General features: G+C 38.7%; 2 protein-coding genes across 4 annotated transcripts; both read left to right on the top strand.

Moving 5' to 3' along the window:
* The first annotated feature begins 14,935 nt into the window (after positions 1-14,935).
* On the top strand, positions 14,936-122,052 carry POC1B (POC1 centriolar protein B). 3 transcript variants are annotated; one of them, XM_068561888.1, is made up of 12 exons: positions 14,936-15,075; positions 15,743-15,827; positions 37,107-37,278; positions 41,568-41,747; positions 63,308-63,415; positions 63,546-63,661; positions 64,825-64,889; positions 66,997-67,065; positions 67,803-67,955; positions 82,168-82,248; positions 116,850-117,068; positions 120,554-122,052. In XM_068561888.1, exons 1-12 carry the CDS (start codon positions 15,061-15,063, stop codon positions 120,656-120,658), a joined length of 1,368 nt encoding a protein of 455 aa, XP_068417989.1. In that variant the 5' UTR covers positions 14,936-15,060; the 3' UTR covers positions 120,659-122,052. The 3 variants fall into 3 exon arrangements, with proteins under 3 accessions (XP_068417989.1, XP_068417988.1, XP_068417990.1); XM_068561887.1 differs by having other exon boundaries at positions 64,756-64,889; XM_068561889.1 differs by lacking the exon at positions 82,168-82,248 and having other exon boundaries at positions 64,756-64,889.
* On the top strand, positions 16,150-21,214 carry GALNT4 (polypeptide N-acetylgalactosaminyltransferase 4). The gene has a single exon (XM_068561886.1). The coding sequence runs from the start codon at positions 16,396-16,398 to the stop codon at positions 18,142-18,144; it is 1,749 nt and encodes a 582-aa protein (XP_068417987.1). The 5' UTR covers positions 16,150-16,395; the 3' UTR covers positions 18,145-21,214.
* Positions 122,053-136,232: the final 14,180 nt, after the last annotated feature.

Raw genomic sequence — 136,232 nt, 5'->3', positions numbered from 1 at the left:
TGGAAATAGAATGGAGAAAATACAAGAAACGTTTAATAAGGACCCAGAAGAACTAAAGAGCAAACAAACAATGATGAACAACACAATAAATGAAATTAAAAGTTCTAAAGAAGGAATCAATAGCAGAATAACTGAGGCAGAAGAACGAATAAGTGACCTGGAAGATAAAAGAGTGGAAATAACTACTGCAGAGCAGAATAAAGAAAAAAGAATGAGGAGAATTGAGGACAGTCTCAGAGACCTCTGGGACAACATTAAACACAACAACATTTGAATAATAGGGGTCCCAGAAGAAGAAGAGAAAAAGAAAGGGAATGAGAAAGTGTTTGAAGAGATTATAGTTGAAAACTTCCCTAATATGGGAAAGGAAATAATTAAGTCCAGGAATTGCACAGAGTCCCATACAGGATAAATCCAAGGAGAAAAACGCCAAGACACATATTAATCAAATTATCAAAAATTAAATACAAAGAAAAAATATTAAATACAGCAAGGGAAAAGCAACAAATGGCATACAAGGGAATCCCCATGAGGTTAACAGCTGATCTTTCAGCAGAAACTCTGCAAGCCAGAAGGGAGTGGCAGAACATATTTGAAGTGATGAAAGGGAAAAACCTACAACCAAGACTACTCTGCCCAGCAAGGATCTCATTCAGATCAGATGGAGAAATTAAAATGCTTACAGACAAGCAAAAGCTAAGAGAATTCAGCACCACCAAACCAGCTTTACAACAAATGCTAAAGGAACTTCTCTAGGCAGGAAACACAAAAGAAGGAAAAGACCTACAGAAACAAACGCAAAACAATTAAGAAAATGTTAATAGGAACATACATATTGATAATTACCTTAAATGTAAATGGATTAAATGCTCCAACCAAAAGACATAGACTGGCAGAATGGATACAAAAATAAGACCCGGATATATGCTGTCTACAAGAGACCCACTTCAGACCTAGGGACACATACAGAGTGAAAGTGAGGGGATGGAAAAAGATATTCCATGCAAATGGAAATCAAAAAAAGCTGGAGTAGCAAGTCTCATATCAGACAAAATAGACTTTAAAATAAAGACTATTACAAGAAACAAAGAAGGGCACTACATAATGATCAAGGGATCAATCCAAGAAGAAGATATAAGAATTACAAATATTTATGCACCCAACATAGGAACACCTCAATACATAAGGCAAATGTTAACAGCCATAAAAATGGGAAATCGACAGTAACACAATCATACTAGGGGACTTTAACACCCCACTTTCACCAATGGACAGATCATCCAAAATGAAAATAAATAAAGAAACACAAGCTTTGAATGATACATTAAACAAGGTGGACTTAATTGATATCTATAGGACATTCCATCCAAAAACAACAGAATACACTTTATTCTCAAGTGCTCATGGAACATTCTCCAGGATAGATCATATCTTGGGTCACAAATCAAACCTCGGTAAATTTAAGAAAATTGAAACCATATCAGGTATCTTTTCTGACCACAATGCTATGAGACTAGATATCAATAACAGGACAAAATCTGTAAAAGATACAAACACATGGAGACTAAACATTACACTACTTAGTAACCAAGAAATCACTGAAGAAATAAAAGAGGAAATCAAAAAATACCTAGAAAAAAATGACAATGAAAACACGATGACCCAAAACCTATGGAATGCAGCAAAAGCAGTTCTCAGAGGGAAGTTTATAGCAATACAATCCTACCTCAAGAAACAAGAAACATCTCAAGTAAACAACCTAACCTTACACCTAAAGCAATTAGAGAAAGAAGAACAAAAAAACTCCAAAGCTAGCAGAAGGAAAGAAATCATAAAGACAGATCAGAAATAAATGAGAAAGAAATGAAGGAAACGATAGCAAAGATCAATAAAACTAAAAGCTGGTTCTTTGAGAAGATAAACAAAATTGATAAACCATTAGCTAGACTCATGAAGGAAAAAAGGGAGAAGACTCAACTCAATAGAATTACAAGTGAAAAAGGAGAAGTAACAACTGACACTGCAGAAATACAAAGGATCATGAGAGATTACTACAAGCAACTATATGCCAATAAAATGGACAACCTGGAAGAAATGGACAAATTCTTAGAAAAGCACAACCTTCCAAGACTGAACCAGGAAGAAACAGAAAATATAAACAGATCAATCACAAGCACTGAAATTGAGACTGTGATTACAAATCTTCCAATAAACAAAAGTCCAGGACCAGATGTCTTCACAGGTGAATTCTATCAAACATTTAGAGAAGAGCTAACACCTATCCTTCTCAAACTCTTCCAAAATATAGCAGAGGGAGGAACGCTCCCAAACTCATTCTACAAGGCCACCATCACCGTGATACCAAGACCAGAGAAAGATGTCACAAAGAAAAAAAACTATAGGCCAATATCACTGATGAACACAGATGTAAAAATCCTCAACAAAATACTAGCAAACAGAATCCAACAGCACATTAAAAGGATCATACACCATGATCAAGAGGGATTTATCCCAGGAATGCAAGGATTCTTCAATATACGCAAATCAATCAATGTGATAAACCATATTAACAAATTGAAGGAGAAAAAGCATATGATCATCTCAATAGATGCAGAAAAAGCTTTTGACAAAATTCAACACCCATTTATGATAAAAACCCTCCAGAAAGTAGGCATAGAGGGAACTTACCTCAACATAATAAAGGCCGTATATGACAAACCCACAACCAACATCGTCCTCAGTGGTGAAAAACTGAAACCATTTCCACTAAGATCAGGAACAAGACAAGGTTGTCCACTCTTTCCACTATTTTTCAACATAATTTTGGAAGTTTTAGCCACAGCAATCAGAGAAGAAAAAGAAATAAAAGGAATCCAAATCAGAAAAGAAGTAGTAAAGCTGTCACTGTTTGCAGATGACATGATATTATACATAGAGAATCCTAAAGATGCTACCAGAAAACTACTAGAGCTAATCAATGGATTTGGTAAAGCAGCAGGATACAAAATTAATGCACAGAGATCTCTTGCATTCTCATACACTAATAATAAAAATCTGAAAGAGAAATTAAGGAACACTCCCATTTACCATTGCAACAAAAAGAATAAAATACCTAGGAATAAACCTACCTAAGGAGACAAAAGACCTGTATGCAGAAAACTATAAGACTCTGATGAAAGAAATTAAAGATAATACAAACAGTTGGAGCAATATACCATGTTCTTGGATTGGAAGAATCAACATTGTGAAAATGACTATACTACCCAAAGCAATCTACAGATTCAATGCAATCCCTATCAAACTACCAATGGCATTTTTCACAGAACTAGAACAAAAAATTTCACAATTTGTATGGAAACACAGAAGACCCCGAATACCAAAGCAATCTTGAGAAAGAAAAACAGAGCTGGAGGAATCAGGCTCCCTGAATTTAGACTATACTACAAAGCTACAGTAATCAAGACAGTATTGTACTGGCACAAAAACAGAAATATAGATCAATGGAACAGGGTAGAAAGCCCAGAGATAAACCCACGCACATATGGTCACCTTATTTTTGATAAAGGAGGCAAGAATATACAATGGAGAAAAGACAGCCTCTTCAATAAGTGGTGCTGGGAAAACTGGACAGCTATATGTGAAAGAATGAAATTAGAACACTCTCTAACACCATACACAAAAATAAACTCAAAATGGATTAGAGACCTAAACGTAAGGCCAGACAATATAAAACTCTTAGAGGAAAACATAGGCAGAACACTCTATGGCATAAATCACAGCAAGACCCTTTTTGACCCACCTCCTAGAGAAATGGAAATAAATACAAAAATAAACAAATGGGACCTAATGAAACTTAAAAGCTGTTGCACAGCAAAGGAAACCATAAACAAGACAAAAAGACAACCCTCAGAATGGGAGAAAATATTTGCAAATAAAGCAACTGACAAAGGATTAATCTCCAAAATTTACAAGCAGCTTATGCAGCTCAATATCAATGAAACAAACAACCCAATCCAAAAATGGGCAGAAGACCTAAATAGACATTTCTCCAAAGAAGATATACAGATCACCAGCAAACACATGAAAGAATGCTCAACATCACTACTCATTAGAGAAATGCAAATCAAAGCTACAATGAGGTATCACCTCACACCGGTCAGAATGGCCATCAACAAAAAATCTACAAACAATAAATGCTGGAGAGGGTGTGGAGAAAAGGGAACCCTCTTGCACTGTTGGTGGGAATGTAAATTGATACAGCCACTATGGAGAACAGTATGGAGGTTCCTTAAAAAACTAAAAATGGAACTACCATATGACCCAGCCATCCCACTACTGGGCATATACCCTGAGAAAACCATAATTCAAAAAGAGTCATGTACCACAATGTTCACTGCAGCTCTATTTACAATAGCCAGGACATGGAAGCAACCTAAGTGTCCATCAACAGATGAATGGATAAAGAAGATGTGGCACATATATACAATGGAATATTACTCAGCCATAAAAAGAAACAAAACTGAGTTATTTGTAGTGAGGTGGATGGACCTAGAGTCTGTCATACAGAGTGAAGTAAGCCAGAAGGAGAAAAACAAATTCCGTATGCTAACACATATATATGGAAAAAAATGGTTCTGATGAACCTAGGGGCAGGACAGGAATAAAGACGCAGACGTAGAGAATGGACTTGAGGACACGGGGAGGGGGAAGGGTAAGCTGGGACAAAGTGAGAGAGTGGCATGGACATATATACACTACCAAATGCAAAACAGATAGCTAGTGGGAAGCAACCACATAGCACAGGGAGATCAGCTCGGTGCTTTGTGACCACCTAGAAGGGTGGGATAGGGAGGGTCGGAGGGAGATGCAAGAGGGAGGAGATATGGGGATATATGTATATGTACAGCTGATTCACTTTGTCATAAAGCAGAAACTAACGCACCATTGTAAAGCAGTTATACTCCAATAAAGACGTTAAAAAAAGAAAAACAGAGAGAAAAACAAAAACCGTATGCTAACACATATATATGGAATCTAAAAAAAAAAAAAAAGGTTCTGAAGAACCTAGGGGCAGGACTGGAATAAAGATGCAGAGGTAGAGAATGGAGCTGAGGACATGGGGAGGGGGAAGTGTAAGCTGGGACAAAGTGAGAGAGTGGCATGGACATATATACACTACCGAATGTAAAATAGCTAGCTAGTGGGAAGCAGCCACACAGCACAGGGAGAACAGCTCGTGCTCTGTGTCCGCCTAGAGAGGTGGGATAAGAAGGGTGGGAGGGAGACACAAGAGGGGGGGCATATGGAGATATATGTATACATATAGCTGATTCACTTTGTTATACAGCAGCAACTAACACAACAATGTTAAGCAATTATACTCCAATAAAGATGTTTTTTAAAAAAAGATAAGTGGTTACCTATGTTTATTCATTTAAAGAAAAAATTTTATTTAATATTTTTAAGTATAAAAAGCAAGGTTTTTATACTTAAGTTGTGAAACTATCACCATTATCTAATTACAGAATAGTTTCATCTCCCCCAGAAAGGAGCCCCTTTCTCATTAGTAGTCACTCCTCATTCTTTCCTCCCTGCAGTCCCTGGCAACCATGAATCCACTTTCTGTCTCTATGGATTTGTCTGTTCTGAGCATCTCTTTTGAATGGGATCAAATATTGTTCACTGGCTTCTTTCACTTAGCGTAATGTTTTCATGTTTCATCCATGTTGTAGCATAAATCATTCCTTTTTATTGCCAGATAATATTCCATTGTATGGATGTACCACATTTTGTTTGCCCATTAATCAGTTGATGGACATTTAGGTTGTTTCTACTTTTGGCTATTATGAGTAATAGTGCTATGAACATTTGTGTCCACGTTTTTGTGTGGATATATATGTTCAGTTATCATTGGTACATACCTAGGAGTGGAATTGGTTGGTAATATGGTAACACTATGTTTAACTTTTTTGAGGAACAGTTTGGAAATTCTTCACAAAGTTAAACATCCAGTTACCATATCACCCAACGATTCTACTACTAGGTATAAAGTGGCCACATCATTTTACATTGCCACCACCCACTTAAGAGTGTTTCAATTTCTCCACATCCTCACCAACACTTGTTATTTTCCATTTTTCTCCCCTGCTTTATTGAGATATAATTGACATATAACTTTGTGTAAGTTTAAGATGTACAATGTGATGATTTGATAAACAGCTATATTGCAAAATGTTTACCATGATAAGGTTAGTTCATACATCCTTTACCCCCAATAATTACCATTTTGTTGTTGTTGTTGTTATTAGGGTGAGAACATCAAAGCTTTACTCTCATATCAACTTTTAAATTTACAATACAGTGTTGTTAACTATAGTCACCATGCTGTACATTTGATCCCCCAAACTTATTCATCTTATAATTGAAAGTTTGTACCCTTTGACCAACATCTCCCTTTTTACCCTACTCCTCAGCCCCGGCAGCCACCATTCTACTTTATTTCTATGAGTTTGATGTTTTTAGATTCCACATATGAGATCATACAGTATTTGTCTTTGTGTGAATTATTTTACTTAGCATAATGCCCTCAAAGTCCATCCATGCTGTCACAAATCGCAGGATTCCCTTCTGTTTTTTAATGGCATATATATATATATTCCCCCCCCCCCCATTTCTTGGCTATTGTGAATAATGCTGCAATAAATATGAGTGCAAATTTCTCTTTGAGATCCTGTTTTCATTTCCTTTGGATATATACCCAGAAGTGGGATTGCTGGATCAAATGGTAGTTCTATTTTTAACTTTTTGAGGGACTTCTATACTGTTTTCATAGTGGTTGCACCAATTTACATTCCCACCAACAGTGCACAAAGGTTCCCTTTTCTCTATATCCTTACCAACACTTGGTATCTCTCATTCTCTTGATGATAGCCATTCTAACAGGTGATTCTCTCATTATGGTTTTGATTTGCATTTCCCTGATGATTAGTGATTTTGAGCACCTTTTCATGCACCTATTGGCCATTTGTATGTCTTTTTTGGAAAAATATCTATTAGTTCCTCTATTTTTTATTCAGATTGTTTTTTGCTATTGAGTTGTATGAGTTCTTTATATACTTTGGGTATTAACCCCTTATCAAAGATATGATTTGCAAATATTTTCTCCCATTCCATAGGTTGCCTTTTTAGTTTGTTGATTGTTTCTTTTGCTGTGCAGAAGCCTTTTAGTTTGATGTAGTCTCACTTATTAATTTTAGTCTTTATTGCTTGTGCTTTTGATGTCATATCAAAAAATCATTGCTACAACCAGTGTCTAGGAGTTTTCCCCTTATGTTTTCTTCTAGCAGTTGTACAGGTCTTATGTTTAAGTCTTTAATCCATTTCAAGCTAATTTTCGTGAGTGATGTAAGATAGGGGTCCAGTTTTATCCTTCTGCATGTGGTCATCTAGTTTTCTCAAAACAGTTTATTGAAGGGACTGTCCTTTTCCCATTGAGTATTCTTGGGCTCCCTTGTCAAATATTAGTTGACCATACATGTGAGAGTTTTTATGGGCTTTCGATTCTGTTTCATTGGACTGTGTGTCTGTTTTTATACCATTACCATACTGTTTTGATTACTATAACTTTGTATTATAGTGTGAAATAAAGAATGGTTATGCCTCAAGCTTTGTTCTTCTCAGGGCTGCTTTGACTAGTTGAGGTCTTTTGTGGTTCCATGCAAATTTTAGGATTGTTTTTTCTATTTCTGTGAAAAATGCCGTTGGAATTTTGATAGGGATTGCATTGAATCTATAAATGGCTTTGGGTAGTATGGACAAAGTAATATTAATAATATTAATTCTTCTGATTAATGAACACAGGACATTTTTCCACTTATTTTTCTTCAATTTCTTTCATCAATGTCTTATAGTGTTTCATGTATAGATCATCCACTTCCTTGGTGAAATTTATTCCTCAGTATTTTGTTTTCGATGCTGTAGTAAACAGGATGTTCTCTTTATTTTTCAGATAGTTCATTGTTAGTGTGTAGAAATGCAGCTGATTTTTGTGCATTGGTTTTGTATCCTGTAAATTTACTGAATTTGTTTATTAGGTCTAACAGCTTTTTTTGGTAGAGTCTTTAGGATGTTCTATATACAAGATCATGTCATCATCAAACAGACAATTTAACTGCTTCCTTTCCAACTTGGATGCCTTTTGTTTCTTTTTCTTGCCTAACTGCTCTGTCTAGGTTTTCCAGTACTATGTTGAATTGGAGTGGTGAGAGTGGGCACCTTTGTCTTGTTCTTGATCTTGGAGGAAAAGCTTTCAACCTTTCACCACTGAGTACGAATACCTGTGAGTTTGTCATATATGGCCTTTATAATGTTGAAGTATATTTCTTCTATACTCAATTTATTAAGAGTGTCTATCATAAAAGTATGTAGAATTTTGTCAAGTACTTTTTCTGTATCTATTAAGATGATCATACGATTTTTGTCTTTCATTCTTTTAATGTAGTATATTATATTTATTGATTTGCATATGTTGAAACATCCTTGCAACCTAGGATTATTCATCTTTTTGATTATAGCTATCCTAGTGGCTGTGAAGTAGTATCTCATTGTGGTTTTGATTTTCATTTCTCTAATTACTAATGATGTTGGGAATCTTTTAATGTGCTTTCTGGCCATTTATATATCTTCTTTGGTGAAATGTCTTTTCAAATCATTTGCCTATTTTTTAGTTGTGAGGCATACATGTTTGAAGAAAAATAGAAGTTAAATGTGATAAGGAATGAGAGGGGGCATGAATTTTAAAAAAGCTTGTGAGACCTAAGTGAAGTAAAAGAAGGGGGTCATGCAAAGATTTTAGAGAAGTAAAGGCAGAGGAATCAGCAAGGGCTATGCAGAAAATAAAACATGGTAATTGGATAGGGAATGACTGGAAAGAAGGGCCACACTAAATAGCGTAGTCTCTGAAGCCTCTTTGAGGGGGGTCGTTTAAGCAAAAACCTGCCAGCCATCTTCAATTCCATCTTCCCCTTCATCCCTCTTACACAGTCACTTGACAAGTCCTAGTGATGCTTCACCTCAACTGACCTTCCAATGCATAAGCTTATGATTAGGATGGAGAGGGAAAGGGGGCATGTACTGCCTTTTCTTTCTAATGGGAAAAAGGAGAAAATTCTTACAAGTGGTAACCTGATACAATGGTCAAAATACACGTAATAAGCTAGGTAAATTGATGATAATTCGGGATTTTATTTGTTCTGAGACAGTAAAATCTTCGTTCTTTTTTTAAAAAATTAAATATTGAACTGTAAGCCTGAAAAGAGGAGTTACCAGTGCCTCAAAGTAGGTCAGATAACCATTTGCCAACAGGTACTATTGGTTCAGGACCAAGGACAGCATTCACAGTTTTTCTGCCCCCTCCCCTTCATTTTATTTATGTCGCACTTGAACACACTTATCAATTTCTTTACATCCCTACCGCCAGTACTCCAACAATGCAGAATCCCCCATTCCTGTAGTGCCCTCCATTCTACTGAAGTTCATCCCACGAACGGGATGCCTTTATTTATGTACTTTCTTCCCCTTCAATACGTCTCTCTTACTTTGTTTTTTTCAATTGTGGTAAAATATACACAACATAAATTTACTATTTAGCCATTTGTAAGTATATAGCTCAGTGACATTAAGTACATTCGCACTGTTGTGCAACTCTTACCATCATCCATCTAGAGCTTCATTATCTCCTCAAACTGAAACTCTGTACCCATTAAATAGTAACTCCCCATCTCCTCCTCCCCTCCGCCCCCGGCAACCACCATTCTACTTCCTGTCTCCTCCCTGTGTCCCACCACCACCACCACTTTTTAAAAAAATAAATTTATTTATTTATTTATTTTATTTTTGGCTCCGTTGGGTCTTTGTTGCTGCACACGGGCTTTCTCTAGTTGCAGCGAGCAGGGGCTACTCTTCGTTGTGGTGTGCGGGCTTCTCATTGCGGTGGCTTCTCTTGCTGCGGAGCACGGGCTCTAGGCGAGTGGGCTTCAGTAGTTGTGGCACGTGGGCTCAGTAGTTGTGGCTCACGGGCTCTAGAGCACAGGCTTAGTAGTTGTGGTGCATGGGCTTAGCTGCTCCGCGGCATATGGGATCTTCCTGGACCAGGGATCAAACCCATGTCCCCTGCATTGGCAGGCGGATTCTTAACCACTGCACCACCAGGAACCTCTCCACCAACACTTTTTATTTAGTCTGCTGATTGCCACAGAATGGTTCATTGATAGCATAAGTGTCACATCTAGGAAATATAAATGCAAATTCTTGGACCCCTGACCTACTGAACCAGAAACTCTCAAGTGGGACCCAGCTATTTGCATTTTAACAAGTCCTTCAGGTGATCCTAATGCCCATTTCCTGCAGGAGTTTTCTGCAATGGCTTAACTATTGGCCTAGGGAAGCTGGGGTGTTGGATATAAAATAAGAGTTGGTTTGAGGTTCAGACCATGCAGCCACAAAATGCATTTTAAAAAGTCCCGTGGCATGATTTGCCCCATGGCTCCCAAATATTGATGTACATTATAATCACCTGGAAAGCTTGTTTAAGAACATATAGATTTCTTGCCTTCACATCAGCATTTCTAAATCAAAATATCTGGGGTGGGGCCCAAGAATTGGTACTTAAGCTACCCAGGTGATTCTTATGTATTTGTTGGCAACATGCAGGATAGACAGACACAGGTAAGTCTTGAAGTCAGAAAGTAATTTAGGGATTATGGAAATACTTCAGAAGGCAGAGGCAGAGGGGCTGGAGCCAAAGAACAGAAGGATAGGAAGATAAAATCTGTTGTGAGGATATAGTGGATAGGATTTCGTGACTTAATGTTGACTGACAAATCATTCACAGTCTTTTTTTTTTTTTTTAAAGGTTAATGCTTTAATGATTCAGAAGGATCTGGTACTTTCCTTTCTATGTATTCTCCTATACTTTGAAGTAACTGCATCCAGAAGAGAGTTACACTGCCGGGCAACAGGCTACAAAATAATTGACCCCTGAAAAATGCTGACCCCCCAGGGGCAGTTGAAAACCCATGTATAGCTTTTGACTCCTCAAAAAAGTTTACTAATAGCCTACCATTGATTGGAAGCCTTATTGATAACATATACAGTTGATGAACACCTATTTTGTATATGTGTTATATGCTAAATTCTTACAATAAAGTAAACTAGAGAAAAGAAAATGTTATTAAGAAAATAATAAGGGAGAGAAAATACATTTACAGTACTGTACTATATTTATCAATACCATAAGTTTAGGTCATCTGTTTACAAGATGAATCGTCTGCCTGTATCTACATCAATATTATCTTATATAATACAAACCACTGTATATGTTATACATATTACTAACACTAGACATCAAAAATGAAAAGATAATGTGTAAAGGAAATCCATGTTTATTTACAGGTATAACGATTCATGCACTGATAATGAAGCAGCAGCAATATCATTGCTTTATTGTGTAGTCTAGTGCAATCAATGCAAATGCTTCATGGTAGCCTAGCCTATACACTAAATGAATGAATCAATATAAAAATTTTATGGCATACAGTATTGCAGTCATATTCATAGTGCAGTATTGGAACCATTGTTACATTAAAAAAAAACACCTGTGATGATAGGATGATATGCAGTTTCTCTAATTACAAGAGAGAGAGAGGCATACCGTATGGTAATGTAATTCTTTGAAAGCAAAGTTATAAAACAGTAAGAAGACTAATACATGATTAATTTAATATTCAATATCACTCACCTTATGCCTATGAAGGATAGACTAATCTACATAGTTTTATGCATTCATGACATACCTAAATTTCTCTTAATTATTTGATATTTCTAGGCTACAAAAAAGTAGCCTAGAAAGTACTTTTCAAATTGTTGCAAATTTTAAAAAAAATTTCCAATATCTTTATTTTAAAAAAAATCCACATATAAGTGGACCTGCACAGTTCAAACCCATGTTGTTCAAGGGTCAACTGTATTTTCAGTCCAAGTGCCACATAGGGAAATGAACAGTAGATGGCACTTTTGTGCTATGCCTGAATTCTCAACTTTGAAGGGAAGTAACCTCGGAATGACTCGTGCTAAAACAAAAACAACCCTTTGCAGTGTTCAAGTGGATAAATTCAACTTCTGATTTGAAGGGGATCTGGAAAAGGAGGGCTAATTAAAGAGTCAGTTTTACCCGACATTTGTACCTGGCCTCCAATGATACCTTAGATTTTTAAATATTGTGACTCCCATCCAGATTAATAAATTTGCAGTTTGAGGTGGTCCCAAATAATTACTGTAGCAAGTAGAATTACGTGAACTGAAGCAGGCTTAGGGTTAGAAAAAAAATCCCCAACTTGGGCCACATTTCCAAATATCCACCTCTGAGCTTTTGCTGTTTGCAAAGGTTAGGAAGAGCAAAAAGAAATAAAATCAAATATGGAAAAGAATCATGGGAGGGGCAGTTGGGAGTAATAAATGAGGACAGTGGAATGGAAATAAAGGAGGTGTTACATTTTTTTCTTTTGTAAAACTTGTAAACTGGTAAAGCATTAGGTAGGATACAGAATTTTACATTTATCATACCCTTGCAACCACAAAAAAGGCATCATGACTTAGTGATTAAGAGGTAGAGTCTGCAAGTACCCACTAAAATCTAAAGCTCTGCCACTTCCTAGCTGTGTACCCTTTTTTTTCTTTGTAAACATTGGCTTTTCTTTTTTTTTTTTTAAATTAATTAATTTATTTATGGCTGTGTTGGGTCTTCGTTGCTGCACATGGGCTTTCTCTAGTTGCGGCGAGTGGGGGCTACTCTTCGTTGTGGTGCGTGGGCTTCTCGTTGCGGTGGCTTCTCTTGTTGCGGAGCACAGGCTCTAGGCGCACAGGCTTCAGTAGTTGCAGCGGGTGGGCTCAGTAGTTGTGGCTCGCGGGCTCTAGAGCACAGGCTCAGTAGTTGTGGCGCACTGGCTTAGTTGCTCCGCGGCATGTGGGATCTTCCCGGACCAGGGCTCAAACCCGTGTCCCCTGCATTGGCAGGCAGATTCTCAACCACTGCGCCACCAGGGAAGCCCTAGGAGTTAACTTTTTGAGGAACTGCCAAACTGTTTCCACAGTGCTATATCCTTTTACAGTCCCACCAGCATCCAGCATTATTTTTAAATATATTGCTCTTTTTTTTTTTAAAAAGTCAAACCTAGACTGGGAATAAGTAGCAAAGCTTAAGAGTCCTGCCACAGTTTGCTGATAAGTTGCTGGTATCAACAATCTGGACACATCACATCCTAAACTAGAGCAATGTTTCTCAATGTACACAGCTGAGACTCCCATGGCAATCACCTAAGGGGCTTATTACATCTATAGGGTCCTCGATCCCACCCCCTATATGCTGATTCAGCATTTTTGGGAATGAGGTCTCCTAAATCAGCTGTCCCCAACCTTTTTGGCACCAGGGACCGGTTTTGTGGAAGACAGTTTTTCCACGGGGGGCGGGTGTGTGTATGTGTGGCGGGGGAGGTGGGGGGAAGGTCCAGGCGGTACTGCGAGCGAGGGAGCGATGGGGAGCGGCAGATGAAACTTCGCTGGCTCGCCTGCTGCTCACCTCCCGCTGTATGGCCGGGTTCCTAACAGGCCGCGGCCCTGCAGCGGTCCGCGGCCCGGAAGTTGGGGACCCCTGCCCTAAATCATCATTATGCATGTTAAAATATGAGACTCAGAAACCTAGATTGTTGAGTTCTTAAAGGCAGGGAAAATACCTCATTCACCTTTGTACTCCTCAGAGCCAAATATACAGGAGATATTCAACAAACATATACTTGAACTAATATTGAAGTCTAAAGCTATTTCCTATTTGCTTGATTGCTATGTATAGTATTCATTAAAACTAAATTCTATCACTAGACAACTAGTTAATCTGTAATTTTGGTGTATAGTTTATCTTTCATTTGCATAGAATGTGTATATTACCAGCTGTGGTCTATTATGCCATCTTATGCTGCCAAGAATCTTTATTCTGTATGTAATTTTCAGCTGAGTCCTTCAAGCTTTGAAGCAGGGTAAAAAAGGGTATGGACTTGGAACTGGAAGAGCTGTGTTTGTGTGATCTTTGATAATTAAATTAAAATATCTAAGAATCAAGTTTATAATTTGTAAAGGTTGGTAACATTTTGTAACTCTATTAACTTCATAGTGTTGCTGAAGCTCAATGATACTGTGTGTAACAAAGCCTACTGTAGCAAAGCCTATTGTTACTATGTTGCCCAATAATTTAAACAAAACAAAACAATATGTTTCTTTCTAAGTCTTCCTAAAAAGTTTAAATATGCTGCTGTATCAATTTGCTGCTCTAACGCATATGCAAATGAATTGGAATAGAAAACGCACAGCAGAAAAACATTAAGTGGATGCACAACATTAATTCATTCATCACGTTTATCCAGCATCTACATTTATAACAAGCCAGGCATTGTGTGAAAACTAGTGATTAAATAAATTCAAGCCTGTCCTCCAGAGGTTTAGTTTCTTTGGGTATATTAATAGATAGCAAGCGGCCCCATTTCGCATCAAACTCTCTTGTGCGTCATAAGCTGTTTGGGACCAGCTTGAAATTCGCGCGGGCTGTCTCTTTAACGTGTAATAGAACTCTGATTGCATCGATCACAGGCTCATTACCCTCTCCCACCCATCGGTCTCTTTTCTATCCCGGTTACTACCCTCCTACTTGTGTCAAGTCGGGGGGAGCGCAGGTGTTAGTAAACGTTGGCTTTGATGTGTGCCGGCACCTGACCCCGGGGCTTCCCGCTTGCCAGGTGGCGGAGGCCAGGCTCTCTACGGCGCGGGCGGAGCCTCGGGGCTCGGCTGGCCATGCCTGGAGCGCGGGGTTTGACTGGGCCGTTGTTGTAGTGACCGGGAGGCGCTGCCGCTCCGGGCAGAGGGTTCCGGGCGCCGCACGGTCCCCCTTCCTATCTCGCCCCCTCCCTTCCCCCAATTCCCCACACGGGCAGGAGCCAGGAGCCACCCGCTCCCCCCATGGCCTCCACCCCGGTAAGGACGGGCTGGGGTACGCCTCCCCGGAGCCGGTCCCGCCGGCTGGGGGGCCAGGTCGGGGCCGCGCCCGCACCTGGCGGGAGATGGAGGCAGACGTCCTCAGCTGGGTCCCGAGCCGCTAGCTCCTCGCCTCTCGCCCCGGGGTGCCGGTGACTCGTCCTCTGCCTCTGGGACACCGGGAGCGCAGAGCCCTGGCCGAGCTCCTGGGCACTCCTCCCGGAGTCCCGGAGCTCCGACAGCCCCGGCAGCTCCATGGACCCCAGAATTCTCTGAGGGTTTCCGTGGAGCGCCTGCGTCAGAATCACCTGGGAGGTTTTTGAGAAGTACCGAAGCCGGGGCCCCGCCTCGCACCTGTGACGGCGTGCCAGCGGGCGGGGCCCCGGAACGTGCATTTCAATGGAGCTGCCCAGGTGGTCCCTCGCGTGCGCTCGGTTCTGGGAAGCGCGAGTGGAGGATTCGGCCGGCTCTGCTGGGGAAGTTGGCGCTCGGCGTCCCCCTGTAGCGGTGGCCGCGTGTGCTCGCGCGGGGCGCTCCTGCTCCGCACACCCACCTTCGATGCGGCCGTTCCCGGGCCGGCCCCCGGGGGAGGGGACAGCGTTGATCCCCGACCCTCCAAATTGAAGGTCAGCATCTGCTTTCAAAACTTGACAACTTTCCTTCCCAGGAGGACCCCGTTCTGCAGCGTTATTTTAAGGGCCACAAAGCGGCGATCACCTCCGTGGACTTTAGTCCCGACGGCAAACAACTTGGTAAGTTTTCTTTTTTTCTTTTTGTGATGAGACGCTCAACCGGTCGGAACCCTTGCCTCTTGTCCACGCCGGGCCCCCGCGAGAACCACTGAGGACCTGTGGGTGGAGGTGGTGTTGAAAGCGGCCGAGATGCATTCGGAGCCAGAGTGGGCCCGAGCCGGGGATACCTTGGTTATCCCGGCCCCCAGCCCGGCCCCGCAGAGTCGCCTGTAGGCCTGGGCCTGGCCAACGACTTTCGCGAACTAACCACCAGGAGGAGTAAGTGGGAAGGGGCGGAGTTTGTCCTCGGCCTGGGGAGGGTGGGGTGTTGGCTGGAGAGTTTGTGAAAAGTTGTGAGACCAACAGGAGGAAGTGGGGAGAGAGGCGTTGGGGCTGTTCCGGAGGCCGAGCACGGGGTGGTCTTAGGTGACCCCCGGGGAGCCCCCGCGGCTGGAAAGGAGCCGAGCGCCTGCATGAAAGGAGGGACCTGCTGGGAAGTTCGCTTCTACCTGAGCCCGGAATTCCAGCGTCGGGTCCCGCAGCCCTTCCCCTGCGTGGTGACTCTGGTGGCCGCGTCCGCGCCCCAGCCATGAGGATCCGGATGGCCGTGAGGTGGACGTGGGCAGGCAAAAGCTGCCTGCTGCTGGCGCTTTTAACAGTGGCCTATCTCCTGGTGGAACTCTCCGTCTCCACTTTCCATGCCTCCCCAGGAGCCGGCCTTACCAGGGAGCGGGGGCCAAGACAGCTCTCAGACTCCGGGAAGAAAGCAGTGGATTTGTCTCGACCGCTTTATGAGAAGCCCCCTGCAGATTCCCATGCACTTGGGGAGTGGGGGAAAGCCAGCAAACTCCAGCTCAAGGAGGGTGAACTGAAGCAGCAAGAAGAACTCATTGAGAGATATGCCATTAATATTTACCTCAGTGACAGGATTTCCCTGCACCGCCACATAGAGGATAAAAGAATGTATGAGTGTAAATCCAAGAAATTTAACTATAGGAGACTTCCCACCACTTCTGTTATCGTTGCTTTCTATAACGAAGCCTGGTCGACTTTGCTCCGCACCATCCACAGTGTTTTAGAAACTTCTCCTGCAGTCCTTTTGAAGGAGATCATCTTAGTCGATGACTTGAGCGACAGAGTTTATTTGAAGACACAGCTTGAAACTTACATCAGCAATCTCGATAGAGTCCGCTTGATTAGAACAAATAAGCGGGAGGGGCTGGTTAGGGCCCGTCTGATTGGGGCCACTTTTGCCACTGGGGATGTCCTCACTTTCCTGGATTGTCACTGTGAGTGTAATACTGGTTGGCTGGAGCCACTTTTGGAAAGGATTGCTAAAGATGAAACAGCAATTGTTTGTCCGGTTATAGACACCATTGACTGGAATACTTTTGAATTCTATATGCAGACTGGGGAGCCGATGATTGGTGGGTTTGACTGGCGTCTAACGTTCCAGTGGCATTCTGTCCCCAAACACGAAAGGGAGAGGAGGAAATCGAGAATTGACCCAATCAGATCACCCACCATGGCTGGAGGACTGTTTGCTGTCAGCAAAAAATATTTTCAGTACCTTGGAACTTATGACACTGGGATGGAAGTGTGGGGAGGTGAAAATCTGGAGCTGTCTTTTAGGGTGTGGCAGTGTGGAGGTAAACTGGAGATCCACCCCTGTTCTCACGTGGGCCACGTATTCCCCAAGCGGGCGCCATACGCTCGTCCCAATTTCCTGCAGAATACTGCTCGGGCAGCGGAAGTGTGGATGGACGGGTACAAAGAGCATTTCTACAATCGAAACCCTCCAGCAAGGAAAGAAGCTTATGGCGATATTTCTGAAAGAAAATTACTACGAGAACGGCTGAGGTGCAAGAGCTTTGACTGGTATTTGAAAAATGTGTTTTCTAATTTACATGTCCCAGAGGATAGGCCAGGCTGGCACGGAGCTATTCGCAGTATTGGGATCTCTTCTGAATGTTTAGATTATAATTCTCCTGACAGCAACCCCACAGGTGCTAACCTTTCACTGTTTGGATGCCACGGTCAAGGAGGCAATCAATTCTTTGAATATACTTCAAACAAAGAAATAAGGTTTAATTCAGTGACAGAGTTATGTGCAGAGGTTGCTGAGCAAAAAAGTCACGTGGGAATGCAAAATTGTCCCAAAGATGGGTTTCCTGTTCCAGCAAACATTATTTGGTATTTTAAAGAAGATGGAACCATTTTTCATCCCCACTCAGGACTGTGTCTTAGTGCTTACCGGACACCTGAGGGCCGACCTGATGTTCAAATGCGAACTTGTGATGCTCTAGATAAAAATCAAATCTGGAAGTTTGAGAAATAGAAGAGCATAACAGCACTTTCGTCCTGAGCTGACAATAGCTTGAGGAACGTCAAAGAGCCTTCAGAGGGCCTCAGTGAAGATTGAGTTTATCAGCATTCACCCAATGGTCAGTCATCTGCGAGAGCTCTGTAAAAGCTGTGGATCATTTTGGTAAAAACACTGAAACTGGGTACACAGAGAGCTGCTGTTTAATATTTCAAAGTGCCTTACTTATGGGTTGTTTTATTTAAGAGCTTTGTCAATATGGTCTCTTCTGAAAGAACTTGTCTTGAGATACACAAAACATTTAAGTGCCAGACTTAATGTTAAAGAACATAAAAGTCCATGCAAAACGAGGGGTGATTTATGTTGATGGGTAAGTTCACTGCACATCCCATCAAAAAAAAAACAAAAACAAACAAACAAAAAAACTCAGAAATGTGCAGTTTGAGCTATTGCTATTTTTATTGTACATAGAATTTGAATTTCCTTTAGCCAGCACATTAAATTTTAGGTTTTGTTTATTATTTTAATTCTAATTTTCCTTTACTCAAATAGAAATCAAGGAAAGTTAATCTTAAGGAGAAAGACCTGGTTTAGACATATGTGTCATTAGATGTGAATTTGAATGTGAGTTTAGAGGTCTTTTTAACATACAGACATCTCAGAAAAATATACCCATATCTGAATGAAATGAGAGATATTTACATTCCACACTGCAAACTTGAGCTATTGGACTTAACTGATCTATACTGATACCTCACATCACTCTGATTTTGTAAGCTGTCCTCTCTTTGAACTTGTTTGTGTGTGTAGGGCATTTTCTGATTGCACTTCCTTAAGTTATGAATGTATTGGAGAGGGACTCATTCAAAATACTGTGCTTCTCTTTGTTAATGCTTAATCACTTAAAGTAAATGCTTAATCTCTTAAAATTAACACAATAGAGGACAGCTGCATTTACTGAAATGTGTGAAACTGAAAGTGGGCCCACTTCTACAAAGGCTTCGGAACTCTCCTACAGATTTCTTGCTGATTAGGACTTTTAAGGATCAATTTTAAGAAAACAAGGGGAAAAGATAGCCTTGGCAATGGTGGATGCTGCCTTCCAGGTTGTTTTCTGTACCTAACCCTGAGCCTGGTGCTTAGGCAGCTGTCAGTAGTTGTGGGTGAATGACTGACTGAATGAATGAATGAATGGCTCAGCCGATGATTGTGACTTCGGTCAAGTCATTTGATTGACTTAGTTCGGGCCTCAGTTTCTCATCTGTAAAATGTGGGTGCTGGAGCAGGTCTTGAAGATCCCTCCAGCTCTGAAATGTTATGCTTGGACATTCAGTCACTGTGCAATCTTTACAACACTTTTATTTCCTCCCTGCTAACGCAGGTAATGTTGTTGAGCAACGTTCAGTCCAGTTATGAAGCTGGAAAAAAGAAATGGTTTTAAAAATTAAGTGAGCTGAGCTCAACTGAAATGGTTTATTTTGGATTGAATGGAAAGTTGTGGTCACTGTTTGTATTCATTTTATTTTGACAATTGCTGAACCAATTTTTGTTTTTTATCTTTAATCTTTCAAACTCTAAAAGTAATCTTTTGGGTTAAGAATATGAATATTTTCCAAACTAAATTATGCAGGAAGTAAACATACTTAAAAAAATTATTTTTACTGGTTTTATTCCAATGTTGTATCCAGGATTCAATCACAGGCTGAATTCAGAATTAAATCTTAATTAGTTCATTGTGGTCTAGATTTGTGAAAAATGCATGCTCCATAAAGCATCAGTCCACAGTACTCGGAAGTTGTTTTCGGTGTCTACTTGACTTGGAGAGTAGGAACTTTGCAAAATCTAAATTTAAGAAAAGTTTGTAGGATAACCATTTCAAAAAGTAAAATTGCTATGTATTTTGAACATTTAGTTTCTCTTTTGTTTCTTAAAATAAAAATGTGTTAATAACTTTCTGTATGTTATGTAGCAAAGAATTGTCCAGATTCCATGTGCAGTGTGCATGGCCCTGGGTACAATTTAGGAGGGTTTGTAATCTGCTCTGATTTGGTTAATTGGCAGCAGATATGCTCCTAAACCCACCCTCACCCCTTGCTCAGTCTGCCTTTTCGTCTTTAAAATCACCCTTTCTCTTTTTATTTATTTTTGTTGTTCTTCTTAGCCCCCTATCAAATGGAAACTAAGACTGACATATTCTAAATGTACTTACTGGAATTATTTTTATTCTAGACTCTTGCTGCTCCCATCGAAAGAAAAAGGGAGCATTGAAAAGTAAAGCGCTTAATTCTTTATTTACCTTTTGCCTAAATTGCAGGGTGTGACCTATTAACCTTTTTGGAAAAAATTTTAGGCTAGTGTTTTATTTATATCAGTAATTTGAAATCAGTGGGCTGTTCATTCCTCACAGTAATGTAGGTAACAGAAGAATGAGACCCAATTTTCATATATAGGCATTTCCAATTTAATTCCTAAAATACACTGTAAAACTACAAACTATATTTTGATTGCCTACTTCTAACTTATTGGTACCAAAGCCCTCTTTTGCGGTAGATAATTAAGAGTTGATCTTTTAAGTTAATTCACATGCTTAAAAACAGTTTTATAAAAAATTTGGTAGACAAGAAGTTTCAACTTTAAATGGTCACTATGTTATTTAGTGTTCAGTTCTATGAATAGGTTGACTAAATAGTCATTTTTAGCAGCCATTTAAAAAAATGATAATCTAGTCATCTACAGGATCTCTATAACTCAAAATAGCTTGTTTGTAAAAGAAAATTTGTCTATGCACCCAGTAGCAGGCTCCTGAGTATTCATTATATGTTGGCAAATCTAACTTTTCTAGGTGATGATAGGAGGTTAATTTTCAGTTGTGTAATTTTAGTTGGTTTAGGGTCTCGATTTTAATTAATAAAATACTTAGTTTTGACTTGTTTGTCCTTTTCTACTGATGTTTTAATAATGTTTTAAAATGAGCACAAAGAATGTTGAGGTTCAGATTAATCTCTTTTGAACGATGAATTTTTGTGTGTGTGGTGAGCGGTTTCCATCCTTTTTTCCTTTTGTTAATGGTATTTGCAATATTGATTAAGACATATAAAATAAAATGTGTGCCTAATTATTTTTGCAAATGGATTCTGATGATTTTAGTCTCTGGGGTCACTCTTGCTGTGTACACATTTATTGATGGTAATAGAAGTAAGTTAAGCTTGTAATTATTTTACTTACTTGACAATGCAGACAGTAGAATATTTTTAAAAGTTGACTTTCATGTATTATTTTGCGAAGTGTCATTAACCAGCAAGTATTCTGAAGTGGTGTTAACACTACTCAAGCATTAACTACTCATAAACAAACTGGAAAGGATCGGAGATCTCTGGGGCAAACTGGGGACACGATAAAAGGAGGCAAGTGGATACGTGGGCACCTTAGCACAAATTTCAGAACCCTGGGCCGAAAAGAAATATGTCTGTCCTGTAAACTGCATAGCTTCCCATTTCCCTCAACCTTCTCGCTGCATCACCCTGTCCCTAAGTGCAATTCCTGTCCGCCAGCAGCATCTTTGTTCCTCTTTTAGTGATTCCTGCCAAACACCCTCCACCCCTGCCTCCCCCTGGCCTGAAACACTGCCTGCGCATCACCAGCCTAAGGACTCCACTTTATAGATCAGATGTCTTATAGCCACATTTAGGATATGTGTAGTCAAGCTAAACATATTTTCACTGATCTTTTGTTTTTTTTATGTACAGTTTAAAACGTTACTATAAATATACATGTTATGATCTTCCTAATAATGAGTAATATAATCTTGCTAGTAAGTTTCTAAGTGACTGCAACCCTATGCAAATCATTTCATCTCTCTGTGTTTCAGTTTCATGAACGTTAGAAAAAACTGGAAAATCCGTAGAGACAGTATTAGTGGCTGCCAGGGCCTGGGGGAGGCAGGAATAGAGAATGATTGCTAATGAGGATGGGTTTTTTTGGAGGGTGTGGTGGTGGCGGTGAGAATGTTCTGGAATTAGATAGTGACAATGGTTGTGCAACTTTGGGCAAAACACTGAATTGTACACTTTAAAAGGGTGAATTTGTGGTATGTGAATTGTATCTCAATTAAAAAGAAAAACTTTAGGGTAGAAAAAGAGGCTGGAGAATTTCATGTGTCTCAGAAAAGATTGCTCTTTTCTCTGTCCTTCTGTGCATACTAGACTTTAAAACAGGCCAGCAGTATTTATTGATACTTGAGTCATGCTGTAATTCAGCAGAATTAAGGAAGTTAGATAAATATGTGAATCTCCCAGCTTCATATGAGGGTGCAGGTGGAAACCAGTTTGTATTGGAGTTTTTTCTTAAAATTTCAAAAAAACCTCAATCCTTTTCAACAGGAGGTAGAGATTATTATAAAAGGTGAAACGAATTCCTAGAGTATATAATTGTCCGTGGCAGAACTGAAGACTAGAGAACTCCTTCTAACTCGCTAGTAGTCGGATACTACTTTTCCTTTTGTGCCCAACTTGACCATTTCCCAGGCTGGCTGGGGAGGGATGTCTACTGCAGGCCAGCAGTGTCCTCAGCTGTCTGATCATGATTCTAACCCATTTATTTACACTTATCTAATCCTCTTCATAAAAGGAATAGGAGGTACTCTATTTACTTAGTACTCTTTTTTTTTTTAAAGTTAATTCTGCTCTGTGTCAGGTGTTGTCCTATGCTTGGGTGTGCATACAGAGATGTACAAAACAGGTGTGCTTCTTATGATGGTATGAAGAATTCACAGTCCAGTGATAGAGACAGATATTAACAAGTAAACATACAAATCATGTGCAGATACAACTTGAAACTGGAAAACAATCAAATGCTGTGAAGAAAAGGAACAGGGTTCTTTGAGGGATGAAAACTGGGGCGACGTACTTAAGTTTATGGGGTCAAAGAACACTTCTCTGTGGAAGTTAGATTTAACTCAAGACCTGAAGGAGGAGCTAGCTAGGCAAAGACTAGAGACAGAATAGAATAAGCAAAAATCAAGGGTGGGAAAGAGCTTGTCCTTGATCAAGGAAATAAAAGAAGGCCAGAATGGGTAGAGCCTGTAAACAAAGGAAGAAAGAGAGCTTTGGGAGGTGAAATTGCAGGGGGAGGCGGAGGCAGCTTGCGTTAAGTCTTTGGAGGCTATAGTGCGTTAAACAGCGACCCTCCAAAAGATATGTCCATGTCCTAATCCCTGGAACTTGTAAATGTGACTTTATTTGAAAGAAAAGGTCTTTGCAGATGTATTCAAGGATCTTGAGCAGAGATCCTCTTGAACCATCTGGGTGGGCCCTAAAATGAGACATACAGAGGAGCTAAGAGGAGAAGGCCACATGAAGTCAGAGGCAGAGATTGGAATGATAGAGCCACTGGCCAAGGAGCTCCTGGAGGCACCAGCAGCTAGAAAAGGCAAGGAATGAAATCTCTAGAGCCTTTAGAGGAAGTGTGATCCTGCCAACACCTTGATTTTGGACTTCTGGCCTCCAGAACTGTGAGAGAATAAATTTCTGTTGCTTTAAGCCTCCAAGTTTTCGGTAATTTGTTATGACAGCCACAGGAAACTAAGAGGATATGTTTTAGGCTTTTGTTCTGAGAGTCATGGAAATTTGTTGAAGGATTTTAAATGAGGGAATGATACAATCTGATTTATACCTCAAAAAGATCACTCTGGTTACTACGTGGAGATTTGAACCACTGTGAGTAGAGAAATCAATTAGGAGCTATTATAGTAATATCAGCAGGAGATGATGGTGGTTCAGGCTAGGATGGTGGTCTTCAAACTAGGTGATAGCCTGGGAAAGAGAGAAATTTGGGAGTTACTAGCATACAAATGGTATTTAAAGTCATGGGAATAGATGAGGTCACCTGGGAAAAACAGAACAATGAGGGCAAATGGTCCATTTCTGAGTCCTAAGGCTCTCCAACCTTTGGATCAGAATAGGAAATGACAAAAGAATCAAAGAAGGAATAGTCGGAAAAATAGGAGGGAAACCGATTATAGTAAGGTATTATGAAAGCCAAGGTGTAGATAGAGTGGAGTAAAAATGTAGAAGAGAGAGAAGAAGATATTAAATAGTCATTAGAAAGAGTGGGGAAGGGAACTATTATAGAATTGAGCACCACCGGGCAGTGTGGAAGATCCGTGTGCAATTAGCGATCATGAATTTAGAGTATTTCCAGTCTTCCTGGGAGTGTGTCTAGCAATTCTCACTGGCACAGATATAGTCTCAGAAAAGGCAGAGTGACTGGGATTTTGCCAGGGGAATTTAAAGGAAGGAGGAAAAGTCAAAGGATTGAATATATGTGTAAGAAGGGGTTTATAATCTGGATAAGGAGAGAAGTGAGGATTATAAATCAGATAGTGAAATGAAGATAGTGAAAGAGAGCCTCAGTGGAGAACATAGGTCAGTGGATTGGAGTTCTGGATGAGTTAGAAGCTCATCCAGAAAAGAAGCTATAAGAAAAGCATGTTGTCAAAGGGTAGTGGGTTTCATTCAGCAATCAGGGAAGTGTTGGTTCTGCTGGGGACAAGATCCAGGGTTTGACCATGGAATGGGCTGCTGAGGAAGCAGGGAAGAAAAGGTCTTTGGAGAGGCCTGGTTGTCCCTTTGGTCTGGAATATTCTTCACCACCTCACTCTGGTTGGCTGGCTCCTTCTTTTCCTTCACGCCTCCACTTAAAATGCCACTGATTACTCCATCTGAATAAAGTATTCTATGCCCATGAAAAATTCTCATGTGACATCCTGCTTTATCTTTCATGTCTCTTAGCACAATTTAAAGTGATATGTTTGTCTGCTAATTGACTTGTTTCCCTCTTCTCTGCTTAAATTTAAGCCTATACCAGGGCTCCCTGTTTTACAAATAAAGTAGCTCGGCACAAAGAGGCACATGGAAAAGTGCTGGCAAGATAATCATTGGTCTTTGCTTTGGGTGTTGTCATGGCTAAAGCAGATTTTGCTGGGAGAACGGTGATAGGTGTACTGTTCATATGGCTTTGGAGAAAGATGATATTTTCTTCCATTAAGATCCTGTGTCTGAGATGCAATATGGATTTTAGCACTTGAAAATGCTGCCCGAGTCAAGAGCTCTCCTGCAATTTTCAGACAAGTTTGTGACCTGCCAGCATGTTTGATTTTGCGTTTATTGAAATGTTCATTAAAACAGTGCGTCTACTGAAACCCAAAGAAGTTATTTAAATGAAATAAAGCTTCACACAAACTTAAATTAAAAAAAAAAAATTAAGCTCCCTATTCAGAGATTTTGCCTATATCGTTACTTAAGACTCTCCCCGCCCCGCCCACCATGCCTTACATGTGGTAGGGGTGAGATATCTGTTGAATGAACTAATAATACCAGGAGTTAGAACGGAGAGAAAGACTGTGACCTGAGGTAGGTGAAGTGTGAAAGAGAAAATGATTGTCGCTTGAAAGGGTTGCAGGGAACTTGATGTCCCTGAGCAGAGTCAAAGTGTAAGTAGGTTAGTAGGAGGAGGGACTTTCAGAGAGGAGGATGTGTATACAAGAGGGATCATGTAGTGGGTGTTTCTCTGGCCCGTGGTAGCTTTGGGGAAGGAGAGCAGGCATGGGTACCAGGGTCAGCTAAGGGGCTATCTGGAGCATTATGGGAGAGAGTGCAGGGTAATTGATGACCAGAGGGGCTGAAGGCTTAAATTCCTGGTCATGACTGGAGGAAACAGAGCATGAAGCATGGTGGATTTATACTCAATAGCCTCTTGGAAGGTGGTGGGCTCTTGGGTTTCACAGGATGAGTTGGAAGGTGATCAGAGAGGAGAGGATGGCAAAAAATGACCACCTGTGAAATATCATCCCTCTTTATGCAGACAGAAACTGGAAGCTGAGTAACTTTGCTGAGGCGGTATATCTGGTAAGCAGCAGAGCCTGGCTGAGCCCGACTTCCAGTCGGCCTCTGGAGCCACGCTCTTTTCCATTAGGGCAGTTTCCCAGAGGGCCACACTTAAGTTTATACAAATGGTAGAAGAGTTAAAGAGCATTTTCATGTGACGTGCACAATCTGAGCTGCACTTTAGAAGTTTCCATTTAAAATGCTATATTTTAACACTGATGTTGTCACCTTTTCCTCTTTTTGTGTTCAAGGCTACCCTGTCATTGATTCATTCCCTATTTAATCTGTGGGATGTTTGTAGAATAAATGACAGTATAGGACAAGTTTATATCTCCTTTTTCTTTCTGAATAGAGGCAGAATGAAATTGTGAATTTTAAAGTTTTTTAAGTTATTTTCCTCACAGTGAAACTATAATTAAAGTTTGCCAGAAATTCTTTTTCTATTCTGGTTCTTGATGGCAACCTGTGTAGCAGCTTTACTGAAGTTCCTCCTACTGTTATAGTTTTAAAAATTGCTCCCAAGCGCTAAAGTAAGCTCGGGTACGCACTGAGAGGCAGTAGCAGAGTGCAGTATTTCTCAGATTTCCACGTATATCAGAATTGACTGAGAAAGTGATCAAAAGTTCAGATTCCTGGGTCTCACTCCAGAGAATGTAACTTACTAGAAATACACGTTTTTAACAAGGTCACCAAGTAATTCCAATGGGGATAATCAGTAAATCCCCAGAGCTTCTCCAAGCGCTGGGTTCTTGGTTAAATGCCCAGGCTGTGGAGTCTGATAGACCCGGTTAAACATGGAGCTCTACTCCTTTCCATCTGCGTGACTCTGGGCAAGTTACTTCACCTCACCAAGCCTCATTTCCTCATCTGTAAAAAAGGGATAATGATAGTCACCTACCTCGTCGTGAGGATTATGTAAAAGGATGTTTACCAAGTTCTTAAAAGTACTTGGCCCACCGTGACAACTCGAGAAGGGTTTGTGTCGTTAAGATTGTCACCCCTCATTGAGATACAGAATTTGAATAAGTTAAATTTCTCTACATTGTCATTACTAAAGATTATTCTTAAAGCAGTCACAGCTCTTTTGAGACATTGCTTACACCAGCAAGCTAACTACTTAGTGTCAGCTAGCAGGAAAATTATTCCCTCATTCAGACAGGAATTTTAAGTCAGTGCCATCACTTAAGTATACTATTACATAGCGCTTGGATTGTACAAACTATTCTGAAAGTATTAGATAGGATATTAAAGTTTATCTAGTTACGATTAGAATATTGTCTTTTTTTTTGATTTTTTTTAACACTTTTTAATTTTTTTATTTTATTTATTTATTTATTTATTTATTTATTTATGGCTGTGTTGGGTCTTCGTTTCTGTGCGAGGGCTTTCTCCAGTTGCGGCAAGCAGGGGCCACTCTTCATCGCGGTGCGCGGGCCTCTCACTATCACGGCGTCTCTTGTTGTGGAGCACAGGCTCCAGACGCGCAGGCTCAGTAGTTGTGGCTCACGGGCCTAGTTGCTCCGCGGCATGTGGGATCTTCCCAGACCAGGGCTCGAACCCGTGTCCCCTGCATTAGCAGGCAGATTCTCAACCACTGCGCCACCAGGGAAGCCCCAGAATATTGTCTTTTTATTGTGCAACCGTCTCGCTTCTGTCTGGGTTTATGGATGTGTATGCCTGGGGATTACATTTTATTTTTCTTTTCTTTTTTTTTTTTTTTTTTTTTAAATAATTGTTTTAGCTGCTCAAATGAGTTGCATCATTTTTTTTTGGTTTTTTTTGGTTTTTTTTAAAAATTTATTTATTTACTTATTTTTGGCTGTGTTGGGTCTTCGTTTCTGTGCGAGGGCTTTCTCTAGTTGTGGCAAGCGGGGGCCACTCTTCATTGCGGTGTGCAGGCCTCTCACCATCGTGGCCTCTTTTGTTGTGGAGCACAGGCTCCAGACGCGCAGGCTCAGCAATCGTGGCTCACGGGCCCAGTTGCTCCGCGGCATGTGGGATCTTCCCAGACCAGGGCTCGAACCCGTGTGCCCTGCATTGGCAGGCAGATTCTCAACCACTGCGCCACCAGGGAAGCCCTATTTTTCTTTTCTTAAAAATAATTATAGTGAACTCCTTCTCTTAGATTTCCTTAGAAGATTTCCTTGTTTATATTTTCCTGAAGAGGGTGGTCCAGTGTTTCTGTTGTGACCCGAAGACCAGCATGAACCTGGAAATGCAACAGAAAGTACAAAATCATGGTGCCCTCAAACTAGAGAGCTGAGTTTCATTCTGGTAGTGGGTTTTAAAGCAGAACATAATGAGGGTAGGAAATATATTGAGGGACTTCTGAAATAATTGAAAAATTCAAGAATTTCTATACGGAGGTGATTGAGTTATTAGGACTCTCTTGATTATGGAATGAAAAGGCCTAAGAGGAATATAATCCAAATTTATAAAGTTGTGAAAGATACTATATTATGAACATGGACCTTTTTAGTAAATTCTAAAATATGTACTCTTTGACCCATCAATAATTCTTTTGGGCATTTATCACAGTGTTATTTTGCATATGTCAGAAACGACACGTGTACATTGCAGCATCATTTGTAAACAACCTAAACAGGGTAGACTGGTTAAATAAATTAAGGTATAGCTACACCATAGAATACTATGCAGCTATTAAAAAGACTAAGGCCAACTTCTGCCTCCAGACACGATAGTAACTGGTAACCAAACTTGCCCTCCAGCTGAAAACAACTGTAAAATGAGACAGAATATATGAGGCAACTGTTTTCGGGCATTGAGCAACAGGGAATGTAAACTGGTGATCCTTGCAAGAAGGAAACACCTTCTTGCAAGGAAGGTGAGCTCCTCCCTAACGCCATGGCCTTGGCTTTCTCCCCGGGGGCACTCTTCCTGCTGCACAGCAGAGGTAGAGCAAAGCGGAGCAGACAGCCTGGCTGAGCTGAGGCAGCAGAGGTCTTAGTTCTTCTGGCTGTGTCTGGGCTGAATGCATGTGGCAGGGTTCCTGAGAAGCTGCTGCTGAGTGGGGTATGTGGCCTCAGATGTCTGTGGGGCCTGCTGCAGTTTTGGCTGAGGTGCAAGTTGAGAGAGTGTGAGGTCTAGCGGAGATCCCTTCCTGCCAGGCTGGAAGAGGAATGGTGATCCCAGTGACCATGCCGGGCTAGAGAGCTCCAGCTCTAGCTCAGACAAAGGGGAGATCTTGCCCAGCACCTCAGGCGAGACGCCAGGGAGGCCAGGCCTTAGGCATCAGGACCACATCTGAAAAAAAGGGCATGCCCGAAAACTGAATTTAAAACTGAAGTAGATTCGCTCTAACAAAGAATAAAACCAAGCCTGGCAAGATCAAAAGGAGTAAAACTGCACCCTAAACTCTAGTTAGTAGCACCGCTTTTTACAGGGGTGTGGGTTAGTGATTCTGAAACCGTTTGCGTGCTCTAGACTTGAACAAAAATATATTGAGTGTAATGTGAGCCAGGTTTTTTACTGTGGGGGAAGAGAGTTATAAATGTAAGAAGAGGGAGGGCTGGAATGTATTTGGTGCGGTTAGATTGAATTAGAGTTATCAATATGAACTCATGGTTTTTAATATCTTTATCTTCATTTCTACATATTGATAGATACAGCTTTCTGTTTATATCTAATTTCTTAGTTCTGCCTGCTGAGATTTCTGTTTATATCTTATTTCTTAGTTCTGTTAGCTGTCACAACAGTAGCAATGAGCAAACATAGTTTCCAGATCTTGGTTTCTAAATACCACTCTCTATTAAGAGGAGTCAGAGCTTCTTGGGGAGAAAAGACCTATTCCAGGGCTGGAGCAGGGAAAGTACATCTTGGAACATCTTGTAATTCTAGAAGTAAGGAAGTACTCAGAATGATGGACACATATCAGAAGGACACAGAGGCCAGCTTTAAGGGGCTCTTACTAGCCAAATCTGGAACAATATGAGTCAAAATAAATAATGATAGCTTTGGATTATAACCCACTGAGTAAAATAATCTTGAGTTCACACTGATATAAACAAGTATTTGAATAAGTAGATAAGTGGAGAAAAAGAGAAGATTCTTCCTTAAAATAACAAATTAACAAACAATTAATTAAACATTAATTAGTAAATCATAGAAAGAATAATGCGTTGGAAAATCATTGAAGAATGCTAAAATTAGTGGGTGATGGACTTCCCTGGTGGCACAGTGGTTAAGAATCCGCCCGCCAATGCAGGAGACACGGGTTCAAGCCCTGGTCCAGGAAGATCCCACATGCCGCAGAGCAACTAAGCCCGTGTGCCACAACTACTGAAGCCCACGTGCCTAGAGCCCATGCTCCGCAACAAGAGAAGCCACCGCAATGAGAAACCCGTGTACTGCAACGAAGAGTAGCCCCCAGTCTCCGCGACTAGAGAAAGCCCTCTCACAGCAACAAAGACCCTACGCAGCCAAAATAAATTAATTAATTAAAAAAAAATAAAATTAGTGGGTGACGGTTTATTAAGAAAGAGGATATTTATATAGTTTACAGTATCTCCCGACAAAATACTAATTAATTACAAAGGGGAAAAATACTAACTTTACAAGGCAAAAACTACCTAAACCAAGTGATCAAAGTTAATCTCACCAATACTGGGACAGATATCAAGCATACCCTGATATCATGTACTGATAAGGACACAACATAATTTTTGTGGTGTTCTTGTCAAAGGTGTATATCCTGAATCTAATGACAAGGAAACAACAGGAAAAAACAAACTCATTAGAAAAAAGATCAGATTTGTGATTACCAGAGGCAGCGGTGGGGGAAGGGGGATTTGGATGGAGGTGGTCAGAAGGTTCAAGCCTCCAGATGTAAGGGAAATAAGCACTAGGGGTGTATAAATATCACTGACACTGCTGTACGTTGTATATAAAAGCTGTTAAGAGAGTAAACTCTAAGAGTTCTCATCATGAGGAAAAAAAATTTTTTCCCTACTTCTTTACTGGATCTATATGAGATGGTGGACGTTCACTAAACTTATTGTTGTCATCACTTGATGTGTGTAAGTCAAATCATTATGCTGTACACCTTAAGCTCATACAGTGTGGTATGTCAATTATATCTCAATAAAAATGGAAGAAAAATGTAAAATAATCCAGAAAAAAAGTGATTTGACACACATATTTGCTTAAGCACATGGGAGGAAGATACTCGAGAAAATGAGTATCCTCTCTCCTATGTGCTTAAACAAATATGGTAACTATGCCTCTAGGAAGGGAAACCAGGTGGCCAAGGGCTGGAAGGAAATTTGGTAAATACTCTTGTAATACTAGAATTCTGCGTCATATACGTTCATTACCATTAGAAAAGATAAGATAATTTAACAACAAATGCAATAATTGGGAGGCAGTACCATCTCTTTCCAGAAAAAGGTATTCCTCGCAAAGCAAACCTCCAGTTAACTGTAGTGGATTTTGGTTGAATCAATGAGAGAGCTCGGGTTGAGGAAAGAAAGTTGTTGCTGCTTAAGGTGACACAATAGCTGTTGGCCTTTTGGACATTATGGAGAGCAAGCCATTAGTATGCTCTTTGTTGCCACCTCCAGAGACCTGACACTGGCCTAGGTGACTGTGGACATTGTTCTTTCTTTTGTCCTAATGAGGATTGCTTGAAACAATAGATTATTGTTACAAAATATAAATACTTTTTTTTTTTAATGGGTAGATTTACTAGTTAAATTTTTAACTTCCTCCCTTTGATAGTTTATCTTAAAATAGATGAGTCAGATGGCGATTAGGTACAAGCTTTGACATTTTAAATGATGTGGTAATGTTTATAGAGGGTGTGGTTCACTAGAAATGTATGAAAGCAAATTCCAGGTTGACACTGTACAGCATTGACACCAATAATCAAATACCTTTCATTATCGTGGTATTAGGGTTTGGTGGGGCAGGGTTAAGGAAGTAAGGAGGGAAATTCAGGGTTGGTTTCATAGTTTCCAATAAGAATGCATTCATGGGCTTTTTGTAGATTGTTAGTCTTTTTTTCTGTTTTCTTGAAATTTGGAAGAAAATGTAGAGTGTACCCTGAGCCACACAGTTGTAATTGGGACATCCCTGCTTCTAGTGTTTCATAATTATTAGGGCTTGGAAATGCCACCTTGCTGTAAGGTTTGGCTGTCCTTTAAACCATGCGTTCATCCTGCCCTCTCATCACTTCTCTTTAGCGGGCCTCAGGCTGATAATAGCCAAGTGTTGCTTTAATGTGGGTATGTAGCCATCAACTCTAAATTTATGATTTTTGAGCATCCACTCTGCTTAAGATGTCCTTTTCCTTTTCTGACAAAATATGTAAAGGCTCAAGTCCTGTGGCATCTTCTCAGTTAAGTGTCACGTTCTTATTCCTCTGGCTCTGCCCTCTGCCCCTCTCCCCCTCCCCCGCCCATGCCACCGCCAATCAATTGTTGCTTCGCCATGATCCTATAATAACATTTTTTCTGGTCCTTGTCATATTGAACATTAGTGACCCTGTAAACCTTCAATGAGTTCATGGATCAATTGTGTATATTAACTCTCTCCACTGCCTCCCTCCCATTTTCTCCTCAACCCACACCATTCCAGCTTTGATCCCACCACTTCACTGAAACAATTCTTGTTGCCAAGCCAACGTTTGATCCTCGGGCCTAGGGCTGGCTTCTTGGGCAAATGACCTGTATCGTTGCGCAGGTCCCATACTTGGTTTAATGCCCTGCTGTCATGATCTTGAAATTCTTAATGATTTCCTACAAGGGTCCCCACATTTACACTGGACCCCCCAAATTATGTAGCTGGTCGTGTTCAGGCCTGATCTTAACCAGGTCTCTTCAAAGCACTTGACACAGTCCGTCAGCCTCTTGGAACACATCCTGAATTCCTGGACACCACAGTCTCCTTGGCCCCTCCCACTCCATTTATGGCTCCTTCCTGTCTCTTCCTTCTCTCCAGGTTAAGTATCTGCACCCTCTTCTTCATCTAGGCTCACTGCCTGAGTGATCCCATCCAGTTTCCAGTCTTTAATGTATTATCTACACTGTTGCTGCTGACAGTAACAAAAATTAAAACGACAGTAATAATAGCTACATTTGAGCGTTTTCTGTGTGCCAGGCATGTCTTCTGAGTGTTATTTCACTTAATACTTTAAACGCCTTAATCTCATTAAATCTCTCTAAGATTCACCTGGGTGCGCACGCGAAAAGCTGGGCACCTTTGTTTCTTTTCTTTCTTTCCCCCTCACATCTAATGCGTTTGCAAGCCTTGTGGACTCCGTCTTTATGATGTATCTAGGTTTTGACTGCTTCTACCATTTCCACAGCCTTCAGCCTAGTCCAGACCACCACCTTCTGGCCGGATTATTGCAATAGCCTCCTGATTGATTTCCTTCTTCCCACTGTGTGTACTCCACACAACAGCCAGAGTGAGATTTTTTGTTCGTTTCGTCTAAACATTTTATTAAAGTGTAAGATGTGTACCAAAATTGGACAGCTTGCTGAATTTCCACAACTGTGACATGCCCATTTTGCCAACATCCAGAGTAAGAAGCCCTCATGTGCTCCCTTCTAGCCACTATCCTCCCTCCCTGCCACGCACATGATCTCTATGCTGACTCCTAACTCCATAGATTAGTTTTGCTTCTTCTTGAACTTCATATAAATGAAATTTAATTACACGTTAGGTACACAGTATGAATATACCACAATTTATGTATCCGTTTGACTTTGATGGGCAGTTGGGTTTCTAGTTTTGGTCTTCTTTGAATAGTACTTCTGCAAACATTATTGTACATGTCTTCTGCTAAACCTGCATAAGAATTTCTGTAGGTATATACCTAGGAGTCAAATTCTGAGTCAGATGGTAAGTGTACATTCAGCTTCAACAGATTTCAAAACAATTTTCCAAGGGTGCTTAAAACGACCAGCATTATTTGAGAGCTCCACTTGTTACACATACTCACCAAGATATGGTACTGTTTATCTCTCTTATTGTAGCCATTCTAATGAGAGTGTGGTGATATCTTATTGTGGTTTTAATTTGCACTTTCCTAGTGACTAATGGATTTGAGCACCTTTAAATATGTTCATCGACCATTTGCATAGCCTCCTTTATGAAGTGCCTGTTTAAGCCCTTTGCCCATGTATTTGCCTATCGTATTTTCCTGCCTTTCCTTATTGATTTGTAGGATTCTTTATATATTCTTTATTATATGTTGGATAAATGTATTGTAAATATCTTTTTCCTCTCTGTGGCTTGCGTTTTCACTTGCTTGGCGGTATCTTTCAATGAACAAAATTTCTTAATTTTAGTGTAGTACAAATTATCATTCTTTTCTTTTAGTAATTTTAGTAATTTAGTCATTTTCAGGTATTATCTAAGCAATCATTGCCTACCCCAGTGGCCATGAAGATATTCCCCTAAGTTCTCTTCTAAAAGCTTATTGTTTTACCGATCACATTTAGATCTGCAATCCATGCAGAATTACTTTTGTGTACAGTATAAAGTGTAGAAGTCAAGGTACGTTTTTTTTCCTTGTGAATACCCAGTCGACCCAACATCATTTTTGCAAAGATCATCCTTTTCTCACTGTCAGAGTGGCAGTTTTCTTAAATCAGATCACAAGATCCTCCCGCTTATAATCCTTCAGCGGCTGAGAACTAAATAAACACCTCTCACCATGGCTCCTTGCTGGCATCAGCTTCTCTGTGGGCTCCCATCTTGTTCTCTTTTTCTCCCCTCCCCTGTGGACATGCTGGTCTCCTTGCTGTTCCTCAGGTTGGCAAGTGCATTGCTGTCTCAGGCCCTCGCATGTGGAGTCCTCCTGCCCAGAGTGCTCTTTCTTCACGTCAGCCTGGATCACTCCTCATTTCACTCAAGTGTCTGCTCGAATGTCTCTTCCTTGGAAAGGACCACTAACTACCCCATATAATGTTAAGAATATGGTCAAAAGGTATAAGCTTCCACTTATAAGTACTAGGGATGTAACATACAACATGATTAATATAATTAACACTGCTGTATGTTATATGTGAAAGTTAAGAGAGTAAATCTTAGAAGAGTTCTCATCACAAGGAAAAAAAATTTTTTTTTTTTCTTTAATGAGAAATATGAAATGATGAATGTTCACTAAACCTATAGTGGTAATCATTTCATGATGCATATCTCAAACCTGGAAGAAAAAGAAGAGTAAATAATATATAAAAGTCCTCTGAACATGTATGATATTATAATCTAATGAACCATCTCCTGCTCTATTGTGATTCCTTGAGGGTGAGAGATTGTGTCTTACTCCCTTTTGTAGCTCTTGTTTGTAGCATAATACCTTAGAACTCAGATAGAGTCCCCAAAAATGCATGATAATTCATTGTTTTCCCTATTTTGTCCACATTAGCCCCAGATGTTTCAAACCCTGATTTATTTAATAATTTGATGAGCTGTAATAGAATATCAACTTTTTGTACTTTTAAAAAAAGGGGGGCTTCCCTGGTGGCGCAGTGGCTGAGAATCTGCCTGCTAATGCAGGGGACACGGGTTCGAGCCCTGGTCTGGGAAGATCCCACATGCCGCGGAGCAACTAGGCCCGTGAGCCACAACTACTGAGCCTGCGTGTCTGGAGCCTGTGCTCCGCAACAAGAGAGGCCGCGATAGTGAGAGGCCCGCGCACCGCGATGAAGAGTGGCCCCCGCTTGCCACAACTAGAGAAAGCCCTCGCACAGAAACGAAGACCCAACACAGCCAAAATAAAATAAATAAATAAACAAATGTGCGGTTAAAAAAAAAAAAGAAAAACCCAAAGCCAAAAAAACTATTAAAAAAAAGGGGGGGGGGTAGTATACAGCTTATAAACTCACTTTAACTATTTTACATGGAAACATTCCATAGGCCAAGTCCAGATGAATTTTATCTATGGCTAAGGAACTTAGAAGGTTTTCAGTGACTTTATATTTCTCTTCTAACAGTAATACTAATTGTATTTCAAGTTTATAAAGTTGTATTTTTTCTAAACATTCTACAATCTAGACTTAGTGATTCTCATTGACCTGGTTCCTCTCACTGGGGCTATTTTGGGGCTACATGAATATATAAAATTTGGTTTTAGGGCAAGAGTTAGATCTATCTTTCATTTGTTTATTTCTTCATTCCTTGTTTAAGGCATTTATTTCCACTATTGATTTCGTTTGTTTTCCTTTTCTTAAAGCCTTAAGTTAATGTCTGAAACACATGATTCTTTTATTAATTGTAGAATGTCATAACAGAGCAAAAAGTGTGTTTTAAGATTACCTTATCTAGCTATAAAAAGACATTACCGGTCAATTAACAGAACTGGAAAACGGTAGATTAAAGTACTGTCACTGGTAAATTTTCTGAAGTTGATTACAGTGCTATTGGTATGTAAAAGAATATCTTTATTATTAGAAAAATACACGTAAGTATTTAGGAATAAAGATGCCATGATGATGAATTTACTTACCCCAAAATCGCTTGAGAAAAAAAAATTGTGTGTTTGTATGTGCGCACGCACATACATGCTTGTGTACAGAAAAAGAGTGAGCACAGGAGCAAATTATAAACCAAATGGGGCAAAATAGTAACAGGTGGATCTGTTAAAGGGTATATTAATGTTCTTTATACTATTATTATGACTGTTCTGTAACTGTGAAGTTATCTCTGCATAAACAGTTTAAAAAAATCATTCTCATCCAGCCCTCTCAGGAAAAGCATTCAGTCCTTATGACACAAAGATTAAGTTACTTTCTCAGTCAACCTGAGAGAGACAGAACTGCCTCCTAGTCCTGTGTCTCTGTTGTATTGTGCTGCCTTCTTCTAGTAAATAGTCATTGAGTTCTAACCAAATACAGGGGCCAATAATCCTGCTCTGTGGCTACATAGGACACAGCCAAGCTTGCATATTAGTGATGTGGCTTTGGGTTTCTTTTACAAATGGTTTTGCCATTACTTGGTCTGTCTTACAACCTCCAGGCCCCTCTGTTACCTGGACGTCTTGTTGTTAGATATGCTGCCCACTGTAACGAGACATGCCTACATTTGTGTTTTAACACACAGTGGTTTTGTTCTTCTATTTCTTAATAGCTACTGGTTCTTGGGATACGTTTCTCATGCTATGGAGTTTCAAGCCACAAGCTAGAGCTTTCAGATATGTGGGACACAAGGACGTTGTAACCAGCGTGCAGTTTTCTCCACTTGGAAACTTACTGGCCTCTGCTTCACGAGACAGGACCGTTAGACTCTGGATTCCTGATAAGTAAGAGAAACAAACACTTGTTATGCTCTGGATTTAGAAATGTGAAAGAAAACTGGAGGCCGGCTGTTCCTTGTGCCCTTCTTGGAATGCCTACACCCCCAGTTACCTGCACATCTTTAGTCTGAGTCACAAACAAGGTGTACTGCCCTTGTCGTAAAGTCAAACTATTTCATACCATTTTTTCCTCATCTTTAACTCATAATTGTGTCTTCTGTTTGAAAACTATTTCTAACCATGGAAATATGCTTAATATGTCTTAAGGTTTTCTTGGGGTGGGGGGGTGGTGGTTAGGAAGGGTGATGGTTATCAATCCCTTTATAAATCTGATGTAAGCTTTAGATCGTCTCCCCAGAGAGATATACCTCAGCCTGTCTAACCAAGATTTTACAGTTTATTAACCTACTGCCACCCATCGTGGATCCTTGAGGGGACTTTGAACCTCTATTAAAAACCCCGGGGCTAGCTATTCTTTGATGCATATCATTCATTTGGGCTCCAGAATTTTCTTGTTAAAGAGAATTCCTGACAAATGTATAAACCCCATTGCATTTGTGCACAGTCCTATCCTGTCATAGCAAACCTCTCTATAAGAGGTTTTTAAAATCCTAGCTGATAGCCCATCTGTTTTAAGCAATTATTGAGCCTTGATTATTTTAAAAGTTTTTAAACTCAATTATAAAGAATTTCAAGCATACATGAAAACAGAATGGGTAACGTGACAACTCCCTCCCCACATAACCATCCACCATATCCAACAGTTATCAGTGTTCTGTCAATCTTGTTTTTTCTCTTCCCCCGTTGCCACACACCTTTTTTTTTTCTTTTCTGGAATACGTATTTTTAGAACAAATCCCACACATCATATCATTTCCTCCATAAATACTTCGGATAATAAGAAACGAGTGTTTTCCTTCACTCTGTTGTGGCAGGATTTGATCTGTGGTACGTGCCTGAACAGGCTCAGGCACTCGCAAATGAATGAAAGTTCCAGGGGCATTTCCCTGCCAGTGGGCACTTTTTTCCTGCCACTACCCAAAGGATCTCCATACTGAGAAATCTGCACATTATCCCGAGGTAGCAAACACTACTGAGGAGAAGTGACATATTGTGACACTGCAGATGGCAATGTGGAGGGAATTGTAAGGACAAGAGGCTGATTTGGGGTCCAAAAGTGAAAGCATTTTAAAAAATCCTTCACTTTAGGAATTTAGGACTAGTGCTTTGTTATTTTCAGCGCAGCCTCAGTCTCCCATCGCTAATTCAGGGAAATCTCAGTAAACTGCACAAGGGTAGATGAGCTATAAGCACACTGAATCATTGACTTGTACTGGCTAATCTAAGTACAACAATTAGGCTTGTGTAGACACGTCTAGTTCCTCTTCCTAAATCAGATCATAGTGGGGCCAGGGCAATAGTGGGTCATGGCAATGAGAAGGAAACTGATTAACCAGTTACCTATTGCTGCATAACAGTCCTCAAAACTTAGTAGCTTAAATCAATAACTATCATTTCTCACAATTTTATGGGCTGTCTGGATGACTGCTCTGCCCCATGGATGTTGGCTCCTACTCACACAGCTTCATTAAGCTGGCAGCTGGGCTGGCAGGTCCAATGCCTCCCTCATACACCTGTGGCCTTGGTGCCGGCTGTTGGCTGGGGCACCTTGGTCCTCCATATGCCCTTTCTCCAGCTCTATAAGGACTTCCTTACAGCATGGCAGCTGGGTTCTAGGATGGTAAAAGCCGAAGCTGCTAGACTTTTTAAAGGCTGGTCCTGAAACTTGCACAGTATGTATCCCTTCTGCCACATTCTGTTGGTCAAAGTAAGTCACAGCACCAGCCGAGATTCAAAGGGAGGAGAAATTGATGGATTCCACTTCCCATGGGGAGGAGTGGCGTGTGTGCACAGGGGTGAGGGGAATTGTGGGCAGCCAGATGAGCAAACACCAGAGCTGGTGACCGGAAGGCTAAGAAAGAATAGTAGGAGCGAGTTCGGAGGCAGGTCTGGCCTGGCGTTCATCACAGTCGGCAGTCAAGAGAATTTGGGCAGAAAGGGCAGGTAAATGTGTGGGAGGTGGAAAGTCTGTGTTAAGGCCACGTGAGGAACTAGAAACCAGTTAAGCACCAGCACAACAAACACTAGGCACGCTTATCTCGGTTTCCTATATGCTTCCTGTTGAGACCGGATCTGGATCTGGCAGTTGGGCCAGCCTATAGCCGAGAGGAGCGGCTTTTAGAAAGAATGCAAGCAGGAAAGCCTCCTGCAGTACGGAGTGCAGAATAAAGATCAGGGCAGACTTCGATGATACCAACTGTCTCTTGGCTTCCTGGTCATAGCAGATGCCAAGTCTTTTCTCTGTTTTCTCTAGGGCTTATACTTAAAATCAGGCCATACTGTACTCCTGACGCCTACTCAAAGAACTTTCCCTTGAAACCTCACTGAACTAGTCCCTGAATGCTCCCTCCTGTTTTTTTTTAAATATTGATTTTAATTATTCTTGGTTTGTCATACATCAGGTGATGGAGATTTATGACAAAGTCACCTCTGCCTTCTACAGGCCACGGGAAGGGAAAGCCAGGATGGATCTAAGAACCATTAAGTATTGACTCTTCCCAGCAGAATTCAACAAAATGTACTGAGTTCTTTTTCCGTGCCTGACATTGTGCTAGATGCTGGTCTTTCAGAGATGAATAAGTCATCTTTCCTGTCCTCAAAAAATTACTGCCTAATAGGAGAGAAACAGGACTATTTTAAAACAAAAATTACTGTATAATGTAATAAGCAAAATAGATATAATAGAAAGGGAACAATTAAGCCTGTCTGGGTTGGTCAAGGGGGCTTTGCTGGTAGGGGAAAGTAGTCAGGCTAAGAAAGCTGTAAGTACAAAGCCAGAGGTGTGTTTGAAGCAGTGAGACTGTCGTAAGAGTACAAAGGTCAGTGCAGTGGCAGGATGTCTCGCCAAAGAGCTTGGGCATTGTACTTTTTCTTGGAGAGCAGCCCGTGACACGTTTACACTGGGATTTACACGCTTAGAATTATACATTTAGCAAGGCTGTAAGCACAGTATGTAGGTGACTGGAGGGAGATAGAAGATTAGAACAGGGAGACCAGTTAAGAGGCTTTTGCAGTAATCTAGGTGAAGGATATTGAGGATATGTATATCTACCTTAATGCAAGCATAGCTGGGATGGAAAGAAGAGGAGGGATTCAAAAGATATTTAGGAGGTGGTAGCAATCTCACTATCACTAAATAGGTTTGCTGACCTGTCGGATGTTGGGGAGGAGGGGGAGGACCTGAGTGTAACTTCCAGGCTTCTGCAAATTCTGCTGCCTGATCTTCTTCAAACACTTGTGGTGATTTTTCCCATAAGGCATCACCTGTATAAATATGACTTTCTGAATGGAAAAATTGCTAAGTCTAAATGTAGTATAAAGTGAAAGTATCTTGGCAACTTGGAAACGCTGACACAAAGTAGCATTTCCCAAATGTCACCATTTAACTCCAGCGCTGTCTACTAGCCTACCCCTAATTATGTCAACATTTTTCCTGCTGCTTCTCCTTAAACGCCACACATTGTTTTCTCCATCTTTTTTTCCTATTCTCTTTTTCCCACCCTAGCCAAGAAAAAAAAAAAGTATCTGAAATTTCAAGGTGTTGAGAACTGAAGGGTCAATATGTTATTACCATTTATCTTTTGTTTTGCTTGTGAATGTAAGATTGGGCTCAGGGGCGAGCAAGGCCTTAGGTATACCTCAGGATCTCATTCGCATTGCTGGTGGCTGAAAGCAGGAAAGTCAGATCACCCAGGGACATTCTGTATAGCGGCAAGTGACATAGGGGACATCTCCTCCTTCCCAAGCCGGACTGCCATTCCACACAATTTCCATGTGAGCCCAGTTTGAAAACCCTCCCTTAGAGCTCTTCACTTAATGAATCTTCGGTTTTCTAGGTTGCAGTTTATTTAAACTGTATGTTGCTCTCTCTAGAGGAACAACAGGAACTTAAAATGCATGGTAGAGATTTGTTCAAAATATCATTCCGTAGCTTCCAATTAAAGCAAAGTCAGCAAATGCATTTCAGGGTGGGGACCGCTAGGTTCTCACTTGTTTAGTGTCAGCTATGACTTTAACTAACAGAACCAGCTTGGAACAGTGTCGATGAAGTGTACAGTACAACACAGCCTTTTCACACTTCTGTCAGTTTTTACAACAAACTGTTTTATATGTTTCAAAGTCTGTATACTGATAATTAAATCAAATGTTATAAATATTAAACTGTTTGTCTCCAGGAGAGGGAAATCCTCTGAATTTAAAGCTCACACAGCTCCAGTTAGAAGTGTGGACTTTTCAGCCGATGGCCAGTTTCTTGCTACAGCTTCTGAAGACAAATCTATCAAAGTATGGAACATGTATCGCCAGCGCTTCTTATATTCTTTGTACCGACACACACACTGGGTTCGCTGTGCCAAGTAAGTGCAAAGTTTCACAGTGAGGTTTCCACATTTTTTTTTCCCCGCTATAGTCCATGTTTTACCCCCCCAACTCCCAGAAAAGGAGATTGAGGGCAAATTCATTCATTCATTCATTCATTTGTTCATTCATTCAGCAAATATTTATTGTGTGCTTGCTATGTGCCGGGAACAACCGTAAACAAAATGGCCAAAAACCGCTGCTCTCATGAAGCTTATATTCTGGGGAGGGGAGACAGACAATAAACAAACAGGAAACTAGATATGGTAGGTCAGATGGTGGTAAGTGCTATGGAGAAAAACAGAGCTAGATGGGAAGGGGGGCTGCCAGTTTAAACAGGGTGTTCAGCGACTGCTCCCAGAGAGGGTGGCCTTTGAGCAGACAGGGCAGAGCCCGGACGTGCAGGCTGTTGCAGTGGTTCTCATCCTGGTTTGGTCCAGGGTAGTGGCCGTGGAGATTTCGAGAAGTGGTTGGATTTTAGATAATCTATCCAGTTGACCCTTGAACAACACAGGTTTGAGCTGCAGGGGTCCACTTATACATGCATTTTTTTCAATAGTGCCGATAAATACTAGTGTACTTCACAAACCGAGGTTGGTTGAATCCACAGCTGTGGAACCGTGAATACGGAGGAACCTTGGATTCCAAGGGCAAACTAAGTTACACATGGATTTTTGACTCTGGAGCGTTGGTGCCCCAACCCCCGTGTTGCTCAAGGGTCAGCTGTAGTTTGAAGTTACAACCAAAAGTACTTGCTGTCATGTTGGATGTGACGAGAAAGAGAGAAACCAAGAATGACTCCAATATCTTTGGCAACAGTCTGTTGGGACAAGTGCTGTTGTGTTATTAAGGTCTGCTAACAGCCGCGGAGCCCTCTATTCCTAAGACACAATGCTACAGTACTTAAAATCCGTATCTCCTTTCCCCATCGGAACTGGCCAGGGAGGGAGGAAAGGGCTGTTGTTCTAAATTCCCCATTTTACAGATGAGGAAACTAAGTTTCAGACTTAGAGTTAGAGCTCATCTAGCTGAAAGTGACAGAAACCCATTCTTTTTCACTTCTCAAGGTGGTTTTGTTGGCTGTTTGATAACCTTGGAGTTGGAAGGAGAGACCAGAACGAGAGACTCCAATGCTGTTAGCTCTCTCTAGGCCTCTCTACATGCCAGCTTTACTCTCTGAGAAACCCTAAGCTTTGAGAGGAAACTCTAAGCTTTGAGAGGAAAAGCTTCTCCCAGCTCCAGTTAGAAAAGTACCCAGGGGTGACTCTGGCCCAGCTAGGACCCTGTACCCATCCCTTCACCAGGCAGTGAGACACTGTGATTGTTCAAATTTGTCCAGGCACCCAACTGAGACAAGCTACCCTGGCTGGGGAGGAGGGGTCGTACCAACCATGTTCTCTGGTGATGCAGAGAGAGGAGAGTTCTCACAAGAAGGGGGCTGGTACAGAGGTAATCAGTGGGGGAAACTGTGAACCCTGTGGTCACCTGGATTTGTGCCCACCATATGACATACATGCCAGGTGTCCCCAGCTAGGATGTGGTGGAATGAACATATGAGCCCATCTCTCTCTGTCTTGCCTTACAGTCCAAACTCTTAACCCTTGTTATGCTCTCTGGGGGGCATTATTGCCCAGGAGGTGTTGATTATAATTTATGGTAATGAGTCTAAGCAGACTAAAAAAGGATAGAAGATCATACTTTTAGTCAATAGTTTGTTTTTTTTTTTTTCCTTCTAAAGGGCTTAGCTACTTTTGGCTCTGGCCATCTTAGTATTATTTTCTATATATGCCATATATCTGTGTGGTTACAAATATATAGATTCAAATCCCAGCCCCACCACTTACTAGCTGTATGACCTTTGGGGAAATTATCTGATTTCTCGTGCCTCAGTTTTCTTATCTGTAAAATTAGGATGATAATAGTAACCTGCCGCCTAGGTTGTCATGGTATTTAAATGAGTAAATTTAAAAGCCCACATACTAATCAGTAGATAAATCTTAGCCATCATCCCCATTACCATCATTGGACATCTCATTCTTATTTAATTTTTACATGTATTATGTAACTTGACTTGATAATTTTTCCCCACCTAAGGAGGTGGCACGTGTTATGGTCCCAAGAGGCTGGTCAAATCATTTGTATTTATTTATGAAATGATGTTGTAAATAAGAGGAGGCAGAGATCTATTATCTAGTGGTTGGGGCCTGGAGAGCAGAGGTATAGGTGGCAGGGCTGGGTACTAGGAAGGGTCATTTAGCTCCCACTATGTGCCAACTCTGGATATGTTCGGTAAAGAGACTGATTTCTGTTACTTTCATCAGGGAGCTCAACATAAGCAAAAGCACTGAATATTGATTTAACTAATCAAGACAGAATGTGTCCTCTGTATTCTGACTAATAGTAAAAGCTATTTTTTATCCACTGTGACCTATGTATCTCTGTTTCCTTTCAAAAAGAATTTAAAGTGGTTTATAATAACTGACATACCTATGTATACATCAGTCACTGGAGGGAACGGAGAGACAGTTCTATCTAGAACCACGTAACCTGGGTTAGTGCAGTTTTGGCATGAGGTGTAGGCTGAGTTTCCTGAAGCCCAGGTATTAATGGAATGATGGAGGCTGACATATTTTCATTTTCTAATAACAGGAAGGAATCCTATCAAGTTGTTCAGATAACAGAAAATTCTTCCTGGAGTAGATTCTAGGAAATACTTTATTCCTTGCCCTTGTATTGAATTATCTATGTATAATATAAATGTTAAAAAGAAAAAAAGGTAACGCTAATGTAAGATAGAACTTATGAAAGGTTGAAAGATCGCCAGTAATGTGAAATTTTTGTCATCAAAACATTCCTTTAATAAGCATAGCCCCCGATACGAGCCACACGTCTGTGCTGGGTGTTAAGTATGAAGAGATGAAAGACACCATCTTAGCCTCAAGGAGCTTTTATAATTCAAGGGAAAGAAAAAAGATATAAATAATTATAAAAGGGTGTGTCCTTTGGGAAAATGATATACATGAGGAGGGAGTGTGCGAGTGGAGCACTGAACTAGGCTTGTGTGAGGAAAAGTCAAAAGAGACATTGTGGGCCCCTAACTGGGGGGGGGGGGGGGGTGGGGCAGGGGGAGGAGAAGAGGAGGGAGTGGCGAATCATCGGCCGGGAAGCGGGTGGCAGACCTCCCAGAGGGAATCAGCGGGAGCGAGCGCCGTGGCTGAGAGAGTGTGCTGCTGTCAGCTACTCAGCTGTGGCCGAGCTCAGGAAATGAGGTGGGGTGAGGTGGAGGAGGAGACGGAAAGGCTCAGGGTCCTGGATGATGTGAAAAGACTTTGGACTTCATCCTACAGGTGATACGGAGACACCAGAGAGCTTGGAATCTGGAAGAAGCATGATCTGAGCTCTTCTTTATTAATTGGTCTATCCTACTGCCATGACTTTGCGTTTAGAGGATTGGCATGAGATAGTCCAAGATTCCTGTGCCCACATGTAGCACCTTGTTACCCTCGGGCATGTTTCAGTTCACGGCTCTCTGCCTCTGTGGAAAGTGAGGGTGTTGAGGCTCCTCCAAGTGGACTGTTGCGAGGATGAGAAATACAGGTTGACAGCGTTTGGGATTGAGTGACGCCGCAGGGCTGCCATTCCTCCAGCTGAGCCCCATCGGCTAGGGTGAAACTCGGGGAGTGGGGGGAGCCTTTGAAAATGTTGTTTTTCCTTAAATCAAGAGAAGGAAGCCATGGTGGAACTTTGCACTTTGCCTAGCATCATTCCCCGTTTTCTGGTAGTAGTGCCCACGTTTTCCCTGAGGAACCAGCCCTCCCCGACGGTCCCTCTATGTGCTGTGGTGGCCCTGTCTCCGGTCCAGCAGGAGGCTCAGCTCAGGTTTGCCATCCGGGACAGAGCATCCGCCTTCCTACAGGAGAGAGTGAGCCTTGTTAGAACTGTAGGCCTTTGTTGTGAGATTGCTATCTTGAGGCTTATTTAAACCTGAACTGCTGAGGGACGCCGTGCACAAAATACTGACCTAAGAATGATGCTGGTTCTTTCAGAGGAGAGTGGAGCTGTGAGAGGAAGACAGAAATTGTTGTCTGATTACATGGTGTGGTTTCTGGGTACAGCCATGCCTGGAATTATTAGTGGGGGTGGGGAGGGGCCGGAGAGGGAGACAGAGACCTGAGCCTTAAAATATTTCTTTTCACTCTTTTTTTTAAAAGGCACTTTCCATAGGAAGTGATAGTGAAGGAGAGTTTTGGAAAAGTGGGATTGATCCTTGCATCCAGTCATGTGCACTCGTGATTCCTGTTTTATCTCCATCCCCAACACGACCTTAGTTTTCAGCATCATTATCCCTTGTGGAGACTTTTGCAATAAACTCCTAAATGTTTTCCATGACTCCAAATTGGCACTTATTCCCTCCTTCCCCTACTGCCTCCAAAGAGACTTTTGTGAAATGCAAATCTGACTGTGCTCTTCCTCAGGTTAAAGCGGCTCGGTGACTGCTGTCCGGGCACACGTGTCCTGCCATATCTGCTCTGCCTTCCTGTTACAAGCTCGCCCTTCTTTCCTTTTCACCATTCACCTTATTGCAGATACACAAGGTTCCCCAAGTGTGCGGTGCTCTGTTATGTTCTGTGCCCCTTCACATGTTGCCTGCCATACCTGGAATGCCCCCAATTCCACCCTCCCTTCACCAGCCTGCTTTGCATCTCTTCCTCTAAGAAGTGTTTCTGACTCTCCCAGGCGGAGCCTGTTATGATTCCTTTATGCCACCACATTACCCTGTTAATGAGGTCTGTTTGCCAGTTTAGGCCTCACTTCCCTATGAGACTTTGAATTACAAGTATTTTATTCATTGTGTATTCTCATGCCAGGGACCATTCTAAATTCTGTAAATACCACAGAAAGTTAAAACAGACAAAATTCCTACTGTCATGGAACTCCTTCTATCAAAAGGAGACAGACAATAACCAAATATACTAGTGATATGTGCTCTGCAGAAAAGTGCTGTAGGGTAACAGGACAGAGAGTGACGGGGATGGGAGGTGCTCTTCTACATATGGTGGCCAGGGAAGGCAGCTCTATTAAGGTGACATGGACTGAAGTGGGGGAACTAATAAGGTGGGTATCAGGGGAGAGTGTTCAATTTAGAGTCAGGTACAGTGTGAGAGACACTGCAGAGTGTTAGTTATAGGGTGAGGAAGGCTCAGAGGAGTTGTGTAAAAATGTGGGTTGAATGAATCAATGAAAGGTTGACCGCTATTGTGCAGGTGGCTTTGGTGGGAGTTTTCATGGGCTTCTTCAGGGAAGAGTCATTTTTGTGGGTTTTTTTATACCAAGGTCAGGAGTACTATACATGCATGTTATGCATGAGGAATATTTATGTGGCTTCACTACTTTTTTGTTTTGTTTTATTTTTGATCAAATTGATAATTTTTATACTCTGCACACCTGGTCTTAATGGAATGCCTTTATTTTGCTGGTACCTTGTGGATCTGAGGGATTTATTTATTTATTTATTTATTTATTTATTTATTTATTTATCAATCAGTTGTTTTCTTACTATTTGGAGTGAGTGATTCCTGTGGAATTCCGCAGAGGCCGCTCTGGAGGAATGTTCTTTGATAACAAATTTGGCTAAATTTAATGAATAAAGATTTCATCTTTTGGCCAGCTTTCCATATATGTGCTCGACAACATGAGTTCTTTCTCACACATTTATTATCATTTTTTTTCTTGGCTCCTCTTAATGCAGATGGAGACCAAGAGAGTTGGGAGGGCCTAACTGACCACTCAGGCCCGGCCTGTCAGTGTTTGTGCAGCTTCCTGTGAGAGCTTCGCCTTGATGGGGTCGTTCTAGTCTAGGACTTTCTTCTAAATGTCTGAAGGATCAGAAGTTCTGTTTTGGCCCGAGGTGAGAAGGCTCAGGGGGAACTAAGTCAGGCTTAATAAATGGAGGAGAGTCTGAAACAGAAGTCAAATTTACAATTTATTTACAGTGACAATGCTAACTTTCAGAGGGGCTAGGGCATTTGCATGCCTCAGTCAGGGCCTTCTTCCTCTGTCAACAAAGTCAGAATAAGGGCTCAATGGGCCCTGGAACTAAGGCAAGAAAGTTCGTTGAAAAAAATCTTGTTGGATAGTTTTTTCAGGTTAGGGTAGTGAGATGGGCTTATCTCCTCCACATGTACGTACCTGCCAAGGAAGCTGCACGATCGGTTCTGCTGGTCAGGTACTCTCTTCCCTGGGCCAGGCTGGAGACACCCTGATGGATGATTGCTCTTGCTCTTGCCTCGGGTGGTTCCTGGGCACCTCCTCTCTGTTGACGTAGTATCTTTTAAGTGGTGCAGTAGAGCTGATTGGTTTCACTAGCATGGGATCCAGCAAACGTGACATAACTCCTCTGGGCCTTAGTCTGCTCCCTTATAAAATGGATACAAAGGGGTACCTTCCTCAGAGAGTCATCCTGAAAACTGAACAAGTTAATGAATGTAAATAATGTCAGCTATTAACTACCCTCACATTCTGGCCTTTTCTCCTTGGGATTCTACTGGAGTCACCTTTAGGTTGTGTTCCAAAGTCATTTCACACATTTGCACATAGTGTTTGGGGTTGCTACTATGGGTAACTACTATTAATCTTTGAATGCATTTTATGTACTTAACTATAGAGGGTAACTTTATTTTTAAGTGCTTGTGTCTGAAAATCTCTGCCTTTTAATTGGAGTGCTTAGTCCACTTAAATTTATGTAACTAGTCCTATGATTAAATTTATTTTAACACTACCATCTTGCTCTTTGTTTTCTATTTGTCTCATTTGTTTGTTTCTTTTTACTCCTTTCTTTTGGATCAATCAAGTATTTCTTAGTATCCCGTTTTTATCTCCTCTATTGTCTTTTTATTTATTTATTTATTTATTTATTTATTTATTTATTTATTTATCTATTTAAAATCTTTATTTATTTGGCTGCCTGGGGTCTTAGTTGTGGCAGGCGGGCTCCGTAGTTGCGGTTCGTGGGCTCCTTAGTTGTGGCATGCATGTGGGCTCTAGTTCCCTCACCAGGGACCGAACCTGGGCCCCCTGCATTGGGAGCATGGAGTCTTATCCACTGTGCCACCAGGGAAGTCCCTCTATTGTCTTTCTAGCTTTACTTTTGGTCTTATATTTTTGTTTAGTGGTAACCTTAGCATATCATAGTCTAGAATTAATTTTATGCCATTCTATATATAATGTTAGAACTTATAAAAGTTCTAATGTTAGAACTTAAAAAAATACATCTCCATTCACCCACCTCGTGACAGTTTTACTTCTACATATCATATATACCCATAATATATTAAGCAACCATTTTCTTCTAAAGAAACAAAAAAGGCTTTTATATTTACCTTTTCCTGCACTCTTTTCCTTTGTGTAGATCCAAGTTTCCATCTAATATCATTTCCCTTCACCCTAAAAAACTTCATTTACTGTTTCTTGTATCCCAGGACTCCTAGTGATGAATTCTCTCAGCTTTTTGTTTATCCTTTTTAAAGGATATTTTTGCTGAGATGTAGAATTTTATTTCAGTGGATAACTTTTCTTTCAGCACTTTAAAGATATCATTCCATTGTCTTCTGGTTTGCATTTTTTTTTTAAAGTGAAAGCAACAGTCATTTTTATCATTATTCCCCTGTATGTAATGTGTCTTTTTTTTCTCTGCTGCTCTAAGATTTTTTTTTGCTTAATCTTTTGTTTTTAGTGATTTGACCATGATGAACCTGGGTATGGTTTTATATATTTTTCTTGTGGTTCATTGAACTGTGTGGATCTGTGGATTGATCTTTTTTCATCATATTTAGAAAATTTTTGTCTTTTCTTCATATATTATTTCTCTGCCCTAATTTTTTTCTCATCTTTTTCTGGAACTCCAAATTCACGTTTGACCACTTGATATTGTCCCATCATTTATTGAGGCTTTGTTCATTTTCTCAAACTTCTGTTCTCTTTGTGCTTCAGTTTGCATAGTTTCTATTGGCCTGTTTTCAAGTTCCATGGTATTTTTTTCCCTGCATTGTCCAATCTATTGTAAGCTTATCCATTTCTCTGATGAGATTTTCCGTTTGTTTGCTCATTATGCCCATCTTTTCTTTTAAATCCTTGAACATATTTATAATAACAGTTTTAAAGTCCTTGTCTGTTCATTCTAACATTTATGTCATATCTTGATCAAAATTTTTTGCTTCTTTGTATTTTTTAAGTTTTTGTTGTATGCACAAACATTGCTCAATGTTTGAGAGTATGAGTTACTCTATCATCTTCTAAAAAGTGTTGAGTTTTGTTTTGGTAAACAATTAACTTTCTGCTGGCCTGGCTAGATTGTGTTGGATTTAGACTTTTTAGGGTGGATCCAGAGTGGCCTTTACTCTTGGGCTATAGTACTAGTGGACTTTCTAGGGCCTCAGCTGAATGCCTGGAGTGTTCAGCCAAATCGGTTCAGAACTTGAACATCTCTCAGTACTGTGTAACCTCAGGAATCTTTGTTTGGCTCACAGTCTCCGTTGTTCTCTGCCGAGTCTTCTTGTCCTGTGCATTATCAGGTTTGTATTTGACCAAAGACTCAGTGAGACGCCTAGGCAGATTTTGGGGGATTTCTGCTCTTCACAGGTCCTCTCACCTACCCTGCCCTCAAAATTCCAGCCCTTTAGCAGTTCTGAATTCTAATTGCTATTTCCTCTGCCCAGTGAGATTGCAGCTGTTTCCTTGGACTCTGCATCCTTATGCCATGCCTGAAAATGCTCCCGGGTAGAAATCTGGGATGGATGTTGTGTTTATCTCATTTGTTTTCTATCTCTCAAGTTTCACAGCCCTGTGCTGTCTCTTGTCCAGTGCCTACAAACAATTGTTTCATGTATTTTGCTGAGTTGTATGATTGTTTATGGTAGGGAAGTAAGTCTGATAATCATTACTGTTCCTATCCAGAATGTGAAGTTTTTGCCGAAGGAATTTAGTGGAAACTGCCAAGCCAGTTTCAAAATTTGTACGGATGAGTTAAATGTGTGAGACTAGCCAAGAAAAAAATGACCAGAAAAAATTGGAAGAAACTTGTTTAACCAGCTCTCAGAACACAGTATAGAGCTATAGAAATTAAAGTGTGGTGATCATAGTACCACGTTAGCAAAATAAGTTATAGAAAGCTCAGATGCAGATCCATATATGTTTTCTGATAAATATGGCATTTCTAATCAGTGGGGAAATGGATGAATAGTTATTTAAAATGTTAATATGAAAGAGTTATTAAGCTCTATTTACAATAGCCAGGACATGGAAGCAACCTAAGTGTCCATCGACAGATGAATGGATAAAGAAGATGTGGCACATATATACAATGGAATATCACTCAGCCATAAAAAGAAATGAAATTGAATTATTTGTAGTGAGGTGGATGGACCAAGAGTCTGTCATACAGAGTGAAGTGAGTCAGGAAGAGAAAAACAAATACTGTATGCTAACACATATATATGGAATCTAAAGAAAAATGGTTCTCAAGAACCTAGGGGCAGGACAGGAATAAAGATGCAGACGTAGAGAATGGACTTGAGGACATGGGGAGGGGGAACGGTAAGCTGGGATGAAGTGAGAGAATGGCACGGAGATATATACACTACCAAACGTAAAACAGGTAGCTAATGGGAAGCAGCCGCATAGCCCAGGGAGATCGTCTCGGTGCTTTGTGTCCACCTAGAAGGGTGGGATAGGGAGGGTGGGAGGGAGATGCAGGAGGGAGGGGATATGGGGATATAGGTATATGTATAGCTGATTCACTTTGTTATACGGCAGAAACTAACACAACAATGTAAAAGCAACTATACTTCAATAAAGATGTTAAAAAAAGATAATATTAAATAGTTGTTTAATATATTAAAATAGTTGTTTAGATGTAGTTAAGATAATTATGTTTCTATTTGGAAAAATTTAAAGTCAGGTCTGTATTGCACACCACACATTTACAAAAATTGTAGATGAATTAAACAACTAAACATTAAAAATAGTCTAAGTGATACTGCTTTTCCTTCCAATGCATGGACAGCATATTTAAATGAATGTAGAGGGTCAACAGAGCAATTATTTCTCCCTTAAGAATTTGAATTTTAAATGTGCCATGGACTTAAGTAATTAAAATTCTGTGTCTCTCTCTGGGCCTAGTACTTATTATGAGTTTGTCCCTGGAGTCCAGACCTACTCCATGTGGCACAGAGATGGTGCCCATTAGTGTAAGAAGAGATGAGTAGCTATGTTTTCTGGACTAACTATCGTTTATGATCATACATCTTGATTCACAGAAATAGTTCATATTTTTAAGATATGTCATCTATTGGGAGATATATTCATGCTTTAAAAATATAAATTACTCTAGTCTTTTTAGAAATCAATTTGCAAAATATATCAGGAGTCTTTGTTGCAGTGAGTCCACAACTGTAAATCTATCCTAAATAAATACTCTTTTGTATTTAAAGGAAAAAGCTTTGTATTTAAAGATATTGCTTTCAGTGTAATTTATAATGATGAGAAACTGGAAATAACCAAGTTTTCCAAATAAAGAAAGCTGGTTAAAAAAATTTAGATTATTATTTACCCATTAAAAGGAGAATATATGTAAGTAGTGGCATAAAAACATGTTTATGTGTGGGGTAAGAAGGGCAAAATTCAGAACTCATGATTATAATAGAAAAGGTCTGTACATGAACAAAAGATAAAGTACCTACATACATAAAATATTACATGATTTTGTTTGGGTGATGGCACTGTGGGCTTTTCTTACTTACTATATTTCCCAGTTTTTTTAAACAAGCAATTTGTCTTTAACGAGTAATGAAGAAAACATGTATCGTTTGAAATATCTACATATGCGGGTTGAGAAATATTTATTTTTAGTGGCAGATGAATTTTCTAAAAGTTCAAATTGTTACAATCCTGTATTTTAAAAAATAATGTGTGTTGTGGGATAACTTATGTTTCTTTAGGTGTCCTCAGGCAAAAAAAAGTAGCGGCTAATGAACGACTTTTCTAACTTTGTTTTTCTAGCATTAATTTTAGGGGGAATATCTGACCTTAGTTTTCAGTGTTTGGTAGTGTTACAAGTGATCTTTGATCATCTGAATTGCAAGGATTTTTCTTTATTGCAGTAAACTACATATAATATAAAATTTACCATTTAACCACTTTCAGGTATACAGTTCAATGGCATTAAGTACGTTTATGTTGTGCAAATAATTGCAAAGATTTTAAACATCAGCTTTCATTGGCTGATGAAAATCCCCTTGAAAAGTTTTTTAATGCCCTACATATTTACTGAGGACCTACTCAGTACCATATACTGTGCCTGGGGAATACAGCAGTGAGTGAATAAGACAGATGTTGTTTCTCTCTTCTTGGAGTTTACAGTCTCTTAGGGAAGCAAAAAGAATAATTGGTTGTAAGTGTGACTGTGAGCTACTCTAAGATGCATACTGGAGAGCAGACCTACTGGGGGGAGGAGTTCAGGAAAGCTTTTCCTGAGGACGTGACCCTGAGCAGAGACTTGAAGGATGAGTAAAATCCCCTTAGGTATTTAAAACTAGATAAAGAGTAGGGAGCGGTGTTTGAAGCAAAGGGAACAGCATGTGAGGGAACACCTGAGGCAAGAGAAAGACCCGAGAGAAGAGGGGTGTGGTGCCAGGAAGAGTAGGGTGATGGAGATGAAGAAACAGGAGGGCAGATCCTGGAGGACCCGGGAAGCAGTGGTAAGTGTGTCACTTTTTCCCAAGGGAAATGTGAAACCACCGAAAGGTTTTAATCAGAAAAAATTTATTTAAGATTTAAAGATCAATTTTATTGATTGTGGAGAATGGAATGTCAGCAGGGCCTGATAATGGATTGGAATGTGGCAGCAAGTGGAGGAGAAAGGAATCAAGCTTGACTCCTAGGTTTCTGTCTTGAGAAACCACTTACTGAGAAAAGGAACGCTGGAGGAGCAGTTCGGGGAGGAAGATAATGAGTTCAGATTGGGACAAGTTCAGAGTCAGAGGTGCCTGCAGGATATCCAAGAGGAAACGCTTAGTAGGCAGTTGTACTTATGGGTGGAAATCCCGGGAGAGGAGTCTGGGCGTGTAAATGATAAATGACCCAGCAATAATTAGCATGTTTCATGGCGTACTTAAATCTTCTTATGTCTCTTTCGTCTGCTTTTTGTCTCTCAGCAGTTACAGGAATGAATCCTGTTACTGCGATCAACAGACGGTTTCTCCTCTAATGCTGACCAACCCTTAAAAAGCATAACCGTTCTGCTTATTGCCTTGAACTCCAGCTTCACTATGTAAACCCACAATCCCATCAAAGCAAACTCTGAGACTGCCAATTTTTTTTTTTTTTTTTTTTAATGAGTCTATGGAAGTTTTAGGCCTGAATGCAATCCCGAATTTCTCATTATCCAAATAGAAAATGGTGGCCAGAGTGGTTATGAGTTTCACAAGGTTACATAGCTGGGCAGTTGCAAAATTGGCTTTAGAATTCAGGACTCTGTACTGACTGGGCAGTCTTATTTTCACTGCTTTTTACTGCTTTCCCCTCCTATTGAATAGCTGCTGGCTTCAGAGTACCACTTACTAATGATTTGTTTCTTAAGGGACATGAAACAGTGCCTACTCTGGTCTCAGAGCCCTGAGGGCCAGAAATGTAGGGTTGGTTGGTGTTTTTTTTTTTTTTTTGGAGAATATTTTTCTTTCTGTATTTCCTTCATTCTTTCCTTCTCTCCCACTATTCCCTTTCTATCCTCCCGTATTTTTAATTTCTTTTCTTTTTTTTACCCTACCCCCGCCCCCAGAGTTGGAGCTGGTGAGTGTGGCTGACATTGGATGCTAAATAGATATCCTTCAGCCCCTGGAGTCCAGGTTGGTCCTCAGGGACGATATCCAGTTCCTAAATGTGGCGTATCTAACCCCCAAATTAGCCTTCTGTGTCCTCCTCCTGTTTGGAGGGCTGACGGTTGAGTCACAAGCTCTCATCTCAGAAGGCTTAGCCCTTCCTCCATGCAGCTGAGTGTCTTGCAGGGGCTGTGTGCCCTTGTTCCTCCCCCACCAGCTTTATTAAGATATAATTGACATATAGCCTTGTATAAGCGTAAGGTGTACAATGTGGTGATTCGATACATGCATGTATATATTGTGTTTTTATAGACTGTTTAGTCTAATGATAAGAAATAGCCAAATGAAAATTTTGATTTCTTATGAAAGCACTTTAAAACTTCTCAGAGTTCATGGACCTGTTTGGCTTGCTAATGAACGAATAACTCAGTGACTGTGCTTATGGACATATAATTTTATATATAGTTTCAGGAACTCCATAGATGCAAAGTTAAAGAACTCCTGTTACATAACTTGGGCTACTCTCAAGGACATGTGAACCAGTTTTTCTAGAAAAAAGTTCAAGAATTCCCTCATTTTCTCCAAAGAGTACCAGTGCATTTTATGGGCTTGAATAGGAAGCAGTTAACTTCTCAGATGCCTTACAGACAGCTCACGTCTGCTGACCCATTAGTCACTGTTGACTAATGTGACATCCGTCTTCTTGACACACTTGCTGGAAGTTTTAAAAGGTGGTTAGGTGGTACTGAATTAGAGTGTTGTGTTAGAAATTTTTTTAATGTCTTGATAGAAATTTTGTATTCTCTTAATTCTTCAAATTAATAACCCCATTAGATGTTGTTTGAGCCCTGACAAAAAAAGGACTATCCTTTCCTGATCAAAGTCAGGGCAAAGAGAAGCCTGTTTTGTTGGCGCGAACCTATTTCTGATGTATCTGATTAAAAATAAAAGGGAGGAGAAGATACAAACCGCCATACTCACTTTCAACCCCTCCAAAGGCGAAAAGAGCCGACAGAGAGTTTATGCGGGGATTATACACAGTGTCCAGAGCAAATGAGAGGCCCTAACCCCGAGCCCCGCTTTGGTCGTGCAGAGGGGGGAGGTAGAAACGCCCCCCTCAGGCACCACCTTCTTTCATCCCAGTCGACTCCTCCACTCCTTACTTATCTGAGGTTCACATTCCCTTCATTTCTCTAGTGCAGGGGAAATTTCTCCCAGGCTATGGCCCCTCCTGCTCAGGATGAATTTCTGGCTGGTCAAGATACCTTCTTTTCCTGATTCACAAGTTTCTTTAAAATCCTGTTTCTTCTGTGGAGCGTCTGGTAACTAATTGGCACCTTTTTGTTACCAACTCTGTTCTTACCGTTATCTAAAGTTATATTATTTGTGTGCCCTCCCTCCTTCCTAGTATGAAAGCCTCATGAGAGTAGGGGTCTTAGCAGTCTCCTTCACCGTGGTATTCCTAGTACCCAGGCCAGTGCCCAGTGCCTGGTTCTGGCAGGTGCTCAGTAAATATTCGAATGAGCCAATGAATGACTATCTTCCCCATAAACTCCTCAAGGACACTGATCAGGTATGGCAGCAGACACACAGATTTTTGTTAAAGGATTGTCTAGTGGTTAGCCTATCAGGCAGAGCCCAGCCATATAGCCTCCTAAGAGCATTGCCTGTGGTTTTCCTCCACTTTAGAACTTTCTGTGGTTACACAAGCCACGCAGAACTTCCTGTGCTGTACTTTGGCGAGTAAAAGAAACTTTCCTTTCTGTCAGAGACTTAAACAGAGTGGCTGAGAGATTTGGCTCTGGAGCCAGACTGCCTAATTCACATCTTCCTGGCTGTGTGACTGGCAGTTACTGATCCTTTATGTGCCTTGGTTTATTCATCTGTAAATTGAGGCCGGCGATAGCAATTGTTTTGTAGGGTTATTCTGAGGATTAAATGAGTTGCTACAGGTAAAGTGTTAAGAACCATTCTAGGACACAGATGCTCAGTAAATGTTGACAGGATAATGATGATGATGGTGGTGGTGGTGGTATTTGGCCAATAATGTCATAGAATGAGTATATTTGTACTTTGTTTTTAACCTAATCCTTCCATTCTATTACATTTTTTTCATCATTGCTTTCTTAAAATGTCAGAATCAACTCATCTCCTAGAAATATTCTTATCATTTAGAATGCTCACATTAAATAATTTTTTTAAAAGATAGCTTATTAATAAACACAATTTGATTTCTTACATTAGTTCTTTACAAGTACTATGCAAAGTTTATTTTCATGGGGATACTGTATAGGTTTTTCTTCCCCAGTGTCTATACAAAATAAGTTACATCTATTTGGAGCATTTCTGTAAAACTGTCTTTCATATTTGAATCTTCCTCACATATTTTCCTAAAGGAAAAGATTAATAAAATATTATTATAAAATCAAGCTGAACTGCCCAGTGTGGAAGATATTTCCTTGCAAGGTTATTTTCTTGAATTTTTAAAAACCATCTCACATAGAACTTAATTATGCATCTATGTTGCTTTTAAAATATGGTGAATTCATAAATTCCAGATTGAAAGTTTCTGTTAGGAAGAATTATTTTTAGGCCAACCTTAAGAATGGGAGGGGCAGGGGAGGGGACAGTGAGAAAACAAAAAGAAAAACCTTCACTTATAATCCACACCCTTAGTTAATGACTTTTATAGTAATCTGGGCAGAGAGGGAAACTACAAATAAAATTGAAACATAATTGGTCTATGACCTAAATCTGTCTTTTTTGGTTTTTGTTATTGCTAAAATATTAATATCAAAATTACTGTTCATAGTTTCTTTTTTTTTTAATTTTTGAATTTAATTTAATTTATTTTTTTTATACAGCAGATTCTTATTAGTCATCAATTTTATATACATCAGTGTATACATGTCAATCCCAATCGCCCAATTCAGCACACCACCACCCCCCCACCGCCGCTTTCCCCCCTTGGTGTCCATACATTTGTTCTCTACATCTGTGTCTCAATTTCTGCCCTGCAAACCGGTTCATCTGTACCATTTTTCTAGGTTCCACATACATGCGTTAATATACGATATTTGTTTTTCTCTTTCTGACTTACTTCACTCTGTATGACAGTCTCTAGATCCATCCACGTCTCTACAAATGACCCAATTTCATTCCTTTTTATGGCTGAGTAATATTCCATTGTATATATGTACCACATCTTCTTTATCCATTCGTCTGTCGATGGGCATTCAGGTTGCTTCCATGACCTGGCTACTGTAAATAGTGCTGCAATGAACATTGGGGTGCATGTGTCTTTTTGAATTATGGTTTTCTCTGGGTATATGCCCAGTAGTGGGATTGCTGGGTCATATGGTAATTCTATTTTTAGTTTTTTAAGGAACCTCCATACTGTTCTCCATAGTGGCTGTATCAATTTACATTCCCACCAACAGTGCAAGAGGGTTCCCTTTTGTCCACACCCTCTCCAGCATTTATTGTTTGTGTATTTTCTGATGATGCCCATTCTAACTGGTGTGAGGTGATACCTCATTGTAATTTTGATTTGCATTTCTCTAATAATTAGTGATGTTGAGCAGCTTTTCATGTGCTTCTTGGCCATCTGTATGTCTTCTTTGGAGAAATGTCTATTTAGGTCTTCTGCCCATTTTTGGATTGGGTTCTTTGTTTTTTTAATATTCAGCTGCATGAGCTGTTTATATATTTTGGATATTAATCCTTTGTCCGTTGATTCGTTTGCAAATATTTTCTCCCATTCTGAGAGTTGTCTATTCGTCTTGTTTATGGTTTCCTTTACTGTGCAAAAGCTTTTAAGTTTCATTAGGTCCCACTTGTTTATTTTTGTTTTTATTTCCATTATTCTAGGAGGTGGATCACAAAAGATCTTGCTGTGATTTATGTCAAAGAGTATTCTTCCTATATTTTCCTCTAAGAGTTTTATAGTGTCCGGTCTTACATTTTGGTCTCGAATCCATTTTGAGTTTATTTTTGTGTATGGTGTTAGGGAGTGTTCCAATTTCATTCTTTTACATGTTGCTGTCCAGTTTTCCCAGCACCACTTATTGAAGAGACTGTCTTTTCTCCATTGTATATCTTTCCCTCCTTTGTCATAGATTAATTGACCATAGGTGCGTGGGTTTATCTCTGGGCTTTCTATCCTGTTCCATTGATCTATGTTCCTGTTTTTGTGCCAGTACCATATTGTCTTGATTACTGTAGCTTTGTAGTATAGTCTGAAGTCAGGGAGTCTGATTCCTCCAGCTCCGTTTTTTTCCCTCGAGACTGCTTTGGCTATTCGGGGTCTTTTGTGTCTCCATACAAATTTTAAGATTTTTTGTTCTAGTTCCCTAAAAAATGCCATTGGTAATTTGATAGGGATGGCATTGAATCTGTAGATTGCTTTGGGTAGTATAGTCATTTTCACAATATTGATTCTTCCAATCCAAGAACATGGTATATCTCTCCATCTGTTGGTATCATCTTTAATTTCTTTCATCAGTGTCTTAGAGTTTTCTGCATTAAGGTCTTTTGTCTCCCTAGGTAGGTTTATTCCTAGGTATTTTATTCTTTTTGTTGCAGTGGTAAATGGGAGTGTTTCCTTAATTTCTCTTTCAGATTTTTCATCATTAGTGTATAGGAATGCAAGAGATTTCTGTGAATTAATTTCGTATCCTGCAACTTTACCAAATTCATTGATTAGCTCTAGTAGTTTTCTGGTGGCATCTTTAGGACTCTCTATGTATAGTATCATGTCATCTGCAAACAGTGACAGTTTTACTTCTTCTTTTCCAATTTGTATTCCTTTTATTTCTTTTTCTTCTCTGATTGCCGTGGCTAGGACTTCCAAAACTATGTTGAATAATAGTGGTGAGAGTGGACATCCTTGTCATGTTCCTGATCTTAGAGGAAATGCTTTCAGTTTTTCACCATTGAGAATGATGTTTGCTGTGGGTTTGTCGTATATGGCCTTTACTATGTTGAGGTAGGTTCCCTCTATGCCCACTTTCTGGAGAGTTTTTATCAGAAATGGGTGTTGAATTTTGTCAAAAGCTTTTTCTGCATCTATTGAGATGATCATATGGTGTTTAGTCTTCAATTTGTCAATATGGTGTATCACATTGATTGATTTACGTATATTGAAGAATCCTTGCATCCCTGGGATAAGTCGCACTTGATCATGGTGTATGATCCTTTTAATGTGTTGTTGGATTCTGTTTGCTAGTATTTTGTTGAGGATTTTTGCATTTGTATTCATCGGTGATACTGGTCTGTAATTTTCTTTTTTTTGTAGTATCTTTGTCTGGTTTTGGTATCAGGGTGATGGTGGCCTCATAGAATGAGTTTGGGAGTGTTCTTTCCTCTGCAATTTTTTGGAAGAATTTGAGAAGGCTGGGTGTTGGCTCTTCTCTAAATGTTTGATAGAATTCACCTGTGAAGCCATCTGGTCCTGGACTTTTGTTTGTTGGAAGATTTTTAATCACAGTTTCAATTTCATTACTTGTGATCGGTCTGTTCATATTTTCTATTTCTTCCTGGTTCAGTCTTGGAAGGTTATACCTTTCTAAGAATTTGTACATTTCTTCCAGGTTGTCCATTTTATTGGCATAGAGTTGCTTGTAGTAGTCTATTAGGGTGCTTTGTATTTCTGCAGTGTCTATTGTAACTTCCCCTTTTTCATTTCTAATTTTATTGATTTGAGTCCTCTCCGTCTTTTTCTTGATGAGTCTGGCCAATGGTTTATCAATTTTGTTTATCTTCTCAAAGAACCAGCTTTTAGTTTTATTGATCTTTGCAATTGTTTTCTTCATTTCTTTTTCATTTATTTCTGCTCGGATCTTTATGATTTCTTTCCTTCTGCTAACTTTGGGTTTTGTTTGTTCTTCTTTCTCTAGTTCCTTTAGGTGTAACGTTAGATCGTTTATTTGAGATTTTTCTTGTTTCTTGACGTAGGCTTGTATAGCTATAAACTTCCCTCTTAGAACTGCTTTTGCTGCATCCCATAGGTTTCGGATCTTCGTGTTTTCATTGTCATTTGTCTCTAGGTATTTTTTGATTTCCTCTTTGATTTCTTCAGTGATCTCTTGGTTATTTAGCAACGTATTGTTTAGCCTCCATGTGTTTGTGTTTTTTACGTTTTTTCCCCTGTAATTGATTTCTAATCTCATAGCGTTGTGGTCAGAAAAGATACTTGATATGATTTCAATTTTGTTAAGTTTACTGAGGCTTGATTTGTGACCCGAGATGTGATCTATCCTGGAGAATGTTCCGTGCACACTTGAGAAGAAAGTGTAATCTGCTGTTTTTGGATGGAATGTCCTATAAATATCAATTAAATCTATCTGGTCTATTGTGTCATTTAAAGCTTCTGTTTCCTTATTTATTTTCGTTTTGGATGATCTGTCCATTGGTGTAAGTGAGGTGTTAAAGTCCCCCACAATTATTGTGTTACCGTCGATTTCCTCTTTTATAGCTGTTAGCAGTTGCCTTATGTATTGAGGTGCTCCTAGTTTGGGTGCATATATATTTATAATTGTTATATCTTCTTCTTAGATTGATCCCTTGATCATTATGTAGTGTCCTTCCTTGTCTCTTGTAACATTCTTTGTTTTAAAGTCTATTTTATCTGATATGAGTATTGCTACTCCAGCTTTCTTTTGATTTCCATTTGCATGGAATATCTTTTTCCATCCCCTCACTTTCAGTCTGAATGTGTCCCTAGGTCTGAAGTGGGTCTCTTAGAGGCAGCATATAGATGGGTCTTGTTTTTGTATCCATTCAGCAAGCCTGTGTCTTTTGGTTGGAGCATTTAATCCATTCACGTTTAAGGTAATTATCGATATGTATGTTCCTATGACCATTTTCTTAATTGTTTTGGGTTTGTTTTTGTAGGTCCTTTTGTTCTCTTGTGTTTCCCACTTAGAGAATTTCCTTTAGCATTTGTTGTAGAGCCGGTTTGGTGGTGCTGAATTCTCTTAGCTTTTGCTTCTCTGTATAGCTTTTGATTTCTCCATAGAATCTGAATGAGGTCCTTGCCGGGTAGAGTAATCTTGGTTGTAGGTTCTTCCCTTTCATCACTTTAAGTATATCATGCCACTCCCCTGTGGCTTGTAGAGTTTCTGCGGAGAAATCAGCTGTTAACCTTCCGGGAGTTCCCTTGTATGTTATTTGTCGTTTGTCCCTTGCTGCTTTCAATAATTTTTCTTTGTCTTTAATTTTTGCCAGTTTGATTACTATGTGTCTCGGCGTGTTTCTCCTTGGGTTTATCCTGTATGGGACTTGCTGCGCTTCCTGGACTTGGGTGGCTATTTCCTTACCCATGTTAAGGAAGTTTTCGACTATAATCTGTTCACATATTTTCTCGGGTCCTTTCTCTCTCTCTTCTCCTTCTGGGACCCCTATAATGTGAATGTTGTTGTGTTTAATGTTGTCCCAGAGGTCTCTTATGCTGTTTTCATTCTTTTTTCTTTATTCTGTTCTGCAGCAGTGAATTCCACCATTCTGTCTTCCAGGTCATGCATCCGTTCTTCTGCCTCAGTTAATCTGCTATTGATTCCTTGTGGTGTAGTTTTCATTTCAGTTATTGTATTGTTCATCTCTGTTTGTTTGTCCTTTAATTCTTCTAGGTCTTTGTTAAACATTTCTTGTATCTTCTCGATCTTTGCCTCCATTCTTTTTCCGAGGTCCTGGATCATCTTCACTATCATTATCCTGAATTCTTTTTCTGGAAGATTGCCTATCTCCACTTCATTTAGTTGTTTTTCTGGGGTTTTATCTTGTTCCTTCATCTGGTACATAGCCCTCTGCCTTTTCATCTTGTCTATCTTTCTGTGAATGTGGTTTTTGTTCCACAGGCTCCAGGATTGTAGTTCTTCTTGCTTCTGCTCCATAGTTTCTTAATAGTCTAAAATTTTTCATTTTCTTTTCAGCCTTCTGCTTTTCTATCTCCATTCTAAAAAGGCACTTAAGAGAGAAAAAGAACCTTGGAATGGGTTTTAAAGGGAAAGAGAGTATAAAGGCAGTAGACAAGATGTCTGAGAATTTTCTCATTTGTTTTTTAATGGGGCGTACGGATAATAGGTGTGTCCATGAAGGAACTTCAGTTTTGTATAAATGAGTTGTCCTATTTTCAGTCTGTTGGAGCTCTCTGGCGTCCCCAAATCCAGGAAGTTAGAGGCTTGGGGAGTTGGTTCTTTTGTTGATGATAGCATTCAATTTTAATTCTCAACACACCAGTTCTTTTCTTACAAAAAGTCTCACTGCAGGGTTGGTAGGATGAGTAATAAATGCTCTCTTGGGTCATATAGATAACACCGGAAAACGACAGTAGAAAGAAATAGAGAATACTTTTAAAAAACAAGGTACTTGGCTTGGAAGCAGTGCAGACCTCAGACAGAAACTACCATGAAACGAAATTATTTAAATATAAAAGAATAAAAGGTTAAAAGACTCTTGGTTAGTCTATATAGTATATTTTCGTCTTTTTAACGGTCTATCAGTGTCATTCGTTGTGCTTATTTTTAGTTGGAAAAGATGTTGGTAGCAGAATAGGAGTTTGCTGCATGGTGTGCTAACACTGGCCTATGGTATTTAATATGTACATGTATGTCATGCATATGTCATGGTGGGGGTGGGGGTGATTGTCAGGAGCCTTCCACAAAAATTATCTTTCTTATGCTTTCCAGGTTTTCACCTGATGGAAGACTAATTGTATCATGTAGTGAGGATAAAACTATTAAAATCTGGGATACCACAAATAAGCAATGTGTTAATAACTTCTCAGATTTTGTAGGGTAAGTCCATTCTCTTTTTACATTTATATGGGTTAGTTTGCTAAGGAGACATTTGATTATTACAATTCAAATAAAGAAACGAGAGGAAAGAGAAATCGAAATATTAGACCATCTTATTCTTTCCTCCTAGGTTTGCAAATTTTGTGGATTTTAACCCTAGTGGTACATGCATAGCTTCAGCAGGTTCTGATCATACCGTGAAAATCTGGGATATAAGAGTGAACAAGTTACTCCAGCATTATCAAGGTAACAATTTCCATAACAAAATTCAGTTGTAAAATGGCCTCCTCTAGGAAGTTCTTACGCTGACAGACTATCCTTCTCAGTGTGGCTTGGCCCTCTTAATGAGAAAGATGGGCTGACTTTGAACTGACTAGAGAAGAGTTAGCCCCTATCAGCAGCATGGTCCAAGGAGCTGGAGTAGAGGCCAGCCTGCAGAAGGGGGTAGAGCGACCTTAAAAATGATGCCAGGGCTGTAAAAAAAAAAGAAAAGAAAAGAAAAAAGGTTACTGTAAGATTTTCAAACTTTGGTTATCTGCTTTGTATAAGAATCCAGGATAGAAATTGACTCAGAAGGAGATACCTGAGCACAGATAGGTGTTATAACTGGTAGAAAACAACATCCTACTGTGCCCATATATTGAAGTTAAAAGAGAAATGAATTGATTTCTTAGTGTATATTAGATTTATATTAAATCCACGTTTCCCTTTCTTAATAACTATAATGTAGCAGACACTGCTAAATCCTCACAACAGCCCTAAGAGGTATTACTATTACCTCCACTTTAAAGATAAGGAAACTGAGGCTTAAAGGGGCTAAGTTACTTGCTAAAATATTGATAGAACTGACATGGGACTTTCTGTTTATAAAGTACATTTTTATAAAATACAGTGATGAACAAACTTTTGATCGCTGTGTTATACTGCCTCCTATTGGAAGGAGGTTGTCCAGAAATGAATTCTTAAGCTGGCAAGACTGCCCTTCTCCAAATATATCTCCATACTCTTCACCCCTTGTCCCAAGCAACTAACTGGTTATTAAATTTAGTTTAAGGCTAAGATGTATACCTTATGTGAGCTGGTGGTAATCAATGGTTGCTTATATTGGTAATATATCTGAAGATTTTATAGTTATGTGTTTATTAAGATCATCCTTCCATGACACACTCTCATTTATAAAGCTATTCTGTCTCATGAGCTATGTGGAATTTTGGTTGCTGTGGAGACATTGCCCCTAATTGATTCTTGCTTTCAGCCTAGTATTGCTAATAGGGTAAAGGGGCATCTCTAGAATTAAGAATTATTCTCTGAACTTTTTGCTTTAATTTTCTACAAATCAGTTCACAGCGGTGGAGTTAATTGTGTATCATTCCATCCTTCGGGTAACTATCTCATCACTGCTTCTTCAGATGGTACGCTTAAGATTCTGGACCTCTTAGAAGGAAGGCTCATATATACACTTCAAGGACATACGGTATGAACACTAAGATTTTTGCTTCTTAAATAATATATCTTTAAAAGTTTTGATCCATTTTATTATATGGCTTTATTATTTTTCCAAGTGTAGCACACATTGCTGCTATCACAATGTGTTTTTTTTTTTTTGCTTCCAAGGCTATGTTTTTTATTTTTAAATAAATATTATGTTTTAACTTTAAATAAATATTATTTATTGTAATTCATGTCAAAATCAATGTGTATCTTTCAGTGGACATTAACTTAACCCTCTACTGCTATCTTCCTCAGTAAGTAGTATAGGTTTGACTGGTTAAATGGTGATGGATACATGTTTTTCTTACTTCTGATCTTTCCCCTCATGCGGAGGCTGTCCCACTAGCTTTGACCCTCTTAGCCTCCACACCCCCTCACTCTCTCCTTTCACTAATCTGATTGGCGAGTTTAGAAGGAGAAATTTGACAAGTCGAGCCCAATGCCCTCTACTCTTGGGAGCCTGTGCCTGTCCGTATGGTTTTTCTCTGATATTTGTTGTGGGGAGGCCTGCCCTTGTCCAGCCTTGCCTGTGACTGGGTACTCAAATCTGACTCATTCTGGGATTCAGTTCTAGAAAGCCCAGTTGCCCACAGATAAAGCCACATTTTCTCTTTATAAGCCTTCATCAGTAAGAAAGATAATATTTCTTTTGTCTTATTTTTCAATTGTTTTAGGAACCCAGTGGGGAAGTGGGGTGCTATTTATTGAGCCTGTTCAATCACACACACACACACACACACACACACACACACACACACACATATATTCACTAGTATATAATGTACTAAAGAAAAACTTTTTAAATGTAGAAACTATCCTTCCTTTCTGGGTAAATATTCAAACTTCTCTAAATTTTTTAGAATGCATCCTCTTTTTTTTTTTTAATAAGATGTACTAGGTACTTCCTTTTAACCAAGTATAAGTTATTTATATCCAGAAATAGAATGGGTTTTGTGGTCTAAGCGAGAAGTTTTTTTTTCTGCCTTCATGTATCCTGCCGGACTTCCTGCTTGCTTTATCATTTGTTCTGCAGCTGTGTTAGAGTGAAGCAGAAATAGACACTAACCAGCTCAGATATATGTGTACCCATGGATTTAGGCTGGATGAACAACAAATAAAAGTGGCCAAGGATTAAAATATCCATGGAAGAAGGACAGAGTAATAGAAAAAAGATAAATAAAATAATTTAAGAGAAAAGCACTACACATGAAGATGGAATTTTTCACAGTCTGGAGGTGAAGGTGTTTATGAGGCTATAATAACCTGAGTCTGTGGGATGGTCTACTTGAAAAATATAAGATGTTTTCCCCCCAAGATTTTCTTGCATAGATTAAGGACATATTAAAAACAAACAGTATACTAATATTTTTGAAATGAGGAATATTTACTCTTATCTTGACTGAAAATTGACCTAGAGGTCATGTTGTGACTGTGCCGGGTGTAGTCTTGTCCAGCTCCACAGCCATTGCTCAATTTCATGTTCCTGTTACCTCTCACCCAGATAGTTGCAGTAACTTCCTAACTGGCCTGCAACCGTTTGTTCTGACTCCAACTCATCATTCTCACAATCGTGATATCAGTTTTCATCAATCACAGCTCTTCTATCCATGTCCTGTTCTTAAAACTTTGAGTGGCTCAATGTTGCCCACATGAAGGGAGAACTCGGCGAAGCCTGTTGTGGTCAGGAAATGAGCTTTGTTTGTACAGCCTCATTCCCATCACCCACAGAATTATCATTCAGTTTCTGCTAGTGATTTGTTGAATAAAGAATCCAAAGCCAGAAAATCTTAACAGAAATTCTTACTAACTTACCTATGCACAAGCTTTTCTTTAAAGGGGAGAAAAGTGTATTTTCTCATTTTTATTAGTATCTCTTTTTTCATTTAGTATCATTTATAGATGTTTTCATGTAATTGGGTTGATTCTTTGATTCTCTTTGCCTGCATAAGTTGCTAACAGCTGGATATGTTCTCAAGACATTGCATGAATAGTCTGCATAAGTTAGGATGAAAAATTAATACTCACTGCCCTCTTGGCCATGAGAACACATTACCAAGTAATTTTTTCTTTTATCTCCCTTTATTTCTTAGGGGCCTGTCTTCACTGTTACATTTTCAAAAGGTGGAGAGCTGTTTACATCAGGAGGTGCAGATGCACAGGTTTGTAAATCTCTCAGCTCCCTCTTTGATTTGGTTAGGGGAATGGAATCTGAGACCTCAGCTAAGATTTTTACAACCAGCTAGTTTGTATATGTTAAGATGATTATCAATGAGTTTATATTTTAATTTAGTGCCAGGAAGTCTGCTATCTCATAGCTGAAATAGTGCCAGTTCTGATAGTTTTTGGAACTCCAATAGCAGTTATTTTCTTTTGCTCATCTTTACACTTAATTATAATACATAAAATTGACACTTACTGAATACCTAATATTGGTGTGGCCCTTTCACTTGAATTATTGCCTAATCTATTGTCTGTATGCCTTGTTTTTCAAATGTTGATTAAGCTCCTTGAGGATGGTAAAATTAAATTGTTTGTATAGCAAATCTGCATTTATTTGAAATGACCAAAAGTCATTCAGAGCCAGATTTATTGAATAAGGTGGACAGTAAAGCCAAAAACATGATTTGGGGCTTTGGGAAAAATAAAAGAGGATTTTAAGGTAATAAGTTATTTTCTTAATATGAATTTTAAACTGGACATAAAGGCAATTTGAAATGCTAAATCTCTCCCTATCACCCTTTAAAAAAAAAAGTGTTGAGATGTAATGTTGTCAGAATATATATCTAGCCTTCCTGACTATTTTGAGAGACAATTCTATATAGTCATCTTTTTAAAAATTTACTTCTACTGCTGGTACATGCAAATCAATAACTGCCAACCTGATTAATTTTTATAGGTCTTATTATGGAGGACTAACTTTGATGAACTGAATTGTAAAGATGTTATTAAAAGAAACCTCAAAAGATTACACTTTGATTCACCACCACATCTTCTCGATATCTACCCAAGGACACCACATCCCCAGGAGGGAAAAACTGGAACTGTTGAAGTGAGTACTTTGTGCATATTTGTCCTACCACTTGTTAAGTGTACACTTTGGGGCTATTGGTCAACTAGATGCTTGAAATTATACTTAATTAGATGAAACCTAGTCCTGCTTTAAAACAGCAGCACTTCAAGAAACAATTATTTTCGCTGATAAAATAAAACTATAAATAAGGTAGTGTGTAATAGTACTAAAGTCTCTCATATTTGCTTCTTGAAGATTTAGAAATAAAACTAAAAAATTGTGTTAATAATAATGGAAATGAGGAATCAAATCTAAGACCTCTGATGACAGTAAAGTCTGAGCTGGCTTCATATTCTAGACATGTTTAGGGAGCTCATGTGATGGCTGTCATGAGAACAGGGCTGAAGGGCAAGAATTTTTAGAGCAGTTATTGAAATAGGTATCTTGAAGCCCTTTTACAGCAAAAAAAATTAAAGGTCTTATGAACAGTAAAAAGAAGAGACTTAAGCATTAAACCTAATAGTTGAGACCATTTTACTGTTTGCCAACATATATTTTCAAGTATATAATTATCTATTTAGCTGTAAATTTTTGTTGGCAAGTTCCCTTAGGTCCTATAGATTTAAATGTTCTACTCTCTTCAAAGAAAAAAGTTCTGTCTTTGCTGGGTACTTTGCTGGTATTAGTCTATTTCTTTCCATTTTGCGTGATAGTTTTTTTTTTTTTTTTTTGCTGGCTTATGGGATCTTCGTTCCCCAACCAGGGATTGAACCCGGGTCCACAGCAGTGAAAGCTCCGAATGCTAACCACTGGACTGCCAGGGAATTCCCATTGCATTATTCTTCTTAAGTTCTTTTTTCTCTCAGAAAGAGCAGATATCAGGAATCACTATCATCTGTTCATCTGAATTTTTTTTCCAATCACTGGCAGAGTCTTTCTTTGCTTTTCACGTAGATGTTTTAAAATTCTTAAGCTATTATTCCTGAGTGACAGTTCACAGCCACCTCCTGCTTGTTACTCATGCTGTGGTTCCAGACCCCCTTCTGTGGTCTCTGGGTCCCTTACCCCATGTCAGCTCTTTAATTTTGGTTTCCTTGGTCTTAGCCTTTTCTCTTACCTCAGGTATTTCTTTTAGTCTCAGGTTTTGTGTATGTGTGTGTGCATGTGCACTCACGGATAAATTTAAGTTTTTAAAACTTTTAACTCTTTTACACTGTTTTTTAGATTTTGTTTAGTCTAGCCACATTTTGGGGATTTCTTTCCTTGTTTTTCAATGGTAGTGTTTATTTTCAGTTCTTTGCTATAATTTTTGTCCTCTCCAACTTCCGACCATCTTTCCAGACCTTCTAAATAAAGTGTTTACCGTTGTGCTTTACTACTTCTTCATGCCACTTACTGTATTATCATTTCCCCCTCTTTCGTTTCTTTGAAAGAAAGAATGTAATGTAATTTGTGGTTCACCACATTTTTGTTTCAGTTTCTACAATTATGGATGCATTTGTTGATCCCCTGTGATCCCATGCATTCACATCAAATATATGTGAAATATATTTTAACTTGAGTTTTCTTTTCTTGTTTTACCTAAGCTGGTTTTATTGACTCTTGGTGTTTTTTATTCTAGTATTTCTGTAGCTTAGCTGGGCCTGATCGGCCACATTGCTGCTGCCCTCTCATCCGCTTAGCCACCTACCTTTCCAGTGTGGTAGGTGACAGAGCTGCGGGCTGAGCCCAGGTCTCCTTACTCCTAATTCAGTTATACTTCCATGACATCACACTGCCTCAGCACTGGGGACTCAAGCCATTTTCTCTGTGATTTACTCTCAGCCCCAGCTCACTTAAGAGTGCTAGACTTTCTTTAAATTGTCAACAAGTTCTCTGAGTAGCTCTTCTCTGACAGTGCAGCCAGAAAGCAGTAAAACCAGCTGGGTTGCTTTCTGTGGCTAGGTCAAGATGACCCAGGCCATGCAGAGCCACTCTCAACCCATATTTTTCACATATACCCTTAAAAAATCTATTAAAAACTGGCTTTTCATCTTGGAGTTACACCTCAGTTACACTATACAGAATCTTGAACACTGTGACTGAATTACGTTTGTTGCCTTAAGAAAGTCAGCCTCTGTGTACAGTTTAAATTATCTGTACACACTCATACATACTCACTGAATGGGGACTGAAATAAACTTATAGTAGCAACTGTAGTATCTATCATTTATCTACCACAAAAATTTTAGAAAATGGCACTTCTGAGAAAGTGAATGTCAGTTTCTAATCCTAGGGGATCAGAGACCAATTCATAAAGAGTCGTTATCCATTTCTTTCCCTTTTCTTAGTTACAGAAGATGACTGGGGGAACCAGTGCTCTGTCTCCCTAAGCGTAAACAAGTAATTATGATCTACCACTCTAAATATGGCTTGTATACAGGACAGTGATGAGAGAAATGTCCTGAGAGAGTATACAGATGGTGCACATAGATATTCTCTGCAACTCTACTTACTATTTTTATTTTTCATATTTACCAAAAGGCTTGGTTCTTACTAGATGCCAGTACATAATAGAGAGTATTGAACATTTATTAAATATCAGTTACTACCTGGGCACTTTACATTTATTATCTGCTTAAGTATACAGTATGACTTAATATTTGTCAAAATTCAGATTGTGTGATATGAAATGCCAGAGATTTTATGATATAGGATTCTGCATATGAACAACCAACTGTTCATTTTTTTTCTCCCCTTAAAATCTCTTGTAATAAAGCAAGGGTGTGAAGTTTTCTGGACAGAGAACGTCCTTAATATTATGAATAAATAATTATTAAATATCAAATTATTTTTTAAAGACTTTAATGTCTGTGAATCCCTCATAGAGCCAAAAGACTATAAATTTTTAAATATCATTTAGAATAGAACAGTATGAATCAGAAGTTGTACTGTGCTCATTTAAGATTAGCAAATTTTACTTTGAAATACTAAATTTGATGGATTGGATTTTTTTTCCAAAGCTTTAGGCAAGGTCAGCTTACATATGTTACTTTGGAAATATTTGGAAACTAGTAAACCTTTTTTTTTTTTTTTTGAGGTCAGAATTCCTGATTAAAGGAATAAAAATGTATTATTAGAAGATGTGAAATAAATGGCATCTAAATGATCTAATTTACCCAGCTTTCTCTTTTTACAGTAACCACGAGTGTTTCATTTCTGAGTTTGAAGTAACATAGCATTCCTATGATTTGTATTTTATTGTGTTTTCTGTGAGGCTCATTTGAATCACATATAATCTCAGTCTTCTGGGTGAAATTATTTGGCCTTTTGCAAAAGCCATCCATTTGCCAGCCTTAAAGTCATCACTTGTTTGAAGGTGGGGAATCCTATGGAGTCTTAGACCTTGGGTACCAGCTGACTACAGATATAAATTACTAATTCCTGCACAGATAGAGAGGGTGATAGCCAGATTGCTTTTAGAATAAATGAGAGAAGAAGGCCACATGAAAGAAAGCAGGAAGCATGAAATCCTTTCCCTTGCTGTGTCAGACCCCTCCTTTGTCCTTTCTGCTCATGTAACTGCGGAGCCTTTGTAACGCTCCTGGCCTGGGCACTCTGTCTTAATTAAAACATAAGAACAACTTCTTTCTTTTTTTGGTGGGAAAGAAGCCCACTTTTAAAACAGGTATCTTAACCCTGCCTGCATTGCGCAATGGCACATCACTAATTCGTGCTGACTTTGTCTTCTTCAGACTGTCACGAGCTGGACTGCATAGTCCAGCCGCCCAGACAAAACCAAACTTTCCTTCTTGAAGGAGGAACTAACTTAATGTGTGTGCCTGACACTTTTCTCCAAGCAGTTCCCTACCCTTTTGCATATTTTGATGGGAAGACATAGAGCCATTCTAAGAGATGGTGGTAGATCTTGGTGACAGAAAGGCATCAAAATAGCTATTCTAGGAGAGTTGCCGAATACTGTAGGAAGGGGTAATGGTTAGTTTGTTAAAAAGAATTTGTTAATAAAATAATTGTTTTGATGGCTTCTAATTTTGTAATGGCTACTTGAGATTACCTTAATCTACACATTGCATAGGAAATTCTATATGACATTGATCAGGAAGGAAAACTTCCTTTAACTTAACCAAATATTTATATAATGATATTTTATGGTAGTCCGGCCACGGTTCATAGTTGAAAACTACAAGTGATCAATTTAAGTCTTGGAGTCTGAGATTGGGTTTTATCTCAACCTTCTATTAAGGTTGACACATTATAATTTATGATTAAAAAAATGACCACTCCTTTATCAGTTTTGTATTTTAGTTCTAGCTGTGCTATATGTCTACACTGTTTTGGGCCTCAAAAACTGTTCTTCAGAGATTACATAATAATAAAAGCAGTAATAATAATAATATCTAACACATGCAACATTTTTCTAATAGCCTTACACAAATTGTCATTAAATCTTCCTTAAAACTCTGTAAAGTAAGCACCATATTTATCCCATGAGAAATTGAGGCACATGTGAATTAAATCTTTTTTTTTTTAATTTTTAAATTTTATTTTATTTATTTTTTTTATACAGCAGGTTCTTATTAGTCATCAATTTTATACACATCAGTGTATACATGTCAATCCCAATCTCCCAATTCATCACACCACCATCCCCACCCCCCCGCGGCTTTCCCCCCTTGGTTTCCATACGTTTGTTCTCTACATCTGTGTCTTAACTTCTGCCCTGCAAACCGGTTCATCTGTACCATTTTTCTAGGTTCCACATACATGCGTTAATATACGATATTTGTTTTTCTCTTTCTGACTTACTTCACTCTGTATGACAGTCTCTAGATCCATCCATGTCTCAACAAATGACCCAATTTCGTTCCTTTTTATGGCCGAGTAATATTCCATTGTATATATGTACCACATCTTCTTTATCCATTCGTCTGTCGATGGGCATTCAGGTTGCTTCCATGACCTGGCTACTGTAAATAGTGCTGCAATGAACATTGGGGTGCATGTGTCTTTTTGAATTATGGTTTTCTCTGGGTATATGCCCAGTAGTGGGATTGCTGGGTCATATGGTAATTCTATTTTTAGTTTTTTAAGAAACCTCCGTACTGTTCTCCATAGTGGCTGTATCAATTTACATTCCCACCAACAGTGCAAGAGGGTTCCCTTTTGTTCACACCCTCTCCAGCATTTGTTGTTTGTAGATTTTCTGATGATGCCCATTCTAACTGGTGTGAGGTGATACCTCATTGTAGTTTTGATTTGCATTTCTCTAATAATTAGTGATGTTGAGCAGCTTTTCATGTGCTTCTTGGTCATCTGTATGTCTTCTTTGGAGAAATGACTATTTAGGTCTTCTGCCCATTTTTGGATTGGGTTGTTTGTTTCTTTAATATTGAGCTGCATGAGCTGTTTATATATTTTGGAGATTAATCCTTTGTCCGTTGATTCGTTTGCAAATATTCTCTCCCATTCTGAGGGTTGTCTTTTCGTCTTGTTTATGGTTTCCTTTGCTGTGCAAAAGCTTTGAAGTTTCATTAGGTCCCACTTGTTTATTTTTGTTTTTATTTCCATTACTCTAGGAGGTGGATCACAAAAGATCTTTCTGTGATTTATGTCAAAGAGTGTTCTTCCTATATTTTCCTCTAAGAGTTTTATAGTGTCCGGTCTTACCTTTAGGTCTCTAATCCATTTTGAGCTTATTTTTGTGTATGGTGTTAGGGAGTGTTCCAATTTCATTCTTTTACATGTTGCTGTCCAATTTTCCCAGCACCATTTATTGAAGAGACTCTCTTTTCTCCATTGTATATCCTTGCCTCCTTTGTCGTAGATTCGTTGGCCATAGGTGCATGGGTTTATCTCTGGGCTTTCTATCTTGTTCCATTGATCTGTGTTTCTGTTTTTGTGCCAGTACCATATTGTCTTGATTACTGTAGCTTTGTAGTACAGCCTGAAGTCAGGGAGTCTGATTCCTCCAGCTCCGTTTTTTTTCCCTCAAGACTGCTTTGGCTATTCGGGGTCTTTTGTGTCTCCATACAAATTTTAGGATTTTTTGTTCTAGTTCCCTAAAAAATGCCATTGGTAATTTGATAGGGATTGTATTGAATCTGTAGATTGCTTTGGGTAGTATAGTCATTTTCACAATATTGATTCTTCCAATCCAAGAACATGGTATATCTCTCCATCTGTTGGTATCATCTTTAATTTCTTTCATCAGTGTCTTAGAGTTTTCTGCATAGAGGTCTTTTGTCTCCCTAGGTAGGTTTATTCCTAGGTATTTTATTCTTTTTGTTGCAGTGGTAAATGGGAGTGTTTCCTTAATTTCTCTTTCAGATTTTTCATCATTAGTGTATAGGAATGCAAGAGATTTCTGTGCATTAATTTTATATCCTGCAACTTTACCAAATTCATTGATTAGCTCTAGTAGTTTTCTGGTGGCATCTTTAGGATTCTCTATGTATAGTATCATGTCATCTGCAAACAGTGACAGTTTTACTTCTTCTTTTCCAATTTGTATTCCTTTTATTTCTTTTTCTTCTCTGATTGCCGTGGCTAGGACTTCCAAAACTATGTTGAATAATAGTGGTGAGAGTGGACATCTTTGTCATGTTCCTGATCTTAGAGGAAATGCTTTCAGTTTTTCACCATTGAGAATGATGTTTGCTGTGGGTTTGTCGTATATGGCCTTTACTATGTTGAGGTAGGTTCCCTCTATGCCCACTTTCTGGAGACTTTTTATCATAAATGGGTGTTGAATTTTGTCAAAAGCTTTTTCTGCATCTATTGAGATGATCATATGGTTTTTAGTCTTCAATTTGTTAATATGGTGTATCACATTGATTGATTTACGTATATTGAAGAATCCTTGCATCCCTGGGATAAGTCGCACTTGATCATGGTGTATGATCCTTTTAATGTGTTGTTGGATTCTGTTTGCTAGTATTTTGTTGAGGATTTTTGCATCTGTATTCATCAGTGATATTGGTCTGTAATTTTCTTTTTTTGTAGTATCTTTGTGTGGTTTTGGTATCAGGGTGATGGTGGCCTCATAGAATGAGTTTGGGAGTGTTCCTTCCTCTGCAATTTTTTGGAAGAGTTTGAGAAGGCTGGGTGTTGGCTCTTCTCTAAATGTTTGATAGAATTCACCTGTGAAGCCATCTGGTCCTGGACTTTTGTTTGTTGGAAGATTTTTAATCACAGTTTCAATTTCATTACTTGTCATTGGTCTGTTCATATTTTCTATTTCTTCCTGGTTCAATCTTGGAAGGTTATACCTTTCTAAGAATTTGTACATTTCTTCCAGGTTGTCCCTTTTATTGGCATAGATTTGCTTGTAGTAGTCTCTTAGTCTCTTAGGATGCTTTGTGTTTCTGTGGTGTCTGTTGTAACTTCTCCTTTTTCAGTTCCAATTGTATTGATTTGAGTCCTCTCCCTCTTTTTCTTGATGAGTCTGGCTAATGATTTATCAATTTTGTTTATCTCCTCAAAGAACCAGCTTTTAGTTTTATTGATCTTTGCTATTGTTTTCTTTGTTTCTATTTCATTTATTTCTGCTCTGATCTTTATGATTTCTTTCCTTCTGCTAACTTTGGGTTTTGTTTGTTCTTCTTTCTCTAGCTCCTTTAGGTGTAACGTTAGATCATTTATTTGAGATTTTTCTTGTTTCTTGAGGTAGGCTTGTATAGCTATAAAGCTACTTCCCTCTTAGAACTGCTTTTGCTGCATCCCATAGGTTTTGGATCATCGTGTTTTCATTGTCATTTGTCTCTAGGTATTTTTTGATTTCCTCTTTGATTTCTTCAGTGATCTCTTGGTTATTTAGTAACGTATTGTTTAGCCTCCATGTGTTTGTGATTTTTACGTTTTTTCCCCCTGTAATTGATTTCTGATATCATAGCGTTGTGGTCAGAAAAGATGCTTGATATGATTTCGGTTTTCTTAAATTTACTGAGGCTTGATTTGTGACCCGAGCTGTGATCTATCCTGGAGAATGTTCTGTGCACACTTGAGAAGAAAATGTAATCTGCTGTTTTTGGATGGAATGTCCTATAAATATCAATTAAATCTATCTGGTCTATTGTGTCATTTAAAGCTTCTGTTTCCTTATTTATTTTCGTTTTGGATGATCTGTCCATTGGTGTAAGTGAGGTGTTAAAGTCCCCCACAATTATTGTGTTACCGTCGATTTCGTCTTTTATAGCAGTTAGCAGTTGCCTTATGTATTGAGGTGCTCCTATGTTGGGTGCATATATATTTATAATTGTTATATCTTCTTCTTGGATTGATCCCTTGATCACTTTGTAGTGTCCTTCCTTGTCTCTTGTAACATTCTTTGTTTTAAAGTCTATTTTATCTGATATGAGTATTGCTACTCCAGCTTTCTTTTGATTTCCATTTGCATGGAATATCTTTTTCCATCCCCTCACTTTCAGTCTGAATGTGTCCCTAGGTCTGAAGTGGGTCTCTTAGAGGCAGCATATAGATGGGTCTTGTTTTTGTATCCATTCAGCAAGCCTGTGTCTTTTGGTTGGAGCATTTAATCCATTCACGTTTAAGGTAATTATCGATATGTATGTTCCTATGACCATTTTCTTAATTGTTTTGGGTTTGTTTTTGTAGGTCCTTTTGTTCTCTTGTGTTTCCCACTTAGAGAATTTCCTTTAGCATTTGTTGTAGAGCCGGTTTGGTGGTGCTGAATTCTCTTAGCTTTTGCTTCTCTGTATAGCTTTTGATTTCTCCATAGAATCTGAATGAGGTCCTTGCCGGGTAGAGTAATCTTGGTTGTAGGTTCTTCCCTTTCATCACTTTAAGTATATCATGCCACTCCCCTGTGGCTTGTAGAGTTTCTGCGGAGAAATCAGCTGTTAACCTTCCGGGAGTTCCCTTGTATGTTATTTGTCGTTTGTCCCTTGCTGCTTTCAATAATTTTTCTTTGTCTTTAATTTTTGCCAGTTTGATTACTGTGTGTCTCGGCGTGTTTCTCCTTGGGTTTATCCTGTATGGGACTTGCTGCGCTTCCTGGACTTGGGTGGCTATTTCCTTTTCCATGCTAGGGATGTTTTCGACTATAATCTGTTCACATATTTTCTCGGGTCCTTTCTCTCTCCCTTCTCCTTCTGGGACCCCTATAATGCGACTGTTGTTGCGTTTAATGTTGTCCCAGAGGTCTCTTATGCTGTCGTCATTTCTTTTCATTATTTTTTCTTTATTTTGTTCCGCTCAGTGAATTCCACCATTCTGTCTTCCAGGTCACTTATCCGTTCTTCTGCCTCAGTTATTCTGCTATTGATTCCTTCTAGTGTAGTTTTCATTTTAGTTATTGTATTGTTCATCTCTGTTTGTTTGTCCTTTAATTCTTCTAGGTCTTTGTTAAACATTTCTTGCATCTTCTCAATCTTTGCCTCCATTCTTTTTCCAAGGTCCTGGATCATCTTCACTATCATTATTCTGAATTCTTTTTCTGGAAGGTTGCCTATCTCCACTTCATTTAGTTGTTTTTCTGGGATTTTATCTTGTTCCTTCATCTGGTACATAGCCCTCTGCCTTTTCATCTTGTCTATCTTTCTGTGAATGTGGTTTTTGTTCCACAGGCTGCAGGATTGTAGTTCTTCTTGCTTCTGCTCTCTGCCCTCTCGTGGATGAGGCTATCTAAGTGGCTTGTGTAAGTTTCCTGATGGGAGGGACTGGTGGTGGGTAGAGTTGACTGTTGCTATGGTGGGCAGAGCTCAGTAAAACTTTAATCCACTTGACTGCTTATGGGTGGGGCTGGGTTCCCTCCCTGTTGGTTGTTTGACCTGAGGCAACCCAACACTGGATCCTACCTGGGCTCTTTGGTGGGGCTAATGACAGACTCTGGGAGGGCTTACGCCAAGCAGTACTTCCCAGAACTACTGCTGCCAGTGTCCTCGTCCCCACGGTGAGCCACAGCCACCCCTCTGCAGGAGACCCTCCAACACTAGCAGGTAGGTCTGGTTCAGTCTCCCCTGGGGTCACTGCTCCTTCCCCTGGGTCCTGATGCGCACACTACTTTGTGTGTGCCCTCCAAGAGTGGAGTGTCTGTTTCCCCCAGTCCTGTCGAAGTCCTGCAATCAAATCCCACTAGCCTTCAAAGTCTGATTATCTAGGAATTCCTCCTCCCGTTGCCAGACCCTCAGGTTGGGAAGCCTGACGTGGGGCTCAGAACCTTTACTCCAGTGGGTGGACTTCTGTGGTATAAGTGTTCGCCAGTCTGTAAGTCACCCACCCAGCAGTTATGGGATTTGATTTTACTGTGATTGCGCCCCTCTCACCATCTCATTGTGGCTTCTCCTTTGTCTTTGGATGTGGGGTATCTTTTTTGGTGAGTTCCAGTGTCTTCCTATCGATGATTGTCCAGCAGCTAGTTGTGATTCTGGTGTTCTCGCAAGAGGCAGTGAGAGCACGTCCTTCTACTCCGCCATCTTGGTTCCTAGTCTGTGAATTAAATCTTAAAGCTAGTAAGTAACAACATGAGAATTTCAACCCAGTCACTCTGGTTCCATTCTGTACCTTTAACTATTTTGATGCAGTGCTTCAATAGAATAAAAATTTAATTTCATCCTGTTAACAGATATTGGACATCGTACTAGCTTTAGAGTGTGCAACAGTGAACAAGATGGGCATATTTCTTGCCCTTCAGAATTTGTTAGAAGCAGGGTTTGTGCTCATGGACTCCTCAGTATGATGGATACACCAGAACCTCAGAGTGGGATGGTATTGGTGAGGTCATGTGTACTAACCCTCCCTCATGCATGAATCCCTTGTTCGGTGATGGAGAACTCAGCCTCTCATAAGGCAGCCAACCCCATTTCAAGGCAACTGTAGTTACTGAAGCGTTCTTTCCTTTAATAAAAATGGAGAGATAGACAGTACTGTTAATATTCATGGAGGTTAGCTTGCAAAGAACTGAACTGTAAGTGTCACTGCCTCAGCATATTTTCTTTGCAGAGGAGACTGTAAACTTTTACTTAGTAAGAATTTCCTGCTCCATTTAATGTATATGGCAGCAACTGTGGTACAATACAGTAAAATATCGTTACATCAAAAGTTTCCCAGCCCGTAGAAGCTCAAGGATTTCTCTATGAGAAATGCTGACCGTTTCCATGTGATTTAGTGTTTTTTTGAGCAATTCCAGTTTCAGATGGCAAAACCAGATTGTATTTTTCATTGGTAAACAATTTCATATCTACACTAGGTGGCAGTAGATAAATGAGAATAATGTGTCTGCAAGCACTCTTTCTGGACAGCTCGCCCAAGATTAAAAGGAAAGCGAGTCAGCCTCAGGTTTCTTATCTTTGCCTCAACTCTGGACTCAGAGCTGATAGGAAGAAGGTTGTGCGTTCTGCTCTGTGGAATGGCCAGAAAGAAACATAGGTGTTGGCGGGCCAAGCAGATAGTCCTGCATGGTTCTAATTCCTTCTTTACTGCAGTGTGGAGATTATTGGGAGTATACACCTCTACTTCTGACACAAGTGGCTGGATAGATGTAAATGCTTATTAATATTTCCAAAACTACAGCTGTACCCATCAAACTTGATAAGTGCCGTTAAAATCATTCCACTCCTCTTACCACAGTCCCTGACTGTTGCAGTGTTGTCCTCACTGTTACCCCTACTTTATTCTTGATACTCTACAGGTTCCTGTCAGATTGATCTTTCTAAAGCACATTTTAGCCTCCAGTTTTTCTTTGCCTTCCCAAATTCCTTCACCCCTCACAATTTGACCCTTGCCACCCTCTCTCGCCACTGCCCTGTGCAGCAGTATCGTGTCAGCAGTTGTGTCTGCCTCTATGCTCAGGGAGGCTTGTAACCTCATCTCTGTCTCTCTCTTTTTGCTTTTGTTTTATAAACCTTTTCTAAAGGAGCCATCATAAGCTCTGTTTCCTCCACGGGAAGCCTTTCTCACTAAGTGCTCAGTCAACAGTTTCTCTTTTGAGGTTCGCCAGTATGCTTTTTGCTGGTAGCATTTATTTGATACCAAGTTCTGCTATCTCTGTTGCCCTTTGTTTACTTCTTTGTATTCATAATATTTAGTAAATAAATGGTGATCATGTGGTTTCTTTCCCTTTTTGTTTTTCTGAATTCTGAAATAATCTCCCTCAGAAGTAGTCACCACTCTAATTATCCCCTTGCTGTTCTTTTAAATTTTACTATTTATGATTGAATCAATAATTAGATATTTTTTCATTTTGGATAGTTTTAAACTTTATATAAATGGAATCATACTGCATATATTTTACTATAAATCAGCATTAAATATATATATATATAATATATATTTATATATTATATATATATATATAAATATATAAATCAGCATTAAAATCCTGAGATTCATGTACATGAATTCTGAATTCATACATTCATATGTTGTTGCACGTAGCTGTATTTCATTCATTTTCACAGCTGTATAGGATTCCAGTGAATTTACTACAGTAGTAATTCCCATTATACATTTATTCTACTGTTGATAAATAGGTGGAGATTTCTGATTGTGGTTTGTTTTTCTAATTAATTTACTGTTTATTGACATATAGTTGATTTACGATGTTGTGTTAGTTTCTGCAAGACTGCGGTTTGTTTTTGTTTTTGCCGTTACAGTGTTGCTCTAAACAATGTCAGCATCATTGAACTTTCTAGCTTTTGCAATCTTGTAGGTGTTAAGCGGTATTTTGCTTTAATCGTCCCTTTTCTAATTACTACTAATGTTTCTGAAAATCTCTTCATATTCTAGATAACTGTTAGGTTTTCTATAATTTTTTCCTTAGGATTGCTCTTCTTTTCACATTGATTTGTAGGTTTTTCTTATATATTTTAGATATTTGTCCTTTTTCAGTTTCAGATATAATATCTCCTCCTATTCCATTATCTGATTGTTAACTTTGTGGTAACCATTGTTAAACAGAAATCCTTAATTTTGGGGTAAACAGATGGATCAATTTTTTTTTAATATATTTATTTTTTGCCTTATGGTTTTACTTTTGCAGCTTTTAAGATGTTCTTCTCTACCCTGGGTCAGAAAGATATTCTTTTTTTTTAATTAATTAATTTATTTATTTATTTTTGGCTGTGTTGGGTCTTTGTTTCTGTGCAAGGACTTTCTCTAGTTGCGGCAAGCGGGGGCCACTCCTCATCACGGTGCACGGGCCTCTCACTATCACGGCGTCTCTTGTTGAGGGGCACAGGCTCCAGATGCGCAGGCTCAGTAGTTGTGGCTCATGGGCCTAGTTGCTCCACGGCATGTGGGATCTTCCCAGACCAGGGCTCGAACCCGTGTACCCTGCATTGGCAGGCAGATTCCCAACCACTCCGCCACCAGGGAAGCCCCCCAGAAAGATATTCTTACACATTTACTTCTACTAACTTTATAGTTTTAACATACCATTTAGGTTTATAATTTATCTGCTGTCCATCTTTGTGTGTAGTATTAGGCAGGGATCTATTTAGTGAGCCCGTTTTCTTAGGTACAAGTGATCCTTCCTCTATTGATTTGTGGCCCCATTTTTCCTTTGTACTTGTTTTCCATATATACAGGGCTTTGCTTCTGAACTCTTCATGGTATTGCTTCCTATTTTTTAAAGACTTCTTTAATGTCTTTACATGAGTTTTATTATTTTTTTTTCTGTAAAGGTCATATGCATTTTTGGGCTTTTTTCCTGATGTATTTAAACATTTCTATGGTATTGTAAATTATGATTTTTAAAAATTTACATTTTCTGTGTGCTGAAGTACAGACAGGTAATTGATTTTGTATATCAATTTTGGATCTAGTAAACTCTCTTAGTTTTAATGATTCAGCAGTAGATTCTTTTGGGATTTCTTTATAGATAATTATATATGAATGACAATTTTTATTTCTTCTGTTCTAATTCTTACATCTTAATGCTTTTATTTCCTTTTCTTGTCTTACTGAACTGGCTAGGATTTTTTTCTGCATCTTTTGAGGTGGGTCATTTTATTTTATTTTTAAAATCCCTTTATAGGTGAATCCCATTGATTTCCTAATGTAAAAGCAACTTTTTATTCCTGGGATAAATTCAACTTGCTCACAATGATCTTTTCTTATATATTGTTAGATTTGATAGGCTAATATTTTATTTAAAATTTTTGTATCCATGCTAATATATGAATATTTTAATTTTAGAATACATTAGGAAATACCCTCTAGATTATTAGAAATGGCATCCACTTTCCTATGGTATAAAAATCTAATATTAGCTTTTTTTAATGTATATATACAGATTAATCCAAAGCTTGATGTAATCGATTTGCAGACCTCTACTCCCCCTGTTGTGGACATCCTTTCTTTTGATTCTACCACAGTAAGTTTTCTTTGGCATTTAAATGGTATTTAATTGTTTGGCACAATCCATTTTCCTTAAAAAGTGTGTGGGAGAGAAGATAAAAAATGGGCTAAATAGCCTAACATCTTAGCATAGAAAGAACCTTGTACGAAAGTCATATTTACAATGTGTCTAAATAGCCACAAGGGGGAGCAGTACCAATTTCCAGAAAAGCTTCAATTTGAGGACCTTGAGCTCAGTAGAATCCATACCGTCTCATCTCCTAAGGTGCCACCCATGTGACATTTCACTTGCTGTCACAGAACAGATTTCCTTCTTTGGTAATTGCCTTTCAGAGGCTAAACTTACGTCTAGTCTCCTTAGAAGGTGTAAGAAAAGCAATCATTTCCCTTTGTTCGTCTCTCTTGATGGATAATCCAGAAATTAAGTATTTCTAACACTTGCAATTTTGTTTTAAAAAATTGCATACATATAATTTATTTACTAAGTGTATCCAAAGACTTCAAAAATTGAGAGTTTTAGCATTTCAATTTGAGTCTGCTTAATCTTTGCAAAGCAGATTAGTTCTGCCATCAATTCTGCTAGTCAGGGCAAAACTAGTAATAAGAACGAATGGGGGGACTTCCCTGGTGGTGCAGTGGTTAAGACTCCGCCTGCCGGGCTTCCCTGGTGGCGCAGTGGTTGAGAATCTGCCTGCCAATGCAGGGGACACGGGTTCGAGCCCTGGTCTGGGAAGATCCCACATGCCACGGAGCAACTGGGCCCGTGAGCCACAATTACTGAGCCTGCGCGTCTGGAGCCTGTGCTCCACAAACAACAAGAGAGGCCACGATAGTGAGAGGCCCGTGCACCGCGATGAAGAGTGGCCCCCGCTTGCCACAACTAGAGAAAGTCCCAACACAGAAACGAAGACCCAACACAGCCATAAATAAAATTTTTTTTTAAAAATTCTAAAAAAAAAAAAAAAAAAAGAATCCGCCTGCCAAAGCAGGGGACATGGGTTTGAGCCCTAGTCCGGGAAGATCCCATGTGCTGTGGAGCAACTAAGCCCATGCACCACAACTACTGAGCCTGCACTCTAGAGCCCGCGAGCCACAACTACTGAGCCTGCGTGTCACAACTACTGAAGCCCACGTGCCTAGAGCCTGTGCTCCGCAACAAGAGAAGCCACCACAACGAGAAGCCCACGCACCGCAATGAAGAGCAGCCCCTGCTCACCACAACTAGAGAAAGCCCTCATGCAGCAACGAAGACCCAACACAGCCAAATTAATTAATTTATTAATTAAAAAAAAAAAAAGAACGAATGGGAGGAATGGCATGATCTTTGGCGACACTACTGTGATGATGTCAGTATAGTTAAATATTTTGGGTAAATTATTAATACGTGGCCAAAAAAGAAAACAAACAAGAAAAACACTTGACATTACAACATTACAAACTCTCCAGTAGATCTCAAGAATTGTATTTATTGTAGAGGAATTCTGCAGAGAACTAGTCTATCTTGAGTCTATGCTGTGTCAGAAAGTAGTCTGCTTATTACAGGGTCTTTTCAGTGTTAATTCATGCAGAGAAGACTCCTAGATCACTCATGAGAAGTTCCAGAGACAGGAAATCAGCTGGAGGGTCAACCCAGGGGCTGATTGTCAAAGAGAGGTCCAAGAATTGTTGGTGACAGCTAGGACCTTAAGTGGATCTGTGGTCTGGTCTCTTACAATGTTCATGTTTATAAAATAACACTACAAACATTGCTGCATTAATAACTTACTTATGACATTAAAAATTAACTAGGCATCAAATTCTTGCCGCAGCGCTTAGCTCATAGTAGGTGCTCAATACTTACGTTCAATGAATTACTCAAAAGTCTCACTGTTGAAATTTACAAATTCTGGTGAGTTGGGTTTTTGCCCCACTAGTGAGAGGAGCAAAAGATAGGTGGTTTTTGAGACGTGCTGCCTTCCTGTGAGGTAGTTGGTAGACTAAAATTGGGTGTTTCTGGCCTAGAAGATATCAGAGATCATCAAAAATCTTTGATCGGAGCTTTGAGACTCACTCTCCCTGCCAGTACCCTTCGAAATTTGCAAAACCTCATGACCTGAGGAATCCAGGTGTTCTCAGTAGTGTGCTATGGAGGTGGGCATAAGTACCACCTAGCAAGCGATAGCAGGGTGTCTGTCCCTGGATGGTAATGTAGAAGTGCCAAAGTCAAGTGTCTACGTTATAGGACCCTAACTCGGGAATACAGGGTACGTGGGACAAAAAGACAATTCTTTTTTTTTTTTTTAATTGAAGTATAGTTGATTTACAATGTTGTGTTAATGTCTGCTGTACAGCAAAGTAATTCAGTTATACATATATATAATTCTTTTTCATATTCTTTTCCACTATGGTTTATCTCAGGATATTGAATATAGTTCCCTGTGCTATATAGTAGGACCTTGTTGTGTATCCATTCTATATGTAATAGTTTGCATCTGCTAACCCCAAACTCTCAGTCCATTCCCCCCCTCCCCCTTGGCAACCACAAGTCTGTTCTCTACAGGGAAGACAATTTTTATAATAAACATGTGACACATTTGCAGTTGTGTTACAAAGCAGAATAATAAGACTGAAGAGTACAGTTATTACCCACATAAGGGATACTATTAGACTGAATTATATAATATTGCCATTTTGTAGGCAAAAACGATCTAATACATATCAGTGATTTCCCATGGTTCAGCCCCACACATAAGCATTAGAAGGAAGACTCCACTGTTACTTTGAGTTGTGTGCTTGATGCTACATAAAAATAAAACAAACAAGAAAACAAAAACTTGTTTGCTATAAATTGGTTTGGAATTAGGCTAATGATGTCCCACTTAGATAGATTTTTTTACAATCTGGAAGATAGCTGCTTGCCTCCTGGCAAGACATAAGGACTCCTGATTTTATTTATTTTACTAACACATTTTCTGAAGACAGATATTCATGAAGCATTTAGATTTTTATAAAGAGTATCTTTAAAGAGCTTTCCTTTAAATTTTCAATGTATGTGTCTTTCTTTTAGCTCATTGATAGATAAGTGGTTAGAAAACTAAAGCGCAATCACGGTAATTGTTTGCCTTTCCATTAATCTAGTGGTAATTCTTAATCTGTCATCTCCTCTGTATTGGCTGCTTTTCTTTTGCTTCTGCACAACAAATCAAACATAAATGTAAAGGAGATTTGTTTCTATTCTGGCATGAAGCACTATTGTGGTGTGAACTTTGCATGTAATTATAATGAAAAAAACAGAGAAGTATTGGAAGCAAAAAAAAGAAAAGCAGTATTTACAGGTGGTTTTGGTTTTTGTTATTGTGGTTACTGTTTATTTTGGGGATTTGTTTGTTTGGTTTTTGCAGACTGGAAGAAAGTTTCTTTAGAAATTCATTTTCATCAAGATGAGATGTAAAAAGATTACTCTTTAAACCTTAATTTGTGAAATTTCTTAGTAGGATAAAAGCAGGTTTTTTATGGTGTAAGAAATAGTTGGCTTCTGTTCCTGTTTTGACTTGATTTAATATTACATTCAGGATGATTTCTAGATCTAAGTATTGATATCTATGCTCTGATGCCTTCTTACAACAGAGAAGGAATTATGGCATACAGTGTAACAGTTGGTATCTTTGTGGCTTGCACTTGTGTCTCTAATGCCAGGCAGGAAATTTGATACAATATTTCGGGATCAAAATAAGCTGTTCCCAATCTGCATTTTTAAAGCTTTGTTGTAAAAAAAAAAAAAAGTTTCTGTAAAGGAATATACTGGCTGTCACATAGACATAGTTTAAAAATGTTGATCTCAAATTTCTGAATCTTGTTCCAATTATGTTGTCTCTTGTTATTTGCTGATCTTCTAAAGATTATTTAGTTCAAGAGTCCCATTGAGTCTTTTAATGTTTTCATTTATTCTATTAGAAATAGACCAAGGCTTTGTCATCAGAATTGTAAAAGGCATTTAGCATCAGCACATGGGGTGCGGCTACGTCCTCAGCTCCTCTCCCCGCAAAGGCAAATAAGACAGTAATTTCTCTTCTGTGTCCTAATATGAAGTGGTGTTTTTTGTTTTTGTTTTTTTTAAATACTAACTAAACAGAATTTATTTAAAATACTCTAGGATTATTAAAATTGTTATTTTTAGGTAAACTATATTGCTAGGTTTTGATGTATTTTATTACTATTTGTCCAACAAATGAACACAATGAAATTGATGATCTTGCTAGTATTACTCTGATTGACTCAAAACACTGGACTCTACTCAGAGAACTCAAAGAGTGTCCTTGCTTTCCTTCACTCTGGCAACTGTGTAGAGTATGAATGTAATATTTATGCCTTTCTTTAGAATTAGGGACAGTTTTCAGGTTAAATTAATTATTCACAATAAACTGAGAATCTGCAGTTGTATCACAGAAGAAAATCAAGGTCTACAGCCTTTTCTTGCTCCATCAGTCAAATATTTATACCACACTGCATGGAGGCATCCTATGATATACTGAAGGCAGGATGTCAAGCTGGCCGCCTCACCTCAAGAAACTTACAGCCGAGCCAGAGAGAAATAACAGTGTAAGAAGTAAGTGGCAGTTTCAATATACTAGATACCAAGGGTATATGATTGTCAAATGAAAGGTTGTTAACAGAAGGATTCAGAAAAGGTCATGAATGGGCTAGAGGAAACTAGAAGACTTCTCTAGAAGAAAACATTTGACCAGTTCTTGACCTGACGGAAGATGGGTAGGATTTTGATAGAGACATTCCAGGTGGGGAAAGCAAGGTATAAGTAGATGCCTCAGAAGTAATTGAAAATACAATACGTACCATGGTAATGAAAGTGCAGCCGTCTAATCTGGAGTCTCTGCGTTGCCTAACTCAATGGATAGCAGATGTGGTAGGATGCTGGGCGCATACATACTCACACACATTTTTAGCTCTCAATCAATACTTCTTGAGTAACAAAAAATACCTGCCCCAGAGAAGCCTACACTGTATATTCTAGAGGAGGAGACAAGCAATTCACAGATTTAAAAAAAGTAGACCATATAGTATAGTAGACAGAAACAATGCAAAGGTGTAAATAGCACCGAAGTTAGGTAGGAAGAAGGGTGCATTTAGATAGTATGGCCAGCACAAGAGTCATGTGAAAGGTGACATTTGTGGAAGGAACTGAAGGAATGACGTGAACAAGTTAGATGAATATCTGGGGAGGTACTCCAGGCCATGGGAGCAGTGCTGGAAGGCCAGATTGGGAGTGAGGAGGAGCCACTGGAGGGTTTCCTGCAGAGAAAGGGGCATAATCTGATGAGTGTTTTAACAGGTTCACTCTGGCTACTGTGTTGAGAATCAGCTGGGGGTGATGGTGGAGGAGAGCAAAGAGACCAGTTCGTAAGCTAATGAAATCATCAGACAGGAGGCAGAAGTGGCTTGATCCAGGGTGGTAGCAGAGGAGGTGGTGTTAAGTGATCTGATTCTGGATGTATTTTGAAGGTGGAGCCAAGAGGATTTCCTGATGGACTGGATGTCCGCTGTGGGATTCCCTGTCTCCTTTCCCCAGGGGTAGTAAGGCGCAGCCCTGAGTAATCTCAGGCTGGCCAAGCTTATCTCCTGGCTCAGCATCATTTTGCCAGAGGGGTTGCTGAGAGAAAAAAAGATTTGTGATTTTCCTGTCTTCTTTTCTGGGATTAGGAAAGTGATCAGCTGAATCAAAGCAAGAGATGCTGTGCTGTTTCTGTGACTTTGAGAAGCACAGTGGTAAAACATAGTCCTTCCTAGGTGTCCTTTAGGTTTGCATTTTTCAGCGAGGTTTATTGGTTTCCCTTTCGGAAAGGCTGTCGCATCAGCCTATTTTTAGGAAGAAAAAAGTTATCCACTTTCATGGAGATTGTCATATGATATATACTCTCTGAAAAATATTGATATATTGATAAAATAAAAGGACATACAAAGAGTAAACTTACAGCTACAGAGAGGATATCTCCATGGTTGTTGTGGCAACAGTTCGTCCTGGTTACTAGACAACATTGTGTAACCAGTTCAGAGCTATTCCAGTTCCTAACTGCTTATGTAAGCAAAGATTTGGAAAGACTTACTTGAAAGAACACAGTGTATGCAAACCTAAATGTTCAAAACTAAAATTTGTAACTTGAAAGTGTAAAATGGCATTATGTGATGTATTGTCCCCAGATACCTCATTTACCTTTACAGGAAAATCAATAAAAATCATGTTGCGCAAACCTCCTGCTTACACTGCTTTTCTGTATGCTAACATTCCTGCATTTACATATAAACAGTTTCTAAATTTGGAGGTAGGTGAAATTCTTTTTTAAGTGTTTAAACTTTGCAACAGTTTATAAGGTAGCATTTGATTTGTAAATTCGGGGCATATGATTTCTGAAACTAGATACGTTTGTGACTTTGTTGTTGCTTGCTAAGCTTTAGGAAACAGACATGTTTATGGTATATTTAGGCATCAGTTCAGTGGCCCTCGGTATTTTTCTCCTGCTCCCACTCTAAGTGTTTGAAAGAAAATGAACATAGGCATTTGTAAAATCCGCCTATGGACTGTACACAGAGGTGCTTTCCACAATTTATCCTCATTTTATTAAAAGACATTTAGTCTTAATTTCAAATGATAGTGAATATGTCAAGTGAGATACAGTAATTTTTTTTTTTTTTAATCCAGTGTCTCAGAAAGTTAATAATCCAGTGTCTCAAAAAGTTAAGATGCTTAGTAGGAGTAAAAGATGAATTCCTATCAGGGCTGAGAAATAATTTTAAAACATCACCCTTTGAAATTGAAAGAAATAAAGTAATTAAATTGTCAAAGCATTTTAAAAATAAGACATACATGATAAAACTAACAGAAGTAAATAAGCAAAAATACACTTCCACAAATCTCTCACCCTTTAGAATAGAAAACACATTTATGGTTTTTTCAGATACAAGTTATTTTAGAGATAGAGAAAACATTAGAGAGGAAGAGACGATTTCCAAATTAGTTGCAACCTTGCTTTAGAAGTACATCATGACCTATATGTTATAAGACCTACCAACAGTTGTGAATGTGATAGCTGACCTTTAAAAAAAAATGTGTTTGGGGGATTATAGAAAAAAAAACAAGCAACTAAAACTTTTAGTCTGTTAAAGGAACGTGGCTTTTTTTTTAAAGCTGATTTACTAAGATAGTACCACTGTAAAACGAGAGTAATAGTGTGGGTCAGAGGGTTTCTTTTTTCCTCCAAATAAAATATACTTTTTGATAAAAATCATAATAATCATAAGTGCCAAATGTTTGATTTAACTATCCTTAACGACTTACTAATTTGAGCTTCATTCCCTTTAAGTTTCAAGGTCACCGAGAAAGAAAGCTTACATTAATGAGTGTTTCCTTTTACCAAAAATTTTATACTAAGTAAATTTTTAAGCATAGTCCTAGTTAAAAATTTATGTAGTGAAACTGGTCTTTATAACCTGTTGACAAAAGTGATTTAGGACTTAAACTTTTCTTTATGAAATGTAAAGAGAGAGAGAACTCTACAAAAGGATTTTATAAAACGTGCTATTTGGGAGCCCAACAGAGTAAATACGTTTTTTAATTTCCTTTAGAAAATTAGCACCTTTCTGGGAACTGGAGGTGTTGACGTTCCAGGTATTATTTCTGCCTTCCAACTTCCTGAGCTACTGTATTTCTAAACTGCTGCAGTCATCCAGACTGTCGCAGGCCTGGGAATCTAAGCCGCATCCCCAGTTCCCACAGTTGAGACTGAGGCGTGCCGAAAATGCCCGACAGCCTCAGCCCACACATCCAGTAACAACTGGTTCCTTCCTCTTCCTGTGGAAGAGCAACATCCTCAGAGATGAGAAGAAATGCACCCTGAGGAATGCAGGAACAGCAGTGAGCTTTTCACACAGGAAATTACTAGGGGAGCATTCTGCAAAGTGCTTGTCTCCTGGACTGTCAGCCCATAATGAGCTTCCTGCTGACCTGGAGGATGGTTTACTATGGAGCTAAATGCCATTGGCAGGTCTGTCAGGGTTGCCTGGAAGATAGCGAGCTTCGCTTTCAGCTGTTCTGTACATTACACCCATCTGGTTTTGAGTAATTGGGTGCTGCTTATACAGTGAAGCTAGTTGGCTTTGCTCCTTTATTTCGCCACCTGACAGCTAATTGTTTGGTGGAAGTGGTCAGCAAGTCTGCTGAGATGAATTTTTCAGTCAGTTCTTTGTGCTTTATGAAGTCAGGTTATGTAAACTCTATTAGGACTTCAAAGACATTAAAATCCTCATAATCTGAGTGAACTGGCTGCTGATGCCCAGTGCTGGTTCTTGCCTAGTTCCATCTGTGTCTTTCAGTCTCCTTGCTTTTACTTTCTGAAACAGTCAGGCATCAGTAGAAGGTATACTGTGTGCACGATCATACATCCTCGAGCATACAGAACACTCTGCTGCTTCAAACCAGCCAATCCACCCACCCCTGTAATTTAAAAATTGAGACTGACTTGGAATGACTTTTACAACTGAAGAATGTTCTGGTATAATTTTTTTCCCCTAATTCCTACGTGTTTTCTTTTTCCTTTACTTGAGATAGTGATGGCCACTGTAAAGCCCAGTTTTTATATCATATGTTCTTTTTAAATTGCTTTCCAGATCACTACAGAATTTTGGTGGGTTTCAGCATTTATGGTGGCAAAATTCCTTTACTTTTCATGTATTTGTTTGGATTATTTTACTGAAGCACATAAGAGTTACATGTTGTTTGTTTTAAGTTGAAGGGGAGATGGAGAAGGAATGCCAGGCATTTCCTCTTCCTTTCAGAATGTCTTTTTAATGAACATTCCTCTTCCCTCCTATGAACAAACCATCTCAACTCAGTGAGGGGCCTCTAAGTGTCTAAGTTTCTAACAAACCAACTTCTTTCCTTTGTTCCTTCAGCCCTAGAGAGTTAGTTGCTTCATGCATTTACTATTTCTTCTCACCTCTGTGATCCCTTTTAGCCTTTGCAGACTTCCAAACCTTTTTAACCAGTTCCCTATATTAAATTCTCTCTGCTAAAATAACTGTTGTGGTTTCTGTTTTCCTGCTGGATCCTGAATGATCATCCTAAAGATCCTAAACCATCCTAAAGAAATAGAAGTACAGAAAAAGACTTGTATTCAAGGATGTTTATTTCAGCATTACTTATAACAACAAATGGACACAAGTGAAATATCCTTTAAGAGAGTATTAGTTAAATAAAACTATAGTATATCAAGTGATGGAATATTATATAGCCATGCCATGTTTAACAACAACTAAATGCATGTGTATGATTCTGAATTTGATTCTGGGTCAGTAGAAGAATCGCTATATGGAACATCACTATGACAGTTGACAAAAAGTGAGCATGGGCTTTACCTCCTTGGTAGGGCTTTGTAGTTACTTTTCTTTTACTGCTCTTCCCAGGTCCCCAACCTCACCCTGTCACTTATTTTCATTTTTTTGTTTCTTCTTTTTTTTTTTTTTTTTAAGAAAGAGTATTCTTTGTGGCAAGAATTGTGTGTGCGTAAGGTTTCTTTGGTGGTGTTATTACTATTCGTTCTGGTGTGTGCAGATATTATTTCCTTTGTGGAATAGGTGATAGTCAGTTTCCATCAGATTTGGTTACAGTGTGAATTTTATGAAGTGAATCCTATTTTCCATTGACTTTTATTTTTAAGCAGAGCTATGTTTTCTTGGTAAATATTCTGTTTATTGGGCTGGAAATCTTATGGGCTAGGCTTGAAATCATGCCCAAATCCATAATTACAGTGTTACAGTAATAGTACACCTTGTTCCCATAGGTGAAACTTTAAAAGACATTTTGTAATTCACTTGGAAAATTCTTCTGTTTGAAGCTACATGTTCAGTTGAATGAATCTGTGTCCCATTTTGTCCATTCTCTAAGGTTGATATTGTGTAAACTAAATTCATTTTAAATAACATCTAGCATCAGGCAAAGTACCAGAGTAAATGTTATTCTAAATTCAGAAACAATGCATTTTAGGGATAATAATTAATCATCTAATGAAATTTTAATTACTTGTTGATAAATAATTACTTGTTTTAAACAGAACTGGAAATGCATTATTTTAAGATAAAGTGAAGACAGTTGTGTGCTTTGGAAAATCAGTTGAAATTTTGAAGAATTTGACTAAGAAATGCACTCTCCCAGATTTGTACTTTTAGAAAATTCTGTGTACTTTCTGTAAAATTCAGTACACAGTAAAATTACTGAAAAAAATTCAAGCTGTTAACACTATTTAAAAACTTTGGTCTTTTTCAAGAAATCGTTTATATATGTTCTATGAATTATAAATGCCATAAAACCATGGCTGTTTTACATTTTGGGTACTAATCTATCAGAGAGTCACACCCTCTTCCTCCCAACTCAGGGAAAACAACCTCTTTCTGATATACAATTAAATGACATGAAAAATTTTAAACAAATAATATGTTTTTTAAAATATCACCATTTTTAAAATTGAGTTTACTGATAGGTTTATGAAACAGAATTGAGAAAAAAATTTTTCTATTTAAAAATAAATTATCTCTTCCCTGAAATGTATTTGAAACTTTTTATTTAGAGAACAATAGTTTTCCCTAAGGTATTATATGATTAATATTTTAATCAAGCATTAGGATCTTGTTATTTCTGTTACTATGTGCTATGATTATTTTCATGTATTTATTAGTCAAGCGAAATGACATTCCTGGGGTTTATCTCAAATTATGTTTTATTTGTTTATTTTTAGTTTTACTTTGGCACTTTTTCCAGGCAGTTCTCTTGGCAGCAGTGGCATTGCTTCTGCTTGTCGTGTTTTATGCAATTAAGCTCTTCCAGTATATTCCCCATCACAACTTATTTCATGCAAATGTTCTAGCTGTTGTATCCAGCCATTAACTTATATAATTTTTCCTACAGTATTTTTAGTCAAAATTATTTTCCTAAATGTAAGAGAAAAATGAATTTTATGAGACGCTAAACAATGAATTTTGAATGGAAAAAAATCAGAATGTACTGAAAGTTTTTGTCTTTTCCTCCTGCCTCTACCCTTCCCGGTGCCAGTCCTCACAGCAGGGTGGGAGATTTGGATCTGACCACATTAACTAGGATTTGCTTTTTGTCCTCTGCTGCTTATATACCTGGCACAAGAAAATCTGGAGTACTAGTAGACTGTATGTGGAGACTGTGGCCAACCAGCTTGTTAGAGTAGCAAAACGAGTACATATGGAATTAATTACTCTCCTGCCATAGCTCTGCAGACCCCAAATGAGTGAATCTTGGCAGGAATAGAAAACCTTTCAGAGTGCTAACCACAGATGAGCTGTATTTCTGCAGGAGCTGAGCTCAGGGCAGTGAAGCTTTGGTGTGCAGCATCACGAAGGGAAGTGACTCAGCCTAAGTTAGGGGCTGACTCAGTAGACATTGTTCATTCATTTCTCAAAAATGAACATGCCAGGCACTAGATAGGAGTAGGGGGTTGAGAGGGAGGAGGATGAATGTGGGTTATAATGATAAGCAAAAGCTATCATGGAAAGTTACATAGTACAGTGACATTATGAATTGTGGGCATTTGACTAAGCCAGGAGTATTAGGTGAGGCGAAATCAGAGAAAGTTTCCCTGAAAAAGTTGTTTTAAGCTGAGATATAAAACCTTGCTATTCAAAATGTGGTCCATGGTTTGTTTGAGCATCACCTGGGAGCTTCTTAGAAATGCAGAGTCTTGGGTCCCACCCCAGAGCTACTGCATCAGACGCTGCATTTTAATAAGATCCCCAGGTGATTTACGTGTTCATTAAAGTTTGAGAAGTGCTGATCTAAAGCTTCAGTAAGAGTTGGTGTGAGAAGATTAGGAGTACTGGAGTGTCCTAGGCAGAGGGAACTGTGTATGCAAAGACTGGCTTGCAGGGACCTTGGTATGCTCTAGGGACTGAAAAGAGGGCTGGAGCCCAGGGATGGGCAGGAGCCCAGGGATGGGCAGGAGGATGTGGTGTCAGGACAGCCAAGAGAAGAGTGTTTAAAGAAGATGGGAGTGTCAACATTGCTGAAAGCCAAGAGAAGGATTTTGATAATAATCAGTTTAGCAGAAATTTTTGGTTACCTTTTGGAGAGCTTTTTCAATGGACTAATACAGGTGCGAGCCAGTATGAAGTGAGTTGAACAGTGAGTGGAGGGGGCAGGGTGAGCAAAGAGACAGCTAGAATAGATTATTCCTTCTTTTACTGAATACATTTGCTGTGCATCTATTATATACCAAGCAATGAGAATGCACAGATGAAAGAGTCCAATAATAGTGATAAATGCCTAATTTGCTATGGGAGTACATCAGTGGAGTGGTTAAATAAGGACTGTGTGTGTGTGTGTATGTGTGTACACACATATGCGCATGTGTGTGAGTGCTAGAAAATTTGGGTGGGGGACAGAAAACGTAATCAGAGATAACATCCTGGAAATGGTTGAAACTTGAGCTGTTTCTTTAAGAATTTGCCTACCATTATGGAGAACAAGGACAGAGTTCAGCATTTGTATAGGTGACAAGGCTTAAGAGGGGATGGTGAATTCAGGGAACCATGACAAGAGCAAATTTGAGTTTTAGGACAGTTACTCTAGAGATGTGATAAAGGAGGGGTTAGAGGGAGGTGATGCTGGGAGGCATGAAAATTAGGAGGCAAGTGCAGTCGTAATCTAGATACGGAGTGGGGGGGGGGTGCTTGATCTTGAGCAGTAACATAGGGGGAAATGAAGAAGAGGAGACTGAGCCGTGAGATCTTGAAGAGAAAGAGTTAAAGGTTCTGTTTACTGATTAGACATAGGAGAGGGAAGACTCTAGAATAGCTCCCAAATTTGAAGCTCCTGAGTAGATAATGGCACTGTTTACCAAGACAGGACAGAGACAGGTCTTGGGCATGGAGCATCCAGGCAGAAATATAGATCTGGGAACCTTTAATTGATTGATCAAGCCGTGAGGTCCCACAGGATGATCCCTGAACTGCAGCTTCATACTAAATACGGTAATGATTATGACAGATAGATGATCACCAGTAACCTCATCTCATTCATCAGGAGTGGTAATTAGAAGACTGTTGGCTTGAATAATGCTGGTTATTTGGTAAATACGGCGACTGAAATATAAAGCAGATAAAACTGGTTGCATTCAATGGCTGTAAGTAGCAGACGTGCACTAGTGGTGTCACGGCTTCCTTTTTTAAGAACTTCCTGCTTACTCCTCTGGGTATGTGTTTAGTGTAGATAAATTTTCATGATTCTTAACCACACTTTTAATAAAGTTATAGAATGTAGTTCATATTCTCTTTGACTCATGACATCTGTGAAAAATATTTTTGAACTTTATGGTAGCATTTGAATATTAATTCTCCTGGACCATTTTCCCCATGATAATTGGTTAAAAAAAAAAAAAGAAAGGAAAATCTTTCCTTATAAAGACAGTCATTTTAAAATTAATTTTTTAATTGAAGTATAGTTGATTTATAATGTTGTGTTAGTTTCAGTTTTTATATATATATATATATATATATACTTTTTTTTTTTTTCAGATTCTTTTCCCTTACAGGTTATTAAAAATATATTGAGTATAGTTCTCTGTGCTATACAGTAGGTCCTTGTTAGTTATCAGTGATTGTTGTTATCCTTTGGTTTCTGAGTTTCTTCCACCAGCAAAATTAGAAAGGAGCAAAACACCCATACCCTTCTATACACAAAAATGTAGGAAAGAAAAATATAGTATGTCTATCAAACAGTAATATTGTTATCATGGCCTTTTATTTATAATGAAGTATTTGTTACTGATTTTCTACTCATAAGCTCTTTGTCCTGAAGATTTTATGCCATAATTTTTCAACTATGTCCAGTTATATAATCTTTATCAAGGGGTTAAATATTTCAGATGAGATTCATAGATTTAAATGCTTGATGTTAGATTGGCTTCCTGTATTATTATTAGGAAATCATTTTTCACCCATTAAATGATGGGACCAGAATTTTTAAAAAGATGTTGGATCTTTGTCTACTAAGTGTTTTAAAAAAGTATTATGTACATTTCTCAGGCAGCTGCCTGAAAATGGAAACTTTTTTTCTTTTTTAACTATATCTGAAAATGTCTTAATATTTTGTTTTGGATTTGCTGAACAGTGATTTTCATTTTAAATGTATATTCAGCATATGCTTATCCATTTACTACTTTATTTAGTATGGCTTGTTCATTTATTTTTTGAACTTCCACCTGCCCTTAAGTAGCCTATTAACTAATTTGAGAAACCAGACATAGAAGAATTTTTTTTAGTTTGAATATAATGGATAGAAAAATATCTTTAATTCAACAAATTTTATTAATTACTTTATGTGTGCCTTACACATAGGAGGCACTCACCGTATTGTCAACTATCTGAAAGAAGGTGAGCTGTGGCTTCTGCCTTCTAGAAAGGTGCAATTTAGATTTTAGTGGAGTTGGGGGGAGGACACAATATGATAATATTGATAATGATAGGTAATTGATCACAAACTATAGATTAAACTCTTTACCTATATTCTCACAGCAATCTTATAACGTAGCCCAGGGTTATTTTCTTCATTTTACAGGCGAGGAAACTAACACTTAGAGAAGCCAAGTAATTTGTCCAAGGTCATACAGTCAGTACACAGAAGAGACAAGATTAAACCCAAGTCTGTGTGACTTGATGCCCCATTAATATAGCGCCATATTATATGATAGCATGGATAATTATACAGTATCACAAACAGCAGAAATGCAGGGAAAATTGATAATTACCTTTAAGAAACAAAATTGAATTTTTCTAGAGGTTTAGAACAGGCAAATTGCATCTATTTGGGGAAGATGAGGAAAGGCTTCATTATTTTGCAAATGCAAATTAAAGTCAACTTACATAAAGTGCACTGTGTATACTGAGATCACATAGAAAGCTTTCACTCTCTGTCTTTTGAATGATATAATGAACAATAAATAGAAGAGTGGTTCTCAATACCCAGCTGTGAATATACATTACTGTTATAATCACAGTTATCATTAATCGTACTAGAATGTTCACATTATGCTAGATGGTGAATAGAACATAAATAAATATAATATTTGCCCTCTAAAAGATGTTCGGAAAAGCTTGCCAGTTTTCTGAATGTAGCTTTGTTAAATGATTGGATAAATTCCTGCCTTAAAATTGCCTCTTCATAGTATTAAAACACAGTAAAGAAGCTAGTCTTATTCAAGTGAGCAAAGCATGAGTTACTGTGTATGTGCAATTAAAAAAAAAAAATTATCTCATGACTTTTAACACACAGCTCACTTCTCCTGAACTTGGCACTTGAAGAGTTTTGAGGAACAGAAAATAGGCCTGTAAAAAAGGTCAAAGAATGGCATTATTTATCTTAGAGAGTCAGCAAGCCCAGGAAATAATTTTTCAGAAATTTATTCTAAATAATCCTGACTCTGTGATAATGTTGTGTTTCATAAAAATAATGAGGATAGTTATTTGAGGACAACATTTGGCTTGTTGGTTTGCTTGGCTCTCCATGTACATTATAATGATACTAAAAGGGTGGTGGTGTATTTGCTTTTGCAGCACGTATACTAAAATTGAAAAGATACAGAAAATATTAGAGTGGCCTCCATGAGAGGATAAGTTGAAATTTATTAAATGTTCCATGTGTTTTGGAATATTATGTTTGTAGTTAGGGAAGCTCAGTGTCATAAAGACGTTAGTTCTCCCTGAATAAATCTACAAATTCAAGGCAATTCCAATAAACATCCTATTAAGATTTTTCATGAAACCTAAAAAGTTGATTTTATGGCATACATGGAAGAGCAAAGGGCCCAAGACAGACAGGACAATCTTGAAGAAATTTGAAGGTTGGGGACTCGTTAAGCTCTAAGTGTGATATTGTTACACAGAGAGACAAAGAGTCCACAATGGAGAGCACATAAGCAGACCCACACAAGTGCAGATGGTTGGTCTATGAAAGGCCTGATTTTGTAGACCCATGAAGATGGGTTTGTCACTAAGTCAACTGTTCAATAAATGTTGCTGGGACAGCTAGCTATATGAAAAAAAAAAATATTATGTTCTTACTTTTAACCACAAATGAAATCAATACCAGATGGGTTAAAGGCTTAAGTGTGAAACCCCATACTTCAAAACTTCTAAAAGAAAACAGAAGAATATATTTATGTATTCTGGGTAGGCAAGGATTGCTTAAGCAAAATATAAAATGTACAAATCATAAAAGAAAAAGTTTAATAAATTTGACTACATTTAAAACAAAAAACTTCTGTAAAAAATCCCATAAAATAAAAGTGAACACAATCCACAGAGTAGGGGATGTATTACACATATAAACAAAGTATTGGTATCCATAATATATAAGGAACTTTTTAAAATTTTTATTGAAGTATAGTTGAATTACAATGTTGTGTTAATTTCTGCTATATAGCAAAGTGATTCAGTTATATATATATATATATATATATATATATATATATATATATATATATATATATATATATACACACACACACACATACATTCTTTTTCATATTCTTTTCCATTATGGTTTATCACAGGACATTAAATATAGTTCTCTGTGCTCTACAGTAGGACCTTGTTGCTTATCCATTTTCTATATAACAGTTTGCATCTGCTAATCCCAAACTCCCACTCCATCCCTCCCCCACCCCCCTACCCCCTTGGCAACCACCAGTCTATTCTCTATATCCCTGATTCTGTTTCTGTTTCATAGATAGGTTCATTTGTGTCATATTTTAGATTCCACATATATGTGATATGGTATTTCTCTTTCTGACTTACTTTACTTAGTATGATAATCTCTGGTTGCATCCATGTTGCCGCACATGGCATTCTTTTTTATGGATTAGTAGTATTCCATTGTATATATGTACCACATCTTATTTATCCATTCATCTGTCGAAGGACATATAGGTTGCTTCCATGTCTTGGCTGTTGTGAATAGTGCTGTTTTAAGAACATAGGGATGTATGTGTCTTTTTGAATTATAGTTTTGTCTGGATATATGCCCAGGAGTGGGATTGCTGGATCATATGTAGTTCTATTTTTAGTTTTCTGAGGAAACTTCATACCGTTTTCTACAGTGGTTACACCAACTTACATTCCTAGCAACAGTGTAACAGGGTTTCCTTTCCTCCACATCCTCTCCAGCATTTGTTATTTGTAGACTTTTAAATGATGGCCATTCTAATTGGCGTGAGGTGGTACCTCATTGTTGTTTTGATTTGCATTTCTCTCTATAGAAGGAACTCTTAAATATAAATTAGAAAAAAGAAGTAGACCAACTAAAAAGTGGACAGAGGACTTAAATAGGTAATTTGCAGAAGAATGATCAATATACACATAAAATATGCTCAAGTTACCAGTAATCAAGGAAACAAACAATGAAATTAAAACCATGGGATACCATTTCCTGCCCATAATTTTGTTAAAATTTAAGACGCCTGACAATCAAATATTTTTGACCTTGTAGAAAAAGGGGGGATTTTCTTCTGCTCATGGAAGAGTAAGTTGATTCTACCATTTGGGACAGTATCTGGTAAAACTATAACTGAACTATGACACGTTAGGGGAACTCACCTACCTGTGTACAGGAGACATTTATAAGAATGCTTACTGTGGGATTCAGTGCTAGTTAACAGTACAAAGGACACATAAATTGTGGAATACCCAATCAATGGAATACTATTTGGCAGGGGAAATAAGTGAAGTAGACTTACCTGCAACACCATAGACAAATCCAACAATGTTGGTTAACAGAAAATACTAAAGAGATCTAATACTATTTTACGTGAAGCTCGAATACACACAAAAGCAATACTGCTGTTTAGGGATGTCTACCTATGTGATAAAAGTAAAGGGACATAGATTGGGATGATAGACACAATATTCAAGATGGTGGTATCCTTTAAGAGGGAAAGGTAGGGAGATAGATCATAAAAGGGTATACTTTGTTTCTTAAGGTAGGGGAGAGGGTTGCTTTATTATTCTTATATCTCTTCACTGAATTAAAAAAATTTTTATTTTATTGTAGTTGATTTACAATGTGTTAATTTCTGCCATACAGCAAAGTGATTCAGTTATACATATATATACATTCTTTTTCATTTTCTTTTCCATTATGGTTTATCACCGGGTATTGAATATAATTCCCTGTGCTATACTGTAGGACCTTGTGGTTTATCCATTCTACATATAATAGTTTATATCTGCTAATCCCAAATTCCCAATCCATTCCTCCCCCACCCTCTTGGTAACCAAAAGTCTGTTCTCTATGTCTGTGAGTCTGTTTCTGTTTCATAGATAGGTTCATTTGTGTAATATTTTAGATTCCACATATAAATGATATCATGTGATATTTTTCTCTTTCTGACTTACTTCACTTAGTAGTTTTATTTTCAACGAATTTTTGAAAGCAAAATTGGAACTTAAAAAAATCAGTTATTATGAGATAAAAAGAGGGATTACAGATTCATTCAGAAATGTTAGTGTTGCAGTGAGGTTGCATTGCTTATTCATGCCTGTATTAATTTCACTTGATTGCTGTTCTGCATGCAAAGAAGGGGCAGCTTTCTGAAAGGTGAACAGATGGCTTTTTTGAGACATGATGTGGGTGAAACTAAACCAAATGTGGTTTTCCAAGTCAAACTTCAGTTTTTTCTAAGATGTAATCCTTACTTGAATGTAAAATATCTTTTAAAAAAGTACATCATTGTACAATATAAGTTATTACCTGCCTCAGAATTTAGATTCACACATGCACACACCTTTTTTGAACACAGTAAGGTATCGCTATAAATAATGGTTGATTTCTGCCCTTGTCATTTCAGCAACTTGCATAAAATATTCTTGTTGATTCTATATGAAAGAGATAATAAGAACGAATCCCTTATTCTGTAGGCCTTTGGGGTATAACAGCAGGATTCACAAAAGATGTAATGACTACTTGTTTTCTCTTTGTAATTTACAGAAAGTTTTATTGGTATTCTATTTGTCTAGAATACTGGGATTAGAATTTTTAGTTTTATATTAACTCAGAAGAGAGAGTACTAATTCTAGTTCACTGACTACCTGCTGTCTCCCTCCACCTCCCCCAGATAATTCTGGTAAGTACTTTATCATGAATTAAAATTTATCTGGCACAGTGCACAGTTCTAGACTCAGCATAGGGCATTAGAAGACAAATATTCCTTTAAGGGATTCATAGGTTATGTTTGCCTAATCATGTAAATAGTGAAACATGAAAGGAAATTTTTGTACAGATTTTATTTGTCCTAGCTGTATCCTACCTATTCGTGGCTTCAAAATTAATAAGCTTCTCTGGAGATGACAGTAAAGATCAAAGACAAAGATAGACAGATTTATGGCCTCGGCTGTCATTTTCAAGGGCACTGAATTAATCACTCAGATATTCTAGTTGATAGTTGCATTGGGGCAGGGGTGTTTTTCAAGTCTTCTGACAAACATGAAATTTCCAATTTGGTTTGAAGAAGAAAAATCAAAGCCCTCAGTAAAACCTTATCCCCAAAGCCTCTTTTTCTCTCTTTGAGAAAAAGATGTATGATTTTTCCCAAGGGATAAACAGAAGGCTTTCTCAGCCCAGCGACTTTAGTCTGGGAGACACAAATTTCACATGACATTCTCTGATTTTATCCTAGAAGTATTTTTAAATCAATCAGACTGAATCAGGTGGGTATGTTCCTACAGGGATATACAATACACTGCGCAGATATAACATAGAAGAGATGCGGTTTTCTTCTTCAGGATCAACAGCCTTTTCTTCTTAAGAGTTTTAGAAATTGGGAACGAATCCTGCCTGTGTTGTGGTCCTGTGACAGCCCCACATGGGTGACTCCATAGCTTTTTGTTCTGTTTTTCTGATTAATCCACCCGCTTCTTGGTTAACACTGGCTTTTGATCTCAAGGAAAGAACCAAAGACAGAGCAACACTCTGAGTCACTTCTGAAAGACAGCCATCCTCTCTTGGTCAGGATTCTCAGAGGAACTCAGTGACTGTCTAAATCCTTTGTGTTAATGGTAAACTCAGTGTAAAGCCTCCCACGCACTGGCCACCACTTCCTCTAGTCCTTCAGTTTTGATAATTCATCAACCCCAGAAGGACCTCCAATCCACTGAGCCTCCGCCTTTTCATTGCCCACCTTCTGTGTCTATGTGTCTCACCTTTATGGGCTTAGATTCTATAGTCCATCATCATAGCCATACCCTTGCCCCTTTCTCTCTCCACTGTACTCACCCCAAAAAACTTCAGCCTGGTTAAATCTATTTTTTTCTGCCGACTCTATACCTACACCCAAGCAACTGAATTCGACTAGACAGCCATGCTGACTGATCTCCCTTTAAATTTATTTATACAAAGCTCCAGGGGCACTCAGTACTGCCTAGCAATCCATTTACCAAGTAGTTATCTCCTCACCGTCCTGTGACATCAGTGCTCTCTTTCTGTTTGATCTTTTCCATCAGCCCACGTTTGTAATGTATTTCCCATCTTTAAAAAGGAAAACTTCATTTGACCCCTCATCCCTTTCCAAGTCCTGTCTCATTGCTCTGCTCCCCTTTATAGCAAAACTCCTCAAAAGAAGGGCATATATTCAGTCTTCATTTCTTCACTTTCTACTCTTCTGAATCCACTTCAGTTAAGCTTTTGTCCCCACCATTCCACTCATGTCAAGGTCCCAGTGATTCATCCAAATCAGACTTCCTATAGGATTTGGTCTTAGTGATCACTCCCTTCCCCTTGAAACTTTTTCCTTACCTACCTTCTGGTCCAGTACCCCTCCTACCTCATGGGTCGCTAGTCACCTTTCCTGCTCCTTCTCTTCCTGCCTTCTAAAGTCTTTGCCACTGTTCTCTTGTTTGGCCCCTCCCTCTTGTTTGATCATAGAGCCATGGCTGTAAATAGTTATATGCCGAATACCCCAACTCCAAGGGAACAGGAGCTTCTGCAATTGGTACCCTTCCAGACCTTGCCTTATGTACCTCTTCACCTGGCTGTTCATTCGTATCCTTTATAAAAACTGGTAAATATATGTATATATATTCTGATAACTCCCAAATTTATATCTTTAGCCCCAACCTCTCCGCAGAAATCTAGAATCATATATTTCCAATTGTATTCATGATTTTTCCCCTTGGAAGGCTCACAGGCATCTCAAACTTAACATGCCCTCAATTTATTCTCTACCCCAATTAAAAAATGCATCATCAGTGGAGCTAAATCATAATGTAACACCTTGCCCAGCTTTATTTTTCTTCATAACCATTGTTACTACCTGACATTACATCACATATCTTTATATCTATTCACTGGAATATAACCCTATGTCAACAGGGTCTCTTTTGTTTAATCATTTCTTGTATTAGGCAGAGTAATGGTCCATAAAGATGTCCAAGTCCTCATCCCCAGAATCTGTGAATATGTTTCTTTACATGGCAGAGGGGCTTTGCAAATGTGATTAAGTTAAGGATCTTGAGATGGGGAGATTATCCTAGATTATGGTCCAATACACTCACAATGGTCCTTACAGGGGAAGAAGGGAGGCACAGGAATCAGAGAAGTGGAGATTGGAGTGATGCAGCCTAGAGCCACGAATGTAGGCAGCCTCAAGGAGCTGGAAAAGGCAAGGACAGATTCTCCCCTAGAGCCTCCAGAAGGAACACAGCTCTGCTGACACCTTGATTTTAGCCCCATAAGACCTATTTGGACCTTCAGAACTTCAAGATAGTAAGTAAATTTGTGTTGGTTTAAGCCACTAAACTTGTGGTAATTTGTTACAGCAGTGGTAGGAAACTAATGTACTCCTATATCTCTGGCACCTAGAATTTTCCTGGCACGTAGGTGCTAAATAAAGACAATTTTGTTTGAATAAATGGTATGTCTTCATTGTTTTATATCCCATATAAAGATTATTGGAGTTTCTAATCCCTATTCTAAATGTTATTGTTGAAGATAAATGATCCATTCTTTCTTTGAAAAGCAATATTTGCTTTTATTTTTGTCCAGGCAAAAGGTATTTTTTGTTATCCTAGTCTATTTCAGGCAGGCATTTTATAAGTGTTTGTGTGTGTGTGTGTGTGTGTGTGTGTGTAGTGATTTAAAAAATCTCAGAATGTCAGGAATGGAACAGACTTTTAAAGGGCATTCAGTTTGAATTTCCTGATCTGATGTTTGTATACTTCTCACAATATCCCTGACAAGTGATCATCCCTAGTCTATTTTAGAACCTTCAGTGATGGGAAACTCACTTTAGCTAGAGGGATCAAGACCACTTTTGGATAGACTTTTCTGACTTTGGTCTGTTTTGTTCTCTACTTACAGAATTAAATCAAAACTAGAAATGTTAAGTATAAGCCCAAACTGACTTATTTTAACCAATTTATTAAATATATATCTGCAGTTCAGGTCACTGCTTATCTTTACAAGTGAAGTACCTCCTTTTGCATGTTCACACTTGTCAGAAGATCCTTATGCTATTTCACCAGAAACCATCAAATATACTTTTGGGGGATAAAAATCAAGAAGTGATTTGCAGTTAAGTGATAAAGGCTTCCATTGCTCCCTCATTGTGCCTTTGAGGAGGCATTTAAGATAGTAATTTTTAGTAGAGAATCGTACTGGCTTGACTTTGGGTTTATGTCAATACTTCTCTCCAAATACTGTCAAATTATTAATATTTACATTTTGAGGATGGCTCAGCAGATGCAGGATGGTCAGTTGAATTCAGTTCAACAAATGTTGAGCCCTGTATGTGTCTCATGCACTGTGCTAGGCACCCGAGGAAGAAAGATGACCAAGTTATGGCTCCTACCCTCAAGAGAGTAACCCCCATGACCTGGTAGGGAATATAGACATGAAAGCACAAATATAATGAGAAGTGATGAATGCTCTACTAGGCATGAACAAAGACTTATGAGAGTGTATGGTGTTAGAGAATGTTCTAATTTCACTCCTTTACATGTAGGTGTCCAGTTTTCTCAGCACCACTTATTGAAGAGACTGTCTTTTCTTCATTGTATATTCTTGCCTCCTTTGTTGTAGGTTAATTGATCATAAGTGCGTGGGTTTATTTCTGGGCTTTCTATCCTGTTCCATTGATTTATATTTCTGTTTTTGTGCCAGTACCACAGTGTTTTGATGACTGTAGCTTTGTGTATAGACTGAAGTCAGGGAGCATGATTCCTCCAGCTCTGTTTTTCTTTCTCAAGATTGTTTTGTCTATTCTGGGTCTTTTGTGTTCCACACAAATTTAAAAATTATTTGTTCTAGTTCTGTGAATAATGCCATTGGTAATTTGATAGGGATGGCACTGACTCTATAGATTACCTCGGGTAGTATATTTTCACAATATTGATTCTTCCAGTCCAAGAACACGGTATATCTTTCCATCTGTTTGTGTCATCTTTGATTTCTTTCATCAGCATCTTATAGTTTTCAGAGTACAGGTCTTTTGCCTCCTTGAGAGTGAAGTGGTGCCAGTGATTAGTTCTGACTTGCCAGCCCAGACAGTGAGTGGGGGTAAGTAGGAAGGGTAGTAGAAGGGGGAGAGAAGAGGAGAGGAAGAAAGAGGATAAATATAATGCATGAACTTCCATATGTAATTGGGCACCACAGTATCTTGAATGTTTCATTGTTAATGATATAAATAGTAGTAGTTTAAATGTGTAGACCTTGATTACATTGTTGAATGGTTAATTTCCCAATAAAAATTTACTTGCAAATGCCACAATTTTCACTTTCTGTTGATGCTTTAAAAGAATTCATTCTCTAATGTGACAAATGAAGCTTTATGCATTAAAATTAATCATGGCATTTAAACAACCTGTTAAGAGTCGTTTGTCCCCAGAATGTGACAGGTTTTATATATAGCTCTCGGGACTATCAAAGTAGTTTGCATCAGTCAACTCTGTATTTTTTACTCTATTGTATATGGTCAGAGGGAAAGTGGAGCCTTTTAACCTGTAGAGATAAGGATTTCTTAGCCACACACCTTCATTCTGTGCACTTGGTGAGGCTGTCTTTCCCATCTGTGAGATGGCAACCATGAGTTTATCCAAGGAGAACTTAAGCGTGGTAATTGCCCTGCCATCCATTTGAAGGAATTGGCTCCCTGGAGAACTGTAAGCTCCGTGAAGGAAGGTACCATATCTGATTTGTTCTTTGCTGTAGCTTTAATGCCTACGTATAGGAGGCCTTCGTTTGCTGAATCAATCAATGAATGTTATTGTTACCCTGCTGTACTTCAAGTGTCTGCAAAAAAGTAAGAGGTAAGGGAACATGTGTGATTTCTTCCTTTTATGGACTTCCAAAGCATTTGTTCTTTTCTTACAGTCATTTGCTTGTGTTTCTTGTTTATTCACTGCTGGTATGTGCCAGGCACTGCAGGGGATCCCGGCCTTGCTCTGTCTTAATTCTCTCCCCATAATAGAGACTCCTCCTTGATTGCCGGTATCACATTGTACTCACATTTAACATTGGTAAATGCTTAGTATAATGTCAGTGTTCAGTAAGCATTCACGCAAAAAATGAATATTAGCAACTCTGAAGTAGGAGAGGACCTCAATATATTGGGAGCAAGCAGGTACTGCAGCCTCATTTGCTAGACTTTTAATAACCCAGAATCTTAAACATATTTTTTTCCCTTTTCATTTTTTTTTTTTTTAATTTTATGAATGAGAGCGTTGAAACTTCCCCAAGCTGTGCATCTTGCTCTTTTCCTGTACAAACAGGAAGCAAAGGCAGGCTTGGTCGGTGGGAAAGAATCTGCTAATATCTAGGTCCAAATAGCTTTGAGAGACCAGAGAACAGATCTGTCAGTTGGCTAATGTGGGATGGAGATCTCGTACTTTTTTTCTCTCTCTGCCCATACCCTTTTCCCTTTTCTATTCATCTTTATGTGTCATATGATAGTTTTTTTTTTTTTTTTTTTTGGTCCCAAACAAGAAAACTATTGTTAAGGTTATGGGGATCTTTTCCTGCCTAGACTGTCTATGGCCTTAAATCTTTCTTTGCCCATTTCCTATTGCCCTTTCTTCACTAACCACCCTGACTGCAATCCCCCAGGGTTCGATGACCAATGTGTTAATTAGATTAGAGGCCTTTTCCCATGAAGGGCTGGAGCTGCTACTACAATAAGATTAGTTATATTTGCGACCACGTGTACATACTTAGGTATGTTGTGATCCGTGTAAAAAAGACTGTCCTGGTCATAGAGAGTTTGGTTTCCATCTGTGAGAACGGTGATAAACTCTGCATGTGAGTGGTTAACATATTCAAAAATATTTACGTTTCTGCTAAATCCAGGGGGTACAGTGGTCAGAAGAGTAGGCATAGCACAGTCTAGTGAGGGAGACAGACAATAGAGAAGGAAAAGACAACTCTCATCAGTTATGGAAGAAACCATCAGGATGCCATGGTAGCCAGCAGACAGACCACCTTCATTAGGGTGGTCAGGGACTACTTTTCTGAAGATGTGACAATTAAGCTGAAATTTGGAGATCAAAAAAGATTCAGTCATGCCAGGAGGGCAGAGAAGGCACAGCAGAAGCAATGTTACAAAAAAAAAAAAAAAAAAAAAAGTCTGTCTTTTGAGCAGGAATTATTTATTTTAGGGTGAGGATGGCTGTGCACGGCCGTCCATACAATGTCCCCAGTCAATGAGGCGGCTGCCTAGGATCAGGAATGCAGACTGTGACTGTGAGACAGGACTTCTTGGTGAACTCTTCACATATTCCATACTCATTTTTACACTGCTTTCATTTCAGTGTTTGCCACCAGCCAATAGCTGGGGACCCCGGTAGATAAGTGCTGTAGGTTGTTTTCTAAGTTCCCTTAGCTCAGGACATGAATAAGTAGGTCATAGGTGCTTCTAGGCCCAGCTAATGAGTGGCATTAAAAATCCTTTATGTGACCTTGTTCTATGATCTATGATTGCTCGGAGTTTTGCTTCTGAACATTTCAAGGACAGTTTTAGATTTCCTTCATCACACAGAGTTAAGTAATTCAAAGCGTTAGTAATAGGATTCTTTGGGGGGAGTGGATTTTAATGAGTGCTTTCTGCCCAAAAAAGTCATTTTCATTCAGGTATTTTAGGTTCAGACCCTAATATTGTCAGGTATATCACAAAGGTGGAAAACTGGGGGTACAGAGCATAACTGCTCAGAGACCAGGATGGTTTTGGAGATAACATAGGCTGGTATGCAACAAAAGTAGAAAAGATAAAGTACCAAATGACTGAAGGTACCAGAACATAAGCTTCAGGAGAGCAGAGTCTTGGGTCCTGCCACCCACTGCTGGGTTCTCACCATTGAGAACTGCGCCTCACACAGAGCGAGGCTCCAGAAGTGTTTGTTAAGTGAACAAAGGAAAAGAACCTGAGCAGATCCACTCAGCTGGGTAGGAGTACTAAGATGTGTTTTATGCATATTTTAAAATAAGCTTGAACTGGGGGGGGGGGGGGTGGATTTTGAGTTTGTTTTTATTATTTTCAACAAATGATGAATTAGTAAGATTATGACAGAGGGAAATTTGAAAGTTTTCATCTTCCTAAAAATGGTTGGGAAGATCATGGAGAACAGTGGCTTTGATCCCAAGGTCACAATACCCAGAGTGCTTTGGCATCTCTTAGATTTATGATTGGTTATGTTTCATACACCTTTCCTACCTGTGTGAGCTTGGGCAAGTTATTTAGTCTCTCTGTATCTCTGTTTCCTAGTTTGAAAAATGAGAATAGTAGTAGAACAGAACATACCTGATAGGGTTATTGTGAAGATTAAACCAGTTAACATGCGTAAAGCACCTGAAACAATGCCAAGTACACAGTAAGCTCTGTACATGCTGGTTGTCACCACCGTCGTCATCATTAGAAGTACACTTGACATGTTTGAGGTACCTTCTGTCTGGAACTCTCATATGCCAGTGATAACCAGGAATGAAAAATTGATTAAAATTTTTAAAAATTCTGTGATTTCTGTGATGCATCTATTTGGATTCTTTGTTTTTAAAATAGCTTTAATGAGATAATTCACATACTAGAAAACTCGCCATTTTAAAGTGTACAATTTAATGATTTTTAGAATATTCACAAAGTTGTGCAACCATCACTGCTGTCTAATTTTGGAATATTTAATCACTCCAAAAATAATTTTAGAGTATTTTCATCACCTACATACCCATTATCAACCTCTGCCCATTCTTCCCTCCTCCCAGCCCCTGGCAACCACTAATCTCAGTCTGTCTTCCTGTATTTGTCTATTCTGACTATTTCATACATATGGAATCACATAATATGTGGCCTTTGTATATGGCTTCTTTAACTCAGCCTACTGTTTCCAAGGTTCATCGTGTTGTAGCATGTATCAGTACTTCATTCTTTTTTTGTGGGTAACTAATATCCATTGTAAGAATAATACCACATTTTGTTTTTCCATTAATTATCACAACATTCTGATGCATATAGGTTGTTTCCATTTTATTGGCTATTCTAAATAATGCTGCTGTGTATTCATGTACAAGTTTTATGTGGATATATGTAAAGGATGTCATTTCTCCTGGGTATATACGAAGGAGTGGAATCACTGGGTCATAGTAATTCAATGTTTAATGTTTTGAGGAATTTTTCCAAACTGTTTTCCAAAGTGACTGCATCATTTTACAATCCCACCAGCAATGTATGAGGATTCGAGTTTCTCTACATCTTAACCAACACTTGTTATATTCTTTTTTATTTTAGTCATCCTAATGGGTATGAATTGGTATCTCATTGTGGTTTTGATTTGCATTTCCCTGATAACTAATGATATTGAGCGTCTTTTTATGTGCTTATTGGCTGTTTGTGTATCTTCTTTAGAGAAATGTCTGTTCAAATCCTTTGACCATTTTTAATTGGGTTGTCTTTTTATTGTTGAGTTGTTAAGAGTTCTTTATATGTTCTCATACAAGTCTCTTATCAAATACATGATTTGCAAATATCTTCCCCAATTCTGCGTGATTTGTTCCCACCTTCTTGTTACCTACTTTTAAAAAATATTTACTTATCTATTTGGCTGCGCCAGGTCTTAGTTGAGACACGCGAGATCTTCTTTGCTGCGTGCAGGATCTTCATTGTGGCATGCAAACTCTTAGTTACGGCACATGGTATATAGCCGCCTGACCAGGGATCGAACCCGGGCCCCCTGCATTGGAGCATGGAGTCTTAGCCACTGGACCACTGGGAAGTCCGTCTTGTTGTCTTTTGAAGCACAAAAGTTTTATGTTTTGATAAAGTCCAATTTGTTATTTATTTTGTCATTTGTAGTTTGGTATTGTATCTAAGAAGCTTCAGTCTAATCCAAGGTGAGGAAAATTTACTCCTATGTTGTCTTCTAAGATTTGTATTGTTTTAGCTCCTATAGTTAACTTTATGATCCATTTTGAGTTAATCCTGTATATGGTGTGAGGTAGGGGCCCAAATCCATTCTTTTGAATTTAAATACACAGTTTTCCCAGCACAGTTTCTTGAAAAAGACTATTATTTTCCATTAAATTGTCTTGGGAACCTTGTCAAAAATCAATTGACCATATATGGAAAGGTCTATCTATTCCATTGATCTATATGTCTGTCCTTATGCCAGTCCCATGCTGTCTTGATTACTGTAGTTTTGTAGTGAATTTTGAAACTGGGAAATGTGAGTCTTGAACTGTGTCCTTCAATATTATTTTGGCTATTCTGGGTTCCTTGCATTTCTATATGCCTTTTAAGACCAGCATGTCAATTTCTTTTAAACAGGCAGCTGGGATTTTGATGGGGATTGTATTGAACCTGTATATATCAACTTGGGGAATATTGCCATCTTAACAATATTAAGTCTTCTGTTCCATGAACATGGGGTATGGTATGTCTTTTCATTTATTTAGGTCTTTACTTTCTTTCATTGATGGTTTATTTGTAGTGTTTGGTATATAAGCCTTGCACTCTTTTTGTTAAATTTATTCCTAAACATTTTATTCTTTTTGATGCTCATGTAGACTGAGTTGTTTTCTTAATTTTATTTTTAGATTTTTATTGCTATATGTTTGGAGGGCTTATTTGTTTTATTGTGGTAAAATATACATATCATAAAATTGACCATTTTAACCATTTTTAAGTGTACACTTCCCTGGCATTAAGTATTCACAATGTTGTGTACCCATCACCACTATTTTGAGATCTTTGTCATCATTTCAAACAGAAACTCTGTCCTCATTAAGCAATGGGTACATAAACTGCATGTTTCTTCTCCCCTCCAGCTCATGGTAACCTATACTCTCTCTGAATTTGCCTATTCCAGGTACCTCATATTAGTGGAATCATATGGTATTTTGTGTCTTGTTTTCACTTAGTATGTTTTCAAGGTTCATCCATGTTGTAGCATGTAGTAGAATTCTATTTATTTTTATGGTTAAATAATATTCAATTGTATGTGTGTACCACATTTTGTTTATACATTTACCTGTTGATTGGTGCTGGGTTGTTTTTATCTTTTGACTATTGTGAATAATGCCACTATGAATAATGGTGTACAAGTATCTGTTCAAGTCCTTGCTTTCAGTTCTTGTGGATATATACTCAGGAGTGGAATTGCTAGACTGTATGCTAATTCTGTGTTGAAACCTTTGAGGAATAGCCAAACTGTTTTCCACATCAGCTGACCATTTTATACTCCCACAGCAATGCAGGAGGGTTCCAATTTCTCCACCAATGCTTATTATTTTCATTTTTAAAAGTAATATTTTTTATTTTATATTGGGGTATAATTGATTTACAATGTTTAGTTTCAGGTGTCCAGCAAAGTGATTCAGCTGTACATATATATATATATCCATTCTTTTTCAGATTCTTTTCCCATATACATTTTTACAGAATATTGAGTAGAATTCCCTATGCTATAAGTTGGTCCTTGTTGATTATCTATTTTATATATAGTAGTGTGTAGATGTTAATCCAAAACTCCTAATTTATCCCTCCCCCCGACCTTTCCCCTTTGGTAACCATAAGTTTGTCTTCAAAGTCTGTGAGTCTGTTTCTCTTTTGTAAATAAGCTCATTTGTATCATCCTTTTAGATTCCACGTATAAGTGATATCATATATTTATCTTTCTCTGTCTGACTTACTTCACTTAGTATGATAATCTTTAGGTACATCCATGTTGCTGCAAATAGCATTATTTCATTCTTTTACATCTGAGTAATATCTCATTGTATATATGTACCACATCTTCTTTATCCATTCATCTATCAGTGAACATTTAGGTTGCTTCCGTGTCCTGGCTATTGTAAATAGTGCTGCAATGAACAATGGGGTGCATGTATCTTTTCGAATTATGGTTTTCTCCAGGTATATGCCCAGGAGTGGGATTGCTGGATCATATGGCAGTTCTGTTTTTAGTTTTTTAAGGAACCTCTATACTGTTCAATTTTTTAGAATAGTTTCAGAAAGACAGGTGTTAACTCTTCTCTAAATGTTTGATAGAATTCACCTGTGAAGCCATCTGGTTCTGGACTTTTGTTTGTTGGAAGATTTTTAATCACAGTTTCAATTTCAGTACTTGTGATTGGTCTGTTTATATTTTCTATTTCTTTCTGGTTCAGTCTTAGAATATTATACATAAGAATTTTTCCATTTCTTCTAGGTTGCCCATTTTATTGGCATAGAGTTGCTTGTAGTAGTCTCTTATGATCCTTTGTATTTCTGTGGTGTCTGTTTTAACTTCTTTTTCATTTCGAATTTTATTGATTTGAGCCCTCTCCTTTTTTTTCTTTGAGTCTGGCTAAAGGTTTATCAATTTTATTTATCTTTTCAAAGAACCAGATTTTAGTTTCATTGATCTTTTCTATTGTTTTCTTTGTCTCTATTTTTTATGTCTCCTCTGATCTTTATGATTTCTTTCCTTGTACTAACTTTGGGTTTTGTCTGTTGTTCTTTCTCTACTTGCTTTAGGTGTAAGGTTAGGTTTATTTGAGATTTTTCTTGTTTCCTGAGGTAAGATTGTATCACTGTAAATTTCTCTCTTAGAACTGCTTTTGCTGCATCCCATAGGTTTCGGAACATCGTGCTTTCGTTTTCATTTGTCTCTAGGTATTTATTGATTTCCTCAGTGATCCATTGGTTGTTTAGTAGCATATTGTTTAGCCTCCACGTGTTTGTGTTTTTTACAGTTTTTTTCCTTGTAGTTGATTTCTAATCTCATAGCGTTGTGGTCAGAAAAGATCCTTGATATGACTTCCATTTTCTTAAATATACCAAGGTTTGCTTTGTGGCCCAGCATGTACTCTATCCTGGAGAATGTTCCATGTGCACTTGAGAAGAATGTCTATTCTACTGCTTTTGAATGGAATGCACTATAAATATCAATTAAGTCTATCTGGTCTAATGTGTCATTTAAGGCCTGTGTTTCCTTACTGATTTTCTGTCTGGATGATCTGTCCATTGATGTAAGTGGGGTGTTAAAGACCCGCCCCCCCCCCATTATTGTGTTACTGTCAGTTTCTCTTTTTATGGCTGTTAGTGTTTGCCTTATATATTGAGATGCTCCTATGTTGGGTGCATATATATTTCAATTGTTATACCTTCTTCTCAGATTGATCCCTTGATCATCATGTAGTGCCCTTGTCTCTTGTAACAGTCTTTATTTTAAAGTCTGTTTCTTCTGATATGAGTATTGCTATTCCAGCTTTCTTTTGATTTCCATTTGCAGTGGAATACCTTTTTCCATTCCCTCACTTTCAGTCTGTATGTGTCCCTAGGTCTGAAATGGGTCTCTTGTAGACAGCAATATATATGGGTCTTGTTTTTGTATCTATTCAGCCAGTCTATGTCTTTTGGTTTGAGCATTAAATTCGTTTATGTTTAAGGTAATTATCTATATGTATGTTCTTATTGCCATTTTGTTAATTGTTTTGGATTTGTTTTTCTAGGTCTTTTTTCTTCCCTTCCTCTTTTGTTCTCTTCTCTTGTGATTTGATGACTAACTTTAGTGTTGTGTTGGGATTGCTTTTTCTTTTGTGTGTGTGTTTATCTATTGTAGATTTTCAGTTTGCAGTTACCGTGAGGTTTTGATATAGCCATACACACACACACACACACACACACACACACACACACGAGATTGTTTCAAGTTGCTGGTCTCTTAATTTCAAATGCATTACCAATATATCCTGCATTTGTGCTCTCCTCATGATTGCTGGTTTTGATATCATATTTATATGTGGATGACTTCTTACCTTTACGTTTGCCTTTATCAGTGAGCTTTCCCAATCGTAATTTTCTCATTTCTAGTTGCGGCCTTTTCTTTTCTGCCTAGAGAAGTTCCTTTAGCATCTGTCATAAAGCTGGTTTGGTGGTGCTGAATTCTCTTAGCTTTTGCTTGTCTGTAAAGCTTTTGATTTCTCCCTCGAATCTGAATGAGAGCCTTGCTGGGTAGAGTATTCCTGGTTGTAGGTTTTTCCCTTTCATCACTTTAAATATATCCTGCCACTCCCTTCTGGCCTGCAGAGTTTCTGCTGAAAAATCAGCTGATAACCTTATGGGGATTCCCTTGTATGTTACATGTTGCTTTTCCCTTGTTGCTTTTAGTATTTTCTCCTTGCGTTTAATTTTTGTCAATTGGATTAATGTGTGTCTTGTTGTGTTCCTCCTTGGGTTTATCCTGTACGGGACTCTCTGTGCTTCCTGGACTTGGGTGACTGTTTCCTTTCCCATGTTAGGTAAGTTTTTGGCTATTATCTCTTCAAATATTTTCTCAGGCCCTTTCTCTCTCTCTTCTCCTTCTGGGACCCCTATAATGTGAATGTTGGTGTGTTTAATGTTGTTCCAGAGGTCTCTGAGAGTGTCCTTATTTCTATTCATTTTTTCTTTAATATGTTCCATGACAATGATCTCCACCAATCTGTCTTCCAGCTCACTTGTTCTTCTGCCTCATTTATTCTGCTAATTGATTCCTTCTAGAGTATTTTTCATTTCAGTTATTGTATTGTTCACCTCTGTTCATTTGATTTTTAAATCTTCTAGTTCTTTTTCAAACAAACATTTCTTGTATCTTCTCGGTCTGTGCCTCCATTCTTTTTCTGAGATCTTGGATCGTCTTTACTATCATTACTCAATTCTTTTTCAGGCAGATTGTCTATCTCCACTTCACTTAGTCGTTCTTCTGGGGTTTTATCTTGTTCCTTTGTCTGGAACATATTTCCCTGCCGTTTCGTTTTGTCTAACTTCCTGTGTTTGCAGTCTCCGTTTCTGAGGCTGCAGGTCTGTAGTTCCTCTAGCTTCTGGTGCCTGCACCCTGGTGGGTGAGGTTGGTCCAGGGGTTTTGTGCAGGCTCCCTGGTGGGAGGGACTGGTGCCTGCCCACTGATGGGTGGAGCTGGGTCTTTTCCCTCTGGTGGGCAAGGCCATGTCAAGGGGTGTGTTTAGAGATGGCTGTGGGCTCAGGATGACTTTAGGCAGCCTGTCTGCTGATGGGTGGTGTTGTGTTCCCACCCTGTTGGTTGTTTGGCCTGCAGCATCCCAGCACTGGAGCCTGCAGGTTGTTGGGTGGGGCCAGATCTCAGTGCCAAAATGGCGACCTCCAGGAGAGCTCACAGTCATGAATATTCCCCGGGGCCTCCACCACCGTCATCCTTGTCCCCACAGTGAGCCACAGTCAACCCCCGCCTCCCCAGGAGACCCTCCAAGACCCGCAGGTAGGTCTGGCCCAGGCTCCTGTGGAGTCACTGCTTTGCCCTGAATCTCAGTGCGCATGAAACCTTGTGTGGGCCCTCCAGGAGTGGAGTCTCCGTTTCCCCCAGTCCTGTGGAGCTCCTGCACTCAAGCCCCACTGGCCATCAAAGCCAAATGCTCTGGGGGCACCTCTTCCTCCTGATGCCAGTCCCCCCTGGCTGGAGGGGGGCCTGACATGGGGCTCAGAACTCTCCCTCCTGTGGGAAAACCTCTGTGATATAATTATTTTCCAGTTTGTGGGTCACCCACCTGGTGGTTATGGGATTTGATTATACTGTGAATGCGCCCCTCCTACTGTCTTGTGTGGCTTCTTCTTTGTCTTTGGATGTAGAGTATCTTTTTGGTAGGTTCTCTTTTTTTTTTTCGATTGCTGTTCAGCAGTTAGCTGTGTGATTTTGGTGTTTTCATGAGGGGAGGTAAGCTCAAGTCCTTCTACTCTGCCATCTTGTCTCCTCCCCAAAGAAATCAAATAATGGTCATCTTAATGGATGTGACTTTTTAAAAATCAAGAATTAGCATGTAACCACCTTTTTAATGGTAGAACACCTGATCTTTCAGACAGATACATACAAAGTATATTTTATTGGAAAAAAAAATCAAGGAAAATTGTGAATTTCGTCCTTCCTTTTGTAGCCTTTTTTTCCTTATAATTGTAATTTCCATAATCTGCTGTAGTTGAAGATGAACAATTAAATGAAAGCTGGGCTTTTAAAAGAGGAATGTTGAAAACTTGTATATCATTTTAAAGTTTGGAAAATATAACTCTTCCTATCTTTTCTATGGTGTCAAAGACAACAGAAACCCCTGTTCGAACTCTACCAGACAAGGGTGAAGAGATCTGCGGATATTTCTTGAACCCTTCTTTAATGTCATCAGAATGTTCACCTACAACCTTGAAAAAGAAAACAGAAGAAATGAGCTACCTCCCTTCTGAGAGTCAACGAAACATACCGCTCGCTGTGACTGATGCGTTAGAGCATATTATGGAACAGCTCAATGTTTTGACACAGGTGGGTTGGCGCGCTTTTCACTTGGGGGTAAGAGGTACAAAATCCTAGTTACAGAAGGTTGCAGAACTAGCAGAGCAGGGAGAAAATGTTCTTTCTTAGCAAGGCAAGCTCAAAGGTGGTAGTTAATATAGCAGCGCCTGCTGTGCTGAGCTGCTCTAAACCTTATAGAGGCAAAGTCAGAGCCCATGCACACATATACACGTATGCATGTGTGCACACACACACTGTACTCTATCTGGCATCTGAGGACCACAAGCGAATGGGGGAGACCATGTACTTCATGCTACAAATGTGTTATTTGATTTTGGACAGTAATGTTTGTTTTGCCCTAAGAATTTTTGATGCCATGTATTCAGATTTGGACATTATCAAAGAAATATTTAGGGCAATAAGAAAGATGTATTGGGATTAATCATTTCGGTTAGAATGAAATATTGGCAGTGCTTTAGTTTTTCACTCTGAAGAAGTTCTCTCTGTCCACTGTATAACTTCCCTCATTCCAAAGCTCCTTATGTTGATGCTCTGTTCTTCTGGAGGTGAGGTTACCACATTCCCCTTTTAGAATATTACCCAGTCCTTTGATGTCAATATACTTCTGCAAGAAGGGATACCATGGATCTTAATATATCAAAGGTCTTCCAACTCTTGGTCAGGAAATACAGATGTCATTTAATGGAAGTGGTGTATTCAGATGGATACATCAGAGGTTGCCCTTCCAGCTCTGCTCAGTGTTTCCTTTGAAGAATTCTTATTGTTCCTCTTTGATAAACAGAATGAGGATAGTAATATTTGTTAGAGCAGACACCGTCCTAAATTATACAGAAAGAGGCTATAATGTGAACTAGAGAAGACGTCAATTACTTTTGCAGAATAAATATTTCAAGTTGAAATTGCTCATGCATAGAAATCATCTAATTCTTATTCTCAACCCTGGCTGTACATTATAATCGTCAGGGCAGTTAAGAATCATCCAGATGTCCAGTTCTCGTCTCCAGAGAATTCAAGGCCCTGGCATCGGACTTTTAAGGTTCCATTTTGGGTTAAGAGCCAGTAATTAAAATTTTTACCCTTTAGATAACATCTCAGGGCCTTGGAGTTAAGGGATGTGGATGTGGGTCATGACATTGTGGGAACGAGCCTTGTGAGACCTTGGAGTCATAAGATCTGTTCAATGACAATCATAGGAAAATCATCAATTTTTGCTTTGCAGTATTGTGCTAGAGGTGACTTCGTGTTTATCAGACTTTCCTTTAAAAGGCAGTTGTTCTCTCAGCTTCATGCCAGCTTTAGTTTTGGTTGGCCTGTTTCCCAGGGCCCTGGCTTCCTCACCTGCACTGTCACATTGGGTAGCAGGTACTCTTTAGGGTCTTTCCATCTTCTACTCTGTCAGCTTCGTGACTCATTTTGCCTTCTTTTTTCCTGATTCAAGGTTAAATGGATCACTTTAAACTTTACTGAAAGTCTGTAATTTTTTACTTTTAATTTTGAAGGACTTTCCTTCAAATATGAAAAGTTAAAAGCAGGCACAGCACACTTGCAAAATGGGAACAGTGTGAATCTGTGGGCAAATAACAAGTAAAATAAACACATTCAGATTCACTTTAATTACAGATGACTGAACATCTCCTAACCCAGTGGCAGTGCTTATAATTCAGTACAGATTGTAGTATCACTTTCTCATTATAACTTTTAAGATGGTTGGTAGGTAAGTGGAGTTAACCAGTGTTAAAGGTGTTGATAATACACATATCAAAAGCTTTTGCATCTTACATTGTGATAATATATGTAAAGTATCAGGCAAAATGCTTGGCACATAGTAGGCACTCAAGAAATAGTAGAAAGTATTATCAGCATTGCCATTAATTTCAATGAATCATGATCTATAGTATGGAATATGAGAAATTTCAATGAATCATGATCTATAGTATGGAATATGAGAGCAAAAACTATTAGATAATGTTTTTGTTTTAAACTGATTACCTTCAGAGGCTGGTAGGGAATCAATTCATTATTTTGCAACTTGTCAACTAAAGTAACCAAGCATTTATGTTGCTTTTCCTATATGAACTGTACTACCAGGTAACCAAATAATATATGAGAGAAGTGTCTTGTATAAATTATCCCAACTAATAAATTTTTTAAGTGATGGAATTAGAATATCACTGGCAATCTCTAAGAATCGATAGATCTAGGCATTAAGTAGCTACTAACAACACAGAAAAAGAAGCAAATGTTATTATTGTGCCCTCAAAAGAAAGAATAGTTTTACCGAGGGATCTAACCTGAGTCTTACCAAGCCTTTGAATCCAGCTTCCAATTTACATAAAATACAGAGGGTAGAAGAACAGATTAAACTGTACCCAGAGTACGCAGTCCCTGAAATCCAGACTGGTAGAGGCTCTGCAGGTCAAATGGCCTGAACCTGTCAAAAGACAAATTATAAAGAAAATAAATGGAGAGAGTGGGGATCTGTAGATTAAAAGACTTTAAATGACATCAAATCTTGAAAATGGGTAAGATATAGTGTCTAGGGATGTACACTTGAAAGATAAAACCATAAAGACATGCAGAAAAGTGATTATTATAATGGTCAGGATAGGGGCTGTTATGGGGGAAGGCGCACGCAAGGCACTCTGGGTGGCTGGCAGAGTTCTAGTTCTTGACCTGGGTGTTGGTCATAACGGTGCTTTTCTCATGAGAGTTCATTAAGTGCCACATGTTTTTTGTGCAACTTCCTGAATCTATTTTATCGTATAGTTTTTTTAAAAGATAAAACACTGAAGATGAAGTCGTCTATCACAATTAGATTTAAAAGTAGTCACGCGTGTGTGTGTAGTTATATACTCACTTATGAGCTGAAGGAGTTAGAATAGCTAAGATTCATGAAGTCCTGTGTGCCAGGCACTAGCTTAAGCATTTTACATGCCGTATTTCATTTAGTCAGTCTTCCTAACAACCCTATGAGTTGCTGTCATCTTCTGGGTGCAGAAAGGGGTAGCAGTCATTATATTTTCAAAGTAAGCTAGGTATCCAGCTGTCTAGGGTAATATAGGTATGGTCCGTCATGGATTGATTGTGACAGAATGACCAGTGATGCCATTTAAGTAGCGGTGGGGTTATGTGGCATTCCATCCCCACCTCCCACATTCCATGTCACCTGTGACACTACGTAACATGCCTCATGTGGCCTCTTCTCTGGCATCGATGCTTTAGAAGATCAGACTTCAGAATTACCTACAGAGGCTTGATCATTTACTCCGTTTTCCTCAAATGGTTCCTTTTTTTTCTTTTCCTCAAACTGCTTGACAGTGCTTTGCCTTGTGTTAGGGCACAGAAGCGGGGCAAGTTCTGGGGCTCATTTCTGAGCCAACCTCCTGGCAAAAGGGTGGCATTCCAGTTCTGAAAAAGATCAATGCTGAGATTATCAGCATCATCCTCACCACCAGGTCACCGGGCATTGATTATTTTGCCCTCCTTTTTTGCAGACTGTTTCAATCTTGGAGCAGCGACTGACTTTGACAGAGGATAAGCTGAAAGACTGCCTTGAAAATCAGCAAAGGCTTTTCAATGCTATCCAACAGAAAAGTTAAATAGAAAAATATGAGCAGAGGCACGAGAAATGAACACATGTACACGTACTCAGGAAGGTAGTACAAGATGCTTTATGCAACACAACCATGTGCTAATTATCATGGCATTTCTTAAAAGGGTGAGCAACAAAACAAAAGGCAGAAAAGGCATAATTAAGGACTAATGTAAACACACAAATCAATGTCGAGGACTAATTCAAATCATTACCATTTATGATTGCAGTAATAAAGTGATAAGCATTCAAGTGGCTCTGTATTTTCCCCCATATTATTTTAAATGTCAGTTTTCATTAATAGTCCAAATCCTGCCAGTAAAGTAATCAAATCTCAGTATTTCATTGTTATTTCAAATTGACCATGTTCAGGCAATTCCTTAAACAATTGGTGTACTTTTTTAGTGTAAACAGTACCCTTGGGGTGAAATAATTCACTTACCTCTAAAATAGCATTTTGTATGCAGAGAATGAATTAATGATCTGATTTGTATTTCTTTCCGTTAAAAAAAAAAATTTATTCTTTACCTGTGCCTTGAAAAGATGATCTCATACAACTCCCAAACTGCAGAATTTCCACAGCAAGAATACACTTATTTTAATTAGCAACAGCACATACAGGACATATGGCAGTGGGTTTCGATTTAATTTATGGTATACATTGTTTATTCTTTGACCAACCTGAAGGAAAATGAAGAGTTAGAAATATGTAAAGTGCACGAATCTGCTTCCGTAGATGAATGCGCTGAATGATTTGGGTTGTATCCAAACCTGTGATCTCAGTTTACGAAGATTAAGTTAGTGCAGAATCCTCAAAACCCAGAACGATGCAACAGCAATATTTAAAAATATACACACATGTATGTTCACATTCTTCAGAAATGTTTAAGGTGATTTTGTAGCTGAATATAAGTACTTTAAAAGAACATTTGCATCGTCTTCCTATTTTTTTTTTTTTTTTAATGAATTGTGATTTGAAACAAAATGAAAATGAGCCAGGCATTCTAAAAGATCTTGGTTTTAAATTAAGAATTTTATCTTAAACAAAATAAGAGATTAAATTGAAAAAAACTGAATTTAGTTTGCATTTCTGTTAATCTACATCTAGAACAGAAGGTAGGAGAAGGCAGTCCACATTTATGATGCCTGTAGGCATAACATGGGGGAAATACTGTCTATGTTTTGGAAAAGAAAAAAGTCCTATTTATCTAGGAGTCTATATTTAGAAATTTCTCAAAGCAATTTTGATTGTATTTATGAGGTGATTTTGTTTTATCATCTCGTGTGTTGTAAGTGACTTCAGATAATACTAAGTGTGAACTTCTAGACAGTTTCAAGAGTTTATAAGACTAAGTGGCACTGTATTTTTATAACCTCATTGAGAAGACTAAGAAATGAAATGTCATACCAATTTTTGTCTACTTTTTTAATGCTTCAAACAATAAAGACATTTTACCTTTAAAAAAAGTTGTTTCTTTTTAAATGATTAAAATCTAGAAATACCAAACTTCTTATCTAGCTCACTCAACTTTAACCTTCATAACAATCTCCCGGAGAAGTTGTCAAAACAGTTCCGGACCTTTGCCCTGGGTTTATGATTCACTAGGTCTGGTCTGGTGAGGCCCAATAATCTGCATCTCTAACAAGCTCACAGGAGATTTAATGCTGTTGGCCTCAGGCCCACACTTCAGAAACCACTGACCAGCTATAGCCACTTCCTGCAACATGGTATTGCCACACACACTTTTACAGTCATGGAACTTTATAAGTGATATAAAAACAGTGATGACGTAAGTTTAAAAGCCTTGACACTTTTTCAGGAGGGTTATTTTATAATCCCCCCACACCTCTTTTATGCTTTTGAGGCTTCTTTTCTTCAGATGCCAGCCTCTCATCTGTCCTAGCTGCATGTTCACTGCATGATCAACATCTCCACTTGGACGACATGGCAGGCAGTCTCTGAAGATGTCCAAAGCCAAACTCTGCTGCGCCTCACCCCCACCCACAGCCAGCTCCTCCCCTCGTCTTCCCATCTCCATAAATGGCAACTCTCCTTCAAGGCGCTCAGGCTGAAGACCTCACAGTTATCCTTGAATCCTTGGTCTCACACTCCACTCCCATTCCTTCAGCAAATCTCATGAGAGAACATATGAAACACCTGATAATTTCTCACACCTCCATCAGCCACCAAAACCCAGGCCACCATCATCTCTTACCTGGATGACTGCAGTGCCTCTTAACTATCTCCCACTGTCACCCTTGCACAGCAGGCCACAGTGATTCTTGAAAAGCCTGAGTTCATACCATACGACCCAGCAATCCCACTACTGGGCATATACACTGAGAAAACCGTAATTCAAAAAGAGTCACGTACCACAATGTTCACTGCAGCTCTGTTTTACAATAGCCAGGACATGGAAGCAACCTAAGTGTCCATCGACAGATGAATGGATAAAGAAGATGTGGCACATATATACAATGGAATATTACTCAGCCATGAAAAGAAACGAAATTGAGTTATCTGTAGTGAGGTGGATGGACCTAAAGTCTGTCATACAGAGTGAAGTAAGTCAGAAAGAGAAAAACAAATACCATATGCTAACACATATATATGGAATCTAAAAAAAAAAAAAAAAATGGTTCTGAAGAACCCAGGGGCAGGACAGGAATAAAGACACAGATGTAGAGAATGGACTTGAGGACATGGGGAGGGGGAAGGGTAAGCTGGGACGAAGTGAGAGAGTAGCACGGACATATATACACTACCAAATGTAAAACAGATAGCTAGTGGGAAGCAGCCGCATAGCACAGGGAGATCAGCTCGGTGCTTTGTGACCACCTAGAGGGGTGGGATAGGGAGGGTGGGAGGGAGACGCAAGAGGGAGGAGATATGGGGACATATGTATACATATAGCTGATTCGCTTTGTTATAAAGCAGAAACTAACACACCATTGTAAAGCAATTATACTCTAATAAAGGTGTTAAAAAAAAAAAAAAGGGAAGCCGGAGTTCAAACATGTGGCTCTTCAGCTCCAAACCCTCCAGGACTTCCCATCTTAGAGTAAAAGCCCAAGACTTGACAGTAGTGATGTGCTCCTAACCCCTTCACCTTAGACCTCCCCTCCCCCTTGGGGGTCACCCTTACTCACTGCCCTCTGGCAACAGTGGCCTCTCTGCTTCCCTTTGTAGAAGCAAAATGGTTCCCACCTAAGGGCATCTGTACTTGAGGGCATTTGTACCTGCCGTTTCCTCTGCCTGGAGCTCTGTCCCCAGGTATCCCTCGTAACATTCCAGCCCTGCTCGCATGCCGCCTTTTCAGAGGTGCTCTTCCTAAGCAGCCTGTATGGAATAGTAACCCTCCGTTCACCCCCTCTGGCATGTAGCTCTGGTACAACACAGGCTGCAACACAGTCACAGTACTGCCTCTTCCACTGTGACCTGACCTTCTCAAAAACCAAGCACTGTCATCTTTATACTCCCATCTACCACAGTACCTCGTGCAGAGGAGGAGCTCAACAGATAGGTGTCCAAAAAACATGCTCAACCTAAAAGCTGAGAATTATGTTTTACTCAGTGGGCTTACTGAGGACTTAAGCCCAAGATACAGCTTCTCAGATAGCTCTGAGGGATTATTTCCAAAGAGGTTAAAACAGGAGCCAGGATATAAAGGTTTGCAAACAAAACAATACAAACAAATGAAACAAAACAAACGAACAAAAACAGGTAGTCAGAACATCAAAAGATTACTGTTAGAGAAAAACCAGACATCTCAAGTTAATGAATTTTAGCACTTTTCCATGTATGAGAAGATGCAAGAGTCTGGGCCTATTGAAATTATTCCTTTGATATGCACCTTAACTATCTAGGGCCAGTATCCTGCTTTTCTCCATCCTGAATTCCCCTCAGGGTGCACAGCTGGGGGTGGCTGCAGTGGCTGCAGCATCCTTTGTTTACTGAAATGCTGGTAACATTCTATGTCCACAACTTTCCTCTTGGTCATAAATTCAACCAACGTTTGGGAGGCATTTAATGACCAATTTTGTCCCACAGTGCTAGGAAGGCTCATTCCTAGATCAGGCGAAGATTGTGTGATAGGCTATTCAATCCGCTCATTTTTTGGATTAGGGCTATTGATCTTCTAAAATTCTCTGGATCAGCTGTCTTACTAGACTATTATGATCCAGGTAATGTTTTCCTTTGTTGCTTCTTCCCATATCTAAAGTTGCACTATTACAATTATTCTATGCAGAGTTATATATGATCAACTACCTCAAGACTTTTAGCCATCATTAATTTTGTCGGAGGCCTGGTTACACATTGGGTAGTGCAAGAGAGAACAATCCTATAAAATAGACAGAATAAGTAATATAGCTAGTAGCATTAATAAGATCATAGTACAGCAGAGAGAGACACAAGGTATAAATAATTTGAAAACAACAAGAGAGAGCAAATTAAAACAAAGATTAGTATAACTAGTTATAATCTGGTTGCAATAAGCCATCAAGTCCACAGGGGAGCCACCTGGAGAAGCCAAACTCTGGAAGAATCAGGTAGAGAGAAAAAGCTAAATGTTTCATAATCATTTACAAAAGTATACTTTATCAACTTGTTGCAGGTCACAGCATAAGAGGAAAGATTTTCTGGAAAAGATTAAAAGGCAGTATATTTCAGAAAAGAGTCATAAAATTGTCTTATGTATCAGTTCATTCAGTCCCATGTAACTAATTCCTGTTGATCCGGATGAAGTCATCAGGTTTTTTCATTAGAGTTTTAAAATTTCCTACCCAGTTCAGTTGTATGATATAAAAGTTATCAGAAACTTAATTTGTTAAAAAGTCCTTTTTATGAATCTTCTTGAAGATCCTCATTTTATAAAATCAGAGTAAAACAATGATTGTTTTTAAATGATAAAGACTTAAAATGGTATTGTTAAAGATCTGATTACAATGCAACTGACAAGAAATTTGGGATATTTTTGTGACATACAACATTTTGAGATAAATAGAATTATGACTGATAACATACCAGGACATATCAGATTTTTAGGAATTTCATATAAATTTTGGAATATCTATATTAATGACATTTACCCATACAATATAACCTAAAGTTTGTCTCCAATCATTTAACAATGCTTCAAGTAATTTAACATACCGAATAAGCTTAATTAGTTTAACATTTCTCTAAGGTGCCTCAGGGTTCCTCTGAGGCATTCCAGAGTTAGCTGGAGGTCAAAAGAACTTCAATTAGAATTTGATATTTGAGAAGTCTGTCAAAAATATCAAAAACGTTTCAAGACACTTGGTCAGATAGGATCATAGGTCACTGTGAAACAATACTTATTTAACATAAGTGACAAAATATTTCAAAAGCAAATACAAATCACTTAAAGGTAAAGGAACACAATCAAAAGCAGTATTCCAAGAAAAATTTGTTCTCTTAACAAAGAGAAGAACCAAATCCAGTCCTGCACCAGCCCACTTTTAACAAAATCCATTTACCTAATTAAATTTAATCTCAGCCTAACCATGCACAAAACTACTTTTCAGGGCTCCCTTTCCATAAACCTTTCACGACTTTCTGAATCCATATGAGTTTGTCCTGTATTTTTCCATCAAGAACCAGCTCTAGAACAAAAATCACTCTTTTCACTTAACAAAATGTATTTCCATTCCTCATACCTTCTTTTGCTGAAGACACACATCCTATTTTCCTTGCATACTGAAATGCTTCCCTCATTTTTAGTAGCTTTAACTACATAATACAATTTTAACCCTTAAAAACCTTAATCTCTAGCAAAAACTGACAAGCAGCAAGTAATTGTGAACTCTCTGTCATACCAGCATTTCCTGACTGGAATAATCCATAACCTCCGGAAACATACATCTTCTCATAGCATAATTTCCTTCCTCTTTCCTTCTCATAAGGATACAAAGGTAGGTAATTTTAGACCTGCTTATTAGCATTTAATGTTGCAGTATTTTATCTTATTTGAAATGACTTTGATATTCAATGGTTTCCCATCATTTAACTTAGCAAAACTCAGGTTACCAGAAATCTGGAGAAACTATTTTAGACAGACATACCCAAAATATAATTCCTGAAGAGTTCACCTGAAAACTCCTCATTTACTTTTGTTTTACAAGTTATGAAAATATACCAAGTTAATTTTTTCTTATTGCTGACAAACTCTCCAACAGAAATAACATGACCTTACTGACCTTCAGTTAACCTAGGTACAATAAAAGTAAGACGTGTCTATATTGATAAACCAACAAGCCTAAGCTAGCTTTAATACCAGATATTAACTTAATATTGGATATTTCTATACCAGATATTAACTTAATATTGGATATTTCTTAGATCATGTGAACCTCAAATTCATTCTGACCAGTTTCTATTATATTTAGAAATATTTTATTTGTAAGTGCTTACTTTCAAGTCAAACAAAGCTCTTTTATAAATTTAATTTTGGTCATATTTTCTGGAGGTAGAGATATGTTATATGTATAATATACACAGACATAAAAAGACATAATTAGAAATCTCATAGCTTCACTTTAACACTTAGTTATGAATCAGGTGTTACAATATAAACTTACATAGATATAAACTTACAATATAAAGTAAGTTTATAAACAATATAAACATAATTAAACTTAGTTTATAAATAATAGTTGAAATAAGCTAAATTTACTTGCTCAGATGACTAGGGCTTTACTCTTTGTGGAAAAGACATAAGATTTTTATTTGTCCTTGATAAACACTTAAGGAGGCTATAATTTAGATTCTAGGTGAGGGAGCCTTTCCAGTTGTTCGAGTTTTAAAAGGCCACTTTTTCCCTTTTTCTCTCCTTGGTTTCAGGTTCTTTCTGATTGAACTGATTAGGCTCAGTCTCAGGTCATTGTGGGTTATATCTAAATTTCTGATTTGTAGAGATTTGCAAGACAAAGATAGCTGCTTTTAATTCTCCAAAGAACTGGTCTGCCTCCTAAATGATATTAAAAGATTGATTTGCCCAACTACAGCTTCTTTCATTTGCTTTTTTCATACAAGTGAGAAGATTTCCAACTAAACTGAAATTTAAGAGTTCTATGTTTTAGAATTTTAGTTTCGTTTATCAAGCCTTCAAAAGCTTGCACAAAGCATTCAACTAAGTCCCTCTTTCTGAGTGCACAGGCTAGACCCAGAGTAAAGTTTCTGTTGTTGTTTTTTTTTTTTTCTTTTATTAGCCCCTGAATATTACCTTGCAGTTTTTACTTTATAGTGTACAGTCTCAGGTAACCCCATTGGTTTCCTTAGTATGTTTAATTAATGTTTCCTGAGAGACAGATTCATATGCCCTGTCTTATAATACCAAGCAGGGGAAGCATTCCCCAGTGAGACATACTGTTTATCCCACAATACAATTAGGCAAAAGAGATGTAACCATCTTCAATAAAGCATATTTAAATATACCAATTTTTATAAACTTTCATCTCAATTCTATCAACTCTTACACGTTTAGCTTTTAGTTTCAATTAGGACACAATAAAAAAGCCTTGCTGTTACAAGGAGTCTTAGAAGCTTTCCTTTCTTTTTATTCCTGACCATTTATCAATTTTCGTATAAAAGGCTCACTGGGGTCCCCAGTGAGGGGTTGAGCCAAGGGACTCAGGCCCTTTTATCAATCTTTTAACTTGATTTTAACTAGGCCTAACTGTTGCGCAAGTAATTGTCAAGTATCTCAGAGTAATTTTCTTCCAACATTTTTAAGTATATGTATAAGCTGGGAGAAATAGAGCAAACTCGTTTGGAGTGCTTTAATGTTGGGAATCAAAAAGGGGGTCTCTTTGGGTCATCCAACCTTAGGTACTGTTGTACCAAATCTTTGTTTTAATACCACTGATGTCCATTTAATTTATCCCAATTCTTAATAACCACCTAAAGACTTCTTTATCCATTTGGGACAAGTACTTTTAAAATTTCCACCTCATTGGGAGGAAGTCTCTAGACTTTCCTTCAGTTTTTTTCTTTTTCTCTGTTAATCAACCTATTAATGATCCTACTGTTTTTATTAGCATCTGTGAGACTCATTGAGGGGAAGTGGAGACCACAAATAAGGCTTCCCAAACCGTTTTTCTGTTTGTTTGTTTGTTTTAAATTAAGGGAGTTCTTAGGTTAACCACTAAATATTTTTTCTACCTTCTAATTTGTTTTTTTATAGTTACCAATGAAGCAGCTGTTAGTAATGAGAACTCTCTAAAAATTTACCAATTTAGAAGTTTCTCTAATGTAAAGGATTCATCATCCAGCCATTAACGAGATCTCTTAATATCTACTCAAATCAATAAGACGCAAGAGGCATTCCCAGAAGAGACTGGGAAGGATGCTGCCTATACAAGATTCAGAAAGTTTACTCCCAGGAAATGCTTCAAATAATTCTGAAAGCTCAGGGGGGAGAAAAAGCCATGGCACAAGGATCCAGAATTCAAGAGGGATTTACCTGCCACTCCAGAGGCAGCAAAAAAACAGTGAGCTTGGGGCTCAACAGGAGTTGGTTTCCTTATTTTAACAGCAAAACAAAACATGTTCGAGACAAAATGGTGGAGTAGAAGGACTTGAGCTCACCTCCTCTCATGAAAACACCAATATCACAACTAACTTCTGAACAACCAACAATAAAAAAGAATGGAACCAACCAAAAAAGATATTCTATATTCAAAGACAAGAAATCACAACAAGGTGGTAGGAGGGGCACTTTCACAATATAATCAAATCCAATAACCAGCGAGTGGGTAACCCACAAACTGGAAAATAATTATATCACAGAGGTTTTCCCACAGGAGTGAGAATCCTGAGCCCCATGTCAGGCTCCCCAGCCTGAGGGTACGGTATCAGGAGGAGGAGTACCCAGAGCATTTGGCTTTGAAGGCCAGTGGGGCTTGAGTGCAGGAGCTCCACAGGATTGGGGGAAACAGAGACTCCACACCTGGAGGGTCCACACTAGGTTTCATGTGCACTGGGATGCAGGACAAAGCAGTGACTCCACAGCAGCCTGGGCCAGACCTACCTGCGGGTCTTGGAGGGTCTCCTGGGGAGGCGGGGGTTGACTGTGGCTCACTGTGGGGACAAGGATGACGGTGGTGGAGGCCCCGGGGAATATTCATGACTGTGAGCTCTCCTGGAGGTCGCCATTTTGGCACTGAGATCTGGCCCCACCCAACAACCTGCAGGCTCCAGTGCTGGGATGCCTCAAGTCAAACAACCAACAGGGTGGGAACACAACACCGCCCATCAGCAGACAGGCTGCCTAAAGTCATCCTGAGCCCACAGCCATCTCTAAACACACCCCTTGACATGGCCTTGCCCACCAGAGGGAAAAGACCCAGCTCCACCCATCAGTGGGCAGGCACCAGTCCCTCCCACCAGGAAGCCTGCACAAACCCCTGGACCAACCTCACCCATCAGGGTGCAGGCACCAGAAGCTAGAGGAACTACAGACCTGCAGCCTCAGAAACGGAGACTGCAAACACAGGAAGTTAGACAAAACGAAACGGCAGGGAAATATGTTCCAGACAAAGGAACAAGATAAAACCCCAGAAGAACGACTAAGTGAAGTGGAGATAGACAATCTGCCTGAAAAAGAATTAAGAGTAATGATAGTAAAGACGATCTAAGATCTCAGAAAAAGAATGGAGGCACAGACCGAGAAGATACAAAAAATGTTTAAAAAAGAGCTAGAAGATTTAAAAATCAAATAAACAGAGGTGAACAATACAATAACTGAAATGAAAAACACTCTAGAAGGAATCAATTAGCAGAAAAAAATGAGACAGAAGAACAAATAAGTGAGCTGGAAGACAGATTGGTGGAGATCATTGTCATGGAACATATTAAAAAAAAAAGAATGAATAGAAATAAGGACACTCTCAGAGACCTCTGGAACAACATTAAACACACCAACATTCACATTATAGGGGTCCCAGAAGGAGAAGAGAGAGAGAAAGGGCCTGAGAAAATATTTGAAGAGATAATAGCCAAAAACTTACCTAACATGGGAAAGGAAACAGTCACCCAAGTCCAGGAAGCACAGAGAGTCCCGTACAGGATAAACCCAAGGAGGAACACAACAAGACACACATTAATCCAATTGACAAAAATTAAACGCAAGGAGAAAATACTAAAAGCAACAAGGGAAAAGCAACATGTAACATACAAGGGAATCCCCATAAGGTTATCAGCTGATTTTTCAGCAGAAACTCAGCAGGCCAGAAGGGAGTGGCAGGATATATTTAAAGTGATGAAAGGGAAAAACCTACAACCAGGAATACTCTACCCAGCAAGGCTCTCGTTCAGATTCGAGGGAGAAATCAAAAGCTTTACAGACAAGCAAAAGCTAAGAGAATTCAGCACCACCAAACCAGCTTTATGACAGATGCTAAAGGAACTTCTCTAGGCAGAAAAGAAAAGGCCACAACTAGAAATGAGAAAATTACGAATGGGAGAGCTCACTGATAAAGGCAAACGTAAAGGTAAGAATTCATCCACATATAAATATGATATCAAAACCAGCAATCATGAGGAGAGCACAAATGCAGGATATATTGGTAATGCATTTGAAATTAAGAGACCAGCAACTTGAAACAATCTCGTGTGTGATATACATATATGGCTATATCAAAACCTCATGGTAACTGCAAACTGAAAATCTACAATAGATAAACACACACACAAAAGAAAAAGCAATCCCAACACAACACTAAAGTTAGTCATCAAATCACAAGAGAAGAGAACAAAAGAAAAAGGGAAGAAAAAAGACCTAGAAAAACAAATCCAAAACAATTAACAAAATGGCAATAGGAATATACATATAGATAATTACCTTAAACATAAACGAATTTAATTCTCAAACCAAAAGACATAGACTGGCTGAACAGATACAAAAACAAGACCCATATATATGCTGTCTACAAGAGACCCACTTCAGATCTAGGGACACATACAGACTGAAAGTGAGGAAATGGAAAAAGGTATTCCATGCAAATGGAAATCAAAAGAAAGCTGGAGTAGCAATACTCATATCAGAAGAAATAGACTTTGAAATAAAGACTGTTACATGAGACAAAGGACACTACGTGCTGATCAAGGGATCAATCTGAGAAGGTATAACAATTGAAATATATATGCACCCAACATAGGAGCATCTCGATATATATGGCAAACACTAACAGCCATAAAAGAAGACACTGACAGTAACGCAATAATAAGGGGGTGGGTCTTTTACACCCCACTTACATCAATGGACAGATCATGCAGACAGAAAATCAATAAGGAAACACAGGCCTTAAATGACACATTAGACCAGATGAACTTAGTTGATATCTACAGTATATTCCATGCAAAAGCAGCAGAATAGACATTCTTCTCAAGTGCATATGGAACATTCTCCAGGATAGATCACATGCTGGGCCACAAAGCAAACATCAGTAAATGTAAGAAAATTGAAATCTTATCAAGCATCTTTTTCAACCACAACACTATAAGATTAGAAATCAACTACAAGGAAAAACACTGTAAGTAACGCAAACACTTGGAGCCTAAACAATATGTTACCTAACAACCAATAGATCAATGAAAAAATCAAAGAGGAAATAAAAAATTACTTAGAAACAAATGAAAACGAAAACTTGATGATCCAAAACCTATTGGATGCAACAAAAGCCGTTCTAAGATGGAAGTTTACATGATACAATCTTACCTCAGGGAACAAGAAAAATCTCAAATTAACAACCTAACCTTACACCTAAAGCAACTACAGAAAGAACAACAAACAAAACCCAAAGTTAGTACAAGAAAAGAAATCATAAAGATCAGAGCAGAAATAAATGCAAGAGAGATGAAGAAAAGAATGGAAAAGATCAATGAAACTAAAAGCTGGTTCTTTGAAAAGATAAAATTGACAAACCTTTAGGCAAGCTCATAAAGAAAGAAAAGTAGAGGGCTCAAATCAATAAAATTAGAAATGAAAAAGAAGCTAGAACTAACACCACAGAAATACAAAGGATCATAAGAAACTACTACAAACAATTATATACCAATAACATGGACAACCTAGAGGAAATGGACAAATTCTTATAAAGTTACAATATTCCAAGACTGAACCAAGAATAAATAGAAGATATGAACAGACCGATCACAAGTACTGAAGTTGAAACTATGATTAAAAAACTTCCAACAAACAAAAGTCCAGGACCAGATGGCTTCACAGATGAATTCCATCAAACATTTAGACAAGAGTTAACACCTATCCTTCTGAAATTATTCCAAAAAATTGCAGAGGTAGGAACACTCCCAAACTCATTCTATGAGGCCACCATCACCCTGATACCACAACCAGACAAAGATATCACAAAAAAAGAATGTTACAGGGCAATTATCACTGATGAACATAAACGCAAAAGTCCTCAATAAAATACTAGCAAACCAAATTCAACAATACATTAAAAGGATCATACACCATTATCAAGTGGGATTTATCCTATGGATGGAAGTATTTTTCATTATCCACAAATCAGTCAGTATCATACACCGCATTAACAAGTTTAAGAATAATAACCATATGATCCTCTCAATAGATGCAGAAAAAGCTTTTGACAAAATTCAACAACGGTTTATGATAAAAACTCTCCAGAAAGTGGGCATAGAGGGAACCTACCTCAACATAATAAAGCCCATATATGACAAACCCACAGCTAACATCATACTCAATGATGAAAAGATGAAAGCATTTACTCTAAGATTAGAAACAAGACAAGGATGTCCACTCTTGCCACTTTTATTCAACATAGTCTCGGAAGACCTAGCCATGGCAATCAGAGAAGAAAAAGAAATAAAAGGAATCCAAATTGGACAAGAACAAGGAAAACTGTTACTGTTTGCAGATGACATGATACTACACATAGAAAATCCTAAAGATGCTACCTGAAATTTTCTAGAGTTCATCAATGAATTTGGTAAAGTTGCAGGATACAAAATTAATACACAGAAATCTCTTGCATTCCTATACACTAACAACAAACGATCAGAAAGAGAAATTAAGGAAACAATCCCATTTACCACCACATTGAAAAGAATAAAATTCCAAGGAGTAAACCCACCTAAGGAAGGAAAAGACCTGTACTCTGAAAACTATAAATAGACGCTGATGAAAGAAATCGAAGATGACACAAACAGATGTAAAGATATACCATGTTCTTAGGTTGGAAGAAGCAATATTGTCAAAATGATCATACTACCTAAGGCAATCTACAGATTCAATGCAATCCCTATGAAACTACCAATGGCATTTCTCATAGAACTAGAACAAAAAATTTTTAAATTTGTATGGAAACACAAAAGATCCCCAATAGCCAAAGCGATCTCAAGAAAGAAAAACAGAGCTGTAGGAATCAGGGTCCCTGAACTTCAGAGTATACTACAAAGCCACAGTCATCAAAACAGTATGGTACTGGCACAAAAAACAGAAATATAGATCAACGGAATAGAATAGAAAGCCCAGAAATAAACCCATGCACCTATGGTCCATTAATCTATGACAAGGGAGGCAAGAATATACAATGGAGAAAAGACAGTCTCTTCCACAACTGGTGCTGGGAAAACTGAACAGCTACATGTAAAAGAATGAAATTAGAACATTCTCTAACACCATACACAAAAATAAACTCAAAATGGGTGAGAGACCTAAATGTAAGACCAGATACTATAAAACTCTTAGAGGAAAACATTGGCAGAACACTCTTTGACACAAATCGCAGCAATATCTTTTTAGATCCACCTCCTAGAGTAATGAAAATAAAAACAAACAAATAGGACCTAATTAAACTTGAAAGCTTTAGCACAGCAAAGGAAACCATAAATGAAATGAAAAGACAACCCACAGAATGGGAGAAAATATTTGCAAAGGCTGTGACCAACAAGGGATTAATCTCCAAAATACACAAACAGCCCATGAATCTCAATATCAAAAAAACAAACAACCCAATTGAAAAATGGGCAGAAGTTCTAAATAGATATTTCTCCGAAGAAGACATACAGATGACAAAAAAGCACACGAAAAGATGCTAAACATTGCTAATTATTAGAGAAATGCAAATAAAAACTACGATGAGCTAGGGAATGTGATCAAGATAAAGGAGTTGTAGGAAGTGAAGCTCACCTTCTCCCACAAATACATCAGAAATACATCTACATGTGGAATGTTTCTCACAGAATATCTACGGAACACTGGCAGAAGACCTCAGACTGCTGAAAGGGCAAGAAAATCTCCACGTAACTGGGTAAGACAAAAGAAAAAGGAAAAAAAAAAAGTAAGAAAGGAATCGGGATGGGAACTGCACCACTGGGAGGGAGCTGTGAAAGAGGAAAGGTTCCTGCACCCTGGAAAGCCCCTCACTGGCAAGGAGATCAGCCAAGACAGAAGGGGAGCTTCAGAGCCCCAGAGGAGAATGCAGCAGCTGGTTTTTGGCAGCCAGAGTGAAGGAAGGACTGCGCAGACGGTCAGGGCCACCGCCCTGCATTCCCCAGCCTGAGAAACATGATCACCAGTGTGGGCTGGGGCTGGGTGCTGGAATTCAGGCTTTGGAGATCAGACCCAGGGAGAAGATTGGGGTTGGCTGTGCAGAAACAGACTCGGGGGTGGGGTGTGCTAGAATCTGGCGTGACAGCAACTGAGGGTTTACACAGAGGAAGCCTGGGCCACCTTAGAGGCCAGATGCCATTGTTAGGGATTTGCATGAGGGGAGGGTCAGGGCCCACCACTGCAGCCTTTTTCCCTGTGTGTGTGCTCACAGAGGGCAGGACACTGCCTGCAAGGGCCTCAGGGGTGGTTGCAAGCCACTGCTGCCTCCCTCCCAGACTCCAGGAGTGGTTGTGAGCTGCCTCCGCTCCAACTGCATGCTCTGGGGGTGCATCTGAGCTGCCACAGCCGCTGAGAATCCCAGGACCGGTCATCAGCTGATGCATCTGCACACCCACTATCAAGGGAATAACAAACAGCACACTCTGGGGAAAGAGGCAACAGGCATGCATACTAAAAAAAACCCTCACACCAAATATATTAAACCCACACAAGCTACACAGGGACGCCCCCACATATAAATAGCCCTCCAAGACCGCAGGAGATAATTGTTTCTCCTAAACTCACAGAATAAGAGAAATGTAACTATAGTGAAGAAGCAGAATTCTGCTAAAGGAAAAAACAATGAAACAGACCTCTTCAGTCTAATAGACACCAAGTTCAAAAAGGAGATAATGAAAACACTGAAGGAATTATAAAGGCTATCGACAGAAATGCAGAGTACTGTAATGTAAAAAGGAACTAGAAACTATAAAAAGGGACCAAGAAAAATTAGAAAACTCATTTGCAGAGATGGAAGCTGAGCTAAAGGCAATGAATAGCAGAATGAATAATGCAGAAAAACGAATAAGTGACCTGGAAGATAGAATAATGGAAATCACCAAGTCAGGGCAGAAGACAGAGAGCCAAATGAAAAAAACATGAAAGCAATATGAGGGACCTATGGGATAATGTAAAGCATGT

Source organism: Eschrichtius robustus, chromosome 13, assembly GCF_028021215.1.
Source record: "Eschrichtius robustus isolate mEscRob2 chromosome 13, mEscRob2.pri, whole genome shotgun sequence".
Classification (NCBI taxonomy): Eukaryota; Metazoa; Chordata; class Mammalia; order Artiodactyla; family Eschrichtiidae; genus Eschrichtius; species Eschrichtius robustus.
Note: the sequence above shows the minus strand (reverse complement) of the source record. Positions and strands in the feature narration are given on the sequence as shown.

Coding starts and splice junctions, on each gene's coding strand:
- POC1B (XM_068561887.1), top strand. Junction 63,416..63,545: donor AACTTCTCAGATTTTGTAGG/GTAAGTCCATTC, acceptor CTTTCCTCCTAG/GTTTGCAAATTTTGTGGATT. Junction 82,249..116,849: donor TTTCTTTTGATTCTACCACA/GTAAGTTTTCTT, acceptor ATGGTGTCAAAG/ACAACAGAAACCCCTGTTCG.
- GALNT4 (XM_068561886.1), top strand. CDS start 16,396: ATGAGGATCCGGATGGCCGTGAGGTGGACGTGGGCAGGCAAAAGCTGC.